The 107,088-nt window shown below is 42.2% G+C and overlaps 4 protein-coding genes and 2 long non-coding RNA genes across 11 annotated transcripts; 3 read left to right on the top strand and 3 right to left on the bottom strand.

Moving 5' to 3' along the window:
- Nucleotides 1-26,572: 26,572 nt before the first annotated feature.
- Nucleotides 26,573-54,479, bottom strand: ACADSB (acyl-CoA dehydrogenase short/branched chain). The gene is made up of 11 exons (XM_019714935.3): nucleotides 54,321-54,479; nucleotides 41,589-41,748; nucleotides 41,287-41,387; nucleotides 38,608-38,814; nucleotides 37,908-38,078; nucleotides 37,059-37,184; nucleotides 35,766-35,858; nucleotides 33,232-33,321; nucleotides 29,572-29,709; nucleotides 28,780-28,879; nucleotides 26,573-28,067 (listed from the first exon to the last, which is right to left on the bottom strand). Exons 1-11 carry the CDS (start codon nucleotides 54,360-54,362, stop codon nucleotides 27,997-27,999), a joined length of 1,299 nt encoding a protein of 432 aa, XP_019570494.2. The 5' UTR covers nucleotides 54,363-54,479; the 3' UTR covers nucleotides 26,573-27,996.
- Nucleotides 54,480-55,834: 1,355 nt separating this feature from the next.
- PSTK (phosphoseryl-tRNA kinase) lies at nucleotides 55,835-80,607 on the bottom strand. Of its 6 annotated transcripts, XM_074338853.2 has the most exons (7): nucleotides 80,117-80,607; nucleotides 77,134-77,425; nucleotides 76,690-76,888; nucleotides 74,161-74,236; nucleotides 73,549-73,642; nucleotides 70,551-70,712; nucleotides 61,711-62,217 (listed from the first exon to the last, which is right to left on the bottom strand). In XM_074338853.2, exons 1-7 carry the CDS (start codon nucleotides 80,585-80,587, stop codon nucleotides 62,201-62,203), a joined length of 1,311 nt encoding a protein of 436 aa, XP_074194954.2. In that variant the 5' UTR covers nucleotides 80,588-80,607; the 3' UTR covers nucleotides 61,711-62,200. The 6 variants fall into 6 exon arrangements, with proteins under 6 accessions (XP_088647889.1, XP_074194956.2, XP_074194954.2 ...); XM_088791763.1 differs by lacking the exons at nucleotides 61,711-62,217; nucleotides 70,551-70,712 and adding an exon at nucleotides 55,835-56,247; XM_074338855.2 differs by lacking the exons at nucleotides 61,711-62,217; nucleotides 70,551-70,712 and adding an exon at nucleotides 60,107-61,565 and having other exon boundaries at nucleotides 80,117-80,606.
- Nucleotides 62,571-68,384, top strand: IKZF5 (IKAROS family zinc finger 5). The gene is made up of 3 exons (XM_019714931.3): nucleotides 62,571-62,703; nucleotides 64,625-64,807; nucleotides 66,026-68,384. Exons 1-3 carry the CDS (start codon nucleotides 62,571-62,573, stop codon nucleotides 66,967-66,969), a joined length of 1,260 nt encoding a protein of 419 aa, XP_019570490.2. The 3' UTR covers nucleotides 66,970-68,384.
- A 1,621-nt stretch (nucleotides 80,608-82,228) lies between the features above and the next one.
- Nucleotides 82,229-84,414, top strand: LOC109436387 (uncharacterized). The gene is made up of 2 exons (XR_002136106.3): nucleotides 82,229-82,781; nucleotides 83,275-84,414. It is a non-coding gene; the product is annotated as an uncharacterized LOC109436387 (long non-coding RNA).
- A 69-nt stretch (nucleotides 84,415-84,483) lies between these two features.
- LOC148755153 (uncharacterized) lies at nucleotides 84,484-86,952 on the bottom strand. Its single transcript, XR_016018853.1, has 2 exons — nucleotides 86,823-86,952; nucleotides 84,484-86,029 (listed from the first exon to the last, which is right to left on the bottom strand). It is a non-coding gene; the product is annotated as an uncharacterized LOC148755153 (long non-coding RNA).
- Nucleotides 86,953-87,240: 288 nt separating this feature from the next.
- Nucleotides 87,241-94,980, top strand: LOC109436390 (ATPase PAAT-like). Its single transcript, XM_074338850.2, has 6 exons — nucleotides 87,241-87,404; nucleotides 88,134-88,337; nucleotides 89,160-89,232; nucleotides 91,268-91,474; nucleotides 92,107-92,561; nucleotides 93,802-94,980. Exons 1-6 carry the CDS (start codon nucleotides 87,241-87,243, stop codon nucleotides 94,034-94,036), a joined length of 1,338 nt encoding a protein of 445 aa, XP_074194951.2. The 3' UTR covers nucleotides 94,037-94,980.
- Nucleotides 94,981-107,088: the final 12,108 nt, after the last annotated feature.

A 107,088-nucleotide genomic window follows, 5' to 3' on the forward strand; every position in this document is an offset into this window, starting at 1 on the left:
GACACTAGTGAAGCAGCCAGGGCAAGAAAGCCCCTCCGCACAACACACACCCCAGTGCCCTTCCTGTCTCTTCCCTTTCCCCTCTGTCTGGAGAAGTCACTTCTTGCTTTCAGCTTCTAGGTTTCTTTTGTTGGGCTAGGGTCATAGTGTTTCTGGAAATTGGCTGGCTCCCACAGTCCAATAGGACTATGGTCTGTGTTCCCTCATTGTCTCCAGTGGCCCCCAGGCCTGTTGAGTGCCATCTAAAGGGGTCTCTGGTAAGTGTCATTCCCTAAACCAGAATTATGATTCATGCCAAAGAATAAACAAGCGGCATGCACAACAGGGGAAGGTAGTGGGACGGAGATAGAATCTGCAAAGATGGTGTTGTGCGGCAGACCCTGCTCGCTGCGCCATTTGTCATGCAGGGCAGCCTGTGGTGTCTCTGCTCCCGCTCCCCACATAAGAACGCAGGATGTGGTGAGGCCAAAAAGGAACACCCACGGAGCCATAGGTAGGGGAGTCATACCACTATATTCTCTCTGGCGGCACTATACTCTCACTGGAGGCTGGATCCACACTGTCCGCAAACCACCATCCACGCTTGCCAGCCCAGCCATTTTCTTTCTCTTCTCCTTCTCCTAGCGTAGCCACAGCAGTTATATTAGTGGCCAATGGCTCACTGGTTACAGCTGATGGCCAACTAGCCACAGCTGATGGCCATGCAATCACAATTGGCCATTTACTACCTGAGCCAACACCTTTCTATGTGAGGCCGAGAGCCTGGAAACTACTTTCTGGGGCTTTGCCCCCACAGATGGCTACGTGACTCCAGGTGGTGGGTGAGTGGGCATCCACTGACGGCAAAAATGGCCATGGCCTGTCTGCTTTGCCCTCTTTTTTTAAGGACAATGGCCCTGTCAATATATATATGTATACTTGAACCTGAAATGAGTCTGATGTCTGAGGCCACTATAAATCCACATAGTGTGACTGAATTTTGCCTTTATACTGAAACAAAGAGGCTGCAGGCGGTAGCTCCATGCCTGTGCATTGGGCTTTCTGAAGTATCCATTTCACAGGTCTCCGGTCATCAGCAAGGAGAATCAGGACAGGGAATGAAAATAGAGGCATCGGACGTTAGACCTTGGGGACCCCAAGGCCAGGGGTCTCCTGAAATTGTAGGAGGAGTGTTGGGGTGTTCAGGCAGAAGGCAGGACAGAATGCTGGGGTGGAGGGTTCCGGCTTGGCTGGTGGGCAGCAGTCTTGGGCCAGCAGGCCTTCCGTTCCTCTAGTCAGTTTCCAGGAGAAGCTGGGGCTCTAAGCAGAGTATCTGACCCTTCCAGTTTGTAAAGCAGGTTCACTTCCATTATCTCATATGATCCTCACAGCTACACTGGGAGGTCATACTTGATATTCCCCTGAAGTACAGGTAAGGAAACCAAAGCTCAGGAGAAAATGACTCATCCAAGGTCATGCTGCTGGTTAAGAAGCAGAGCCAGGACTCAAACGTAGCTTTCCTGATCCCAACTCACTCATGTGGAGCCAAGTTGGTGAATTTCCCTGCTGCTTGTTGGGAGGTTGACTGGGGCCTAGTAAAGCAGCTCTGAAGATGGGCTCTGAACCTGCCCATTTTGTTGCTTTTATGTAAGGTTTGTATCTTCTTAGTGCAGCTCAGGTTGTGCTTAATTTAAATTATTTGTAACGAAGCATTTTCACAGCCCCTAAGTAAAAATATGTGTAATTACGGTGCGGTGTGTAACGATGTAAGAATCCCTGAAAATCTTCACATAGCCCCTTCAGTGGAAGGCGAAACCTCCTGGATGCTTCTTTACTAAAACATCCCCCATAATTAGGTCACATTAAGGATGCAGTGCCCGTAAAATTGGATTGTTTAAAAATAATGAAACTTTAAGCAGAAAAAAAAATTTAACAATTAAAGATTTTCAGAGGGTGATTAAGGAAAGATTTCCTTCTAGTTCGAACTGATTAAAATGTCACTGAGGGAATCAGGTGCTGGGAAGAAATGGAAGGGGTCCTTCATCTCCATGACGTGGGTGGGACAGTGAGTTTCAGCTCTGAGAGAGAGGGCGGCCATGGTGAGTTGTGCATATAGGATCTCAGAAGCTTAAAGGCTGTCAAGCACCGCCAGTTATGGTGGGATTATGGGTTGAAATATGGCGGCCATTTTTTTGAAAGAAGCCCTACTACTTGTATTTGGGCTTTGACTTAAACACTGGGGAAAAAAGCAATGAAGTACCTTGAAGAAGTCCAGTCTGGATCCATCTTTCCAGCCACCACCCCCTGTGGCTTTGTCCCACCCCCAGGCAAAGCCATCGTGACAACCTGCCTTGCATTATTAGTGGCATCTGGTTGGCTTCTCTGTTCCTAGACTTCAAACCTGGGACCAGAGAGAAGAGGTCAGGAATCTTCCTCACTCCTGCTCTGGAAGCTTCCAGAGAGCTCTTTAGAGTCCTGGAAACCAGCCCAATGAATGCTGAATCAGGAAGGACAGGAGGCATATTTACTTGCTCCGTGAAGGGCTTCACTTTCTGGCTGAGGTTTCGTGCTGACTCTGAATCCCCTCCTTGCCATCTGTGGAGGATTGTTCTGGTTCTCGAGTGTGCCTCTCATTCTTTCACTCACTCATTCATTCAGTATTTACTGAGTGGGTTTTCTGTGACAGGGTACATACATACAGCCTTGTGCCTCCTTGCACTTACATTCTCAGGAGGAGAGGCAGACCATAAACAAGGAAAATATATGTGATTTCAGGCCATGAAGGAAGTGAGTGAGGACGATGTGGGTGAGGGTGACTTGGCAGTTAGTGGGAACCAGGTCACAGAGGCCCAGGGAGGGCGGGGTAATGCGGAAGCCAGGAGAGGACCCCAAGAGGGTTTGCTGCCATGGAGCACAGGTGTGGCCACAGTTGGAGTTTTCTTCATTGGGGTTGCAAAATCTGCCTGTTTCCCGGCCAGGAATTGTTCCCTGGGGGTGAGTGGTGTCCCAAGCAGCCTGCTCCCCCGAGTGGGGTCTGCCTGGAGGTTCCTTTATAGCACACCAAATGCACACACCCCTTTGCTTCCCCACTTCCCTATGCCTCGGTCCCTCACATGTAGGGACCTTGAGCTGGAGGCATCCATTCCTCCCCTGCATAGAGCTCTCAGGCCAGGACATCAGTGCTGTCCTCTGGGGACCTTTCCTCCTGCTTCAGCAGCATCTCTCCGCTATCAGAGCCTTCCTGGGCTAGTGTTCCTGGGGCCTGCACGTTCATCATCAAATTGGGCACAACAAATGGGAACATCTAGGTGAATACTGGTGCTTTGGGTGGCTCAGTCTCTCGAAAACAAAGGCAATGCGGTGCTGCAGCTCTCAGGCCTCACTCGACTGCTGTGGGAGCCCCCTCGACCCTAGGGTACATGCCAAATGTACGAGGCTTCTTCAGAGCTGTCTGAGCTTCAGAGAACAAGGCGCAGGGTGAGATTGGCTGTCATCCCCACTGCACAGAGGAGGAAACTGAGGCTTATGGAGCTTACAGGTTCCGGCCAGACACCTGGCAGGTGTCAGGGCTGAGCCCTAACCCTGGCCTGCCTCTATATGAGTTTCCTGTGGCTGCTGTAAAAAATTACCACAGTCTTGGTGACTTCAAGCAACAGAATTTATTCTCTCACAGGTATGGAGGCCACAGTTTGAAGTCAATATTCCCAGGCCAAAATCAAGGTGTTGTCAGGGCCGTGCTCCAGGCTCCAAGGGAATCAGTTCCTCGCCTCCCCCAGCTTCCAGGGGCTGCTGGCATTCCACGGCTTGTGGCCACATCTCTTTCATCTTCAAGGCCAGCATCTTCAAATCTCTTTCTGTTCTCCTCCGTGTGAATAACATCTCCTCCTGCTTCCCTCTTATAAGGATACATGTCATTGCACTTAGGGTCCACTGGGATAATTTAGAATAATCTCCCCATCTCTAGATCACATCTGCAAAGACTCTTTTTCTAATCAGGAAATTTTGCAGGTTCCTGGGATTAGAATCTGATCTCTTTGAGGGCTATTATTCAGCCTATCACTCTCCCATCCAACAGAGGCTACAATGTCAGCTAAGAACTCCCAAAACATCTTCCAACTTGGCCTTGCTTTGAACTTAGCCATCTAGTCATATTGGATTAGGGCCCACCCCAGTGATCTCATTTAAAGTTACATCTTTTTTAAAGACACTATCTCCAAATAAGTCACATTCTGAGGTACTGAGGGTCAGGACTCTAACACATGAATTTGAGGGGACACAATTCAGCCTACAACATGTCTATAGCATGCCTTTCCCTTTCCCATGTTGAACTTTCTCACTATCCCTCAAAGCTCATTTCCATGGGGGCACCTCCTCTGTGAAGTCTTCCTAGAATTCCTTTCCCCCCAGTAGAGGTCTTCACAGTAGAACAGTGCTGACACAGTTCTCTCAGTGCATCCGCAACTGTCACATACTTGCCTATTCTCCCCCTAGCTCAAGGACTGGGGCTACTTCGCCTTGGCCTCACCTCAGCGCTCCTGGCTCAGGGTCTGGCATGGAACACATGCTCACTTAACGTGTGCCAAATGGAGTTAAATGGCGGAATCCTATTCTCTAGCCTCCAGGCTCTGGAGTCTTTCTTCTTCTTCTTCTTCCAGTGGGAGGGAGTTCTGTTCAGTTCCCAGTCTCTGGTATACCCCTAAGCTCCTCCAGCTTGAGCTTGGGTCACAGGGCATCTGAGAGCTAACAGGGGGCAGAACATTTAGGGGAACTCGCCGTCCTGTTTCCATATTGGGTCATTCTGATTTAGTGATGATTCTGCTTACATGAGAATTAATTACCACAGGTGCTTCAGTCTAATTGCCTGTTCTGAAGGAGGGGACACAGTGATATTCCCTTATGTGGAAGAAAGCACCAAGCAGACCCAAATCCTAATAATGTGATGACTCAGAAGGTTCTTTGGGGCCTGACAGCCCTGCAGGATCCCCATGACGCTCCCTGGTTATCACTAAAGCCAAGATATGTTGACCTTTATGTCAGTGGGAGTGGCTGGCAGGAAGAATGCCAACTAAGTCCCATTTCCCCGCAGTAATTGGACTTGCTACCTACTACCTTCTACTTCTTTTCCCCACGTATCGTGCGGGGCGTCCGGCGGGCTGTCTGCTCCCGCTCCCCACATAAGAACGCAGGACATGGTGAGGCCAAAAAGGAACACTCACGGAGCCATAGATAGGGGAGTCATACTACTATATTCTCGCTGGTGGCTGGGTTGGAGACACAGGAAACAGGAGCTACACAATTCGCAACTCTTACTGCGCCGCTTGCCAGCCCAGCCGCCATCTTCTTGCTAGCCCCCATTTGCTGCTAGCGTAGCCATGGCAGTTATATTAGTGGCCAATGGCTCACTGGTTACAGCTGACGGCCAACTAGCCACAGCTGATGGCCATGCAATCACAGTTGATGGCCATTTACTACCTGAGCCAGCACCTCTCTATGTGAGGCCGAGAGCCTGGAAACTACTTTCTGGGGCTCTGCCCCCACACCATGTTTAGTAGGCAGTGACCTTGTTCGGCTCCATTGTCCCAAGGGGCCTCAGACCAGCCTAACTTCTCTGTGCCCAGAATATCTTCTAAATAGAGATCATGAAAGTTGCCCTGAGTCCCTCCTGGGCTTCCTGTGAGGGCCAAGTGAGCAAACACATGCAAAAGATCTTTGAAAAGAGTTAAGTATCTGATTGAAAATCATCAGGATTGTTAAAGAACCCCATATATGATGAGCCACTTGGTTGAGAAATGGAGTGGGATGGTCTGCGCCCAGTCCTTAAGGACACACAGGCTGCAGGAGAGAATGCGGCCCTCTGAGCCAGGGGACGGGGCGTCTAGGGGACACATTTCTGGCACAGTCTCCCTGGCTGCTTTGCTCAGTCCATCCTGAGACGAGGGCCGGGCCAGGCAACCTGGAACCAACTGTCACTTGCTTGCTCGTAGGCCTGAATCCAGCTCTCAGCTCTCAGGGAGGCCATCGGCATGCAAGCTTGAGGACAGATGAGACATTTAAATTTTACCAGCTCTGTTATGGGCTTGACACAGAAAAATGGCTGCAATTCTTTTTATCAGCTGAGAGAACCGACATTACATGGCAAAATATTAGCCGGGGCCTGGATTCACAAAACCCACAAGTTCTGAAGTAAGTTCATGAAATCTAAACTTGGGGTGAGGCCGGAGAATGGGCTGGGCCTGGCTTTCTAGGCGGGACTCTTTAAGCTCCTGATCCATTCTTATATTTATTGTTTTTTCCCCCAATCACTTTATTCATCTGTCTGTTTATCTGCATCAACCCATTTTTAAAAAAAATTTAATTCTTGTTTCTAGACTGACATTAATAAACTCTCCTCAAGTACCACGGGTTTGTCACTGTCACAAATGAAAACATTATTAATGGCAGGCTGGTTGACCGAGGACAACAGCTGCCCTTTAAACTCCTTGCAGCTGACCAGACCGCAGAAACTCGGCTGGGAAGAGGGGCCACGGTCGATGGGGTCAGGGGTCAGTAGCGGTGGCCCATCATTAACTCCCTTTCCCATTATCACGCCTGCCGGTGGAACCCTCTGCTCCCACACTCGTGAGCTGTCCTCAGCTCTCAGATGCACCGGAAACCCCGCAGCAGCAGCCCTGACCTTCTGTTTAAAATAAAGACAACTAAATGGGAGGGGGAGGCAGCCAGTGAAGGGGAATGTGTCTGATGCTCTCCAGGAGTGAAGATGGATGGGGGAGGCATGGGGAGCAAACCGGGCCAGGCTGGGGAAAGTGGGGTGCCTGTCATCTAAGCCCCTCCGCTGAGCTGCCACAACCAGGCTGTCCTGGCCTTAAAAGAAACTCCTGAATAAAGATCTGAAGTTTGGATCCTGCAGCTCAGCTCAGCTCAGCTCAGCTCAGGCACAGCACCTAGGGCCCACAAAATGTTTTCATTTTCATTTCTTTTAAAATCAGAAGCAAAATAAAATTAATGTAACAGTAGAAACTATATAATAATGAATCCAGCCTAGATTTTGTCTTGATACCAATGTAGTCATGAGATATAATTTTAAAAGTATATAACACATAATATATATTTATATACCTAAAATTATATATACTATATATATAATTATATAATATATTATAATAATATATAATATTATATAATATATAATATATAGAAGGGTCTCACAAAGGCAAAACTACCTAGGACCCATGAAAGTTCAAGTGCAGTCACTGGTCCCGGCTCCCAGGCGGCTTTAAACTGCATGCACTACCTTCCCATGTGGGCAATCAGTAATTTCATTACAAGGCACACCCCACCTCTGTGAACCTCTCTTGTTACCTGATGTAACAAACATTCCAAAGAGGTTCGCTTGGCAGGGTAGAAAAATGTTGCAGCAAATTACAATTCAAGGCTGCTCCCATTCACCTTAAAATTAGACATATCTATATGGGGTCTTGGGCATGTTCTTAACAGACCTTAGTCACCATCCTGAGTGGGAAACCGGCTAAGCCCCTTCTGTTGGTGGAATGCCAACATTTTTTTCCCTGCGACTTAAAAAACAAGCTTCATAATTATTTGGCAGAGTATCTCAAGTACTGTTGATTTTCATCTTGGGAGAGGCCTGCCATGTTTGATGACACGGTTTGGATATTAAAGGCAGAGCCGCGGGCTGAGGCGGCCACAGCTTCCCTAAGCACGTGGCCACCTGGACGTGGGGTGTCCTCCTGGCCATCGGGCCCAGAGCTGGCAAGGTAAATCACGCCACGTCCCCATTAACGCCTCATGTTGTTGCAGGGTGGTAATTTTGACAGCAAAATAAGCCACAAAACTGCATATGCTATGGGGTGACATGTAATTTTAACTTCATTCAGGAGCGAGACTTTTGAGACATTGTTACCTGCGGGAACAAGTAATAAAACAAGGATGTACAGGAATGTGTCAAATAGAGGGCCTTCCTAAATTACGCCGGGAGGCACAGATTAATACATTTAATATATTCTGGTCATGAGTGAAGTGCTCATAGCAGAACAACTGCTCCTTCAGCGATATCATTCATGGCAATGAACTACAGTCACACTGACAGCCTGGAAAAATGCCCCCACTTTTCAAACTGTACAAATGGTGGTTGGACACAGTAACTCAAAACTGGACACTTCATTTCAAGTTTAAAGCTAGTGGCCCAGCCACAAACTATTACTCCATCTTCTTTATTTGTGGTCCATGGTTTTGTACTCTTTAAGAATCAAATAAATACTGGTGTAATGGGTAGCAACTGCCAGTTCAACGAAAAATACTGCTAAATTCACCAATAAGTCTTTTTTTCACACACACAAATTTATGCCCCAAGAACAGAGCCCATTCCTGCCACAGGGTCTGGGCAGTTTTTTAATGTAGAGGGAGACTCACTTTAGTGATAAGAGTTTAAACCTGAACTCCTTTTTCCTTTCTTCTCGCTCATAGATCTAGCGCTGGGAACAGAGGGAGGTAAACGATCAATATATGTAAGTGCAGGCGCATTAACTCAGCCATTCACCCAGGCAGGGCTCCCTCCCAGCCCGTGCCAGCTGGACCCAGCTTCTGGAATGCCCGTGATGCTGGGAGTTTCCCAGGTTGGTGGCGGCTGAGGGCTTCCTGGGCATCCACAAGGCGCTGAGTCCTAGCCAGCGTCCACATATTGTTGCCGTTGTTAAAAATACCCCCATTTTCAGAGTGCCATTTTAAAAAAACTTTTTAAACAGCTTTATTGAGAGATGATTCTTGTATCATACAGTTCACCCATGTAAAGTGTACAACTCAATGGGGTTTAGTAATTTCGCTGATGCGTGCCACTATCATCACAGTCAATTTCAGAACATTTTTATCAGCCCAGATAGAAACCCTGTACCCATTAGCAGCCATTCCCCATTTCCTCTCCCCCGCCCCGGGGCAACCACTAACCTACTTTCTGTCTCTGTACATTTGCCCACTCTGTGTATTTCTTGGAAATGGAGTCAAGCAACACGTGGTCCTTCGTGATGGCTTCTTTCACTCAGCATGATGTTTCTAAGGTTTGTTCATGTTATAGCAGGTGTCAGTGATCTGTTCCTTTTAATGGCTGCATAGTATTCCATTGTGTTGACACACCATGTTTTGTTTATCTATTCATTAGTTGATGGACCAGAGTACCTCTCAAGCTCCCACCCCAAATTTTCACAGCATACCTACTATGTGCCAAGCTCACGGAGTGTAACAAAGCATGTATTTATCCATGGCTTCAAGGTTTTGGGTTACACACCGAGCACCACACTAGGTACTGGTACTTCCTGGTTAGTTGACAGCTGGGGACACTGAGGCAGAAAGCCAGGCACATTGCCCGATCATCTTACCTGGGACAACAGCTCAGAATTCTCTGTTCAAGAATCTTTCTTCCAGAGGAGCTTGATACACCTGTGTGGGGACCAGCCCAGCGACCTGCGAAATATAAGTCCCTCTCAGTGATGGAGAAAAGAAGCAAGTACCCAGGGGGTTAAGCACTCCTCAGGGTGAGCAAGGTGCACAATGCAGATTTGGGGCGCAGCAGGGCTCCTCTCAATATCCGCCCTGGGGTGAGGGGTTGGCTGTGATGTAGGGGCAGTTCTAAGCGTACAAATCCCATCAGAAGGCTGAAGGCGACCAGGACAGGCTGACCCCAGCAGGGAAGCACAGCAGAGCTCCGAGCTCTGTGGCCCCCACCTCTGTGTGCTGCACAGAGGGAGCCTGTGCCCTGGGCAGAGGCCGTGGTTCCTGCCTGGTGTCCGTTCTCCCCTTCTTCCTCATGAACAGAACCTGGATCACATCCAGGCATCAGTATGCCCGGCTGAAAGACTCCGTTTCCCATCCTCTATTTCTGCAAGGACTGGCCAACGAGAAAGCAAAAGTTGTCGGAATATGGGAAACCTCGCCTTTAAAAAAAACAATCTTATTGTTATAAAAATTTTCAAGCATAAAGAAAGGTAGAGAGACTAGGGAAATGAACACCCACGTATATAAATCCACCACCCAGATTTAATAGTCGTTAACATTTTGACTTATTTCTTTCTTTTGTTTTCCAAAGTAATTGAAAATGTAGACACGGCAGCATTTTACATCTAAACATTTTAAGATGCATCGCCAAAAAAAAAAAAAAAAAGACTTTTCTTATATAACCACAACACCGATCACCCCTAACAAGATAAACAATGGTTCCTTGTTATTATCAAAGAACCAGCCCATAGTTAAGATAAGAAATTTCTTTAAAAGAGGTTGACTTGGATGGGAGATGGGTGTCCTTTTGGTCTTCCTCCCTTTATCCTTCTGCTTTCCTAAATCATATACCTGAAGGCTGGAGCTCCAGCAGCCACCTTGTGACTGTGAAGTCATCCTGAAGACAAAAGCCAGAGATAAGGATGACAAGGAGGAAAGAAGGAAGGCTAGGCTGCCAGACTAGCAAAAAACAAAATAACAAACAAAAGAAGATACAACCCGCCCCTCCCAACAACCCAAGCAAATAAACAGACAGAAAGTCCCAAAACACCAGTTTAATTTGAATTTCAGATAAGCAACAAATAATTGGCTTAGTATAAATATGTCTCATGCAATATCTGGGACATACTTATATTTTTAAATTGTTCATTGTTTACTGCAACTCAAATTTAACTGGGCATCCCACATTTTGTATGCCAACGGTATAACGGACCTGCGTTTCTATTTGGTGCCTGTGGAGTTGCCACAGAAGCACTGGACTGTCTCTCTGCCCAACCTCCCACCTTATCTAATCAATTTATTTAATGAGCACCTATTTAGACACTTAGTGCTCAGTCTCAGGCAAAGCCCTGTGGACACAGTCAGATGGGAACATGGGACTCACAATCTAGTGCATAATATGGATTTTGAGGCAGATATTCAAGTACCAGTGAGGTGAGCAATAAAAAAGGGGTGTGGGGTCCTGCCCTCCCCTGTACTTGTCCATCCTGGTTACGTCCTGAGCTGCTTCCCACCTCTGGCCTTTGCCACACTGCCCCTCCTTCTGGAATGTCTGCATCCCATACACCTGCTTGTTTCACTTCTTCCCTTCATTCATTCATCAAATTTTGGGTAAGCACCTGCTACGCCATGTACTGGGGAACAAAGGGCCCCACCTTCCACAGACTTAGAGACTCACTGCCCATTGAGGAAGGCTTCCAGGTGGCAGCATAGGGAGGGCAGTGCAGGCATGAAAGAGGAAGGCCTCAATCTTCTTGATGGGGTGGGGAGAGGAGACGGAGAGGGCGGCCCAACAACAGAGTGCAGTCTTGAGGGACTAATAGGAGCTCACTAAGCATGTGAGGTGAGATTGCCTCTGTGACTGGATGGATAAGCAGATGAAGCTGCCCCACTCGGTGCCTAGGGCCCCAGCCGTGGCCTCTCCTCTCCTCTCCTCTCCTCTCCTCTCCTCTCCTCTCCTCTCCTCTCCTCTCCTCTCCTCTCCTCTCCTCTCCTCTCCTCTCCTCTCCTCTCCAGGGGAGCAGGTCAGAATGAGGGAGGCTTCAGGGTCCCCGCAGGGTGGACAGAGCACTTCCTAGGGGCCAGATGACATTTCCCTGCCTCTGGTTCCACCACGGTTATGTCCTGAGTCTGCTCTGGCAGGAGAAGCACGCATCTGGGCCTCTGAGCCGCATGACCCAGCTTCCTCAGCCCGTAACTCGACATACTGCGAAGCAAGGCTGGAAGGCCCCTGAGCTGGCACACTCTCTATAGCCCCCTCTGGCATTTTTGACGTCCTCCAGGTCAAGGCTGGAAGGTTTCTCAGCCATGACTTGTTCAGACACCCATTTGACGGAAGGATAAACCAAGCCCCAAAGAGGGCAAAGAACTTAGCCAAGGTCATAGCCCATAGGCTGATCCAGTCCAGCTCGCTGGAGCCCAGTCCCCTAGCCTTCCTGGCCCATGCAGAGCCTTCCTGTGCAACCGGAAACAGACATTATACCCAAATGATAAATAACACCTTGCAACCAATTGTTTGGGCCCCCCCCCCCCAGCAGTGGTCAAGTCTCCTTATGCACAGACCCCAGCCCTCCAGGGCAGCTCAGCTTGGTGGCCACCCAACACCAGCCACCTTATAGGATATAGGCTGCAGCTCTCGGGAGCAAGTGAGCTTAAGAAGAGCCCCTGACAGACGCCGGGCATCCCGGGGACCCTGTAACGGGGTCACAGGCAGGATCTCTCTCCCAGCCTCGCCTCCCTTTCCGTCCTCTGGGGGCTCTGTCCACTAACCCACTGGCTGCAGGTGGGCAAAAGCAAACACTGGGAGGCAGCCAGGCCCGTTGCTCCTGCTGAGTGAGGCTGCTGAGACTGAGAAGATTTGGCCGTGCAGGCTCCTTGGGCCAAGTGTTCAACTAAGGGCGTGGGAGCGACAGACTGTAGGAGCCTGGGGGTGGGACAGTGGCTGGTCCCCTGGGCTGGGGGGAAGGTGAGGACTGGTTGGGAAAGGTTTCCTGAAAGGGCAGCCCTGGAGCCGGGGCCTAGAGCACCTCTAGTGTGCCAGGACAACACTGATGTACTGACGAGGCCGGAAGGACAAACACCCTCAGCCGGTGCCCTGAGCCAGTGGAGAGGCCAGGCCTTCCGACTCCAAGCCCAGAATCCTTCCTCACGTCTTTCTCCTCTTGGGGTCCACCTTCACCCCCAGCTCTCACTACACGCCACCTGTCTCCGCAGCTGTGGCCTAGATGGCCTGCTGAGACTGTTCCAGGGTCCCACCACATGGCCATCCTGGGAGAGCATGTCTTCTCAGGAGTGTGGGGCATTACCCTTCATGGACTCAAAGGTTAGGTGCGGATTCCACCTTGCCGCTGGTAATGAGGGACACGAAGACAGATGGAGGCTGTTCCCACTCACAGTATGCTAATTCCGCTAACCAGTGGACCAGGAAATGGCTGGTCATTTGCGCTGCCATCAAGACTCAGAGACGGCCTCAAAGCTCACTTGTCTTTAACGCCGTCCCCTTTTGAGCTCCTCAGAGCAATCGCTCCAGCCAATTTCCAGAGTTGCAGACAGACAAGTGATGGATGTGTGGGTCTTCAAGGGAGGCCCCCACCTGCGCTCACACCGTCCTGTGTCCTGCTACCCACTGGTGCCCTTGGGCCAGTCCCAGCCCTCCACCTCTGCCTCTGTGCTCACTGGACTCCATTTCAGGGCTGTGGCCAGGACCAAGGGACAGGTGGGCTGCTTTGAGGGCCATCAGGCAGGCTCCTGGAAGAGAACAGAATTGCTGTGTGAATGGGTATTTCTGGACTCTGCTGACTCAGCCCTGTGGTGGCCCCTCTCTATTGCTCATGGGGTGGTGCGTGAGGGTGGGGCAAGAATGCTACCTGGTATTTGCAGAGCTCTGTTTTCTGGTTTTGTGATGTGTCTGAGGCCAAAGCTGGGGCTGCATCCTTGGCTGCCATTCAACCCCTCATATCCAAGCTTTGCAGCCCCAGTGCTTTGGACTTGAGTCCAGTTCTCCTGGTCCCCCTTCTTTCTGACCAGAGATTTACACCATCCTTTGCTGTGGGGAGGTGAAAATTGGAAAAGCTCTCCCTACCAGACACCACAGTGATGGAGCTCTGCAGCTCTGAGCCCCTAAAATAAGAATGTGCTGGGGATTCCAAGATATCACCCAGCATACACGGGTCCATAGCATTATCATCCTAGGAAAAGTACTGCTGGAGAAATCCCACTTTAAACAGATCTTTTAAAAACAGGGACCTCCTTTCTTAGTAAACAGTGAAAACAAAAAAGGCTTGATGTGGAATTTGTCTTAAAACTTAAATGTGTCTTAAAACTTAAAATTTGTGTTATAATTTATTAAAATAAAATTATCTTGTTTTTTAAGTTAAGGCTAGAATTGCATCTGTCATCTTAGACTGAGCCAAGAATGGCTCAAATGTTGATTTGGGGGCGTAAGTTTTTCAGCACAGAATTGTCTGATAGCTTACTCTGTAGGCCATTCTTTGTAGTTGATTTTACAGCATGGTCTTATACAATGTCATTTTTGCAAAATTACCCAAAGGCTTCATGTATTTTCACAAGGGCGTATTTTAATCTATGGCACTCAAATCATTCTCTTCTGAGAATTTGCTGTGTCATCACCCCAGCCCATTTTTTCCCCTTCAAATCAAGAACAGACAGACCCTCATCTGTCACCTGCTTTGCATAGATTTCGAATTCTTCTCCAGCATCATTTTCACGACTACATGAAATCCTGCAACTTTGGCACAATTTGTTTCACTTTGCAATCCGTTTATACTTTGCGATTGATTTATATGGGTTTTGCATAGGTGAGCAGAGATGGCCACGAGAGCTTAGCAGAAGGGGACACGAGGGTGGGCACTACTTGTATAGATGGTCAGTTCTTTAGTGAATAGTGTTACGCTGAGTTTCTCTGCCCTAAGGAAGCTACGTGACCAGGGAACTCAGATACCGAATCACAACATAATGAGGACCTCCGAGCGGTGGTTCTCCTGTTTCGTATCAGGTCTTCCTTTTGACAAGGAGCAATGCAGGCAACATGCTTCCTCAGTGCTGTCTCCGCGGGTTCCTGGACCATATCCGAGACTCATTCTGACAGGGGACATGAGCCACTGAAAAGGATCAGGCCAAGTTTAACACAGTAGAGCTCGATCAAAAAGAGCTCCAGACTGTGGCAGCCGGGTGGCTCAGGTGGTTGGAGCGCTCCTAGTAAGACCGCGGTTGCCGGTTGGATTCCCACGTGGGCCCGTGAGCTGCACCCTCTACAGCTAGATTGAGAACAAGGGCTTTACTCCTCGGAGTTGGGGGTGGGGTAGGGGCGGGGAGTGGTCGGAGCAGGGAAGGGAAAAGAAAAAAACAAAAAAGAGCTCCAGATATTAACCATAATCTTCTTAACTGGGTTCAGGCAGCCTTCTCATCCCTGGATGCGAGACTCAATCTGAGATGACACTTCCTGTGCCACGTTCCCTGGGGACAACAGGCTGAAGGACTCACAAGGACTCACAAGTAGGTGGTGAGCAGTACTTTGGGAAACCCATTTCTTTACATACCAGTGTCTTCCAGGTCTTAAATATTAGTACTAACAAGTAGAGTTTGTTGAGTGCTTACTATGTGCCAGGTACAGGTATCGTTGCAAACACATCACAAGTAGTATTTAATTCTCACTACCCTTTTAGTGTTACCTCCACTTTGCAGTTGAGGAAACAAAGACTTAGAAAGAAGACTTTTTTCCATGTCACACAAATGGTCAACTGTGAGTTGAGATTTGAACCCAGGCAGTCAGACTCCACACCTTTTATGCATAACTAACATTGTAATGGAAACTAACTTGCTTTTTCCTTCTGAATTTAAATAATGCTGGGGGAGCAGAACTGAGGTGTTACAGGGTCATCTAGCCCATCTCCCACCTTTGATAAGCAAAGAAATAACTTGGCAAATGCAGGCTTCAAAATTAATAGCAAAGTGCAGTGAAAATCCAGGGTCTCCTAAACTAACATGTGTACTTTCATGTTTAATCATGAATCCATTTTGAAAATTCTATGCGTAAGTCAAGAAACTATCTTTTAGAAAAGGCAACTACAGAAAAGCTGGTGTCACTGTCTCAACAGGCGTGGGAAGTATTTTCTCAAAGATGCCTCATTTCTTGAAACTAATAAAATAATTGGGTCCAACACGCTCAATGCAGACTTTCCTCTACCAGTGAGCTCTTTGATAGCCCCTGAAAAGTCACTTTTGGGGGGGCTCATTATCCCTCAAGATTTCGTGCTGCTCATTTGCATATGAAAGAGGAAGTTCATAAAAGCCCTTTCTTATTTTCTAACACGAGTTCAAATCAGGGGCCATTATCATCCTATAGAAAGACCCAAATGGCATATGGATCATTCTGGAGAAGGGGGCGAGCGCCTTTTAAGAGAATTGTTTTAGTTTTTGCAGGAAATTAATCAGAGAGCTGGGCTTTGTGGAGCGGGGAGCGAATCTAATCTGTCCTTTGTTCGAATTTGCCTTGCTCCAATTCCTAGCAATTGTAGACAACATGGTCTTTTGTTCGGGAGACACTTGTTACATGCATAATTAGAGACTGCAGTCGCTGTGTTTAAAGAAAAACTGTTTTCCAATGTAATGTGTGATCTTGATAATAGTATTTTCATCAAAGGTAGCAATTACATTCATTAAGCTGGGACTGGCGTGGCGGCAAGGAAATTAAGTGGAAAGTGAATAAAAAGCTCCCCTCCCCCTTTTGTTATCTCCTTCCCTTTATAAGTTGAAATGCACCATGGTGAGCTGGAACTGGGAAATACAGAGTGAATATAAAAAAGTAAAGTCCTCCTTAACCTTTCTGAATAATGACCCTGCAGATATCCTAGGGATTGCAACGTGGATGCACTTTTCAAATTAAAGGGCTTTATTCTACCTTAATTTCCTATGCAAGTTTTAAATGCGCTCAACATATGATTTCAGGTCTTTAAAGGCTGCAGGGCTCTTTGGGATTAATTCACTCTTCTTTGCACACATAAATTAATAGTTTTGTGTTCTCAAAAAACCCACAACAAGGCATAAATCAAGCAGTTTAGGAGAAAAGTAAGGCCATTTGCCTATTTTTAATTACCCCTTTAACTATTCATTTAGGCTTTCTTACACTTTAATTTTGAGGCTGTTGTAAGTGAAGTCCACACAGAGGTAGAAACATAGCACAGGGAAGCACCCCCCACCCCACCCCAGGTTCTTGAATCTCACTGTGCTGCTGTGAGAAATTTATTCTGGAAAAGACAGCGTGTGTGTGTGTGTGTGTGTGTGTGTGTGTGTGTGTGTGTGTACGTGTGTGTGTGTGTGTGTGTGTGTGTGTGTGTGTTATTTCCTTCAGGCAGATGTTCCGTGTCTCCACTTCCCTTCCACCCCCGGATTTAAAGTCCTGCTTGAAAAATGTCCTTGCAATGCCTCAAAGGGCTTGATGATTTCAATTTCATTCAACAGAGCGCAGTGACAGCCAGACATTCCTGGGCAAAAGTAGATGGAAATATGCCACCTCCTATCAGCACCCTCGCTCCGGCCAGTGTTTGATCGGAAAGCTTTCTGAGAAAATGAAGCCAGTCCACAAAAATCAATCGGGGACCCTGTTCCTCGTGTCTGGACATACACAGCACTGTGGCAAGAATCATTCTCTCTGAATTGATTGACCCAAATATCATTCAGATCATCCCGGAGTGCGTGGCCACAGTGCCGGGACAGGCTCTGAACCTTCTGCTGGCTGCATAGCCAGATGTGGCAGTGACCTTGACGGCCAACCTCTACCCAAGCAGGTCAGGGTTTTGCCCTTGAAGAAGGGAGATGCTATGATATGAGAAAACGTGGTTCTGCAAGAAGTTTTTTAACTTTACGCTCTGACCTACTCATTAGCAATTGGTTTGACTTTATGAAATAAGAACACTGCACAAGGAAGCAGGAGACCCAGCTTGTGGTCCCAGCTGGTGATGAGCTAACATTTACTGAGTGGCTTACTATGTGCCTGGTACTGTGCTGGGGGTTTGCACGCATTGTACACGTTACTTCTCACAGCAAGCCTTCCAGGTAGACTTTATAATAGTCTTATCATCATGCCCATTTTATAGGTAAGGAAAAACAATAACCAACCCACTGCAGCTTGTAAAATTAAGTGTGGGGTGGGGGGGTGGGGGGGCTGGACAGCCAAATCTGGGCTATCTGATTGCAAAGCCCAGGCTCTTGGCTGCATGATCACGGGAGCAAGGGTCTTCGCCTCTCTGGGCTCAGGTTCCCTTCATGTGAATAAGGGGGTAGCTGAAAAGTCCCTAGTGTCCCAAGCAGTTTGACAATGACAACTATGAGATTTTTCAGAAGACCTTTCAGGTTATCTTGGGCTTGTTTGCTTTAGGGGCCTCCTTTGAAGGTAGGTAGGTAGGTAGGTAGGTAGGTAGGTAGCCCCTCAGAGCAGAGAGAGGACACAGTCAGGTATGCAAGGATTAGGTGCCTTCTGGCAGCTGAAGGTCCCAGGAGGTGGCCCAATAACAGGGTGGCAGGTGTGGACCTCCATCTACCAGCACAGGTGAGCAAGGAGGAAATAGTGCATTTCTTTGGTTTTGATTGGGACAAGCTTATTGAGTCTCAGTGTTTGGGGATGGTTTCTAATAATCATCCCCAATTATCCTCCACCCAAGCCCTGTCTCCTGCTACGTGGTAGCTCTCTTAGCAATAACAGATCTCGGCTCAGTCTGATGGCTTCGTAGTCACTTTTGGTTCATTCAACAGGCTCAGTTCAGTTCTGAAGACTTAGCTCTGTTCGTTGAAAAACTGCAGCCTCAAGTCCACTTTGAAGCTCCTGTGCCCTGAACCCCAGCACGGGCCTTGCCTGTCTGTGACTCTTGCAGGTTGGGTGTGTGTGTGTGTGTGTGTGTGTGTGTGTGTGTGTGTGTGTGTATTGGAAGTGAGAGAGTACAGGGCTCTCCTGACTTCTGCTTTCTGCCTCTGGTTTTGGGGTTGGTTGTGGGGTTAGGGAGGGAGAAAGGAGAGCGAAGCAACATCTGCCTCCTTATGTGGCTGGGCAAGGTGCTGCCCGCCCTTGATTTTGTTGCTCTAGCCCCTCCCCTACGTGCACCTTCCGAATGGGGGTTGCCTACAGCAAGTCCCACTACCACAGGTGTCTTACAGGAGTGGCTACGTTTTCCTGCTGGATCTTGGCACTCCTCTCCCGTGCATACCTCTTGGTCCTCCAGATAAAAGGTTACAGGAAGATCATATAACACAATCTCATCTACCACGTATGTCAACTCTCAGGCCTGTAGGCTCACATACGACCCATCTTCCTTAACTTTTTGGAACCAGGAGCTCCAGATGGGGTAGTTCTGGCCCCCTCTCTAGGGGTTTCCCCATCACGCCATTGTTTCCTAGGTCTCCTTTTCTCCTGCTCTTGTGGGAAAAATCAACCGTCCACTGGCTAAGTAGGGTGTCCAACTGGAAACAATATGCCAGGCTGCCTTCCTTGCAGAATCCTCAACCTTGTTGGCCTTTGGGAAGAAAAACATTTTCTTCTCCACTCTGGCGGCTGGGGTTGACTGAACTGGTGCTTCTCTGAGGCCTGTGGGGCCTGTGGGGACATAGCTGGTCCTACTCCTGGTGGTTTTCTGAACTTAGAATATGACGTACTTATGTATGGTGACCTGATAATTTATTGCCCAAATTGGAAGGCCCTTTTGAAAGTGGAAGATGACTCTAGTAATCATTATTCAGAGCCAACAGGCGTAAACTGTGACTGCCCGGGAAAACTGAGACGTCCAGTCCCCTGATCATTGAGCACCTCTGGACTCTAGCTCCAGTTCTGCACAGGGGAGAATGCACATCCCACACCCTCCATACCATCAAACGGCATGATGTCACTCTGAGCCCCACCCTAACTGTTGGATGGGGTGTCCAGTCCAACTTTGTCAGGGCTCTTTTCCCCAGGAGTTCTGTCTGGGTTCTGGGGTCCTATGCAGTGCCAAGGGCACTCTGGGAGGCTCCATCCTGTTTGCACCGCCTACGTCTACGGGAGAGAGATCTGTTCTTCTGGCCCAGGCGCTTCTGGGTTGACTTTGCTGCTTTGTCTGGGTCATGCTTGGGGTTCAGCATCTTCTGCAAAGCCAGCGGGCTCTGCGCAGGACCCAGCCTCCTGGTGTCCCCTACGCCTTTTCCCCTGGCACACGTCCCCAGGATGCTAGTCTAGGCTACATGTGGGGCATGAAAGCCCCCCTTTCTCTCTTCTCCCAACCTGGGAAATCGCTCTTTCATTTGGGGCAAATGCATCTCTCCTCAAGCCTTATTTAGGTTCCCCTTTCCTTCACTTTCCATTGAAAACAGGGACAAAAGTCAGGAAGTGCTGCAACCAGCTTTATGAAAGGTGAGGAGCCTAGAGCCTGCTTGAATGGGGAAAAGAGAAAGGAGGGGGAAAAATTAGCCTTGCCATACTGTTTCAAAGCCAAGTCCTCTTGGAAAGCAGGTCTGCCTAGTCAGGTGCTCTGGGCAGCACCTGTTCCTAGAGGAAGCAGCTGTTGCATCTTTTAGAACAGTGCAGACTTACGGAATTTTCTGTGGTAAGGGAAATGCTCCATATCTGCGCTGCCCAATATGGCAGCCACAAGCCAAACATGGCTAATGAGCACTTGAAACATGGCTGGTACAACTGAGGATTTGCATTTTTAATTTTAATTAGTTTAAGTTTAAATAGCCACGTGTACCTAGTGCCTATCATATTGGTCAGCACAGTTCGAGAGAAATTGTTGAAAAGGAGTCGTATCATCCAGCTGACTTTTAAAAGTGCAAATTAGTAGACATAATATAGCCATGGGGATATGAAATATAGTACGGGGAATATAACCAACAATGTTGTAAAGGTCATGTCAGGTGCCAGATGGGCACTGGACTTATCAGGGGGATCACGTCATAGACTGTGTAGATGCCTGACCATTGTGCTGTACAACCGCAGCTGAAGTAGAACAATATTGTATATCAACTATTATATATATACATATATATACACTTATATATATAGTCATATATAATATATATGCTCTCTCTATATATAGTATAAGGAATATAGTTAATGGTATTGTAACAGTTATATAAGACGTCAGAGGGGTAGTACCTTGGGGAAGGGGGGGTTATCACTTTGTGAGGGGTGTAAAGGTCTAATTATTATGTTGCTCTGTACACCTGAAACTAATAAAAAAAAATTTTTTTATTGACACTAAGCAAAAAAAAAAAGGAAAAAAGACTGTCTCAGGCTGCTAGATGGAAAATGGGTTGGATACTGGAAAGAATGGAAGCTGGAAGCTAATCAGGTGGTGACTACACTGTTCCCAGAGAGAGATTATGTCTTAGATTGGAGGAAGGTGCTAGTAACTACGTCGTAGAGATGGATTAAGAATTATTTTGGAGATAGAACTGGTGAAAGAAGCCCACTGGTGACTGGGCTTCCATACGTTACTCTGAAGACAACATCTGCAGTCAAATAGATCCACTTTCTATAGATGTCATTTTGGAACCATTCATTAGTCGTTATAGAGCCTCTCTATGGAGGACATGTCCCATTTCAGTGGAGGACACAGTTGGTTACAATATGTGCTGGGTTGAATAGTGTCTCCCCAAATTCATGTCCACCTAGAACCTGTGAAAGTGATCTTACTTGGAAATAAGATTTTTGCAGTTATAATCAAGTTAAGATGAAGTCATACTGGATTAGGGTGGCCCTCAATCCAATATGACGGGTGTCCTTAGAAGATGAGGGACATTTGGACACACATTCACATGGAGGGAAGAAGTCCATGTGGCAATGAAGGCAGAGATCAGAGTCGTGCTACCACGAGCCAAGGATACTGGGAAGCGTACTGGCAACCACCAGAAGCAAGAAGAGGCAAAGGATCCTTCCACAGAGTCCCCAACGTGAGTGTGGATGTGCTGACACCTTGATTTCAGACTTCTGGCCTCCAGGACTGTGAAAGAATGCATTTGTGTTGTTTTAAGTCCCTCAGTCTATGGTATGTGGTTACAGCTGCCCGGGAAATAGATACACTTAGCCAGCATCTACTGTTTCCTTCCTAGAAGACCTAGATTTTGTTCTGGTAACTCTTCCTCCTCCAGTCACCACGTACCTAAGGAAGCTGACCTTTCCTGGGTGGGTGTCGTTGACCTAAAGGCAACCCTGCCTTCTTGCCAGGGATGATTTTGAATCAGTATGTGACCCAAAATTGGCCAGGAGAATGTGAAGAGAAGTCTGTGGAGGACATTTGCTTCCGTTGCTCCTAAGATGCTCTTCTACCCTTGGACATTATTGTGTCTATGGGTAACACCTGCAACTGTGGCAGCTGCCTGGCAACCAGCCTGAGGATGATGTCTATGGAAGGATGGAAAGAACCTGGGCCTGATGACCTTACTGAGCTGATGAACCAGCCCTGAGCCCCCAGGACTCTAGGGTTTCAAGCTACATGAAGTGACTGAGACAAAGCTTGGACCTCCTGTATCCAAATGGTTTATCAAACTACAAACGTACTGAGGAGGGTTGGCAAATACCACTTCCACCTCTGCTTAATTTTCCAAATGTTTTAGTGTCCCCAGCAGCTCCCAGCTGGCCCCACTTGAATGAAGACAATGAGTAAAAGAAAAGAGAACCATTTACTAAATAGCTACTCTAACAAGAAAAGCGCTAGCTAAATAGTGCTTCCTTTTTGGCCATCCATCCTATAGATATGTTTCCTCAGCACCTGGTCTCAGCTTTTTTGGAGGCTGGAGCAGGGCTGGTGTCTTAGTCTGTTCAGACTAAATTGAGTGGCTTATAAACAAGAAACATTTGTTTCTCACAGTTCTGGAGGCTGGGAAGTCCAGGATCATGGTGCCATCAGATTCGGTGTCTTTTGAGCACCTGCTTCCTCATTGACAGCTGTTTTCTCACTATAACTTCACAGGGCCCAAGGGGCTAAGGATCTCTTGGGGGTTCCTTTTATAAGGGCACTGATCCCATCCATTCCCACCTCCCAAAACTAGCAGCTTATGGGTTAAGATTTCAACATATGAATGGTGGAAGGGGTACACAAACATTCAATCCATAGCAAATGCAAAAGACTCTTTCTTTCTTACCCCAAAATAGATGACTCCACCAAAGCTTTTCATGGTGTTGGCGTCTCCTTTCTGTCCCTGGCTCTCTCAAAAGTTTCTCTCATTCAAAAAAACAAAACAACAAAAAAACAAAAAACAAAACAAAAATACAAAAAAATCCTGCATCTCTTAATTTCAGCAGTCCTTATAACTCACCTGACTTTTAATTCCCTAAACTTATTTTGATATATTTCTTCTCCTTTTTTCCTACTACGGGTAACTCAGTCCTCCTTCAGCTTAAATGCACTCAGCACCCTCACGATCACTGCCTGGAGTAGCTCGCAGACCCTGCTGCCCGGTCCCTTTCACTTCTCTAGGGTCAGGCCTGCTGGAGGTGTCCCCTGTGAATGTTCTTGCTGCCCCCCACCCCCACAGTCAGCATCGCTGGGCATTTCCAGGCTCTTGCTTGCTTCCTGAGGTTGCTTCTTTGCCTGTTCTTAAGATTTTGGTTCCCGTTTCTCTCACACCTGAAATTCAGTACCTAACAATCCTTGCCTCCAAGCCTCATCTCATCCTTCCCTCATCGAGAATAAAAATTGTGGACCACTTTTCTAGGGTTACTTTCACCCCTACCCAAAGAATGTCAACTGCTTTTAGGATAAAGCTAGATGAGAAAAGGGAGTCACTAGAGTGGGAAGAGTTGTGGTCACCAGGTTAATGTAAATTCTGGTTTGGTGCCAGTGCTGAGCCTGGAGCTACTCAGCACAAGTCTCAGAGTGCACAGAGGCCAGCTGCTACCTGCACAGGTCCAGCAGACTCCAAAAGCTTTACAAGCAAGAGTGCAACGTGGTCAGGGCTGGCTGCTTGCTGTAAAAGTGCCTCTGGAGGTACATAAGTTGGCTGGGGTGGGGTCCCCGGTGAGTCAGCAGGGTGGAGCAGCAGAGCTCACCAAGTGAATCAGATTCAGATTTGGCCGGAAGGGGTGGGCTCAACACAGGAAAGATGGCGCCTGCCTGCTGGCTGCACAGAAGATGGACCCCTCAGTGGGAAAATGCCAACTATCCTCTAGTGTTGCCCCCAAAGACACACACCTGTCTGCCCCCCATATGTCTCTGAGGCCCCCCGAGTCACCATCCCTCCGCTGGGGCCCAAGGTGCATGCCTGTGAGTGAACGAGTTTGTGCATGGGCCGTTTAAGAGGACCTCTGATTTTCCCACAGCCTTCCGGCCCATCCAAATGGTTGGAATCCCCACTGTTTTTCACAGCCAGATTGTTGTGTGTGTGGGGGCGTGTCTTCTTGGCACCAGTACTCCAGGCTGGGGAGCCTAGTGTGCAGGGTTGGGTTCCCTCGCTCCACCAGGGGGAACCTCTGTGGCCAAGATATCCATCCTATTCTCAACTGCCACATGGAGATGTGAGGCCCATCCTGCGTCTCTGCCCTGTTGTGGCTTTTTCTTTATATTTTTAGTTACAGGACTTCCATTTGGCTGGACTTCAGATGGTTCTCCAGGTGAATTGTTCCGTAATTTAGCTGTAATTTTAATGTGTTCACGGAAGAACGCAGGCACAGTGTTTATCTCCTCCCCATCTTCTGTTTTACTATCAATACGTTTTAGTCTGAGTAACTCCTAAGACTTCTTGCCCATTGGGCAAGTGCAGGGTTGTTTCAGTCTCAAAATGCTGTTGTTACAAAATACACTTAAAACGAGCTTAGCAGCAATCAATAAGCATACTCGTATCCTTAGCCTTTGTGTACTTGGAAAAATCAATTGAGTTGGAAAGATGGGAGCATTAATGTGCAAAGGAACTGTGCGTACATTTACAGGGATAGGTTTCTGTTTCATGACCAAATGGAAAATAAAGCAAGACTTGAAGGGGTTGTCCACTCAACCAGATGTACTTCCTTGAGGCTCCCTAACCCTCCAAAGGTGCAAAACCTTGTAACTCCACCATTACTTGTTAGTTTACATCTCCAAGAGGAAAAATAGATCCACTTCTCTAACAGAAATGATTAGATTTTAAAACACTGAATTTAAGGTGATTTATCTTACTAGTTTCTTTATTAACTCTTTTGCTAATACAGGTAAAATTTCATGAAAGCAAGCCCCACTGAGCCTCCTATTTTGGGGTGAAGAATTGTGATGAACACATTGCCCTAAATTGCTTTTGGTTCCACAGAACCAGGAGAACAGCTGGCACACTAGGAGAGTGCACGCGTTCCCTGTAGTGAACTCAGTGGATGAAGGGGAAGGTCCCCTGCCTGCTCTACCTTCTGCTTCCGGCCCCTCTAAGCAGGTGGGTCTGTGGGGAGCTCTGGGTTTACTCAGTTGGCCCTGCTGCACTGGAATGCTGGGGGAATGGAAAAGGAGCATGGACTTTGGGGCTAGAATCGTTTGAAAACTCTACTCAAGTTTTAGTGTGATTCTGAAATGGGCGGATTCCAGGCCCCAGGCCCAAAGTGAGCTGACTGGTAGAGCAGGAAATCTATCTTTTCACAAGGACCTGGGGCTATATAGGGGCAGAAGGCCCAGAGATGGCCCAGAGACAGCCGTTTGACTCTTCATGAGGATTTCATCTGTCTTTAGGCCAGTAGTAAGTGTAAGTAGTAAGACTTGATCTCCCACCCTAATCCCTGTCCGGCATTTCAGACATAAATTTCCAAGAGCCTCTGGGCATCCTGCCAGGGCCAACCTAAAAATGTGTGTCAGACCTAACGACTAAGACATTCCACAGTCTGCACTTTGAAGATTCAGTTATTCTAAAGCAGTGAGGACAATGGTATAGAGAATAGAAGCGGTGCAATGGTAGAATTTTGATAAATGGTAGAATTTCCAGTTAAGGGAAAAGAAACCAGAAGAGTCAGCCAAAAGTAGGAGGTGCTTTGTCTAAAAGCAAAGGAAGCAGAGAGCTTTAGGAAAAGTGGTGTCCAAAACTATAGCGTTTGGAATGGATATACTAGGCCACTAATTAAGGGTAAACGATAACTTTTGAGAACACCATTTAAATCCACTGAAAAGAGTGAAGGCCAGGTGAAGGCTGTGGGGACGAAGGGCTGCTGCAGAGACAGTGACCATCGTCCATCCTTTTAGCACTGTCCTTGTCTCTGGATGGATGACCTCAGCCAGGATTCTGGGCTAGGAATCCTTCGTTTTAAAATGGGAGCGTTAGCTAGATGGTTTTCTAAGATCTTTCTAGGTTTAGCTTTCCATGATGCTAAACTCTGACACTGATTCATTTTCATGTTGGGAAATGAAATCTCTAACAATACTCACTTGGCAGTGGGTTGTGTCCAGCTCTACCCACATAAACACAGTTCCTTGGTGATTGTGTTCAAGTGTCTACCTCAAATTAATAAACAATAATGACAGGCTTCAGGAAGCGAATGAGCTCGTCTGCCACTGGACACAAACTCAAGATAGATTTACTAAGACGCCAAAATCAGGGTTATTAAGAAAAGCTATAATGGAAAACTCACAACATCCTCTTTGGGAAATGGTAAAATAACATGATTCACTAATAGAAGTTAGTTACATATATTAATTGTAATACGTAATTAATTTTCAACTGTTCTTTGTGAACATGCACAAAAAATCTACACACAATTAGAACTCTATCAATACTAAATATAAATTCCAGGTCCAGGTGTACATGGATGCTCTCTAATGCTGCTAATCTGAACACGAACGAGCAATCCCTCTTCTGGTGTCTACCCCAAAAATCTGAAAATATTTATTCGTAAAGATGTATGTATGTTCATTGCAACAGTATTCACGGTGGCCAAGATATGGAAACTAGAGGGGCCTCTGCTAGATGACTGGATAAAAAAGATGTGGTACATATATACAATGGAGTATTACTCGGCCATAAGAAAAGATGAAATACTGCCATTTGTGACAACATGGGTGGATCTTGAGATCATGCTAAATGAATTAAGTTAGACAAAAAAAGTCGAGGACCATATGATTTCACTCATATGTGGGATATAAAATTGAAAGCAACAAACAAAAACTCATAGACACAGACAACAGTTTAGTGGCTACCAGAGGGTAAGGAGGGGAGGGAGGAGGTAGAAAAGGGTAAAGGGGGTCAAATACATGGTGACGGAAAGAAATTTGACTTTGGCTGCAATGCAACACACAATGCAATACAGAATTGTACACTTGAATCCTATATAACCGATGTCATCCCAATACATTTAATAAAAAAATAAAATCATATTGGAACCAAAAATAAAAGATCTGCTGAAACTATCACAAAATGCATCTCTTATACAGGTTAATTATCATAGCAAATTATATTGCTTTAGTTTGTTAGAATAATTTTTTCTTCAGTTACATGACCAGTTACACCCTTATTTCCCAGCCATTTTCAGGTACTTACAACTAAAACTTTTTGATTTTTTAAAATAATTTTTTTTCAGTTTGTACCTACTGTGTTTTCCCGAAAATAAGACCTGGCTGGACCATCAGCGCTAATGTGTCTTTTGGAGCAAACATTAATATAAGACCTGGTCTATAATATAATACTGGGTCTTACATTAATTTTTGCTCCAAAGACACATTAGAGCTGATGGTCCAGCTAGGTCTTATTTTCGGGGAAACACGGCAGTTTAGCAACTTAGAATTGAATCTATCCCATAGAATTGCCAACTATAACAAGTGTTTCTCTGATGCCACAAAATAAAGATATAATAGGAATGTAAACTAGCCATGTCTATTAGTATGTCTTTATTTTTCCAAATTCTTTTTTTTTGTCCCCCTTCTTCCACCTCCCTCTGCCCACTCTGGTTCAAGCCGTTGCTTCTCAGTCTGGTTGTGTCGGACACAGCTCACTGGCCCATGCTGGTATTATGAGCCTTGTGCTCCCTCTGGCTGAGGCTGTCGGTCACCAGTCGTCAGTCGGCCGCTCACAGCAGCTCATGCTGGCCACTCACGCTGGCTGCCTGCCAGCTGCTCATGGTGGCACACAGTAGCCCTCTGCAGCACTCAGCAGTCCACAGCAGCCCAGCTCCAGGGAGAGCTGTTCACAATCTTAGCCGTACAGGGCGCAGCTCACTGGCCCATGTGGGAATCGAACTGGTGACCTCGGCGTTAGAAGCATGGCGCTCCAACCACCTGAGCCACCAAGCCCGCCCCTATTTTTCCAAATTCTGATAGAGTAAAACCCCTATATACCCTGAAGCTAGAATAATATAGAATTTTAGAAAAGGAGTTTGAGAAAATATGGATGCATTTTTTTTCTCAAATTTTAAAAATGATTTCCTGTGCTTAAGCTGAACTGACTGGAAAGATAAAATAGAAAAGGTCTATCCCAAGACCCAGGACTAAGGACTTAAATTCCTTCAGTGCTGTGGTGTTTAACTGGCCCCCAAAGGCACAATAGTTTGAAATTTTACATCAGTGACATCAGGGAGGGGCCCCACTCCTGTGGGTGTCAGTATTCTGCATTGATGTGCTTTGCAATGGTGTTCAGCTGGATATTCGAAGTTCCTTCATAGATTGTACCTTAAACGAAAGGGAGCAAAAGGAACAATCAGGAGTGTTTAAGCATGTATACAAGAAATAGCTCTACAAACATCACCTCTACATTTGCTGTGAAACTGTTACTGGTAACATTCAATGTCCCCTGAATGTGCTACTATCCGACAAAGTAATTCTGCCGAAGAGATGATAATTTTCCACTTGGAAATGAGATTTTGTTCCAGAATCAGTGTTAAACAGGTGAGGGTTTCCTGTCAATGCAAAAGCCTGGCCTGTTATTCAGGAGCAGGCAGCTTGCAGTACTGCTGTGTTTCTATCTTCCTATTTGGTGGCAGAGTGCTGAAATGCTCAGGAGGCTTGATTAGGAACTCAGCTTCTGAAGTTAGAATTCAGGCTTCAAAGAATTTTGATGAATTAAACACATCAAAAAATATTAACACTTTTAGTAAAAGAAAAATTAAGGCAGTAGATTTTGTTCTAGTTTTACTAAAAGACCTGTTGAGGCATTTAAAAAGGTGATTTGATGTTCTTAAAACTATAAATCCATTTTTTTTGAAGGAAGCAGTGGGGAAGACACGCAGCCACAGAAAAGGAGAGCCAATAAACACAATGCTGAAGAGATTAAAATTGCATCTGACTCGGTACAAATAAATAATAAATATCAACCCAATACAATAGCCCAAATACCTACGGAGGCAACAAAAATAAAACAAATTGGGAAAATAAATCTATTTACCAATCTTTGCATCTCGGAAGTATTTTTCCACAGGGTAATCTTTGGTGTAGCCTACGCCTCCCATCCACTCAATACACTTACTAGTTGTTAGTCCTGCAACCTATCAAAAAAACAAGCAGCAAATTACTCACTGAAACCACATCACTTATGCATTACAAACACTCTTGCAGTGAAGTGGGTGGGGTGCGTAGATAAAGTGGAATTTGGATTAGTCTGGCACTGAGCAGGGAGGTTGAGGCAGGAGATTCAATTTTGGGGCTGAAGAAGTTAAATGAATATTTGAAGCTATGGAATGAATAAGATATACTGTGGAGGCCGGGAAACAGCAGCCCAGTGATTTGGCTGAGTTCTCCGGCCTACGTCTAATGTGTTAAATGTAGAATGCATCTGTGTGAGCAGCAAGCGTCAAAAACATAAGCGATCTCTTCTTGGAGTTTCCAGGACACACTATCTCCCATGGCATTGCTTTTGCTCCAACCTGGAACCATGGGGTGATGCTATCAGTGATGCCAGCACTCAGATGAGGCCAATCTGGGGATTTATGATGGGTCCTCTCCTGAATTGGGTGACCTGGTTTCCACGTAAGATCTCGCGGAAACATTGATATGTCAGAATCAAAGCACTTTCCTATGGATGCTTTACTTTTTTTTTTTTGCTTTTCTATTGTAGGAACTGGAGAGTTGATGTTATTTTACTTGAAAAACAAACAAATGTTCAACCAACATTCCTAAGTGAAAAGGTTAATAAATACCTGGGAAAAAATGAAGGCTTATTTATTTATTTATTTATTACCTCTGATGCATAGTATTTGGCCATAGATGCTTCTTTTATGAATGGCCTGCCGGCTTCTAAAAGCCTAGCAGCGTTGTAGGTTAGCAGTCGTGCAGCTTCCAGCTGGGTGGCCACCTGAGACACTTGGTGGTGAAGCCCCTGTAACATTCAGGTCAAAATTAGGAATTAGGAGTCCCGAGATCACAGCTTATCCTCCAAGTTCTGCCTGGCTATGGAACAGACTCCAAAGATACCCCACAGGAAATTCATACTCAGTTTGTAAAAAATACTTGAAAATCTGCAATCTAAGATGAAATATGATACTACTACACATGTTGTTTCTTAAAAAATTTCAAAGTTTATATGATTCTTTATAATTGTCAAGATTTAAAAAAATAAATGATCACAAAATTACTTTTAAAAAATTGACTGTTGATTATTTTCACTCCTTTTTATGATCAAAATTGAGCTTCAATCCCAGCAAAACAAAAATTTGAATATATTAGGTTGGTACAAACATAACTGGTTTAAAAGGTTAAAAATAACTGCAAAGACCACGATTACTTTTGCACCAACTTAATGTTTTTTATTTGCTTGAAAGAACAAAATTTTGATTCTGTATATAGCCTCAAGGCATTAAAAGATGCAAATGAAGAAATATTGGAAGCATCAATGTTCTTATAGTATTGCATTGACTCCACTGCAAGACCCACAAACAGGTACCAGTTTCTTTAGGGTTATAGAGAACAGAAAAATAACTAAAAAGCACCCTGAAGAAATCACTACCACTCTGAAATTTTAGAGGGAGATTAGGAAAAATGAGTGAATTAATGAGTGAGAATAGAAATATTAAGTTTATAGTTATAAGTAATTTCCTGGAAATATGGCATAGATATATTCATTACCACCAAAAAGTTTCTTGCCAAATGCATCCACCTGCCCAGATTATTTATTGAGAACCTACTAGATTCCAGACAGTGTGCGAGAAATGGAGACATCACATCAAACATTACAGTCAGAGTTCCTTGGTCTTATGACTTCTACAGCCCAATAGGGAGAACAGACAGTTAAACTGTGACATTGTGTGATGAATGCAAAGTCAGGGAACCTCCATTGAGACAATTACTTAACAATCCCAGGGATCGCCTTTCCTAAACAAAAAAGAGGAATAAACTGGAGGGAAACAGCACTGCTCACAAATACACGATGAGTGTTCTCTTTCTGTAATGCATGATATGCACAAAAAAGACCATGTTGCATCTCTGTAGGTTATAAAGCGTACTACAACACTGAACACCCACTAACCTATGTATAGAGCAAAAATCTTCTTTTTTATGGTATGCCTTTTTTACTGAATCTATGGCATCTTTTGAGGAAAACAAATTTGGTAGCCAAATTCACCATTCTTATCAGCTTTTATGATTAGCCCTTTTTGTGTCTTGTTTATGAAATATTTTCCTATCATGAGGTCACAAAGATATTCTTCTAAACTTAAAATTTTGCTTTTTATGTCATGTCTTTAACACATCTGAAATCTACTTTCTGTGTATGGTGTGAGGTAGGGATCCAGTTTCATTTGTTCCCACAAAAAAAGACGATCCCCACTCAGTAGACTGCAATGCCATCTCCATCACATATCAAGTTTCCATACATGGATGGGTCTATTTCCGGCCTTTCTGTTTTGTTCCAGTTAATTCGTCCATTTCCATTTTAATATCACTGTTCTAGAAATTGCTATGACCTGTTATGTGGAATGCAGTGATTCCAATTATTTTTGACAAGTACATTAAGTTTAATTAAACTGACAGTTGCCATCCATGTTGTCTACTCCAAGGATCATAGTAGCGTGTTTCCCCGAAAATAAGACCTAGCTGGACCATCAGCTCTAATGCGTCTTTTGAAGCAAAAATTAATATAAGACCTGGTATTATTATATTATATTATATTATATTATATTATATTATATTATATTATACCTGATTTTATATTATATTAAAATAAGACCAGGTCTTATATTAATTTGTGCTCCAAAAGACTCATTAGAGCTGATGGTCCGGCTAGGTCTTATTTTCGGGGAAACACGGCAGGCACCATGACAGGCAAGTCTCCAGCCCTGTGAGAACTCAGCATCACCAAGTATTGGCTCCTTAACAACCTTGTGAACACAGGGCTTGGCATGGAGAACATACTCAATAAATCTACACTGGATGAACAACTGAAAAGAAGTAAGGACGAAGAGGCTTGATCTCTATCGTCAAGGAGCTTGCAGTCTACAGGAAAGATTGCATGCAAAGCAAAAAACAAACTACTCTGACGAGATTAAAGCAGTTAGGAAAAACCTCTACCTTGCTTTTTATGATCAAGTTTCCAAGTTTTCTTTTAAGTACTCATACTAGGCATCTTTAGAAATGTCATGATTATACCTGTTAGTACCGCTGGCCCCTTTCCCTTCCCACCTTCCCGCCCTCATCCAATATACATGGCAACACTGCTTCCTGTGTGCAAAGGAGATCAAAAGCCTCCTTCAAAACTGTCTTCACATTCTGTCCCCTTTGGCGCAATCTGTGGTTTCTGGCTCTGAGAAAGCCCTCTAGTAGAATAAAATGAAAATTAGACCAAAAGTCACGACAAAAAGCCCCTGTAATTCTGATACCTTCCTAGCTGTATGACCTTGGGAACTCAATCTCTATGTGCCTCAGTCCCCATGTGTAAGATGGGGTAATGATAGCATGAGCTGTGGTAGACCCTGGCCAGGCCTGACATGTTCAGTCTTTTTTAGACCTTGAATCGACCGCATGCCCACAGCTTAGAATCTCTACACATGTGCAATTTGTGTGTGCTCGTACAACATCTAGTTATTATCATGGAACCGGAAGACAATGCAGCACGACAGAGCTACTCAAGGGGAGATTTTGCAAACAAGTTAACTCTTCTGGATTACTACGTGATGTACTTGGTAAGCTGTGACTCCAGTCTTCCCCTAAACTGTAAGATCCGATGGGACAGAAACACGGAGAGGAAGACCGCATATTGCCAGCAATTAATCCCCACTACCTGGGAAGCTCTGAGAAGCCACGCCATGGGAGCAGGCCGGTGTTACCCAATGTGCTTGACTAAAAGCATCTCATTTGCACTTTCTGCAGCCAACTGTGCCTTTCATAAGACGGATGTGTGAAAGTGTAGTCTTCTGAGGATTACTGCGTGGCTCTGGCCTGATTCCTAACAACCGTGACATTAACTGAGCACTTGTTAGACCCAGGCAATGTGTTAAACACTTTACACCCTGGAGGATAGGGAGTATTATCTTTATTACAGATGAGGCAGTTGAGGCTTAGAGAGGTGAGGTAACTTGTCCAAGGCCTAGAGCAGTAAAACACAGAACCAGGAATTGAACCCAGGATGTCTGACTATAGACCCCATGTCCTGGAACTTACAAAGCAGTGAGGAGACAGCTCGAAAGCTCTCACCTAGATATCCTGAATCACGCCACAGGGAGGCCTCAAGGACTACTGATCTGCCCTTGGAGAAGGTCAAGGCATTCATAAGTATCCTCCCTGAGACCCATTCCTTCCTCCACTACACCTCTCCCTTTAAAATCCCGAAGGTATTTCCTTTGTGGCTCTATAACAACAGGAAGCAGGGAAAGTCCAGTTCAGTAGAAAGAGTCTAATAAACACATACCTGAAAGTCAAATATTCTTTTTCCAAATTGTATCCTTTCTTTAAGATATGGAATAGTGTAGTCAAAACATCCTTGAGCCACTCCCAGCATCTGTTAAAAAAAAAAAAGACCAGAATTTCTTATTTTGTTCTAAGTTTATACTTTTAATTATTCAAGTTATAAATTCCTTTTACAGGCAAATTGAATAGTTGGGGTGGGGAAGAATTAGAGATCCCAAGGTAGGGAGGTGGAAGTAACCTTCACCCACGGCATTTGTAGAACTCAGCTTCCAATTCATTGGGAGGAAATTTGGTGATTTCATATGAAAAGGAGTGTATTTAATTCCAGCGTCCAAGTAACACCCCTGGCAAGGCTGTACTCACATAACCAGCTTACTTTTTAGGAAACCCCTCCTTTAAGCTCTGATTTTCCAGGCACAAAGTGAGCCACAGAAACTGTGCTCAGATCTGGCTTCAAAGGTTGTCGAGTAGCTCCCCCTAGTCCCTCTGGAAGTCAAATGTGGAAGGTCACTTCTTAACCTTCTATCTCCCTGTCCATTTTGTATATGGTCAGGATTAATAACAGCTTCCGTGGAAAGGGCATTAGAATATGAAAGAGCAGTGCTTCTCAATCCAGCTTGCAATTAGAACCCTTTGGGGGTAATTTCATAGAAAAATACCCATGTAGGGGGTCTAACAACTGAATCCAAACCTTGGGAGTGAAGAAGGTGAGTGTGGCCTGAGCACCAGCATTTTAGAAACTTCTTAGATGATTTAATACAGAGCTAGAGTTGAGAACAACTCAGAGAGCATCTGGTAACAACGTGTTTTTGTACACTTGAAGAACAAATCAGGATGTGACAATTTTAGCTGAATCGTCTCACTGCTAACCAATCTCCATAGTCTACTGAGCTAGTCAAGCTAAGAAGGCAAGTGGTTTCTAAATTTCAACGTTAGGTAGCCATTAAATCATTACATGATTATGTCAAACTACATAGGTTTCAGAAAAGGGGAAAATTAATAGTTACAGCTTTTGGGGGAAATGCCTATAAACCTATCAATATTTCATTAGTGTTTGTTCACATTTTCCTTTAGCCTTTTATTTTGAACTTTCTGAAAAATAGAATATTATGCTAAAAATTAAAGGACAAAAACCACCCCCCACAAAACTCTAAAGTGACAAAGTGAGGCAATGACTCACTGCACTTCTGGCTATGAGCTAAGATAACGTCATTGGACTCTTATAATTAAAGTGTACAGTCTGTTAATGATAACCTGTATTGACATGAACATTGAAATGATCAGTTGTCAATCAAAACAGGCCTTTCCATCTCTGCAAAATGTTTTCACTATAAATACTGAAAAACTAAATTCTCTTCGACTATGAGATTTGAGGATGGATGCCTTCAGTTCACTGCTCTATGCGCGTCTTTCTCTAAAAGGCACCCATGGTATTAACCAAGAAATAATCACTATTTGACCTTAACTTTTAATTAGGTTATAAGATAACTTCGAATAATTAGACTCAAGCCCAGGCTATGTGTTTTACTGCCAGAACATCTATATTATTTATATGCTGGGGAACAAGGAGATCCAGTCCTGTGGTTTTAATGTCATAGCTGAAGTTGAATTACAGAAAAACTTTAAAAAGAACAAATAGGCCAATTCCCTTTAGTAACATATTATCTAGGTTTGTGGGTTAAGTTTTGGTCTAAGAATATTTTGTGGGCAAATTAGCAGCAGTGAAAAAAATATCTAGTGTGATACTATAACATTTAATCCAATAGCTAAGTATATATGTAACATCCTCAAAATTAAAAGCTCTTAAGTTTTTGAATTTTGGGTACTCACTGGTTAAAAATAAATAACTAAATAACTAAATAACTAAATAACTAAATTTGATAAAAATGACAATTTATAACAAAACCAAAGACTTTATTCATTTTATTAATCTAGAAAATAACTGACATCACTTAGAAAAATGTAAAATGCATTATAAAAGGCAAATTTAGTAAAAAAATTGAATAGTTCTCATCTTACATATCTTATTTAATTGTGGCTACTTTATTTCAAGTGTCACACACAAAAAAATTGCCCGATTTTAACATGCAAAACAGGGACCGACAAATATTTCATTATCTATAGATTAGAGACTTTTACTACACGGTAGAATACTATTTATTCTTAACTTAAAAAATTTCTTCCAGAATGAATTTTATGCTTTGAAAAGTTGATTTTAAAAAAAATACCATACTTTATTTATGATATATTTTAGAAGTTATCGATCCAGGTATTGGGTAATACTTTAATGTTCTCAAAGCAGAAAAATTGTTACCACTAAGCCATTGTTTGGTTTTCAGGACATTATGTAATTGACCAAACTGGAATTTTAAAGAAATCATAGAAGCCATTCTTTCACCTCATGGAAGGAAAGGGTGCCATCTTGTGTTCACAAGCTTCCAAACACACATTGGTTTTACTGCAGTTTTTTCTTTCTACCTTTTAACTGACCCACACTATGGAAGAATCAAGTTAAACGGCTAAAATCTGACTAACCTGTGCAGCAATTCCTATTCTACCTTTATTAAGGCTCCCTATGGCGTACTTATAGCCATGTCCAACGTGTCCCAGGATATTGGTTTCCGGAACCTGAAAAAAAAAAAAAAGTGTAGTTATTTCTCAATTTAATTTGACACAATTCATTTTGACTTTGTATTTTTAAATGCACATATACTCCCAAGTCGTGTGATATTACTGTAGCATAGTACTTAAGCTCCAAGGGAATTGTCAGCAGCGGCTCTGTCTCGCTCTAAATTGTTTCCCAGACAGGTCTCAGGGACACCGGATACTACTGCATCCTCCAGAGGCTAGCACACACATTTGTTGAATGAATGAATGAATGAATGAATGAATCTAGAAAAAGGGAATTCTCATACAATTCATCAAGAACATAAATGAGTCACAATTTTCCCCAATCCTTATCCATATGCTATAGTATGAGATAACATACTAGGAATTACACAAAACATGTCAATACTTGCTAAAGCATGGGTAGTGAACCTTTTTTCTGTTGAAACTATTACCCCATAAAACTTAAGTGATATATGTCTGTGTGTGTACATGCATGTGTACACAAGAGAGAGGAGAAAGGAGAAAAGAAACAGATTAAAATGTTTATTCATAATTTTTAAAAACCTAGACTAGGAACAATAAAAAAACACATTTAGCTTTACGATGTGAACTTTTAGAAAAGAGAACGGGCAGAATAAAGAAAAAAGAGAAAGTAGGAAGAAGGATGACAGTTGGGGTGAAGTAGCGAGGCTCAAATGACATCTATGAAGACAGTTCATTAGCGCACACACTCAACCATGCGCAAAAAGCTCAAGCTCTAATATTAGTAGCAGATAAGCCATCACAACCTGTTCTATTCTGTAAGCATTCTGGCAATCCTCTCTGCCTCATTTTTAATGACTCAACTTAGAACTGTGGGGCACTCCCTGGTTGTTTTCCTCTCTCACTGGGCAACATCCCCATCTCATGGCCTTTGGGGTCCAGACACCACGCTTCCTTCTCTGGAGCCATGTCTGGTTCACAAATATCAAGTTTATAAAGTATAAACAGGATTATTTCTCGGCGATGGCTCTTGAGGCCAGCTGCTGGGCAAAAAGGTTTCTACTCCTGGCCTAGACTCTTGTAAAAAGTACATCTAATCACAACCTAACCTAAAAACAATGTTCAAGAGTCCTCTCCTATGCATGTGGAATGTTCGGACACCTTTCTTACACGTCTACAGTTCCATGCAAGGCTTATTTCACATCAGTCTTTTACTGGGAAGTCTAAGATACCCACCTTGACATTTTCAAATGTTAATGGGCAAGTGGAAGAAGCTCTGATGCCCATTTTGTTTTCTGCTTTCCCTATGTGCAGGCCTTCAGTATTGCGATCTACTATGAAGCAGGTGATTCCTTTATACCCCTAAGAAGATTTTAAAATGCTGTTATCACTTGGACTGATAAGATCCCATTTCCAAATAGTTCAAAATAAACAGAAAATTAAAAATGAACTTTATAAGTAAATATGAATGGACACAGAACTGCAACACGTGCATTCTGAAACCAAAGGATCAGAGGACATTAGGTTCAAAATCAAGAACTGTACCACTTCTTTTACTTTTCCAAAAACGATTATGGCTGTTAAAATTATTAAGTTATACTCCAGTATTATATGATCATGAGAACACCATGTTTTTTATTTAACTTTATTAAATACTTTAAAGTTTTAAAATTCAATTCAATTAAATGTTACATTAAAGACAAAAGCTAAAATGTATTTATTTTGCTATATGTCTATGTTCCAACTGAATAAAATATTCTCAAAACTAAATGTACTAAGTAGGTACCTAAATTATTTATTAAATAGAAAATTTGAAATTCTACAAATGTAAAGATTACCTTCCTATATAACATATTAGGAGATAATTAATAAAGGGTCCTCCATGTACAATAATTACATCAATAATATTTATTTTAGGATGTTAGTAAATAAGAGGATGAAAAGATGTCAGTTGTCTAACATTTTCAGTACTGCAGAGAATGAACAATTTAAGACTGAGTCCTAAAAAGGAAGTGGAAGTAGGAAAAAGATACAAAGAGAAAAGATGAGGGGGAAGAAGGGGAGAAATCTTGTTTTCAAGCTCACCATGGTGGGATCTACATTAGCCATCACCAGGAAGAGGTCTGCATACTCAGCACTGGTAATCCACATCTTTGACCCATTGATGACATAGTAATTTCCCTTTTTATCAGCTCTGGTCTTCAAAGCAAATGGATCGCTACCTGCTCCAGCCTCTGAAAGGCAGAAACTTCCTATCTACACACAAGAGGGAAAAACATCCCAAATTAAAAACTGTTTTTAGACCATGTATAACAAATACTCACTTACGGCAAAATAAACATTTGTAAATCAGATGTGTAGCTACCTTTACAAGTTTGTACCTATCAAAATAGTAATGATATTCTGACTATTATTTTCCAAAATATACCTTATTTGTCTAAGACAGGTTTAAAGACTTAATTAAAGACTTAAATTGGTTCTAATAATTGCAGTAGAAAGACATCTCAATGTAAATGAAACTGCCAACGAAGGTGTTAGAAAATATAATTGAGACAAGAAAATAATAATTTTATTGTCTCAGGATTATTCTCCAAATTTCCAAGCGGCAAATGAGAGGCAGAGTATACTTTTCTAGTGGCATTAATTTCTTGAGCATTGCTTGATTAATAAATGGTGCTGCATTGTGGTCTGGGATAGTAAAGCCAATATTGCAGTTATTTTCCTCCCGAAAATATCCTAACGTTAGGAAAGATCAAATCCATTTCAACAACTCATTTCAACTCACTTTTTCTGTAGCTAGTTTGGTCAAATAGGTAGCCTTTTGTTCTTCTGTTCCATGTTTTCTAAACAGCTCATTAATTACTGTGTTCTGGATGTCACAAATCAAAGCCACAGATGCATCAACTTTGGCTAATTCCTCTATCACTAGGACAGAGGAAAAAAATGAAGCTCCTGTTCCTCCATATTTTGTTTCAAGGTCAATAGCCATCAACTGAAGGAAAAACAAGGAAACACAGATTAAGAAAGTTATTCGTATATGGCAAAATTTCTTCCAAGAACAAGTTAAAAAATAAACTGTAACTATATAAGTTCTTAATTTTAAAATTTTGCATGCATATCTTATTTTAATTTGGTATGACTATTTTGCTGTTTTAAGTAATAAAATATATATAGATAACAAATTATATATATTTGAAAAGGAAGAAATTACAAACTACACCTATCATTTGTTTCCATTTGTGATCTAAAACACAAAAACGAGGTAAAATGCTTTGAAGGATAATGGAATGGAATGAGAAAATATCTAATATAAATATGTTCTGATGATATTTACTGCTAACACCTGCTTAAAAACTGTAGGTGGTTGTTTGGGTTGGTTTTTCAAAATGGCCCCCTTTCTACTGATTTCAATGTAATAAGGAAACTGAAACAAGTACCCTACACCTCCGTGGGAATGTCTAGTTTCAGTCAGGCTCCTCTACCTTGACTCTTTCAGCCAAGATAATAATGAAATGATCATTCCTTTCAGGCCATTTTATCAAGTCCAGACGGTCGGCAGACAACATTTGGAGGTGTTTTCTGGAACCACACTAGGCAAGGCCCAGGTGCCTGCTGGACACAACCAAATGCTGGCCCAGGCTTTCTAGTAACTGACCGTTGAGTAACTATTCCTAAGTCATGAACATGAGACTTCCACTGTAGCTCCATTTCAGGAAGACAATGTATGTATGAGTACATGTAATTCAAGACCCAAAGCTGTCAACAGATGAAAGGATAATGCTTTCTATCCTCTCCACTTTTGGAATTCCACCATGCTGCAGTCTGAGTTGTAGTTGTTATGTTTTAAGCTGACAGGAAACTTAGCTGGTCTGAAGGTAGAACCACAAGGAGAGAGGATTTAAATGGGGAGAGAACCAGAAATGATGTTCTATGAAGAAGGACCGAAGGGCTAGGTATGCCTGAAGACCGAGGAGGGCATGATAACTATCTGACCATATCCTGAACAGCTATCAGAGATACCGCTTCTCTAAAAAAGTCACCAATTTCTCCTTCATTGCAAACACTGTTTTTGTCCCCTATCGTGGCCAGTGACAACAGAACTGCGACAGCAGGAGTTGGGAGTCAGGGGAAGCTGAAGAGCTGGTGTGGGATGTGCCACCACGCAGACCCTCCTGAGGATGCGACATCTACACAAGAGCAGGATGGGGGCTGGCAGGCAACTAATGGCTGCCGATGGCCATGAACCCCCTGCTGGGAGAGTGATGCTGACACCCTGGAACAATAAGACTTCGCAGAGAAGCCTAGAGGTTCTGCACACCATGAAGATGAAACCTGCCCGAGAAATGGACTCGCACATGTAGACTGACCCACTGTGGCTCCACGTAAGATCCCACTTTCCCAAGAATTTCGCTGTTGAAAGCAAGTTGGAAAAATCACTACTATACGTGGTGTAAAAAAGCTGTCTCTTTAAAATGTGACTAAATAGGGGCAGCCAGTTATCTCAGTTGGTTAGAGTGTGATGCTAAAACACCACAGTTGCCAGTTTGATCCCGGCATGGGCCACTGTGAGCTGTGCCCTCCTTAAAAAAGAAAAAAAGAAAGAAAGTGAATAAATAAAACCAGTGAAGTGGCAAAGGCTATTTTGCAAACTGAATAACAGACAAGATTTAAGCCAATGGCTCTGAATAGGAGCTATTAGTATTCAAAATAAAAAAATAAGTGTTACTTCACACCTATGGAGATATGATGAGGAGTGCATTGATTTTGAAAATGTTCTCCTCGGGTGGTCCCCCATGCTGATAACCTCTCCCTCTGCCCACAGACAGAGCAGTTCTACTTGTAGCTATTTTACATACTGTGCTGCTATTAAAGGACTCTATGACTTAAAAGTTGGAAATCACTTGCCTTGGGTAATTCAGATATAGTCTTTGCCTCTAAGTTTACCCACATTCATAGGGGTTCGGGTAGAATACATGCTATACTCTGGAGTTTTACTAAGGCAGGCTTTCATAATCCGACATTACTGAGCTGAATAATTCTCTGTGGTGGGGGCTGTCCCATGCGTTGCAGGAGGCTTAGCAGCACCTCCAACCTCTATCCCCCTGGATGTCAGGAGCACCCCCAGTTGCAACAACCCAAAATACCTCCAGATACTGCCAAATAATCTCTTGGGGACAAAATAGCCCATGCACAAGTACCAATGGTCTAAAAAAGAAACAAAAAATCCCTCTCTCTAACTTCTAAATTTTTACTTGAAAAGCACAGCATTTCTAATTTAAAATTTTAATTCAATTAAAAAAATCTTTAACTAGGATCTCAATCTAAAAGACAACACAGGTAATTCTGACTAGAAAATGAAGAGTTCATTGTGCTATCATTACAGTTCCTACATTGAAAAGTATGCAGACATTTTAACACTGGAAAGTATACAAGTTTCAAACTGGAAGAATGATGAGTTATATACCCCCTGTTGAAATAATCCTTGTATTAGTGATGGCTCCATTTTTGAATTTTCATCCATTGTTGAAACCAAAGGAGCAACTTGTTCCTGGGCAAATTTTTTAACTGTAGGAGAAAAAAATAAAAATACTGGTAAGTCTTTATTCTATTAGTATGACATGCATCAATTTTTTTCAAAAACGTTTTTAAAAATTCCATTCACAAATGCAGATGAACAGACCTGCCAATCGTGTCACAGGCCATGTAATTTCATATGCAGACCCCACTCCTACTCACAGAAATAACAAGGTGAAAGGGATTCCTCACCTGTGCCCTTTATCATCATCTCCTCATCTGTAAATGTCTGCAGGGGGGCGCAGGGTAGCCCATCGTTTGTTATACTGAGTAGAGCTTCTGACTGGGAAGAGTGTAGGACGCGAGGAGGAGTTTTCCAAGAAGACAGGCAAGTTGGGAAGTTTCTTCTTAGCTACAGGAACAGTCCCATTGAATAGGAACACACATAAGGTAATAAAAGTGTCAGGACATCATTTGTTTGGTAATATAAACCATTATTATAACACATTCTTGTATGTTGTGTCACCAAAGTAAGGGAACTTAACATGGCACATTTTATTTTATTTTTACAACGCACAACAGGTTAATATCTTTAATATATAATGAGCTTGTACAAATTTATCAGACCCTAGTAGGTAAGAGCAAAGGACGCTGACAATCCACTAAAAAGGAAATACAACTGCTTAACATGGAAAGATGTTCAACTTTGCTAGAAATCAAAGAAATGCAAACTAAAACACAGTGCTATGTTTTTCATTATCAAATTAGCAAATAGTTCGCCAGATGATAATACTCTGTGCTGGCAAGAGGGTAAAACAGGCACATTAATCCTTGCTGGTGGCAGTGTAAGTGGGCACATTTCTGGAAACCATTTTGTCAATATGTAGTAAGAGCCTCAACAAGTTTCATATTCCTTAATTCAATAAGCTTATCTCTGGGAATCTATCCTAAGGAAATAAAGGGACACTGGGAAAAAGCTTTATGCACAAAGACATGCTCAATTTCTAATACTGAAAAATTGGTAACAGTATAGTGATCAACCATTGGCACTATTGTCCATGTACTCAATGGAGTACATGGCCATTTCAAAATTAGTGAAAACATGGGGGTGGGGAGCCTGGAAGGAAAAACACCAAAATGTTAAATTTCACTTTTCTCTTTTCCTACTTTATTTTCCAAAATGTCCGTAATGTGTAGGTTCGCTGAAAAGACCTACAGGTTGTTACTTGTTTATGCAAAGGAGTTAGTGATGTTGCAATAAGGAGTTGGGATTCCAGTCTCTACTGCATCTGCGCTGTGCCGACCGTCACCAGACCATGCTGTTAGGATGCTGAGATGACATGGGAGATGGCAGCTCCATTCAGTGGACCTGCCCTGAACCCCAATCTTCTTGACTGGCAAGCTTTGGTGGTTGGCCCAACAATCTACGCTATGCTTCCTTCCCCGGATCCCTACCTTGTGCCACCATCTCTCAGCTTCTTATCTAATGCTTCCTGAGCAGAGATAACCTGGCACATTTTAAAATTTACTGTCTTGTGAACAAAAACAAAATTGGCTTGCTAACACATATCTCCTTTATCCAGCAATGAGCTGTTCTAAATAAACGTTCTTCAAATTAACTTTTACCTTTGAGGTAACAGAGTTTTCTAGTTGGAACTCATTTTAAATCCATAGCTAGTTTTGTTTTTTTCGGTTTCTCATTAGTAAGACAGCACAGCATAAGGGTTAAGAAAATAGGCTCTGGAGTCTGAAAGAACTAGTTTGAAACCCTAGGTCTGGTATTAAACAACTATGTGATGTTGGGCAAGTGATTTTTAACCTCCATTAAAATCTCTCAGTCTTAGTTTCCTTCCCTGTAAAATGTGGAGTTTTGTGAGAATTAATAAGAGAATCCACATAAAGGGTTAAGCATAGTATGTACCATATGGAAAGCGCTCAGTAAACGGTGAGGACTGATGAGTCAGAAAGAGTTCACGAGAACAAGTCTGGGAGCTAACAGGACTAGGTCTGAGTCCCTGGCTAACACTACACCTGCGGGCTGACAAACACCAGGACAATTTTCAGAGGAAGCCAACTGCAACAACAGTTCTCAGAAGGGGCCATCTGCAACTAGAAACAACTGTAAGATGACTAGCCCCTGCATCCTGCAGAGAAAAATATTAACACCCCAGCTAAACAGCAACCTGTTCCTATCAGACTCTGCCCTGGCAAACTCCTTTTTGCCAGTATTTCTCTTTCAAACAAAAACCCACAACAGCTGTCTTCCTTAGACACTGAAATGGGCGTTCTCTCTGCCCAACCTTCAATAAAACTTTGCTTTCCTACTTTGACCGCTGAGAGTTCAGCAGTGCTGAGAGTTCCGCAGTGCTGGCCCTAACAGCAGCAGTCGTAATAGTTACCTAGTCAAACTGCAAGGCTAGCTTTCCTTGCCATGAATGTGTCTCCCTATTGCAGTGTCTCAAATCTTTGAACTTGACAATTCTACTCAGCAGTGGATTTGCTACAATTTTATTGAAAAAAGAGACTATCCAATTTTAAATGCTTGTTATTCCTTTCTAATTTTATTTTGCAGAATATTAGTACAAGGGAAACAAATAAGGAATTAGTCATTTCCTGAACTTAAAAACTTGCCACGCCAGACACAAAAGATTACATATATATGGTTCTTTTTATATGAATTTACCAGGACAGGAAAATCCACAGAGGCAGAAAGTAGAGTAATGGTTCCCTGTGGCTGTTGCTGGGAACAAGGAGTGATTACAAAAGGACACAGTGACCTTTTGGGGGTGATGCAAATGTTGCAAAATTGGATTGTGGTGATAGCTGCACAACTCTGTAAATTTACTGAAAATCATTACTGTATATACTTAAGAAAAACGGAATTTTATGGTATGTAAATTATTCCTGAATAAAGCTGTTTAAAGAAAATTAGTGCTTTCCTTTTATGCAACAAAAATTAAAAGAGAATGTACCGAGCATGTGCCAAATGCCCGAGAGCATGTATTATGTACAAAGAGGAACAAAAAGGTTGCCAGTTTCTCCGAAACTTACAGACAGGTAGACAACATACAGATCCTGGAACAGGCTGTTAAGAATCAAGGCCAAGTTTTTCAGGATTAAAAAGCAAATGTATTCATCATAGCAATATATTTTCTTAACGATAATTTTGATTCTACACCAAAAAGCTTACTGATGTAAGTAGAAAAAAGACATGAGTTACCATGTTTGAAACCATTGTTAATCTTTCCTACACATACATAAACCTTTGTAATTATGTGCCTAGGAGAACGCGTATTCTGCTCTGCTCTGGATTTAACTGGGGAAAAAAAAAAACATTGGCCAGACAGAAGAAAAATGTGTATGTCTCAATTTTTCTACTTAATTTTGTTTTGTTTTGAGAATTAGGAGACAGATAGTTTAGGACAAAGTTGCATGGAACATTTTGTTTTTCTCGTGAAAAGCCAGAGTTGGGACATGAAAACTTTGGACTTGAAAGAAGGGGAGGGGGATACATGAGGTATTGTCTTCTTCCTGATGAAACAGATGGGAAGAATTAAAAAGAAGGATAAGGAGAAGAGAGGTGAGAGATGGAAGTGCAAAGGGGCTCAGGGGGGAAAGGAGTGTTGCAAAAAGAGAGTGAGCTGCAGCAGTACGCCGAAAGGAAGAACTGGGGAGACGGAAGGGAACTATGGAGAAGGGAGAGAGGTAAGTGTGGGGTGCAATTCTGCTCAACTGCTGGTGGTGGCGTCTTAGAAGGGTCCCTCAATATGTATCTGAGTGAATGAATAAGCCGACTAGTCTTTGCCGCAAAATGCTCATGAAATTAGCTATGGGAAAAATATTAGAAAAATTTGCCTTCATTGGCTGATGTTAGATTTTGGTTTGCTTTTTGTTTTCTCGTATGAGAGACTGCATGTGAGGTGATGGTTAGCTTTTGTCTGTTAGCTTTTTGTTCTTTTGTTCCCTCACATGAGAGAGTGCATGTGGGGTGATGGTTAGCTTAGGGTTAAGAGAATTTCTCCCTCATCTCAGCCCCGGTAGGAGACATATGGGATCATGTTGCTTTCTGTCTGTTTCGCCTGCATCAGCAGATGAGGTAGAGAAGTAACTAAGTTACATCACAGTGACGATGACAGGCATGTTGCCAGGCTTTGGAAGGGCTTGGGCCGATGGTTCCAGGCAAGAACAGTATGTATTCTTTGTCCGAATTAACTGACCCAGCTGTGGAAGGTGAGGTTATTGAAAATGGTTATCATAAAATAAAGTGGCTATATGCTAAGTAAATGGAATCCATTTTTAACAAAAGCACGGAAAGGTATTCCCTATACGTTTGGGCAGAAGAAAACTTTCCCTTTAATATGACAGTCTTTGATAAAGGAAATGTTTTGTTTCCTCACCTTTAACCACACAGCCTGAGGTTTCCATGATGATGTTCGACTGTCCCCTGTCCTACAGTGTGACCGCAGCCTCTGCGGCTGTGGTGTCCACTCCATCACAACGATTTCCCAGTTACAACCCATGGCACCACAGCATCACATTTTTTTTTTTTTTTTTTGTATAGAGCAGCAATTGCTACTTGAATGGAATAATGGTTATTTATGCCTTGCCAAGTATTTTCCCCCCTTTCTTCCGCCTCCTCGCTCCCCCCACCCCCCGCCCCATTCAAGCCGTTGTTTCTCAGTCCTTTTCAGAGTTTGAGTCTGATCTGTTTCCTACTCAACCAACCAGGGTTCTGCTACACTTACAAGCACTGATGATCAAACCTGGGTCTGCCGACCCCTGTGGACAGAACAAAAGTCCATGAACTTGGATGGAGTTAAAATGACATCTTTAGTTCACTAACCTCTAACTGAAATATAGCATTTCCTTCAATTATGAATGTAGGCAACAAGTCACAGTACTGTAAGGAGTTATCTGTGACTCTGTCACCAAAAGAAATGAGATATTTTAATATCACATAACAGTTAGTGCAAATATCTTGAAATACTGTCATTGCTCATTACTACTGCTGCCAGATCTTATTTAAGCACATATTATTATATTACAATTAAAAATATTTTTATAGCTCTTATTATATTTCCTTGGTTATCCTATATATTTATACATTGTAAAACATTTTGAGTAAAGGTCTATAAACTTGACTACACTGCTGTATTCCTTTCACCAATGGCACAAAAAAGGTTAAGCTCTCATGACTGCAGAATATTCTGGTAAATCTTTTGCTCAGCTCATTAAGTTTAGCCATTATGTTAGTCATAACCCTTCTCCTTTGTGTTCTAGCATAATGAAGTATGGTTCCAAACATTCTTAAAGTGCTTCAAATCTAGAAGCTTCTACAATGTATGAAAGGCAAAAGAAGACACGTGAGAGAAGTTGTGCTAACCTATGAAGAAAGACCCACCTAGACTTTTCCAAAGGAAATGTTTCGATGTAACACAAGAATGCTTCACCTTAAATGCATAATTTCTGGCTCCCACCAAATGTGCCTCCTGCCTCTTTCCTGCGTGTGCGTGTGTGTGGCTTTGATTCCATTCCAGCACGACCGAGCTCAAGAGGGTCACCCTAGCCTTCCCCTTTTTTTATTGCTAATGTCCTTCTGACAGTGAGAAACCTGGCTCTCAAGATCTAGGATGAATGTACTTATTCACACCTAACACACAGATAAAATAGTTTCAGAACTGCTAACACATACTCCTATGAGAAACAAATTTACCAGTTAGAGTACAGTGATTGTGGACAGTTCCTTCCGTCTTTAGCCTTACAGCATCTAGTGTTGGGGCGGAAAAAGAATTTTCCTTTTATCTTTTAAGTTCTTCTGGCTGGTGTAACAATCAAATGGACATGAGAGAAATTATCAGGAGAAAAACAAATTAAAATTTAATAACATGTATACACAGGAGAGACCCAGGAACACTCGCCTCATCTTAAACACCAAAAGGAAGATGTTGGGGTGGACAGTCAGTGATGGGACAGTCACAGAAAAAGCACAGTAAACAAGGGTCAGGTAATGCAGGTTTAAGTCCACCGATAGTGAAGGCAGACCTGGTACAGTGAGGGAGACACCCTTACAAATGGAGATTTCCCCCACAAATGTAAATGTCCTTTACTAAGTGTAACTTCTACTTGGTCTTTAGAGCTTCTCCCAGGTGTGCTGTTTCTTAAAATTAACCAGCCTAAAATAATACTTATGCCAAAGAGACATATCTTGGGGTGGTAAACGTTGCTCCCCTTCACCAGTCAAAACACTGTTCCCACTCCTTTCAATGTGGTTGATTCATTTGTAATGATACTCCGACCCACCCCAATGTGTGGCTTTCCCCCACAGCAACAAGCCACTCTGACACCAGCGGAGAGTCCGACAACTCAGCTAATTCCTACACTGTCTACCAGGAGAGAGCCGTCAGATCCCACAGGTGATGGGCTCAGTCCCACAAGACCGCCCCCACTCCAGATGCCAGGCTGTCACCTGCATTTCTGACTGACTGTAATGTTTAAACTGGGCAAAATGTTTGAACTGGGCCTAACGTAGCACTGGATCCCACACACCTGTTTACAAAGCCAACAGGGAAGCAGACATATGACTATGTACTTAACTGAAAATTAAAGACATTCTTTAGAATTAGCATCACTATTAGCTTATTTGCACCTATAAAAATTCCTTCCCTAGCTTGTTAACACCCATAGAAATGCCTCCCTTCTATACATGTAATTGTTTCCCTTCCCTTTCTCTAAAAAATTCTTTGTCTTCACCTCCTAATCCAGACTAAATAAGGGCTTCAGTCTGAATCAGCACTTCTTGAATAGCTATTCTTTTGGGTCTCAAATGCTTGTTGCCTCTCACTTTGGCCTTTTATTGTTAGGTTGACAAAATGAAAAACCTAATGCTGCAATGAATAACTTTTGACCTACATTATTTCACATCTGTGACTGTCTGTAGCACAAACTGGAAGCAGGAATTCTATATCAAATGGCAAAATGAATGAAAAATTCTCATAAAATTTCCCAACTTGTCCTTTGCAGCAGTTAAACGCCACTACCAAATGTTTAAGGGTGCCTGTTTCCAGACAAGCAGAAAATTCCAAGATGTTCTACCATGTTTCCCCGAAAATAAGACCTAGCCAGACAATCAGTTCTAATGCGTCTTTTGGAGCAAAAATTAATATAAGACCTGGTCTTATTTTAATATAAGACCGGGTATAATGTAATATAATATAATACAATGTAATATAATATAATATAATATAATATAATATAATATAATATAATATAATATAATATAATATAATATAATATAATAATAATAGGTATAATGTAATATAATGTAATCTAATATAATGTAATACCAGGTCTTATATTAATTTTTGCTCCAAAAGACGCATTAGAGCTGATGGTCCGGCTAGGTCTTATTTTTGGGGAAACAGGGTAAATTAAATTACACCAGCTGTAGAGTGAAAGAGACAGAATTGTTAGTCTGTTAATGGCTGGCTGTTGGCCAGCTAACATGACTGCTCACATTCCTTCCATTGTCGATTGGAACTTCAGATTAATTTCCAGGTGGTTATTTCCTGGAAACAACCTATTTTCACAGGTTATTTTAGCCAGGCACCACCGAACTCCAGGAGCCTCCGCTTGCTTACATGTGAGCTTTCTGGGCTGCAGCCCCAGCCAGTGCACAAGAGCGGACATTTCTTTATGTGGACTCTGTGCCTACTCCAGAGCTAGCCCAGGCTCCCATGCCTTTGCCTATAGCTCACGTAAATCCTTTCAGACTACTTCTTTCCTCCTCCTATTGATGTATAAAACACTTGCAGGCTTCAGGAGGACAGACATGTTGTGTTTCCTACCTCGTCATGCTGCTAGTCTAGACTCCATGCTCCAAGACCTGTCTTATTTTTGGCTAGCATTTTGACTCAAGGAAACCTTACTTTCAAAAAAAGACTTCAGCCGTGGAAGTTAAATTTTTTGGTGTTTAACATTCCCTATAGCCTTGCCAAAACAACTTGCTGGCCAATTTCTGGATTTCTGCATCCGTCTGATAGGTGAAAAGTTGTATCACTAAGTATTTGTAGCTCCTAAGAGTTCGAGCCCTTTTTCTTATGTTTAAGAACCACTGTATTTCCTTTTCTGTTTATTGTTAATTCACATCCTTTGCCCATTTTCCTATTCAATTTCTCTTTTTTCCTTATTGGAGCTCCATGAAATTAAGGAAATTAGCTCTTTGATGACAGGAGTTTGTCATTTGTTCCTTGACTTTGCTTACAGTTTTGTTTTGTAATACAGAGTTTTTGATTTGTTATGTTGTTTGAACGTTTCTTACGTCGACAGTTGTCAAAAATAATCCTTGGTGGTGACATCCAGCTTTTAATTAGAATGACCTTCCTGACTCTAAGATAATAAAGGGATTTGTTTTTAGTATTTTATACATTTGATTTTTACATTTAATGTGCTTTTTTATATAGGCTAAAGACAATAGATGCATGAACAAATTTAATCTTTTTCTCAGTCCTTTTTGACTTACAAGTCCACAAAGATCATATAACGTCTACGCTAGATAACTACTTAGAGTGCTCACCCTTGGTAAGCACATTTTGATGGTATTTTTAATGTCCCCTTGCACTGATTCAACTTTATGGATCAAGGAAAGGTAAAATAATATTTTATGATACAATTAAATGTGAATAATATTTAAAAGAAGGGTTTTTTTTAACTCAAATAACCAGGATATCTCATTTTCCAATCTCGCTGGAAATTAAAGAATGTTTTAAAAGTAAGTCAACACAGTGAGATATAATCGCACATGTGTCAGCAGAATGGCTAAAACAAAAAAACGAATGACAGTGGGAACTGCTGGCAAGCATGAGGAGAGACTGGATCTCTCATACATTGCTGGTAGGATTGTAGAGAGATAGTTTAGCAGTTTCTTTTAAACATGCAATTAGCATATGACCCAAGAATTTTACTCCTTTAGAGATATTAATCCTAGAGATATAAAAACAAGTTCAAACAAAATCCAACAATGAAAATGTTCACAGTAACTTTGTTCATAATGGTCAAAAACTGGAAGGCTAGATGTCTTTGAATGGGTGAATGGTTAAGCACTTATGGTATAGCCCTACTAAGGTGTGGGGACCCACTTGGAACGACCAGGTGGGCATAACGATTATTTTAAGCTGAGGACAACAGAGATTCAACAGATGAAGAAAAGTCTTCTTGGGGCTTCCCCTATCTGACTTCTGGGCAATGAGGCTACCATAGGTGCCCTCTCGGGGGAGTTTTATAGACAGACCACTCACATCTGTATAGACAAACATTGCCAACTACGTGGCCAACTGTAACTGACATCCTACGTTCATTCTCCTGCGTTGCTTTTCCATCACTCACTCAGAACTGTCTGTAATGTACTCCAAAGGCTCCCACTTGTACTCTCCTTTCTTTCCCTTGGATGTCCCACACCCATCTGTGGTTTTACCTACCACATCTCTAATATATACATATAATATGCGTATTAAAACTTCCAGTTGTTAAGTTTTACTGACACTCTGTAAAGTTTAAAATCTAACACAGAATTTATCTGTTCCCCCTAAACTAGTTTTCTTCCAAGTGTCCGGATCTCTGCCCATCACTAAACCACTCCATTTAGAAAATGTGCAGTCCATCTAATTCCTCCATTTTAAGATAATCACTGAATCTTCTCAAGTCTTCCTTCACTAATGAGTCTTCCTTCCGAAGCATCAGTGGCATTACCCTAGTTGAGAGCCTTGTTACACTACAGGTGAACTTTTAAAATGGTGTAAGTGGTATCTGTGATTTCAGGTTCCTTCTGCAAGCTACTGACCATTTTATCTTGGCAAACAGCACCTCAGACTGGAAATAGCTCCCATTGGAATCGTGTAGATCAAATTCTACAGTCAAGAAACTGGATGTAGCAAAATTCAAATTCACGTGACCCAACTCCAGAGTCTGTTTTTATCACACATGAACAGTTTCTATTGTGTTTTCCCGAAAATAAGACCTAGCTGGACAATCAACTCTAATTCGTCTTTTGGAGCAAAAATTAATATAAGACCCAGCATTGTATTATATTATATTATACCCAGTCTTATATTATAGTAAAATAAAACCAGGTCTTATATTAATTTTTGTTCCAAAAGACGCATTTGAGATGATTTTCCGGCTAGGTCTTATTTTCGGGGAAACACGGTTATTTACCTCCAAGCTCTCCCTACCCAGAGGCCAAACATGTCCAAATAAAGTATTGCTGACTTTGTTGAATAGCAGAAAGCTAAACAGCAAGATTTACAGGTGCAGTTTGGCAGGTATAGCAACTATGTCGCTATACAGGATTAATAGTCTTATACAGGATTAATGAACAAAAAATCACCTGAAAAGTATTTTTCAAGAATGACCTCTTGAAAAATATCAAGCTGCCTAAAATGCTTTGGAACCACTGACTGACTAAGTCAATTTTGTGCTGGTCAAACAAAACGAATAGGTTGGTTATACTCTCTCTGTAGGAGAAAGATCTTCTCAGGAGGCAGGTGTGAGCTGAGGGTGTGTTGCAACCTGATTTTTGTGTGACGAGAGGGCCCTGCATACTGCCTCCCAGTTCCTGATCTGGGAAATGAAGTCACTAACGGCTGCTTCAGAGCGTTCACAGAAAGTGTAAATAGGGTAAGTGGATGGAAAATGCTGCCCCTGGTCCACAGTAAATTCTCACTAAATGCTGCCTCTCCGTTTATCTTTGGATAGGGACCAAAATTAGCCTTGCCTTGAATTTCCCTTCCCTCCTTGCCACTTGCTACAATAACTATCTAACTAAACCATAGCCATGCTGATCTATCGGCAAGGCTCAAAACCTTCCATGGCTCTCCATAACCCAAAGGATAAACTCCAAAATGTCTTAAAATGGCCCCATGCCCCTTTCCTTTAGTCTTCTCCCTACTCCTTTCCCCATCCTAAAATCGAAACCCAGCTTCCACAGAGAACCTCTCTCTCCCCTAATGGTCCTAGTCATTTCTCCTCCTCTGAAGCCACAGGCAGACTGTGGACCCCTAATCTGTACCACACCTAAATGATATGAGGTTGGCTGGATATAGTTCTCACCTCCCCACCAAAAGGTAACTTCTTAGAGGCAAGTGTTTAGGGTCTTGCTTCCGTCTGCCACAGCACCCAACGCCTCATGCGTGGCAGTGATAAGAGCTAATATTTACTGATAGCCGACTCGATACTGGGCACTATTTTAAGTGCCTCACACCTACATATGAATTTATGTGACCTTTACAACTACTCTACAGGCATAGGTACTATTATTTTTCCAATTTTACAGGTCAGGAGACTAAGACCCAAAGAGGTTAAGTGACCTGCCCAAGATTATACTGCTAGGAAGTGACAGGGCCTGGGTTCAAAGCCGAGCACTCACCCTACCCACATTCTTCATAACTGTGTTGCAGTCCACATCCCATCAGTTACACTGGCTAACTTACGTAAATAACCTTTAAAACCTATGACGGACGATAAGCCACAAGAAAACCAACAAATCCAAACCAAATAGGTGTCTGATATCTCTAAGGAAGGGGAGGAGGCAGTAGTGCAGGAAGGTTAAGTTTAGAAGGAGACCAGAGTTACAATACCAGCTCCCGTCACTTTCTGGCTGAGTGACCGAGCAAGTCACTTAAATCTTACTTGGTTCTGCATCTGAAAGATTAAACTACTTTTTAGGATGGTTGTGAGAATTCAGTGATGCAAGTAGAGCACCAAGAACATGCCTGGCACATAGTATATGGTCAATAAATGTTGGCTCTAAAACAAAAAGGGTTAAATTGCGAAGCCCAGGCAATTTGCTTTGCTAAACTATTAAATAACAATTATAAAATAGTATTAAATAGAAACCATAAAAACATATCTTTGCGACAATATGGTAATGAGGTTTGATTAATTTTTACTGCCTCAAGTCTGTAAAACAAGTACCTTTCATTATCTCTAATTAAATAAAGAGTCCTGCCTCTGGGCATAAAACTGTAGCAGAGTCAAAGAATCTTTCACTCCTTAAAGCAAATGAACACGATATAAAATGTAAACAGCCAGCAGTGAGAAAATTCCCAAAGAAGTGTACTACAAACGGGAGCGTCTCCCAATGTGTGGGGTTCTGGAAAGCACGCCACAGGGCAAAGGGCTGAAGAGACTAGGAACGTTTAACGTAAAGGGAACCCAGACACAAGAACTGTTGAAGATGCAACAGTTTGTGTAGGTCCAGAGGGCAGAATTAGGTACAACAGGTGGATACTCCCGAGCGGGTTTCAGCTCAAGCCCGAGGAAGCGGGAATGGGGTCCCCTGTGCCGTGATGAGCTCATCCAAGATAGACACTCAGGCCCCAGCCAAGAGATGGGCGCCAGAGGGAAACCTCTTTCTGGCCGTTAAGTCCCACCAACTCCGAGGTTCCTTCCTAATTTGGGAGCAGGGCCGCAGAAGGGAGGACAGGGAAACACTCTGCTAGGAATGAGACTATGCCTATTATTTTAACAACCATTTTTTAGGTGGGGTGTGTGCGAAATATAATCATGGGGGAAAGGCAGCATCCGAGAGGTGACATTTCTGCAAAATGCCTCCAAAGATCCGAGACTCGGTGGCTTCCCGGGCTCAAGGGTCAGCAGAGGACGCGCGGCAGCTGTAGCTCTCCGAGCCCGTGCAAAGCGTTTGCTCCGCCGCAGAAGCTTCCAGGCCAGCCCCGGGACCCTTCTCACCAGCTGCCACTCCCAACCCTAACGGATGCCGAGGGGATGCCGAGGCCAGCTCGGCCGGAGGCTTGGAGGGAGGTCTGGGTCGTGTGTCAGCCCGTCGTGAAGGGTCAGAGACGGACCCGGCGGAGGGAATGAGGCTCGGGCCCGGGATGCGGGGCGGGGGCCCCACTCCCATTAGGAAAAGGCTCCGCCGCTGGGGTGAAGGTCGTCCCAGACTCGCCGGACGCTCGCCACCAGCATACTCACCAGCGCGCGGCCGCGCAGTAGTCGTACTGCAGCTCCCTCCATCGCAGCCACAGACCCGGAGGCGTCGCTGATTGCTCGAAATCGCTCCTCAGTCACAGTGTCGCAAGACAGTAGCCGGAGGCGAAGAGAGCCAAGGCCCCGCCCACACCGCACCGCCCCCCAATAGGCTCCACCTTATAGCTCTCTTTGATCCCGCCCCTCGTGCCTACGGCACCCCAAAAGAGACATAACCCCCCTCTCCGCTTTCGCGCTACTCCTGTTCACGCGAGACTTGGGCAAGGCAGTGGGGCGGGAAGGGAGTCGGAGACACACCAAACATGGCGGCGGCGGTGGCTGCGGCGGTGACGAAGACGGCGACGGCAGCGGCGGCGACGGAGACAGCAGCGGCGTTGAACAAGGCGGTGGGAGTTACTCCGTGCGGTTGTCAGGTGGTAAGTAGCACACTGCCGGCTCGGGTAGCGGAGACACGGCTGAGCAGGACGCTTAAGGAGCGGCGGGGGGCGAGAGCCGGGTTCACGGATGACCGGCTGACCCCGCCCGGGACTCAGTCCCAGCGGAGGGTCGGGCGTGTTCTATCGGTCCGTCGGGTCACGACCCGGTCCTTCCTGGCCCGAGTTTAGAAGGTGCGGTTCCTGTGGCCTCTTGAGTCCTGAGGGAGCGGCGCCTGCGATGGCGGCGCCGTCGGGCAGGGCTTGGAGGCTCCAGGGTAGGGAGTTGCCTCTGGCTCTGACAGGTGGTCGTGCAGGGGCGCCCTGATGTTTACGTTTTCGTGGGCTCGTGGGGTCCTGGGGTCTGGCGAGGCGCAGGTCTCCTAGGTGTTCCGCAGCCTGGTGAGAAGGTCACTCCGAATCCTGGTGAGGATGCGCCCCGACGCCGGACCCGGGCGACTTGTTGGGAGGACGACTTTTAAAATCTCCGTCTTTTATCTAATGTTCTTGCCTCCGGATCCGATTTTACTGCTTGAGCACTCTAATTTTGGGGAGATGTCAGGTTTGGGGAGGACTTCGCAGCAAACAACTGTTCAGGTTCATGCAGGGTTTAAGTCTCCATTGAATAAACTGCCAAGCCATGCACCTAGTAAGTGCTGGGTAACTAGTTTCTGAATTGAAGTTAAACCAGTTTCATCTGCTACTAAACACTGGTCCATTTAGTGTCACCTTAATGTGCTGTTCAGAACCCAGAAGAGCAGTGACAAGCGGAAGGTGAAATAAAGGCGTTTTACGCTGAGATCTTAGAAAATTCAATTTAGAAGAAGCAAAACTTCTATAAGCCAACTTTTTAAGCCAGTTGTTGGTCTGGACTAACAACTTTTAAATTCCGTTTATTTTGATTTATGTCGTGCCTTCAGCACAGCTACACATGAATATGTTCTTGGGAATTCGTTAGAGCGAGTTGAGGTGTTTGGTGTTTTTTCCCCCAGGGAGGGGGGGGGTCCAAACAATCTTAAGTGTTTTGGGTTAAGATAGGATTATAAAGCTGGGAATCCAGATGTGCCCTCATTGGGAGTGCGTGGTGGGCCTTTTTTTTAAAAGCCTTTCCCACAAATGTTTTCCCTAGTGCATTGTTTTTATGCAGTTACAGGTGATCAGCTGGTATTAAGCCTGACCCTTTAAGAAGTGTACTATGAACAAATGAAATTACCTTGAATTTAGAAGTACATTAAAAATCTTGCCAACAATGAAATCTTATGAAATCCACCAGTTAAAACAGTCACACTAGTGCATGTTACTTTGGTGATTTCTTTGGACCTGTTGTTCAAGTGAATCTGTTGCTTTGTTCTTTGGTTATCTGTTAGCATAGTTTTCTGGTAATGGTAAAACTGGCACAAGTTGGGGTGGCCGGTGAGCTCAGTTGGTTAGAGCATGGTGCTGATAGCGCCAAGGTTGCCGGTTCAGTCCCCACGTGGGCCACTGTGAGCTGCTCCCTCCTTAAAACAAACCAACAAATGAACAAAAAACGTGAAAAAAAATTTGGCACAAGTTATTTTATGAGCTTGTTAAACCTGTAGATGGCTAATTTTTTGTCATAAAGGTTTTGATTTGTGGTGTGCTTTTCTTTGCAGACCTCTGTATGGCTTTTCAATTTTAGTTGAAATTCCCTCCATGGCCTTTTGGAGTCCCTTGGTGTGTCTCCAGAGTAAATTTCAATTACTATACATTTCATCAATGTTGGAGTGGCAAGAAAAAGGAGGAACTGATTTGGGGTGAAAAGGTTAGATTGTGTAACTCTGCTTTTGTATTTCTTGTAACTTGTATTTATTTGTGTTTTACTTTTATATTATGTTTTCTGATTACCCAAAGCCTTATAATGTCCCTTTTTGTCTTCAAAGAATTTTTTTTGACACTTCTGTTCTTAGAGGAAATATGTTCTAATTCTCTTTGAAGGTCCATGTTATTCTCTACATAAACCAAGTCTCATTTGTCAGACTTCTCCATTGATAGGTATTGTACGGCAGAGTAAATCTTTCAGTGACCATAATCAGTTGGCTATAAAAGTAAACACATCTGTTAAACTGCAATCATTTTATGTGTATAGGCTTACCTACCCCCAAATTAAGCTATTGTATAAGTAAGTTAGTTGCTAAGTATTCTATCATACGATTAGTAACCCTTCTCAAAAATGCTGGGTGAATAAAATAGATTCTACTATTCTCTAATCCTGTTGTTCTCAAAATTCTATAATTTATAAAAAAGGTAGACTTTGGAAGGAAGGTAGGTTAAAGAACCACTTCTGGTTCTTATATTTTCTCTATTTCATAGTTGTAGTTGTCTTGTAATTTGCATCATGATGCCTCTGTATTGTTAACTACTGGTTAAGAGGTTGTGTGAGCTACTAGTTAAGAGGGTGTGTGTGTGTGTGTGTGTGTGTGTGTGTGTGTGTATTGATCAACAACTTCCCATTATAATACGAGGCTGAAGAAGAAAGATCAGAGGACTTCATACACATAAATCCTTTATTAGAAATCAAAGAAAGGTCAGATAGTTGCAGTTAACCTGCTAAAAGGTTAAGAGGTTTTCACGTTCTTTTGGAATAACAAAGCTTATTTCTCAAGCAATTTTTTTCTTCACTAGCATGCGTAGCCTCTGGTTGTTTTGTAAGAACCTTATTTTTGATCCTTGAAATGGATAAGTTAGGAGAAGCTATTGGCATAGAAATAATTCAGGTATATTCTAGCTAGTTTCAATACAGACATGTACCTACACCCATGGAATACCATACTAGACCCAATTTAGTTTTAATTAGAGTAATCACAGAATGGACTCAAATTTTGCTGTATCAGAAGGAATGATAATCGTAAAATAATGGGGAAAATTCTTCTCTTTGGTTGATATAATTAGATATTAGTTATAGAAAGCGTAGATCAGGCTTGGAATACACCATAATAAAAGTAGAAAACTCTTAAATGTTTCTTTTTTCTGTTGACATAATTTTACACCTTGAAATTCTGTGTAATTTTTTGGCTAACAAGCTCCAAGGTGTTTAATTCATGGCTAGTAGGAAAGATACTTCCAATAAAAACATTAGTTTGCTGATTTCCCAAAGTAGATTTTTGTATTGTTTTTGCAAAGGTTTTAAAATTTATCAGTGTCTTAGAGGCATCTCCAGATATCAATTAATTTGTGAAGTTCTTAGATTAAACTTTCAATCCTGAGACTGTTGATTACTTTATTAAAGACAGAAAGATGGTTTGGGTATAAAATCTGTATTTTCTTTTGGTATCAGGAAGCTTTTTGTAGTTTCAGAATTATTGTTCATTTTCTATTTATTGTGCTTAGAAATGCTGACTTGAGATGAAGAAACCTGGGTCTTGAACCAAAGGCTATTCAGGTTTAGGCACCATTCATTCATTCATAATCATTTGTTCCAGGGACTAGAGCTCTGCAAGGGTCTGTGAAGCTGGGGGGGGGGGGGGGTTGGGGGGTGATGTATGTCAGCGGTTACAAACCATATCAATATATTTAAAATGCTAATTTAAGAATTGTTCTCTTTCATGTTTACAATGTTATCTTCCTTTTTTCCATTGGCATCCCCCCCTTTTTTTTCTTAAGTCCATCAGCACATAATTTATGGCAGGGAACAGTGAAATTTATAATGTGACAGTGTGATAACAGCCAAGACTGTCAAAATATGACAGCTATCCTCTCTAATTAGGCTCCTTTGTGTTCTTAAAACTTGAGATGCATGTATAAAAGTATCAATTTCTGCTGCTTGCTCTTCCTGGCAGTCTGCTTTTTTTTTCTGTACTTTCTAACCAGAATTTGGTAAGATTTACCTTGCTTATTGAAGCCCATCAAAGTACATTCAGATGTTTCCAGTGGAAACATAATCAGTTTTCATATGAACAGATTGGCAAGAAGTGATGATAAATTGCAATGTGAAATCCCAGGATTTCTTTCTTAATTATAACTTTTACAATTAGAACACAGACAAGTTATAGGGCCTAACAGCATTTACAATTTAAAAACAATTTCCCAGATCATCTTTTTTATTATTGTCATTATTTTGTACCTCCCAATCTTCGTACCTTTTCTTTTTTTCCTTCTTTATTGTGGGGGGGCCTCTACCTCCAGTATTATGTTGACTAACGTTAGTAATACCAAGCATTCTTGTCTTGGTCTTGATTCTAAAGGTAATGAATTCAAATTTTCTCCATTGTGATGTAGATTTTGGGAAGATATCCCTTTTCAACTTGAGAAAGTTAAAACATTCTAAGTTTGAATAAAAGATTACTCTGTTTTCTTGCACCTAGTGTAGCCATTGATACCCTGATGCAGTGTGATTGTTTTTCTTATGGGGGTGGGCTGCCTTTCCTCTCTAAAAAGTTTTGTATAATTCTCTTTGAGATTTTAAAATTTCACAATAATATCTCTAAGTGTTATTTTATCATAGATTCTATTTTACACTCTAATCCCTTTCAATCTGAAAGAGATCTTTAATTCTGGAAATATCTTGATCATTATTTTTTTAATCATTTCTCGTTTGTTTTTCTCTTTCTGGAACTCATTCTACACCTCTATGTGCTGAATTCCCATTTTATGTCTATTTTTACAATTCTCCCCACCCCTGTGTGTTTTGAGTTGTATTTTCCACTTTTTATTGAGATAAAACCTTATTATATGTTGATCTCGATCTAATTCCTAATCTTTTTCATTGGAGCTGACTGGCTCACTTTTTTTTCCTAACCAAAGGGCAAATTTTAAAGGACAAATAATCAATAGAATCTATTATAATCATAAAACAAATGATAATACAATGGTTAGGAAACATAGAGAACCAGTTCAAGTAAACATGGGAAAAGCAACTGAAACAAACTTGTTCAGAAACCAGCAACAGTCCTTTAGGTTCAGAAACTTGAGCCAGACTAAAGCAAGTAAGTGATTTAAAAAGGTAGGTGGCCTTCAGGAGTGAAATAAGAGATGAGTTTGGGAAATTTCAAATAGGTTTGGGAAATTACAAATTGGGATATATGAATTAATGAGACTAAGGTAGACCATGTTAGTTTCGTTGTAATTCAGGAACAGATATGTAAAATGGTAACATAAGATGCTCAATTGATGAGCTGATAAAAAAAAGGGAAAAGCCTTTGAATCTGGGACAGTGAGGAATTTCTTAATCCAAGGTGTGACCATGTTTTGCAGCAAAAATAGCCACTATTGTCTGAGAATATACCATCTGCTACACTTGTTGTGAGCTACTTTACATATACATACCGTAAAACTTAAAACAGCACAGCAAGTTGGTATTATCCCATTTTATAAAATAAATGAAGGCTATGAAAAGTCCCTGTTCACATTCTTACAGGTAGTTAGTTTGAGCTACTACCGTATTTCCCCTGAAAATAAGACCAGTCTTATATTAATTTTTGCTCCAAAAGACGCATTAGGACTTATTTTCAGGGGATATCTTATTTTTTCACGTACAACAATCTACATTTATTCATGTACAACAATCTACATTTATTCAAATACAGTCATGTCATCTTCTGGAACATCGTCATAACTCTAAACCCCGAATTCTGGCTTGAATTTCTTGCAACTCCATTTCCTATAGAACCATTGGCCCCAATCTCTCATGTTCAGCAATACAGCTCTCCTTAAATGAGCACTTCTTGTCCATGTCACCTTCTCGTAGTGCATTGGCAACACAGCTGTCAGTGATTTTATCCCAGGAATTCTTCACCCAAGTCCCTACCTCTTGCAGGCTAGGCTTCACAAAGTTTCCACACTGATTTCTCTCCATTCTATGTTCAATGTAGTCATTGATTTCCATGCGCAAATGGTCCTTGAATGGCTTGTTTATTGCAATATCAAGAGTCTGGAGATAGGCAGTCATTCCTGCGGGAATCATTATTCGATATATTCTCTCTGCAAGGAAGTTCTTCATGTCTTTAGCGCGGTGAGTGCTGGCTGAATCCCAGACTAGCAGACCTCTTTGGCCCCCTCGCAAAACAAGTGGCAGCATTAAATCTACCCACTTGTTTATAACTGCTTGTGTGCACCAGGCTTTTTCCGTTTCAAGAACATAAATGGCTGAATCATGTTCAACCTTATCTTTCTTGCCTTTAGTGATGATTAGAGGTGGGGCTTTCTTTCCATCCAGACAAATTGCCAAAATACAGGTAACACGTCCACTTTTGTAACCAGTGGACTGAATGTAGATTGACGAGGCACCCCTCTGATCAACTGTCGTTTGAGATCCTTGGCCCATAAACACTGCAGTTTCATCCAGAGCAATCATGTTGGAGAGTGGTATTTAGAAAAGTCGATCCCATCAACAAAGGACTTGAATGCAAGTGCACATTTAATAACTTCAGTGTCTTCCAGCTTGAACAGTGTTGTCGATCTTCTTAGAGACAGTTCATATCGCTGAAGGAAGCCATCCAGCCAGTGTTGTGCTGCTTTGAATTCTTCTGAGGACATTTCTAACTGTGGTGCCATTGCAAGGGCAAATGCTTGACTATCAGCCCTGCGCACAACCAAAGCCTTTGCTCTCCTGTCAGCAATCCATTCACAGATGATGTTTTCCAGCTCAGGAAATAATGGTTGCTGACCTGATCCACACTTGAGCTTCTTAGCATTTCCCTCGTCCACCTGTTGACTGAGGTTATCATACTCTGCTCGCCATTTGGACCATTCGGAGATCCAACTTCTCTTTGCAGAAAGCCGTAAGATTCTTGCCCCGGGAGTCCTCCACGATTCCTTTCTTATACTCAACAGAATAGCTTTCTTTTTGCACTCATCTTGTCTGGGGATCAAAATATTATTCCCTTTAAATCTACCATTAAATCAAATGTTAATTGAAGACTTATGAGACAGGAGTAGCAACAAAAATGATGACAGTTAAGAATGATGGTCCACAGAAAAGCGACGAAAAATTGCAGGCACCAAAATTCAGAAAACATTTCTTTATTTCACACGAGTGCATTAAGTACGTCTGTTACACACATGGCATATTGAATTATGAAGATTCATGTTAGACATAACCACGTCCGTTCGTTGTCAAGTGCGCATGTTATTTGTGTGTTGTGTCTGTACTCCGATTGGTCATTCGGCAGTAAGTCTCAAGTTCATCTGTTTACATAGGCATTTACCTCTCATCCCAAGGCGCCCGCTTGGGCATTTACAAATACTTAATTATATTTATATTATCATTAGGTATTAATGTCAATATTATTTATATTTAATTGTATATTAATATCATTATTTTATAATTCAGTATGTCCATCTTGTGTTGCAACTTAGTGCATCCATCTGGCTGACGATCTTAACTGGGGCTTATTTTTGGGGTAGGGCTTATATTATGAGCATTCTGAAAAATCATGCTAGGGCTTATTTTCTGGGAAATATGGTAGTATTCTGTTCATCCCCGAGGATAGACTTTCAGTAGTCCCAGCTTTCTAGAAAATAGTTAAAAGAGGTAGTAATAATAATAATAATACCTTTAAAACCCCCTAGGACTTATTTTCTCTTCTTTTCTGTCTTTGTAATTTCCTTCCATCCTCTTAAGACTTTAGTTTGAATCCCAGTTTATTGAAATGTCAAATATGCTCATTGCTCACCACGTTGTGTATGTCTCTAGTTCCCCGGGAAGATTGTACCATAGTTACAGGCAGGGACTGTGTATGGCTCCTTGCACATAATAACGTCACTGTTGTTTTAATACATACTGCATCTCCCTTAATAGTGTAAAATTATTTCAGTTTTTTCCCCCCTAGGTATAACTGTAAACGTAAAAAACTAAAAGGCAAAGATGGGTGAAAAGAAACCAGAGCCTTTGGACTTCGTGAAGGATTTCCAGGAATACCTGACTCAGCAGACCCACCATGTGAACATGATTTCTGGATCAGTTAGTGGGGACAAAGAAGCAGAGTCTCTTCAGGGAGGTAGACTCATCTTAATACTATTGAATAACCCACGGTTTATAAATCTAGAATGTTTGTGTGTAGTAATCCATACTATGAATCTTTCCATTTTTTCCTAAAAAGATCCAAGGCAATTTTTTTGGTTTTCTTTAAACATACCAGGTTTTTTGTTGAGGGAGAGTGAAACTCCCCAACGGCTTAACGTGCTCTGGAGATGCTTTCTGGTCTTGTTGGAAGTTTAGGGGTTCTAAATACCCTTCTCAGGTTCTGTTACTAGACCCAAAGGAACCCAAAGGGTTCAAGCATCAATTTCAGTACACAGAGGATTCTGCCATTGGGAACTCTGGATCAGACCTGAAACAAAATGGGGGTTTCTGTTCCTACTCTTAAAATGAAGAAGGGGATGACCGTGTTTACCCATCTAGGAGCAGAAAGTAGAATAGAGAAAGCAGCCATAGACTGTGACTGGTTTGCTTACCACACACATTGGAATTTGTTTCCAAACCTAATTCATTGGTCAGCAAACCACAGCCTGTGAGCCCATCTGGACTGCTGATTTTGTGTGACCTGTAAGCTAAGAGTGGTTTCTACATTTAAAAATGGTTGGAAAAAATCAAAAGAATAATCATAACACGTTAAAACTACGTGAAATTCAAACTTCAGCATCCATAATGTTTTATTGAAATATAGCTGTAGAAAATTGTAAATAAGCAAGTATGGCTATGTTTGAGTAGTATAACGGCAGAGTTGAGTAGTTATAAAGACCATATGGCCCCTAAATAAAGTATTTACTCTATGACCCTGATAGGAAAAGTGGGCTGGCCGCTGACATAGATGGTCCATGGCCTTGGAGTCCAGGGACCAGCAGCAGAGACTCGGGAGCTTGTTAAAAGTGCAGAATGTCAGGCTCCACCCCAGATCTACTGAATCAGAATCTATGTTTTAATAAGCTCCTCAAGTGATTAATATACACATTAAATTGGTTTGGGAAAGCAGCGGGAGAGCGGGACACTGAGCCTTGTTCCTCCAGTGCAATGGCTTTGTTAGATATTGGACCTGCACCAACCAGCAAAATCACTTCTCCTGGTGAGGGAGGGAGGAACCGGGGTTGGGGGATGGAGCTGTTCACACCCACAATGCCACCTCCTGGGGATGGGGTAGAAGTGCTTTTCCCTTGAAGCTACAGGAGTAAACATTTTCCTGCAAACACTAGTGTACATACAAGTTCCTGGACTGCCATTCCAGAGACCAGGGCTGTGGTCCCCCCCATTGGCTGGTTTTCCTGATTATGAGCACTTGCCCCTTCAGTTTCTTTATCTACACAAAGAAGCAGTCGGATTAGATTAAAAGCAAAGAGCCAAAGAAATATCTTTTAGCCCTCAAATTCTTAAGAGTTCTAACATTCAGAGGAATCAAACACAGTATTTTCCTTTATGTGCTTAACTAGAATTTTAAGATCCTAAATGCTACCCAGTATCTAGGACATATGTATAAACTGAGTGGAACAGTGCAGAACTCAACATTAATTGCTTTAGGCTAAAGAAGATAGAGTTAGGATTTGGGGAGATTTTTCATGACTTCCAATTATAATATTAATATTTGTAGAAGAGGCTAGCATCTTAAACACGTGTGTAATGATGCCATTACTATGTACCCCCAACTCCTCACCTGTCAAATAAGGATGTGACCCTCTTCTTCAAAAGCATGTTGAGGACAGATAAGATTTGTAAGTAATTTGAAATCCCCCTAAAAGAGTTTCTCATAAATAGAATATTGCTTTTGTACAAAATTAGCCTCAGTTCAGAAAGTCTGTATTTTAAGAATTTAACTTTTAAGCTAAGTAAGCTATCAATTTATGAAAGATTTGCTACCATTGAAGACTAAAATGCCACACTGAGTTAATTCTGAGATGCATGATTTCTTTTGCATACTTTGTTTACAGCTGGAACAGATGGTGATCAGAATGGACTTGATCACCCATCTGTTGAAGTTTCCCTGGATGAAAACTCAGGAATGTTAGTGGACGGGTTTGAAAGGACCTTCGATGGGAAGCTCAAGTGTCGGTACTGCAACTATGCCAGCAAAGGAACCGCCCGGCTTATTGAACATATTAGAATCCACACAGGTAACAGAAGCGGCTGAGAAGGCCTTTCTTTGGGGGCAAGAGAGGGGCCTAGGAGGGCAGGTTGATCTGTATATACCTAGTTCTGGTAGTTTAAAAATGAAGGTTGAGATAAGGTTTGAATAAAGGGGGAAGTTACTCCATTTTTACAAAGCAATAGCATCACAGCATACAAACAGGAAGTGAGGTCCTTATAGACCTTCCCCGTCCTTAGCTGTCTCTTCCTTCTTGATCCAAATAACCTCTCAACATCTGTCTGCTTCTCTGGCGGGACAGGTTAATGCTGAAAGCCGTGTGAAGAGATAAGATGTTTTCATCTTGATCCTTAGTGCGTTTCACTTGCAGACTGGGGGAAACAGTCGCAGACTACAGTGCTGGCCTCAGGTCTCACCTTAGCCATCCCTCCTACTGCGAAACCCTCCTAACTACACCTTGTCCTGCCCTGGGAGCAGGTTACGTGTCCCTCCTGTGTGCCACAGTGGCTTCCCATGCTGTGTTGTGGTGGCCTGAAAACCTTGAGGACAAGGATTGTGTCAGTGCCATCTTTATGCCCCACAGCGTAATGGCATCTGACACATAATAGGTACTCAGTCCTTCATTGTTGAATGAATGACTCCAAATCTCGGATTCCAGATATTTATTTTACGTATTTGGCCATCTTCAACTAAGAGCACTAACTAAAGGAGAAAGTTAGTGGTAAAGCTGGCAATTTTGAAAGGACACTTTGCATAACTCATAATTGGCCTAGCAAGCATGTCAATTTTGAACTTTCTTCTTAATATATGGACTTCTTAAAAAAGGATTTTTGTATTTTTTCCCCCCGAGGAAGGGGTATTTGTGTGTGTGCAAAATGTATGAATAACGGTTCATGTGTAGATACATACGTGAACATGTAACTCTGGAGCATGCTTTTGATAAAATTACTATGTAGGGACTATTATTGTCAGTTGTGCTATTTCTTCTTTCCTTGAATGCCAGTTGAAGCTGTAACAATTTTTATACTATATTGAGTGATAGAATATATGTGTATATTTCAAACTGTTGCTGATGAGTTGTTAAGCTTTGTAGGTTTCTTTACAGATTTTAATAAATCTTTTGTGCAAATGTATATTTCTAAAAAGCATTTTATTTTTGATCAATTTCAAATCTAATGAATGGACAAAACAGGAAACTTCATAGATGAGCTACTCTTGCAATTTCTCCCGCATTTTTTTTAAACAGGTGAGAAACCTCATAGATGTCACTTATGTCCATTTGCATCTGCGTATGAGCGTCATTTGGAAGCCCATATGCGTTCCCATACAGGAGAAAAACCATACAAATGTGAATTATGTTCCTTCCGCTGCAGTGATCGAAGCAACCTGTCCCATCATCGAAGGCGCAAGCATAAAATGGTACCAATTAAAGGTACTAGGTCTTCCTTAAGCAGCAAGAAAATGTGGGGGGTTTTACAGAAGAAAACAAGCAATCTGAGCTATAGCAGAAGAGCACTAATCAACTTAAGTCCACCTTCCATGGTGGTTCAGAAGCCAGACTACCTTAACGATTTTACCCATGAAATCCCAAACATCCAGACTGACTCCTATGAAAGTATGGCGAAAACCACGTCAACTGGTGGCCTGCCACGGGACCCCCAGGAACTCCTGGTTGACAACCCTTTAAATCAGCTCTCCACTCTAGCAGGACAGTTGTCCAGTTTGCCACCTGAAAACCAAAACCCCGCGTCCCCTGATGTAGTACCCTGCCCCGACGAGAAGCCTTTCCTGATACAGCAGCCCTCTGCCCAAACAGTTGTTTCTGCCGTGTCAGCAAGTATTCCTCAGAGCTCTTCCCCTACGAGCCCCGAGCCCCGGCCTTCACACAGTCAGAGGAACTACAGTCCGGTGGCGGGTCCAAGCAGTGAACCGAGCGCCCACACGAGTACACCTAGCCTAGGGAACAGCCAGCCAAGCACTCCGGCTCCGACCCTGCCAGTCCAGGACCCGCAGCTGCTCCACCACTGCCAGCACTGTGACATGTACTTCGCGGACAACATCCTCTACACGATTCACATGGGATGCCATGGCTATGAGAATCCTTTTCAGTGTAACATATGTGGGTGTAAATGTAAAAACAAGTACGACTTTGCCTGTCATTTTGCAAGAGGGCAACATAACCAACACTGATCAACAACAATCACGTTATGCTTTTCTTGGTTTTGCCTTTTTGTGTTTTATAGTTTTATTTTTTGGGGGGGATGTCCATCCTTAATAAGGTGTCTGCTAATTTAAAGTTTATACATTATATTTATAGAAAACTTTGACAATGGAAAGAAATTTTCCTTTTGTTTTTTTCATAAAATTCCGGTCAGGGTCATTTATGTAGAATAGCTAGACACACTGGTATCTATTTTTCCCTTTCAGTTAGACATTTGAGAACTGAAATGCATTCTCAGTCTTACAGGTGTTCATTTAAATTTCCCATACTTATGGTCCATAAAAACTTCGAAGATTATCAATACTCTTGATGTTTCAATAGATACATTGTAGCTAGATGTTATTTCTGCCATATTTCAAAATGGTAAAATAAATTACTTTCTCTTATAAAATGTTACAACTTATTTCAATGTTTAGTAGAGGAATTGCCTTTAAAATTGCTCTTAATTGAAATACTATTTTGTTTACATAGTTTCATTTCAACTGATAATAGTAAAGCCATTTCAGCTATAGTAAACCTTTTTTCCATAAGGGGCAATATAAAACAGTTAATTCTTTTGAAATTAAAATTATAAAAATATGAGATAAAAGTTCTGAAAAGAAATGAAACAAAGCTTTACATTGAAAATTGAGTTGGATATTTAAAATACCTGCATGTTCAATTTCTAGTTTAAACACATGTCAATTTTCCATTCGATTCTTTTCTAATTTATTTTAGAAACCACAGGTAAATACATGAGAACACTAGAAATATCAGAGGATTGTCTATGAAGATGCTTTTTTTTCCTTTTAATTTGAACTTTTCATTTAAACCTTCATTCTGACAGTTAGTGTCGGGTGAGGTTGATTACTACTAAGACTCTGTCATTCCTCTTATTCCTTTGATGACCAAAGAGGTACAGTGGAAGTCATCCATCATATTCCTAGAAATGCAGTCCTTAAAAAAAAATCTCTGAAGTTTCATTTTCCTGCCTTATATTCATTCTTGTCCATAATTTCCAAAAAAAAGGTAGGTATGGAAACACATGGAAAAATGTGTTGATGAAGTAATATTTTAAAAAATGAGAACATATATCCATGAATTGTGGTCTTCTCTTCAGAATTGGCCATTGAAAATATTTTGAAAATATTTTGTGTGACTTTAAGTTGTAATGCTTATTTGCGGTTTTACCAGTCTTTCCTGTACAGTGAGTGACAAAGCTATATGGAAACTGATTATTAGGAAAAGATACGAAAATGTAAAAATAGATATAAAATGCATTTGAACATATTTAATTTGTTTACAAAAATAAGACTTGCTAAATCTAGAGTAATTTTGAATAGGAGGCTATTGTTTATATATTGTGTAATAACTAGCTTCAAACAATAAAATATATTGTTACTAACTGCTGGTTTCTGTGTACTTTGCAAAAATTTTTATTTTTAATTTGGATCAAAGCTGAAAGTGTTACTAATTGGCTTCATAAAGAACTATTAAGCGTTTATTAACCAAGAAGGACCACTACTCCTATAGCAAATAAAAGGGGAACGCTGATGGTACATGTCCACAAACACCCCTAAGTGCCAAGTTAATGCATCGTCTGCCCTCCCACATGCTAGAAAGCCACTAGACTGAGTTCTTGTGGTTTAATATCCAATCTCAACTAATCTCAGTTGCATTGTTCAAAGAAGCAGCATCTTAAAGAGGCTTGGACTCCAAACAAATATAACTCTTTCTTGTCAAATCTGAGGCTTGTGCATCTAAAATTCTACAATCCTGCTTCGCTCTGTTGCTTAAATTGCTCACTGCTCAGATCAGTTTAGTGCAGCCATTTCCAAATGTATAGCTTGGCCCGGGTGTTTATTGGTTGCCAGAAAGAAACAGGTTGCTGTCATTTGGAAACTTTTGTGATTATTTTTTCCCCCTCTCACTTCTATTTTATTCTTCAAATGAAGGCAATACCCATTATAGAAAATGAAAGTTTTCATTAAACAGGGGAAGAACTCCCTTGTTAAAATCAGTTTATAAACGCTATATCCTGGGCCAAATAGTGACAAATACATTTTTTCCAATAACTAAAGATGTTTTGAAGGCGCATTTTAATTTAAACAGAGAAAAGTTTTTCCCCTAATTATAAACTAGAGTGTATAATTCTAATATTCCTGTGACTTAAAAGTATTCCAAAGGTGTTGATGCCTGAAAGCTACAATTCTAAATGCACTGAAATTTTTGAAGCAAATCTACCTTAGAATCTTTAGTATTATATTTTTAAAAAGATTTAGGATTTTATTTAAATTTTGTGTCTTTCATTATATAGTCAATATATTTGTCCCATTTTATTTTTAATCAACTATTTTGTAGAAATGAGTTGGGAAAAGTTTAACATGCACTATTTATAGTACTTTGCTGTTAATAGGCAGTGTTCTGAAACTAAATTTATTTTTGTTCAGTGAACATAAGATTAGATTTTTTAAAGTTGGTAGATGATTTATGTCCACTAATATTTTTTTAAGAAACTGTAAAGAGATTAATAGGGAATAATTTTATTTCACATTTTAGTAATAGAGTATATAACTACAACTTTTTGAAATTCAAGTCAAGGCTATACTTTTACCTTGAAAAGAATTCCATTGGATATTTCCCAGTGCTATTTCATTTTAGAAATAAGTGTTTGCCATTCATCTGCAGAACTGTTTGACAAAGGAAAATTTCAAAAACAAAATGTTCAAAGATAAACCTTACTTTAAGTTCTACAAAATATTTATCAAATGGATGTATTATTTTTTAAAAATTCCCTAAGAACTTTTTCATTAAATAGTCTTAGAGGGTGATTTCTAGAACTTGTTTTTGGTAATGTATACTTTGATGTAAAGAACATCTACTTTGTATGCAAAACAAAACTTGAGTATCGTTGCAAAACACTATATTGTTTAGGGATTCCAGAAAGCAGTTTAATGCTGAAATAACCACACATAGTATGTAGTCCATATTGTGAAAGAAGCTTTGCTTTTGTAATATATGAATAAAAAATAACACTTTCTAATGATCTCGATTTTTCTTTTTGAAAACTAGGATCCAATTAATTTGTTAGTTGTTTTCCAGTATGTAAAATATTAAGCTAAAAAAAAAAAAAAGGTTTTGTGGCTACATTAGTTTAAATTTGTAGAATGCCTTACCCAGGAGAATATCTGTCACGAGTTAAAAACAACAGCTCCAGACATCTGCGTTTTGTGTCTTTTCTAGTTCCTTTGCTTTAAGAACCGTGTGTGACTCCTGGCCCTCCCCAGCCCTACCCTAAGAGTTCTGGCGCAGAAATGATGAAGGCTGCCTCTGATGCTTAATTATCCGTCACATCTGACAAGTGACTGACTGAAGTAATTTGTTATGATAAATGGATCTTAGAATGGCTGATTTTTATAAAATAACAAGTCTTTGGCAATTTACATCGTTGGCCTAGAAAACATCCAGTAATACAAAACTGTTGCTACAAAATCTTAACCAACATCAGCCATTTGATTGGAAAGTCATAAGTTTTAACACTGCTTTGAAAAATACTTCTGCACAATATTACCTTTCTCATAATGAAAAGAAGAAATAACATCTGATATGTCAATGGTTTGTTGAAAGCACAGGTACTTTTTGTTTCCTTGTCTTAGGTCTTCCAAAAACTCTGTTTTGAGCTTGTTAAGTTCTTCTGCTAGAAGCTTCAAGTTGTAAGGAAGCACTTGTTCATCTAAGATAAAGATATTCTCAAATTATTTGTGTAAATCAAATCAAGCTGGGCTGTCGAATGACACCAGGAAATTAATATGATTACTTCACACAAACCAACTAGATTCTTCTATAAATAATCACAATACCACTGAGTTGGTACAATATAGACAAAAGGTTACATTAATGTGATACAAGCAAATCCTTTAAATAACTTGCTAGGAAATTCCTGAGCAGAAAAGACGAGGCTGAAAGGGATTTCTTTTTATTGTTGACAAGATACTTGACTTTGAATCTTGCTGAACTAACCGGTAGTAAAGCAAAAAAGTAGAGCCAGAAAATGACAATTTGGTTTTGAAACTGATAGTACCTACGACAGTTGTCCAACATTACGTTCTCCAATGATGGAAACGTTCTGTATCTGCCCTATTCAGTCAGGCAGCCCCCAGCCGTGTGGGTAGTGGGACTGAAGGGCTGAATTTTTTTGTAAAACAGCTTTATTGTGATACAATTCACATACCATCTGATTCATCCATTTAAAGTACAATTCAGTTGTTTTAGTATACTCAGATATATGCAACTATCACCACAATTTTAGAATATATCGTCATCTCAAATACCTGTACTCTTTAGTATCACCTTCCTACTTCACCACCCCCAATCCCTAAGCAACCACTAACCTACTCTGTCTAGATTTGCCTGTTCTGACATTTCACATGACTGGACTCATACGTGGCCTTTTGTGACTGGCTGCTTTCATTTTGCATGTTTTCAAGGTTCACCCATGTTGTAACGTATTGATACTTCATTCCTTTTTATGGCTAAATAATCCATTGTAGGGGTAGACCACATTTTGTTTATCCATTTGTCAGCTGATGCACACTTAGGTTGCTTCCACCTTTGGGCTGTTGTGAATAACGGTGCTATGAACATTTGTGTACAAATTTTTACATGAACATATTTTTCATTTCTCTTGAGTATATACCTACTAGTGGAATTGCTCGGTCTCAGGATACCTCTGCGCTTAACTGTTTGAGGAACGGCTCGGCTGTTTTCCAAAGCAGCTGCACCATCTCCCATTCCCACCAGCCGTGCATGAGGGTTCTGACTCCTCCACAGCCTCGCCTGCACTTACTGATTCGAGCTGTCCTCGTGGGTATGCAGTGCTGTCTCACTGTGGTTTTGACATCATTTCCCTGATGACTAATGACATCAAGCATGTTTTCATGTGGTTCTTGGCCACGTGTATATCTTCCCTGGAGAAATTCAAATCCTTTGCCCTTTGAAAAATTTGGTCATTTGTCTTCATTATTGAGTGTTAAGAGTCATTTATGTATTTTGGATACAAGTCCCTTATGAGATACATTAGTCGCAAATATTTTTTCCCATTCTGTGTGGTTTTTCTAAAAATTAACTTTCTTGATGGTATGAGAACTGCATTTTTAATTTTAAGCACAGATCCAGAAGCTAGTACCATCTCCCTCCCAAAAAAACAAAAATCAGAAAGCCTAAAAAACTATCTTTTTTAAATGGGTGGGTCAAGAGTGATTTGGGCATAACCCCTGCCCTTCACGTTATAGACAGAACAGAAGAAAGACAAATGGTTGAGATAGAACTGCAACTATTTTTGTTTTTATTCTAATCATGCTGCCACTGCTGTTCCAGGCCTCTGTTTTTCATATTTTGGATTGTAACCCATAAGTGAGTTGCAAGTTGCATCCAGTGTTTTTCTAAAATGAAATCAAACAGAACGTGGCGTTCCTTAAATGTGACGGTTTTGTGACTCTTTCTGTGTGTGCCTGTGTCCACGTACTGAGCTGCACAGAGGTTACAATATAACATCTACTGTTTGTTTTTCGAATGTCTAAACATTTGTAAAGGTATGAATATTAGAAGCTTTCGTTGGTGGTGTGGGGAGCATAGAAGCACACACTACAAGCAGACTAAAGTCTGAATCCCAGGTTGCCCCAGTACAGTATTTAGTAGCTGTTCGGCTATGGGCAAGTTACTAGGTCCTCTCAGAACCTTCATGTCGCCATTTGTAAAATCACAGCTACCTTGTAGGATTGTAAAGACTAGAAAATATATTTATAAGGCATTTAGCATATAAAAGGAACTCAAGAAATGCTACAGTTATTTTTTAAATCAAAACTTAAATACAGCAAAGAGTTCAATGTTTAAAATCTAAAGGAATTATTATTTTATAAAACTATAATTACTACATGTTTCATCTAAATTCAGACTGACAGTATATTAAGCTTGTTCAAACTCCATGCTGATTTTACATTTGGTCCCCGACTCCTTCTCCACTGTTCTTACTTCACCCCAGGCTCAGTGGCCTCTTTTCTGTTCTAGAACATAACAAACAACTTTTCCTCTGGGCTTTTGCACTTGATGTGTCCACTCCATGGAATGATCTTCCAGATACCTGCATGATTTGCTCTTCCCTTCCATTCACATCTGTGCTTAAATGTCATCTCCTCTGAGAAGCCTTTCTGATTACTCCTTTAAAAGAACTCCCCCCATCACTCTGACCTGCCTTACCCTACTGGATTTGTCTTCAGAGCACCAGCATATATTCACTTTTTCTCCCTGTCTCCTCATGTTCTGCTCCCTCCCAACTCCCCAGTATCTAGAAAAAGGCCTCGTAGAGTAGCCACTCCGTAAAGACTTATTGGATGGATGAATACCGTTCCAGGGGTAGACTGTTTAGTTTTGTATAACCCAGTTGTATATTAGAACTGAAAACATGATGTACACTTTATGGCTGAAAGCTAATAAACCACCTAAGCGTCAAGGGAACAAGAGTAGCAGTACTTGTACTACTCAACTAAACAGAATGTAACGACACAACATACCTTTCGCTTCCTTCATTGTCTGAGAGATAATTCTTCGGAGGGTCTGATCAGCTTGATGAAGAATGTTCGTTGAACAAATAATTCTGTCTGTTTCCTATGTAATACAGACATAGTTATTGAACAATGACAGAGTTTTATAAAAGCCAAGGCTAAAGTGATGCAGGCTTGAAGAGATGAAAAGAAAAATCAAAGTGGCTTTTCTGTTTCAGTTATTCTTCCGTAGGACAGGGTCTGTATGAAATACATCCAGTTGCAAACTGGGTTCTGTTGGGGCCACAGGATGCTGGTAAATGTCCAACAACAGGGCTCTCCAGAAAAACAACAAAACCTATCTGTAGTATTTGTCAATTTCTGTGGTATAAATAGCCCCATCCTTGCCCATCTCAAGCTACCAACATTTCTGAAAATCTGACAGCTTTGACCAGCCAGTGCAAGCGGCCACCAGTGCACTCCAGCACCCAGGGACCAGAAGCTGAGAACTGGCGACATGCCAAGGCAGTGCCAAAGCTGCTGCTTCCGCATTTTATTCACATTGTTCACTCAGCTCAAAAAGATTTTCCTGCAAAAAGTTGTCCCTTCTCATTTCTACTAAAGCTAAACTGGAAGGCTTACCTTTTGTTCCACGTTATCTTCAGCATATTTTACTGGATTTTCCAGAGCAGTAAGCAATAAATCAGTCAACTCCGGGCTGCAAGAGAAGGTGGGATAAAATAAATCTTCATAGCAAACATTTGTTTTTAAATAACTTGTGTTTGTGAACACCAAATTGAATTCTAGAGGAATAAAAGTGCTGTAACCCACGATCCTAAACAAAAGGGAGAAAACAAAACAATTTGGAAAGCTACCTTCTTGTAAAATCGAAATGGAAAAGCTTAAATTATAAACAAAAAAAAACCCTCCTTAAAAAAAAAATTAATTTCCAAAGCTACATCAGTAAGCTTTGAAAAGACATTCTCTCTACCCTCATTAGGTGCTGAACTTCAGGCTACCAGAATTCTCTTTTATTCCCTAAAGAAAGATGCCCTGTCTTTACTTCCTGGCTTCTGCTCCTTTACTGAGTGTGAGTTAGCAAAGCTGTCATTTGTCCAGCAGCCTTGGAGAGCTGAGGTGGAATTCATTCATTTAATAATATTTATTAGAAACATTGTACAACCATGTGTGTGAAACTATGTGCTAGGCTGGAGGTGAAGCAAGATGCCTCCTCTCTCCAAGGGATAATATAATGGAGACAGGTAACAAATTAATAAGCAGAAACTAATTTCAGAGAGTGACAAGTGGTGAGTTAAGACCATACACACAGCGATTATGATCAGAGATGCCTGGGTAATCTAACTACATTCTTCAGGGTTCAGATGCTCAGGGAAGCCAGTCAAGCATGGATATGTGGAAGGGTAGAGAAGACAGCAAGTACAAAGGCCCTGAGGCAAGAGCAAGCTTCTTGTGTTCACGCAACAGAGAAGGCTGGTTTGGCTGAAAAGCAGCAACAGGAGACAGTGGTAAGATACGAGGTTTGGGAGTTGATCAGGGTTACAACACATGGTAACAACTCTGAATTTTACTCAGAGTACAAGGGGTAGCACTGAAAAAACTTAGGGCAGTGAATTCATTGCGTTAAATCTCAACCTCAAGATGATTTTTGTCACTGAAAAGAGCCCAGGTTCTAGAGTGAGTGAGATTGCACTGGGTCCAAATCTTGGCTCTGCCATTTACTATCTGGCTGTTACTATACTTACCTGGGCCTTAGTTATCCCATCTATTAAAGGGGGATGACTGTATCTACCCTCACAGGGATATTGTGAGGATTGAATGAGATTATACACATAAAGTAGTAAGATTGCAGAGAAGCCTGGGAAAGGTACAGTTGTCAGATCACCTTTCAACTTCTTGCACAGGGCCACCAGACATCCATCAACCTGTTCACAGTTACGCGGTGACTATTGTGGATATGTGAGAAAAGGCGACCATCTTCAGACCCAAGACAAAACAGCAGATTAAGTGCTAAGGGTTTGCACTGGCATTGGAGAAGCCCACTCCTTGCTCCTAGAAAGAATGCCCTCACTGGTCTGAAAGCATTGACGATAAACCTTATGCTGCTCTCATGGGGTAGCTCAATACCTCAACCAGCCATTCTTTCCCAAAGGAAACATTTTATGTATTACAGAATGATCACTCAAGCGCTTATGTGTCTGATCAAGCCTTCAGGATATTATGAGAAGCTAAAATTAGAAACCTCAGCTTCTTTCATAAACCCTATAAACCATAGTCACTTAAACCCAATTTTTATTTTTTTCAGTATGTCCAAGTATAATAAAATGTATGGGAACTAAACGTTTTGAAGAATGAGTTTTTAAAAATTAGCCTTTAAAAATTACTGACCCTCTACGGACAATAGTCAGGCCGGGGCTAAGGAGAGGTGGGCAGTAATATACCTGCAGAACTGCGTTGTCTGACACAATAGCCACTAGCACCACGTGGGCTACTGAAGTTTCAAGTCATTAAAATAAAATTTAAAATTCAGGGCATCAGTTGCACTGGTTATGTTTCAAGTGCTTAAGATTCCCTGTAGCTGGCAGCTACCACGCTGGACAGTGCGAATGGAGCACATTTTGTCAGTGAAACAGTGAACTTTCCATTAGAAATGTGCTGCTCTAGGACTATCAAGACATATGCATATATCGTGACCGAAATGCATTAGACACCACGGCCACAAGCCTTCCCTAGATAAGCACATAACTATTGTGAGGTTTAAGGCAAAATTAGGATTCAGTAACAGTTCTGGTATCTTTCTTTCTATAAGAGAACTACTGGGCAACCTATTTAGACTTGCATGCTATTTCTGCAAGAGTACCAAAGATATGTCCTACTCTGTATTCCCTGCTCTGACCTCTGGGACACAGCAGGATCTTAACAAGAGCACGTTTGAAACAAACTTGGGGTCAAATCTCAGCTGTCACAAGCTCGGTGACTCTGGACACACTAAACGGTCTCACTCAGTTTCCTCTCCTATACAAAGGGGGACATATTAATAACAAGACCGCTCTAAGGCCTGTATGAGAATTAACCAACTGGATACAAGTAAAGCATTTAGCACAGTGCCTGCCTCAGGAGACACTGAGGGAAGGATGGCTTTGAGAGGGATACCTGGCCTCAGAAGAACATGCTGGACTCCGAATTGTGAGACTTCGGTGTTCCCAAGCATTTTTCTCAGGGTTGGGCTCTTCTATCTTTCTTCCCATCAGGTGGATGGTCTCGGCTGGCAGTGCCCGAGGTCTCTGGTCATTCCTCCGTAAACAGGTCTCGAGAGAACAATCTAAGAAGAGCTGGCAAAAGCCTAATGAATCTGAAAACAATTTGAAACCACAGAAGTTACTGCTGTGCTATTTTCTAATTGTGAAATAAACATATTAGACACATTATTCCAGCCGCAGCAGGGACAACCATGAGCAATACTGAATGAACATCTAGCTTTGAAAATGAAGAAAATCCATATAAATCTCCCAACCCCATTAAATTCTCACTAAAGACGATAATGATTTTGATATGGGAATATATGTCTCTGTGTGTAAGAAAAAATGGTTTAATTACATTTCCGAGCCAGTTGGTAGACTTCATATCTCATACTTTGATAATAGAAGTTGTCATCTAAAATCAAAAACAAAGGTCTACAAACTGCAGTCTTCGTTAAGAGGTAGCAAGACTGGGCCTCAAGCGCTGCAGAACATAGGAGATCTTGATCCTTTAAGCAGTTTATAAAATCTTCCCACATGGCTTCAGTCCTGTTGGGTGGGGCAGCCATCTGACACCCGTTAATGACAGCCAGCAAGAAGTATTCTATGTACTTCAGCAGTTCCTGTCGAAGCAATTTCCATTGGGATGGCTGTAAAAGACCGCAGAATTGCAACTTATATGAGGCTGTGGCCAGGAAGACAGTCATGCCTCATTGCCACCCTGCCCCAAGTGAAAGTTTCATCCCACAGGACCATATGGCATCCTCTAAACACAGCTTGTATTCTCATGTCTCCATGTCCTCCTATATACCGTTCCCTCTGCCTGGAAGACTCCTCCCCAATGATTAGTTCTCCGTGAACTCTTCTCAGACTCCACCATGCAGAAGGCAGCTCAGACCCTCCCTGACTTATCACGACACCCTGTTCTGTGTGAGTCGGGTTTCCACTCTAGCAGGGTTTCCACTGTTTAGGCATTTGTTTGCACGTCTCTCTGTCCCTGCTCGTCCAGTAGACACCCAGCCTCCAGCAGAGAGTCTGCCACCAATCGGTGCTCTGGACATGTATATTAAATAATTGAATAACGAAATGAGTGAATAATGAAAGAATGAAAAGCTGTTACCATCCAGGAGAAAGGAAAAGCCAAAATCAGTATCTTGCCAAAATAAATTAGGCTGGCTATGATACAGCAACGCTGGTTTGCCTTTGAAATGAGAAAAGTTCTGGACATAAAGGATCAGCTGAAAGGTCCCTGGGTCAAGAGGAAAAGACCTCAGGCTAACAGGGATGGAAAGGGACGGGGAAAGATGGAGGAAGCAGATTGAGGGGAAGAGAGTAAATAGCTTGAAAATACAAGTAACCTTGTGCGCTCAAGGGCTGTGTACAGCACTGACAGAGTCATGAGGTCAAACACACGACAGGAGATCAGCGTCCCTCTCTTGCCTGTCCTTGCTTTACCACCTCACTGAGGTTACAGCACATACAACAAATACATCAGCTAAATCCAATAAAAAGAGGGATCACTTCCTAAAAGGTGAGAGATTCTTCTCATGTGATTAGATGAGTCCCATGGCCTTTGTCTATAGGGGGAAAGTGGAAAAAAACTAACAAAAGCAAGGAAAAGCCCAGCAAATACAACAATCCCCATCAATAACTTTTAGCTTTCTCCAGAGTGGTGAAAATACTATCATCTAAGTAAACTGGTGCTGCCAGGGGCCTGATACTGTATTCACCTCACAATTAACCAAGAAAAGGGAAGTATGTAACTTTGGTGGAGTGGTCCAAAATTTTTCCTTGTCAGATATACTGTATTCTTACATATAGGAGGTCTGGCAATGAAGTTCGTGAACTTGTTGCAACGATGTTGCCAACCTTCTTTGATATCAGAGGGATCATTCATTATGAATTTGTACCAACTGGACAAACAGTTAACCAAGTTTACTTTTTGGAAGTGCTGAAAAGGCTGCGTGTGTTAGACAACCTGAACTTTTCGCCAAGGATTCATGGCTCTTGCATCACAACAATGCACCAGCTCACACAGCACTGTCTGTGAGGGAGCTTTTAGCCAGTAAACAAATAACTGTATTGGAACACCCTCCCTACTCACCTGATCTGGCCCCCAGTGACTTCTTTCTTTACCCAAAGATAAAGGAAATATTGAAAGGAAGACATTTTGATGACATTCAGCACATCAAGGGTAATACAACGACAGCTCTGATGGCCATTCCAGAAAAAGAGTTCCAAGATTGCTTTGAAGGGTGGACTAGGCAATGGCAGTGCTTAGCTTCCCAAGGGGTGTACTTTGAAGGTGACCATAGTGATATTCAGCAATGAGGTATGTAGCACTTTTTCTAGGATCAGTTCGTGAACTTAATTGTCTGACCGTGGATATAGAGTGGAATCACATCATATTTGCATTTTATTTATGTGAATTCATCTACACTCAGGCACTAAATGACAAAAATAAGTTAAAAATTTTTAGAATATTTCAACCAAAGAGTATTTGCTCTAGAGTGAGCATGAGATATGGGAGACATGAATCTACTCTCCCCTCAGGTCTCAGTTTTCACACGTGTCTCCAAGAGGATGCAGCTCAGTGCTGAGTGTGATCGAGGGCTTAAAGAGAAGCATGTACTTGGAACACACAAGTAGGTCCCTAAATACAAGCCCATTACTTTATCTGGTGGTCTACTAAGGAACAGCCATCTTTTCCTATGCTGGCAGATGCAAGTTTACCGAGATGAGTAAGCTTGAGCTTCAGAGGCTGGGTCCTTCATTTGAACAGCCTCTTTATCGTCATAGCAATTTTGTTCCTTATCATTTTGTATGCTTTGTCTTCCCCAAACTGCATAAACTTCAAGCCCCACAAAACCTGGATTCACTCCTGGCTGCATGTTAAACTGGCTGTGGTTGGAAATTTTTAGATTCTATCCCTCTTCTGCGAACAATCTTCCCAAAGGATTTTCAAGAGTGTATTTGCCTATGGGGGATTTCCACCTTGCACGCTGACTTCAGAACCTAACCCTGTCTTAAGACTTCACTGTACAGAATATACATATATGTCCCCAATGTACATATAAACCTCTACAACGAATTACTCCAAGATGGAGTCAACGCCTTCTATTATGTTGGTGCCAAAGTAATTGCGGGTTAAAAATAATTGCAAAAACCGCAATTACTTTGGCACCAACCTAATAGGTTAAAGCAGCTGCACTGTCCTCCAACTCCCGTCTCTCCCGCTCTGCTAGGGCCCCCCGCTCCCACGTCGGGTATCACCCAGTACACAGAGGAGCTTGTACATTTCCTTCCGTGGCACAGTCTAGGCCCCGCCCCCTCGTACTGACCAATGGCCGTGCGCTCGCCTCCGCGAGGACCGCGTCTGGCATGATGTCATCATAGGCGACGACGCCGACGGCCCAGCCCCGCTCCTGCCGCAGTTGGTGGCTGAGCGCCCGCGCGAAGGTCGACTTTCCTGCTGCGGGGAGGCCGCAGAGGACGCAGAGTCCCAGCTTCCGCGGCCCCTCGCCGCGCGCCTCGCCGGCGTCCGCGCCGCGCTTCATGCTGCCGCGGAGCCCGGAGGCGGCGGGACGCAGACTCCGGAGCCGTCCTCCGCCGCGCACGCGCAGTTCCCCAACGCCCGCCTGCTCCGCCTGGCGCCGCAATGGAGCAACGGGCGAGTCTTTGCATCCTGAAGGATGCGTGGTGCGGGCTGTGTCGTGGTCCCGTGGTGACCTGAAGCGCTGACGCCGTTCTCCGTGAGGCCAGCCCTTTAGGCTGGAGAGACCGCGGCGACGCGTTTCCCAACTGCTGGACATTTCCTACAGTCAGAGAGTTGCACTTAACCTTTAGGTAGAATCCTCCTCCCTGCCGCAACCTGAAAGCCCTTAGGATGTGCACCTCGAGTTCGTTACGATGAAGCCCCCCAGCCAGGAGAATCACAGAGACTCTGTACCTCTACCTCCGCGGTCTCTGGAAGGTCAATTACTGGAAATGAAAGAATAGGCGGCGAAGGTGACGGTCGGACACCCGCGCTCCGCCGCCCCTGCTTGATGTGTGATGGGCAGGAAGGCAAAGTGATGTTAGTTGCGCCCTAACGCCACGAGTGGGGAGCAAGTGTGAGGAAATCGGGCAGGGAAGGAACATCCCTAGACCTCAATTCCAATGTATTCCTGCAGAGGACAATGGGTATTTTAGTGTTAAAAAACAAATACTACGCTGTAGAGAGAGAATAAAACAAATTCCTTGTATGGGGATACGGTGTAGAAAAATTGAATTCCGAGTTTCACCTCGATTTAGGGGGTTAGTTTTTACTCGTAAGGAAGTATAGTCAAAATGTGAACAATTGAGGTTAGAATCAGTGTATACTGGGGCAAAATACAACCAATAACTCAGTACCAAATCATGTAAGTTGTGATTACAGAGCAAGTACACATACATTATCTTTTCTCTTGAACTGAAGGTGAGCATTGAGTTAAACATACTCTTCATTTCATTACATTTTGTCCTTGGTCCAGTGCACAATTCCTCTCCTTAATTTATTGTTCTTTTATCCCCCATCCTCCAACCCACATCCATTTCCTCCCCCTACTCCGGCAACGTTTTTTTTCCCAACACGTTATTTTTGTTTGTTTATTTTTTTAAGATAGACTATTTTTTAAAGCAGTTTTAGGTTCACAGCAAAATTGAGCAGAAAGTACAGGGAGGTCCCATATACCTCTACCCACTATCCCGCAGTCTCCCACTAGCAGTGTCTTCCCCCCACCCTCCAGAGTGGTGCATTTGTTACGGTCAACGAATCTACACGGCATTATCACCCAAAATCCATAGTTTACAGTGGGTTCACTCTTGATGTTATACATTCTGTGAGTTTTGACAAATGTGTAATGACATACATCCACCATTATAGTGTCATACAGGATAGTTTGTCTTAAAAGTCCTCTGTGTTCTACCTATTCATCCCTCCTATCACCTAACCCCTGGCACCTGCTGATGTTTTCAGTCTCCATAGTTTTACCTTTTCCAGAATGTCATATAGTTGGAATCATGTAGGCTTTTTAGATTTGCTTCTTTCATTTAGTAATATGCACTTAAGTTTCCTCTGTGTCTTTTTATGGCTTGAGAGCTCACATCTTTTGAGAGAGAATAATATTCCATTGTCTGAATAAACCACAATTTATTTATCCATTCACCTACTGAAGGACATCTTGGTTGCTTGCAAGTTTTAGCAATTATGAATAAAGCTGCTGTAAACGTGTGCAAATTTTTGTGTAGCTGTAAGTTTTCAGTTTGGATAAATACCACGGAGTAGGATTACTGGATCTTGTGGTAAGAGCATGTTTAGTTTTGTAGGAATGCCAAACTGTTCCTTCGTGGCTGCACCATGTTGCATTCCCACCAGCGATGACAGACTGCCTGTTGTTCCGCATCCTTGTCAATATTTGTTGTCAATGTTTTACCATTCTAACAGGTGTGAAGTAGTATCTCATGTTTTTTAATTTGCAATTCCCTAAAAATGCATGATGTTGAGCATATTTTCATGTTTATTTACCATCTGTACATCTTTTTTGGTGAGGTGTCTGTTCAAATCTTTTGCCCATTTTTAAATTGGGTTGTTCATTTTCTTATTGTTTCCAATATTTTTAAGTTACAATCATGATATGAATAACCTTGGGCATATCTATATTTCTGCATTATTTGAGATGTGTCATCAGTTAATTCTTAGAAATAGGATTGCAGAGTCAAAAGGTAAATTCATATGTAACTTTGTTGGCTATTGCTAAATTTCCCCTCCAGAAGATTGTACCTGTCAGGAGAAGCAATCTGCCATGTGCCCTTAGTATTCCTGCATCGTCTTGTTGGGTATCCCAACAATGCAAGGCCCTGACTACTCTTTACATGAGTCATTTCTCAGGGTTATGTTGCATCTCACCAACCTTGCAAGATGAAGTAATGTCTTCCTCCAGACAGAGAGCAAGCTTGCTTCTGTTCGCTACGAAAGCACTGAATCCTGTAAGTCCAGTGTTCCTGTTTTGTAATGCAACCCACTGTGTGTATAGACATCCATTATCAGTCCCTATGTCATCTCTGTGGGACTTGAGGGAATAGGAAACTGACACAATCCAGTACGAAGCTCTGGTGACAGCTTTTGCTATGAGTACCAAGTCCTTTTTCTTTGGATGAGTAGTCTTGTGTCTTCTGCCAGCAACCATGAAAAAATAACAGCCTCTAGCTTAGTAGCTTGTAGGATTAAAACCTCAGACCCTACACAGTTTGACAGTTTTGGTGACGAAGATTGAATGCAGAGACATTGCTTTTTGGAAAAAGGACTCTGTGGGCCAGGTTAGGGGATATGAGGCGATGCCCCAGATCTGGAAGCAAATGCTTTTGTTCAAGTAGTGGGGATGGGGTTGGGTCTCCCAGTGTCCTGTTAAATCTTTAGAGGCTGAGTGGGGAAGGCAGGATTGAAACAAGCTGCTCAGATGGTACCTCGTTGCTCCTTCAGGCGGGAGAAGGAACGTGATGACGATGGGGCAGGAAGCCCTAGGTCCCCAGCTGAAGGGCAGTGTGGCTGTGGCGGCTGGTCACACAGGGCCCAAAGCAGAAATAAGTGGTGTCAGCAGTGAAGAGAGAGCTTCGGGCAGCAATTTGGAAGATCATTTCTTGAGCCTGAGCAGGCAGCTGCTTGGAAGTTCAATGGAAAAGACTTGCTTTACTGCCATTGGGCGGCTCTGCCCTCTGGCTTTTTTCACTCCTCTTCCTCTACTCCAACCTCAGCTGACTGAAGAAAAAAGCTGGGTATGCTGAGAACTTGGAGGGAAAGGGCTCAAACGTTTATTGCTCTGTTGGATTCTACTGCCCCCATTTAGCCTGACCTGATCTTTGGTGTCACTGCAGTAATTACAAGGGTAATAGATGAGCCAACAGCAGCCCCATCCCTGAGACCTGTTTGGCCCATTTTCCCTCACATACACATAACGTGAAGGTGCTCAGGTCACTCCTGTTTAGGATTTGTTGTTAAACTTGATTTAAATCACTATCACATTAGAGTGGTTACGTCACATGGGCAGCGTCACTAAGTGCAGCCTCAGTTGTCAACATTCTGTCTCTTCTGGTCCTCAAGAGAAGCAAGGAGGCTGGTCAGTGACCCTTCATGCTGGAGCAGTCGCTCTGCTTTGAACCTGGGTGGGACTGAGGTCTTGAACTAATTTTACAATATCTGGTGTTTCTCCGTATTCCCAATGACCACTCTGCTCCTGGTATTGGGAGGTTGAAAGCAAGTAAATTACATAATGTGCTGAAAGCGGGTACTTAAGACCCAGAATAATCATCAATCTCACTAATCTTAAGAACCACCAAAGTGTCTGAGGAAAGATCAAAGGTACAAAAGGCAGTTCTACTAGGATAAAGGAGGATCTGAATGTTATCAACTTCTGGTTCCCAGCAACAATGATGAAATAGATTTTAATTCCTTGCTTTAAGCTTCCAAAACAACTTTCTTTGAAGTAAACAATTCCTAGAAATGGTCAAGGAGCTTTCTCACTATTTCCTTCTGATCAGTGTGTTACATGTTTAAAACAATTATAGAGATGTTTAAAACAGCATCTTCATCAGTCTAATAAACGAACCCTGTGTTTCAACACTGTGAAAGTTATTCAATGTTCACTTGATATTTGCGTACCAGATGCTGGGGATTCACACATAAAGACATCTATTGTTAAAAAACCCTCATAATTTATTTGATGAGACAAAGTGAGAAAAGTACAATGTCCACAGTACAGAGATAACTATAACTACAAATAGAGAAAATTTGCATTGGCTGTTCGTATTATGTTATATATAAAAGCAGAGCTATCAAAAGTAAAATTGGTAGAAAGGATTCCATAGCTTCCCCTTAACCTGAAATCCAATAGTACAGCATATGCCCAAAGGGACATTAATAAACATACCTCAGAATTTTATAATTTTGCATATGGGTAATTTTTGTAGGAAACATGCAATATTTAAAACCAGTGAGTATATTATGTAGAATTTTTGATGGGTGACTTCTTCAGAATGTGCAAGAGTCACAAAAATATAACAAAAAGTAACAAAACACATCCTATAGTTGGTTTAGCTTGGATGCTACTTTCCTTCATTATGAACTTACCAAAAGGAGAGTTAGTTCATAGACATTACAACTCTAGGAAACAATCTAAGTTATTGCCAAGATCCCAAGATTGTAGGATAAAACAATCCCATGAAGTGGGCCCATTATGAAAGTTAATTTTAAGCCAGGTATTCAGAAGCTGGAGTGGATTTTTCCATAGATACCATGTTATTCATGCTGGTTACCTTTTCTACTTTTTACTGATTCATTCCCATTAATGTACATTACTGTCGATCCAAGCAGAACAATTAACAAAAATTAAGTTAGGAAGGTAAAACCTATATAAACAAAAGCTCTTTGTAGTTTCCAATAATATAATGATGTAAAGGGGTCACAAAACCAGTGTTTTAAGAATATTATGGGGCACACACAGCAACAAGACATGGTTATGATTCCTATCTACCTCTAGACTTGATGATTTATTGGCTGTATAAGAAAGAAAGAAAGGGGGAGAGATTTTAGTTTTCTGATTCCAGGTCATTCATTCCACCTTATTTAAGGAAGTAAAAATCTAGTTAATATTCATCTTGCTCCCTAAATTGCAGATTGCTTTTTCGGAAGAAGAGCATATATACCTTTGGACTGTCCAAATGTGTTAACACGAGTGGAAGTTAATTTATAACCACAGGAAACAGGATGTAAAGAACAGAGATACTGACTTCCACAACCTAGAATGAATCTGGAGTGTTAAAACTTGGCCAACTAGGACCTTTTTACAATTAGACTTTGGAACTCTGACAGTCAACTTTTCTATAATTTCCTTTTTTCTTTCAAAAGATGTAGAAGTCATCTGTACAAGCCACTTCAGGCAGAGGACGGGCATGGAGTGGTGGTGGTGGTCGGTACTATTTACCTTCCTATCCCATGGGGCATCTAGAAAGTTCCCATTTTTCCAGACCTTTAAAATCCCAGCTCAGATTCTACTGCACCAGAGACCCAAGGTGCCGTTTCTGCTCACTCTTGCAGGCGCACAGATCCCCCTTTGGCCGCAGGTCTTTCTCCACTTTGGTTACTGCGGCTGGAGGTCACGAGGTCGCCATCTTGCAGGCGCCATGGCCCAAGTCCAGTGTCAGCTAAGATGTGTTACCTGCACAGGGGTCCTTAAGTCTCCCTTTCAGGATAGAAATCAACAAAGCAGGTAAAACAGTTTTGCAGAGAAAGGTTTATTAAAGCATAAGCTTGATGCACCAAGGGAGCTCACTTTGAAACAGAATGGATATGGCTCCCCCAGGTTTACAGGTGTAGCAGTTTTATAGGCTCTTGGGGTTGGGGGCGTCCCCTTCCTCTTACCTTTTTCCCTCCCCAAAGTATGTTGAGGCGGTTCCTACACTGCGTGGGCACAGAGCACCTACAAGCTATTTCATTTGTCCCACGTCTCATTAACATCTTAAAGCTCCACCTAGGGGAGTTTTTTTTACTACTATAATGAAGAAAAATTAACTATAGGGCAGCTCTTTTCATTAACGTGCATGGGCGACTTTAGAAACTTTCCGTGGGACCGCTTCTGTCTCCTGCGCCGCTCATTGTTACTTATTGGCTGGGGGATGTGGCATCAGGTGGTTTTCCCCAGCTGCAGCTTCCGGCTCTGTGACCACCCGCCACAGATGGAGAAGTGGCAGAAGCCTGGCATGGCCCACAGCTCCCTCTGCAGTACCCGCCGCGGCCCGTGCAGCCCAGTGGCTCCGTTCACACTTCCCCTTGGTAAAGCCACACTGCCAGCCTCCACCTAACCATTCTCTGAGGTCGGAACATGTGAGTGGAGAGGAGGAGGAGGAGTAAAAAGAACAGGCCAACTCCACGGCCTGGCCGGCCGCCGTCCGCTGGCGGAGGGGAGGCCCCTACAGAGACCACGAGGATCGGGAAGAGGTCTTTCAGTTCTTGCGGAGCAAAGTCACCACACCTACCTGACGACGGATTCTGCTTATTGGACCAACCCTCCCAGGCCACCCAGCAACCGTCGTCCACCGCCTCCTTTTCAACCAAGGGCAAAGACAAAACCCCGCCATGGTTCCCACGCACCGCACCGCGCCTGCGCAGAGCTCCAGCAATCCGCCGAGGTGCTGTCAGTGCGCATGCTCCATCCTGGAGCGCTCCGCCCTTGAGATCTCCCCTGCAGGTTTGAGCATCATTGATAAATCCGACTGGCGCGCGCATGCGTGACTACGGTACCTGATTCTCTCCCTACGGGAACGAGAAACCGTGGTTCCAGGGTTTGAAGGACGAGCCGGAAGTTGTACTGCTTCCTGACCTCCCCCCTGCCCGGGCGGAAACAACAGCGCTGGAAGAGAGGTTCCGGGGCTGGCCTGTCCTGCAGGCGGCCGAATGGAGACCCGGACTGAGGACGCGCGATCGACCCGCCACCCGATGCTGGCCTCTTCCTGGGATGCCACATGCGGGGCCCTGGCCCAGAGCCTCCACGTCGCCCGAGATGATCTCGGCGCCCGGGACTCTGACCCGGAGGAGCTGCTGGCGCCGCCTGCCCCGGGGTGCGTTTGGGCGGCGGAGACTGGGTGACAGCTACGTTCCTGGGGGAGCCTGAGGGGAGGCAGGGGCCGTGAAGGGAGAGGGTCTGGGCCGGAATCCGGGAGCGGAGCTGATAACAGGTCTGTGCGGGGAACAGGGCCGGCGTCGGCGAGGGGCAGGGCCCAGGTGGCTGGAGGGCGGGCCTGCGCGAAGGCGGCACCTGCGAGTGCGTGAGTGTCGGGCGCTGGGGACTGGGAGCCGGTGACCTGGCGACGGCCTTGCGAACACAGCGCCTGTGTCGGTCACGTCTGCTGCTGAGGCCCCGTCAAAATCAGAACCCGCCTCTCTATCGCCAAACAAAAGCCTCCTGTCGACCAATGTAGGTGTAAAAAATATTCAGACAGTTGAGAATCTCCATCCTCTTATACGATAACACTTGTCTTTTATTCCATTCTGCCTTTCACTTCTGACCTGGTCTTTTGTTCACACTAGGTGTCCAGTTAATGTATTTATTTAACTGGAGAAACTAATACAGAGAGTCGCTTAGAATGTCGAGGTCAAAGGAAAAATAGAGTAGAAAGACCTTATGTGTAAATCACTTCCTTATAAATTGTGTGTTGAGCATTTATTTGTTGGATGCGTTGCAAAGCTCTAGACTTCAAATATAAATGTAAATGAATTGGATCAAATGGGTAAGTAAATAACAGTGTTTGGAGAACTGTACTGTATCACAGTCTTAATTTTCTTTTCAGCCAGGATCTGGTGATTTTGAAAAGGAGACTGAATAGCCAAGATGGAAACCCCTGCTTCCTTTACCTGGGATGTGACCCTAATGGAGGTGAAGAAATAGTTTCTGTTGGCGTTTTAAGTTCGGCAAGAAATATGGAAGTCTACTTAGGAGAGGAGTACTGTGGAACCAGCAGGGGCAAGAATGTTGGTAATGTTCTGGATGACAGGTTTGTGACTTACCCGTGTGGCAGTGTTCTTCTGAATCAGTATTTTTGTTTCCCTCAGCTTTTGCAGTATTTATTGATTCTCTGACATTGGCGTCATGCATTATGGGGAGAGAAGATAAAACACATGCCAGCAGGCATAGAAGCTTAGACCTTTACGGATGTTAAAGACAGTCTAGATCAGCCTAATTGTTTTCATGAAGGTGGAAATTGAGAGCTAAAGAAGGGAGATAAGTTGGTAGAAGGGCATAGCTAGATAGTGGAAGACTTTTATTAGAATCAAGTTTGGAAAAGTGTTTCTTCTTCGTTTCCTTTAATTCACAGGGGTCTATTTCCCAAAAATTAATTTTTCAATCATTCTGGAACTTTGAACATATTTTCTTGTAGGAAGTCCTTAACAAATAGTGCGTGAGCTCAACACTGTGTGGTACCAGCATATTTAACCCATTATATACTTTGTATTTTTTTTCTGATTTCTTACAAAGATTCTGTCCTAATCTTTCTTTTATATAACTCAAATTATGAACTGTGTTATATACTGTACATGTGGAAATAGTAGATGTTTATTGAGCTTTAAAGTATGCTCTGTGAAACATGATTATACATTTAACTAATTTACTTCTCTCATATAGCTAGTAAGTGACAGATGTAGTGTGTATACCCAATGCAATTCAGTAGGAAGCCACAGCAATTTATGCCTCACCAGGAAAACTGAATCTCAGGATAAGTGTTGTGCTGGAAACCTTTTATTTTTGAATGTCATTTATTAAAAGTGATAATGTATAAAAGTAAAAAAAAAAAGTCAATTCTTTCTTTTATTTTTAGTGAACATGAAAAGATTATTTTGTACAAAAAATATCTAAAATTGGAGTCCTTCACACATGCTTGTAAAATAAAGGTAGGTCGTTACTAAATTTTAACTAAGTTGAAAACTACATTGTTTTTGTACTATATATATATTTATTTCCTCTTGGGTTGGTTGTGCAATTAGTCCAACTAAGTAGTCCCTGGTTTTATTTCAGAAATACTTAGTAAATATGTAAAAAATATTCTTTTCTAAAAAATTATCAACATTCTCCTTTTAAAATTTGACCACTAATTAGCTCTGGCAATGTCATGTCATGTCTTGTTCATACATTAGTGTTGTACTTTTAAGTCCTGGAAAACTGAGTTAAAAAGTATTTTTTATTCTTATGTAAAACTTAGGTGCCAAGAAAACCACACGCAGTTTTGGTCTCAAAATACCAAGAAAGAACACAATTAGAGAAGTTTCAGACAAGGGTACCACAAAGTTAAAGGGATTTGGACTGATGTCTTTAGCATGAAAAATATTGTTAAAGTAAACTTTAGTGAAGTCATCAAAGCCTAGCGAAAGGGTACTGAGCTGGAAATCATAAGCCCTGACTAGTAAATGAGCTGTTTGCTGACGAGCAGAATGGCCTTGGGCAAGTTTTTCACCTGTTTGGAACCACGTCATGGGTAGTATTGGTGGCTGAAGAAAATAAATCCTTGGATTATTTTTATCTCTGAAATTCTGTGCTTATTATTACTTATAGATCACAGAACTAATTATTCCAACATGATGTTTTAGAGGTATATACAGATCAATAGCTTCTAAAGTCATTAAAGTGATTTCGTTTATTCAAGAAATATTTTGAGTGTTTATTGATGAGAGATACTGTATTAGGCACTTAGGAATTAGCAGTAATAAAATAAATTGCACCGAAACCCTCCTGTTGATATTATAGTGGGCAAGACAGATAGATAATAAGTCGATTCAGTGTGCCAAATATATACTACATTTGATAGTGAGAAAGTCTTGGAGGTTAAAAAGCTGTAAAGGGGGTAATATGGAGGTTGGAATGTGGTTGTATAAATTTAATGAGGTGTTTCCTTAATTGTTGATGACAGTCATGTTTTTGGTGCCACTGAGTTTTTAGGTCGTGGATCTGTATTCACCTGTGTCTTTGTGTGATATATGGGTTTGTGTGTGTGTCTCTGAAGGTGAATGTTTTTGTAACGTCTCTGGAAGTACATGGAGCAGTTGTTTCATTTAGGGAAATCTTGGGTTTGTATGAAGGCTTCTTTTGGGGCAATGGTCTATGAAAGTTGAAATAAAAATAATAGTTACAGGTACATATTTTTGAGCGCTTACTCAGTGGTAGATACTAGACGTTTTTACACACGTCATCATCATAACAACCATAGGAAGTCACTTTGCTCCTGACTCAAGTTTTGTCACGTGCTCAGGATCACACAGGTTCGGAAGTAGCAGCGGCATCGTTGAACTCATGTCTGTCTGATTCTCAACCCTGCTCCCTTTCCACCGAGCTGTTTTGTTGTCCCATATCACACATGAATGTGTTTTGGTTGAGAAGCATGGACGAAGTGAGGCCACATAAAGCATTGGAAAAACTACTGGGATAGGAACCAGAAGAGTTAGGCTAAGAGCCCAACATACTAACTGGGTGTCCTTTGATAAGTTAGAAAATCACCCTGAACTCCTCTGTTTTATATGTAAACTATTGAGCTCTGTTAGATCATCCTGACATTCCTTTACAGTTCTAAATTCTAAAATACTGACTTATATTTAGTACTTCAGCAAACACTGCATGGACTCTGGACAGCGTTGTTTTGTATGAAATGTTATAGCAAGTTGCAGTATGGTAAGGTGTCAGATTGGTATGCTTTAGCTTTAATTGTTAAACTAAATAAGTAAAATGTTATTTTACATGTAATTTTTTGAAAAGGACTTTTATACTTAAATTGTTCTTTTGAGCAGTTTTTCACACCATGACTAGTGAAATTTTAAAATGTACTTGAAGTTAATTTTTAGATTCTTGAATTCTTCACTCTTAAATAATAACAAGAAGTAACCTCAAATGTGATTCTTGTTTAATATTATTACTTCCTGAACTTTTGTTTTATAATAGTTGCTCTCCTTTGGTGAAAAGCAGTGTGTGTTCATCAGTAAAGTTGTGGTACATGTGAGACCAGTGTCAGCAAATTCTTCAACAAGCTCTCCTGCTCTAGGGTCAAGGATAGACCTCGGGAGGGTCCAAACCATCATGGAGTCCATGGGGTCCAAGTTATCACCTGGAGCTCAGCAACTGATGAGTATGGTTAGGTTTCAGCAGCAGGTAAGGAGGACTGCATTTCTTTCCAGATACCGTTAAAAATGTCAAAAAATGATGGCTTTTCATAAGGACATGTGGTGACTTAAATTTTTCCGGGAACTTTTATTGATTTGACTGTTACCTTTATTTTACTGTTGTGAAAATGACATTTTGTAGACCTCCCCTCTTACAAAATATTTGTGTTACAGACTTCGGTTTACCAAATGTGAAAGTTGACGGATGATATTTAACTCTATGAAAATTATCAATTATTGTGACTCAGTTGAGGGGACTATGTTTTGTTACGACCAGTTAAAGAGGGCTTAGTAGAAATGTTAAAATATTCCAATGCAATTTTACTATGTATGTATGTATTTTAATATTTTCTGTAGGAAAGAGTACAGTCAAATGATTAAAAGCCCTGACTCTGGACTTAGGTGGCCCGGTTCGTGTCCCGGTTCTGCCACTCGCTAGTGGTGTTACCTTGTTGGCCCAGTTACCTTTAACCTTGGTCTCCTCAACTTTATATTGGATGGTAACTGTAGCTTGCTTCGTATGGATGTTTTGAGGCTCAAATGGAAGAACACACATTGCCTGACTCCTAAGTTAGCTGTCATTAGTATTAATAGTAACACTTACTTGTTTCCCTTGCTTAGAATCATGTTGCCTTTGGAGAGCAGCTTCAGTCGGTCTTGGGAAATACCGGATACCAGTGTATGGTTGACCTGCATTCATTAGCGACATCAGGAGCCGTTGACAAGTCGTCCGCCACACCGTTTCCTTTTAGAACTGGACTGACATCTGGAAACGTGGCTGAAGACTTAAAAGCTTCCATGGGTAAAAGTACACAGCCACCTGGTGGAGGGAGTAGTACAAACCTCGAAGCGTGTAAAATTGTGCCACAAAACCATTCTCTTCTTGAGAATGATCTTAAAACTGCAGTATCTTCTTTTTTACCAAAGAAAGCAAGTGACAAGTCAAGTATACCTAAGTCTGAGTTGCTGCCCTTTCTCCAGAATTTGTGTAGTCAAGTTAACCATCTCCGTGTGGGACATAACACTGAGCTTCCGGAAAACCTCACCAAGCCTGGTGAAGGCGTTGGTGGTGTGGCGTAAGTACCTAAAAGAAATGTGATTTAGATGTGCTAAATGGGAAAATCTTTACATCTTCCTGTGACTCTATACTTATTTGAACATAAAGTATTAAAAAACAACAACTCTTTCATGTATTCTAGAGTAGTGGTTCTCAAACTTTTTGGTCTTTACACTCTTAAAAATAATTGAGGGCTCTAAAGAACCTTTGCTTATGTAGGCTATATAAAAATATGTATTTGTTTTAAAGTGACAGTACAGCCATTATATAGTAACATAATTTTATGAAAAATATATTTTTCTAAAAACATGTTAGTGAGAATTGTATTGTTTTAAAGTTGTGCCGATCTATGTGAGTTTTTGGTTGATTCTCCTATATGTTGCATTATAACATATGTAATCAATAGCTACTACACCACAGTAAATGTACTGAAAACAGACTGAGTTAATCTCTGAAAAAATATTTATTTATACCCTAACTTACTACCCTAGCAAATTCTAGGAGTCAGAAGAATAGACAACCACACATTCTATATTAGTCTTCAGCAATGACATTACACTTTGTGTAGCTTCTGGAATATGTCACTGTACATTCATGAGAATATGAGGATGAAAACGTCACATAATGTGTTAGTGTTACTATAAAAATTCTTTGACCTCATGGAACTCCTGAAAAAGTCATGGAAATTCCAGGGTTTTGTGGCCCATGCTCTGAAATAATGTCCTACTGTTCATTCACAGTGAACTCCAGAAAATGGTATGCTTTTTATTATTTTGGTTTTAATTTGCCCATTACAGAAAAATATGAATATTTTTCATATTAGGTTGGAAAAGATCTTCCCTATACTTTAGTAAGGTTGTGTGGATGAAAAAAGACAAAACTGTTTAAATTGTTATGGTGACATTTGGAAGTCATACATGGAGACCTTAAAATTTTTTTGGCAAGATCAGGTTTGATTTTGAGCTCAAAATCAAAAAGATCCCTTCTAAAGACTTGTTGTTTGAGGGTAGAGATTCTGTCATCATTTTTATATTCTCATTTCAATTGTCTGCCTACATGTTTAAAGAATTAAAGAAATAATGCTTTGGGCCTTCAGGATTGTGGTTGTCTGTTGTGTATGTATTTTAGAACCTGGAAATACGTTGTAAGGAGAGAGCACAGTTATGGAGACAGATTTCAGCATGTAGGTGGCTGCTTGTATGCTTTGGTTGTTTTGTTATAATATCAGGGATGATTATTATCTTTCAATTTATCTTTAGAATGGGAGAGCCACCCGTTTGCTCCTACTTGGAAAAGATTCTTTCTAAAAATGTGGAACTGATGGAAAAGAAACTTATGGACCACATTGACCAGCGAATCTATAAACTCCAGGAGCACATTGATAATAAGATCGCTTTGTTAATGGACTTGCTGCAAAATCCCAACTCCCCACCCCCTGGGACGCCTCTAAGACGTTACGACTCCGGAGAGAGACTTTCAAATGGAGAGCGATAAGTGCTCAACATGTACAATGTACTGCAGATATTTATTACCTATTTATTACAAAGCCGAGACCCTAAGCATTCAAAGCAAGTATTTAATGTCATTTGAGGATCGTCATCTTATATAAAGTGACCTCAGTGTTCATTTTAACTGTACTTGTTATTGTAAATCCAGTACTGTACACTAAGAGTTAACGTGAACAGGTCGTAAATTATTTTTGTTTGCAATATTGTTCACTTTTATAAGAAATTTACATATACTATTGTGTTGTTTAAATTTTTTTTAAGGATTTCTAATACAGTTCATTAGTGCGTATTGTATATGTGTTCGATTGAAGTACTGGTTTAATTTCTAGAAAGATCTTATGTATAAGTGGTATGGAAAAAATGCTTAGAGTATTTGATTTTTTTTTTCTTTGTCTTACATTGTTCTTGGAAAACTGGGTACTTAAGATTGCAACCTTTAATTTCAGATCACCAAATTGCATTTCATATTGTTTATTTCGATAAAAAATTACGTGTGATGTTTGCCGTGTGTAAAATGAGTTTACATTGGGGCCATGACTTTTATGTCCTATCACATTGTAGCTACTGATAGCAAAGTGAAAGTCAAAAGTGGCCTGTCTGATAGGATTATCACTTTAGATTGAGTGATGCCAAATGGGAGAAGTCATCTTATTTTACATCAGTTAACCCAGAAAGTACAAGGAGCTCTTCTTTTCTGAGCTGATACAGGTTCTCCTTCCCAGAGTCCTTTTGTGGTGTTTACATGTGAAGTGCTGAGGCTCTGAGTGAGTAAGGCCTGGGACTCAAGGAGAGGGCTGTTCTCACCGGCAGACTTAACTTTCAGAAATTATAAGTATCAAATGTATGTTGATATATTTGCTCTAAAAATAAATGTGTCCACTCTGAGAACTACTTGTCTTAAATAAATAGAAATACTTTCTTTTTGTCTAATATTTGTTTTAAGATGAGAAAGGATGTTTTCCACTCATTTAATATTTTGGTAAATTTAGTTCTTTAATGTGAGGATTAGTAAATATAATATTTGTTCATTTATGAATCGTTCTGACCTCAGTGACATGGGGACCTGTACATCACTTCTATCAGGAGCTTCCTAATTTATTCCTAACCTGTAGCCATGAGGTAGCATTTCTCTCAGCACTCAGGAAAAATGTGTGTCACTCAAAGCTGAACCCTTTGGGAACGGTTGTACAGCTTCTGTAGTTGTGGCCTGTTCTTTGACTCACAAATTGCTCCAGTATAGTTATAATGAGAACACATAAGCTATGTTTTATGAAGAGATTAAAATAAATACAATATTCATGATTATAGTACTACAAATAATTCAGATGAGATTTAATTCCCGATCTTTCTTAATTTTTCTAAGTTAATGAAGACCTAAACTACATCTTGTGTATTAGAATTTCATAGGTATCGATTTTCTTATATTTATAAATTGCTATATGCTTATATATGTTTATGTATATAATTGTATTATTAAAATTATTATTTCCCAAGAAAATACTGCCCGAATTGGCTGAAACAGGAGAATTGGACCACAAGTACTTACAAAATCTCTCTGTAGTGTTTCTTTTCTTGTAATGCTTCTCCACTTGTATGTGCCCCTCCAATAAACTTGGGAAATTAGTACTAGCAAAGTCCCTTCAGAGGTGACGAGGTTACCACTTTGAAGTAGCATTTTGAAGTACCTGCAAGGGATGTGTGGTGATCAAGAAATTAATTCACAGTACAGGTTATGTAGTTTAATTTCCACATTGAGTCCCCTTTGAGTGTAGTTTTTCTTCTCCCTCTTTCCCATTGGTGGCAAACTGAAGTTTGAATTCCTCTTTCATTATTCCGTTTTCAGACTTTGGGTCAGAGAGTGAGTTTCCATGCTGCTGCCATGTCACTCATCTTAACATGTGGCTTCAGAGTTTAACTCCTCACCGACGCCCAACCCTGCTTCCCAGGCTTCTTGGCAACTCCCACGTGACCATCTTTTCCGGCCTGTCCTTTCTTCCTACGTCCCCTTAGGCTGTTGGTTCCAGCAGACATGAGTCCTCCTCCACTGATGCCCACCTCTCCCTACGCTAGTCACGCTATTGTTCCAAGCTCAGCTCTGATGCAGACTTCACCAGCCGCCCGTGGTTCCCCCGTCCCCAGTGGGTGAGCAAACAGCTGGACAAGTGAAACACGAAGAAACCAGACTGAAGGTTCATGTCAGGAGGGGTGTACAATGGTTTAGACTGCCTAAAACACAGCATACGTGTCAGGTAGTGGCTAGAGGTGAGGCCTGAAAAGGTGCCCCGGTCCAGCTGGGGAATACCATGACTGCTCCACTCCAGAGGTTTGTTACCACCACGGGGTCTGTGGTTTAAGCAGGAGGGTGAGTGACGTCATCAGCTCTGGGCCTTGGGAAGGAAACCAGCGTGGAGCTTTGCTCCTGAAGCACTCCCAGTACTGCTGGGCACCCTGCTTTGGGTGGCGATGCAACCCAGGCGCTGTGAACGCAGAACCACATAGTTGTAGCCTCTGACTTCCTGACAGGCTGAGATTCAGTGTGAGGCCAGAGATTCTCAGCGTGTGCTCCCCGATTCTCAAGAATCACCCGGAGACTTGTGCAACGTGAAGACACGAAAACCCCAAGCCTGATCTGAGGAATCAGACCAGAGGGAGGAGCGGGCCCTGAAGAGGCATTTCAGAAGACCTCAGGGTTATCATAAAACAGGCTGAACGTGGAGAGTCTGCTGGGGTCCCTAACACAGTACACCTCATCAGTAGCCATCTGATCCGCCCCCCCTCTGCCTCCTCTGAGAGCTGGTTAGAAAGGCACATTCATGGGCTCCGCTCCAGCACCCACGAATCAGGACCTCTGTGATGGGGCCCAGGAACCTGATTTCACAAGCTCTCCAGGTGATCTCACACACACAAGGTAAAGACCACTGCTCTCATGAACAGACATGTCTCAGACGGAATAGACTCAGACTCAAGGTTACAACGCAGGCAGGACAGTGTGAACCTTCCACGCTCACAGGCGCTGTGTGCATAGGACGAATAAATGAGAACTCACCGGTGCCGGGAGTGAAGAAATAGTAGAAGATGAAGACAGTTCTTTGAATTCTGGCAGAGTCGGTGACTATTTGAAACGTCAGCATATTGGATGATGATTCAAATACAGGAACATAGTCATTTTTGCTGCAGACTTTCCCTAGCAGAGTCCCCTGGGTAGACTTTCCATCAGAAACTTGAATGTTTTCACTTTCACAACTTCCCTCTGGATCAAGCCTGTGAACAGAACACACCTGTCGATAAACAGCCACCAGCAAAGGGGGTTACACAGAATATCGATTTTTCATATTTTTATCACAGTTTACCAAGTTTTGGCACTTCTGTTTTCATCTCATCGTCTCCAAGAACCCGCCCCCCCCCGCCACCTACACACACCTCCTTAAAAATCAGACTACACACCACGCGTCCATAACAGCCATCGAAAATGGCTCAGGGAGTTAAGCTGCTTTGCCAACGTCTCATATGAAGAAATTATGCAACCATAACTGTTAATGGGGACAGAGATTTGGGGGTGATGAAATGTTCTTGAGTCAGTGTTGATGGTGGCATAATTCTGTTTGCATCTCTCCTGTCCCCATGACTATTTGGTGTAGAACCTTCTTGTTTAGACTTGGTCCCCTTTGTCATTTGAAATCCAAAGCTGGTGAAAGGTGAAGCAATTTGTCTTAAAGGGTCACCTCTACGAAGGTCAAGCACACTTAGCGTCTTCCTGGTTGCCCCTTCCTTTCCTGACATCACCACTTCGTCATGCAGCCCCACGTCCTGCCCTGGAAGGGCAGCCCAGGGTGATGTTTTCTGCCCATTCTGACAGGGTCTCTCCAAAGGCCCTGAGAGGACACATTTCCAAGATGACTTAGAGGAAGAGACACATGGGTAGAGACACTGGACTTCTACCGCCTCAGTTACCTGCTGTGTAACTTTGGAGAAGTGCTTTCACTTGTCTTGATTTCAGTTTTCTGGACTGGGAAGTGGGATTGTCACTCCGACTTCATACCACGGCGTGTGGTTCATAATACTCTGAACATGAGGACCTGGCACAGGCCTGGCACACGGGACGTGTCCAGGAAGAGTGAAATGTGCATTTCCCACTATCCTTGGGCCGTGCGTGTTACTGCCACCTAGAGGAGCAGCCGACTTCTCTCCACGGAGACTCCCTCGTGTTGCCAGAGAGTTCGACCATGCTCAGTAGGAACGGAAGTCTCTACTTACTGGACGTGGGAAAAGATGATTCTGATGCTCTTGTTTTCTGGTCTTTCTAGTGTCCAGGTACAGTCCTCATCGGCAGTGAGTTGCAGGACCAGGGCACGGTGGGTCTCTGACAGGCTGGCGCCTCCCAGACTGGCTCTGCATCTGGAATTTCCTGGTGGAGACCACAGTTGGCACTAAGTAGAGTCGGTAGTCCCTCCCCTCCCCACCAGGGCCTGGGGACCTAGCCTCACATGGAGTATCATACCAGCAGGCTGGTCATTGTGAATGGTATTTAGCTCACTCCCAAGTAAGCCACTAGCAATTGATTTCCCTTCTTGGGGCTCTTGGGGAGAAAGTATTTATGATTTATCTACATCTGGTGTTAAAAGAATAAAGTTAATATTAGGTTGATGCAATAGTAATTATGGTTTAAAAGGTTAAAAATAATTGCAAAAACCACAATTACTTTTGCACCAACCTAATATTAGGGCCTGAAGCAAGATGGTTTTGAAAAGAAGCTTAATATCTAGACTATGTAAAGAATTCTTACAACTCAATAATTAAAAGACAACCCAATTAAAAATGGACAAAGAATCAAAATTGATATTTCTCCAAAAAGACATAAATGGCCAATAAAAGAGATAGTGAACATCAGTAGTGATCAGAAAAATGCAAATCAAAACCACAGTGAGACACCACTTCACTCCCATTAGGATGTGAAACAAAAACTAGAATCAAAAGCAGAAAATAACAAGTGTTGGCAAGGATGTGGAGAAATTGGAATCCTTCAACACTGCTCTTGAATGTAACATGGGACAGCTACTGGGAAAAGGGTTTGGCAGTTTCTCAAAGATTAAACAGAGTTATCATAACCCAGCAATTAGGCGATTTCATCGGGTGTGAACAGCACCAAGTGCACTTACATAAACCTAGATGGTCTAGCCTGATACACACCTAGGCTGTACGGGTCAGCCTAGTGTTCCTGGGCTACCAGCCTGTACTGCATGTTACTGGGCAAAGCAACACAAGATTAAATGAGGCACAAGAGAAAATGAGGCAATCGAGAGACACGGTAAACATGCATGAGGCCGCTGCCAGAGTCACACAGTGTACTGTTTTACAGCAAACTTTTTGTTTTATGAGTAGAAAGAGTACACTCTAAGAGAACAATAAAAAGTTTAGTAACAACAAAAAGTGGATACATACACAGTAACAATAGTTGTTATCAAGTATTGTGGACTACCCATAATTGCATGTGCTGTACTCCATACAACTGGCAGTGCAGTGCGTTTGTTTACACCAGCATCACCACAAGTGCGTACTGTGTGTGCTGTGACATTATGATGCTTATGATGTCATTAGGTGACAGGAATTTTTCAGCTCCAATATAACCTTATGGGACCACTGTAGTGTATGCAGATCCTCGTTAACTGAAAAACGTCCTTATGGGACACATGACTGCATATTGAGCTGTGGTTCTTCAGTCTGACTCACGAGCCAGCAGCATCAGTATCACCTGGGAACTCTTCTTTTGAAATGCAAATACACAGGCCCCACCTCAGACATAATGAAGCAGAAACTCTGGGTGGGGGACCCGTGTTTCATGAAGCCCTCCAGTTGACATGGACGCATGCTGAGTGTGAGAATGCTGGTTCATGTTTCAAAGCACAGGCTCTACAGCCAGATTACATGGGTTACTTCCCAAAACCCCAACTGATACCCTTCATGCATCTCACTCCAGCCACAATGGCCCTTTTATTGTTCCTTGAACATCAAACCCATTGCAGCCTCAGGGTTCTGTTGTTAAATTTTTTTTTTGCCTAGAAAACACCTCCTCATTTTGTTCCCTTCCTTTTTCCAGACCTCTGCTGAAATGTCACTTACTCACAAAGGCCTTCCTTGACCATCGTAGCTAAACTCCTCCCCACCGCCATCACCTTTGTCAGCTATTTTCACTTTATTATTATTATTTTAACCATTCTTTACAGGCTAGATCTGTTTAGAACAAATTCTTTTAGTTTTTCTTTATGTGAGAAAGTCTTTTATCCTTTTCACTCCTGAAGGATCGTTTTGCTGGATATAGAATTTGAAGTTGACAGTTCAAATTCTGAAAAATGTCATGTGCTACTTCCTTCTTGCCTCCATGATTGCAGATGAAATGTTCATTGGCTGTTGAATTGGTGTTCCCTTATAGATAATGTGTTATTTCTCCTGTCTGCTCTCAAGTTTGTTTCTATGTCTTTAACTTTCAGAAGTTTAATTATTAGAATGTGTCTTGCATCGATAATCTTGGGTTTATACTGCTTGGAGTTTTATCAGCTTCTTGAATCTGTCAGTTTGTGTCTTTTGCCAAATTTGAGAAGTTTTTAGCTATTATTTCTTCAAAAACTCTTTCAGCTCCATTTTTTTTCTCCTTTATTCTAAAACTCTAATGGCATAAATGTTGCTCTTTTGTTATAGTCCCACAGGTTCCTGAGGTGTTGCTCATTTTTGTTCAGATTGGGTAAATTCTATTGTTCTGTCCTTAAGTTCACAGATTCAGTTCTGTCCTCTCCTTCTGCTCTTGAGCCTGTCCAGTGAGGTTTTTTGTTTCTGTTTAATTTGTTAATGTACTTTTCAGTTCTCTAATTTCCATTTGGGTCTTTTGTTATAACTTCCGTTTCTTTGCTGATATTTCTATATTTTGTTGTTTCGAGAAAATTTGTTATTGATTGTTGAAGACATTTTATGATGGCTGTTCTAAATCCTTTTTGGAAAGTTCAATGTTTAATTCATCTTGCTGTTGGCATCAATTCATACGTGATCTTTTCTTGTTCAGGTATTATTTCTCTGGTTCTTGTTCTGACAGGTGTCTTTCCGTTGAATCCTGGATGTCTTGACTATTATATTAGGAGACTCTAAGTCCTATTTAAATCTTTTATCATGTAGCCACCCACTTAGGGTTAGCATGCAGATCCTGGCCTACTTTTGTGGGATGAGGTTCCAAGGACAACTTAATATTCAAAGGCTTTACTGTTCTGTTTTGATCTGCTTAGCTTCTCTGGTGCCACTGGGGCCCCCAGGTTCCCACTAGTGCTACCTGAAGAAGCAGAAAGAGATTTCCCAGGGTAGGCCCACCTATGTGTCTAGGTGAAAGAAGGGAATCTCTGGTCCTTGGGAACAAAGATGCTTGTTATAATGGGATCCCCTTTGGGCTTCCCGCTGGCCACCCCACTATCTCTCAGTGGAGAAGATGTCTCAGGACCAGCAAGAGCCCTTCCCCTTGTCACTTATTGTCAGTGAGGCTCCCACATGATCCACCTTGCCACTGTTGCTTGGCTAGTCTGGGCTTGTCAGCAGGACTCACATTAAATCCAAAGGGGATAAACCCACTGGAGCCATCGTCTGTTGCTAGATTCAGAGTTGGAGAACACCAGGCCTGGGCCACCTCCTTCCGTCCTGCTGCTATGTTGCTCATCCAGGCCTGGGGTCCCTAACCAGTTTGCTTTCCTCTTTCCAACTTTCAGAGTTCTCTTTTGTTAGACCTTTGCTTTTTTTTTTTTCCTTCCTTTCTTCCCGGGATTACTAAATTTATTTCACAGGGAGGAGCAGAAGAAAACACATGTAAGCCATCTTGTGTTCATCTGGAGTCTACTCATTTAATGTTATTAGATTGGCTGGGTATGAGTACCTTAAATCAAACACACCTGACTAGAACAGGTATCCTAGTCAATTTTCATTTTTGTAATCCTCTTAACTATTGTGAAAATTCGTAAAGGAAACTTCAACTAAAATTGAAGTCAGGAAGGGAGTTCTCATGCCCTACGATTCCTCTTCAATCACCCCAAACAGAAAGATGTCAGTTACAGATTCCAACAGGAAGTGTAGCTACTCACCATTCCAGCAGGAGGAAGGAAGATTTTCCTTTTGTCCAGAGACAAGCCCAGCCAATGGAAACACTACGGTTCAGCCAGTGTGGAAGCATGGTCACCTGAATTCTTTTCTGCAATGAACTTTCATTTTTCTCTTGTTGATAACTTCCTTGTCCCACCTGCCTTTCTATAAAAACCTTCCATTTTCCCCCTAAATCTATTTTTCAATTATAGTTGACGTACTGTGGGGACAGAGTCCCAGAGAGCAGTTTCCTGGCTCTCGGCCTCACGTGGAAAGGTGCTGACTTGGGTAGTAGATGGCCATCAGCTGTGACTAGTTGGCCGTCAGCTGTAACCAGTGAGCCATTAGCCACTGATCTAACTGCCATGGCTACGCTAGGGGATTGGTTGATTGTCAAAGAAGTGGATGGCGGATTGCGGCTAGCAAGTGGATGGCGGATTGCAGATCGTGCGGATCCTACTTCCTGTGTCTCGCCTGGCTGCCAGCGAGACTGGGGTGTAGGAAGACCCCCCTGTTGGGGTACTGGCGGATATTTGCTTTTGTGTCTCTACCAGCCGCCAGCGAGAATATAGTGCTATGACTCCCCTACCTATGGCTCCGTGGGTGTTCCTTTTTGGCTTCACCATGTCCTGTGTTCTTGTGTGGGGAGCGGGAGCTGAGACCCTGCATGACACATACAATATTTTGTTAGTTTCAGGTGTACAACAGTGATTAGACATTTGCATACTTTACAAAGTGATCACCATAAGTCTAGTACCCATCTGGCACCATATGTAATTATTATATGATTGAGTATATTCCTGTGCTGTACTTTACATCCCTGTGGCTATTTTTGTAACTGGAAATTTGTACCTCTCCATCTCTTTCATCTTCTTCATCTGCATGACACCCCTCCCATCTGGCCACCATCAGTTCTCTGTATCTATGAGTTTGTTTCCATTTTGTTTGTTCACTTATTTTGTTTTTTCATTCTTATATTCTACCGATAAGTGAAATCAGGTGGCATTTGTCTTTCTCTGTCTTATTTCATTTAGCATAATACCCTCCAGGTCCATCCTCATGTTGTCACAAATGGCAAAATTTCATTCATTTTTATGAAAAGCCTCCCATCTAGTGTAACTCCTCAGAGTCTCTCCCTGCTTCCTTGCTAGATGAGATGCTGCCCAATTCATGAATTGTTTAATAAAGCCCATAAATCTTCAAATTTACTGTTAATTTTGTTTATTAACACAGTAAAGTGTGAAAATCTTCCAAAATCAATGCGCATATGCTTGAAGCCTAGTAAATGGCTCCATATTATTTCATTGTGTAGCTAAAACATAAATTCTACCCAGTCTTCTATAAATGAACTTTTCAGTGTAAGAGTATTTTTAACCTACCCACATTTCTGTTGTTTTAATTTTGAAATTGAAATCTTAACCTTGCTTTTGATTAGCAGTCAAATGCTGAAAATTAATATGAGGGAAATAAGACCTGAAAAGGTGAAGACTTAGAATTAAGTGACTCAAAATAGTATTTCTATTTCATGGGGATTAAAAATATAACTACACATGGAAGAGAATTCAGAACTCCGTGACAGAGAGCTGGTACCCAGAGAGCTGATGTCACAAAGCCTGTGACATAGACGTTGGAGCTGGATAGTGGCTGTGCTTCTAAAGCAAGCTCTTCGACCTTGGATCCTTGGAATTCCTCCTAGGACAGATGATCAGATCCCTCTTTCTCAAATTACAGGTTTGATAATATACCCTGCTTCCTAAATTTTTTTTTTTAATTGAAAACTTATTTTATAGTTGGCCTTCATCCAGATCTGGATGGTTTAAGTGTAGTAAGTATGCTTAGCAGTCACATTGTTTATATTTCTTTCCTGGCTCATGGTTCCCCAGTTTCAGGGTATTAGATTAAACAACTTGCTTATTCCAGACATACTGGATTTCCTGGGAAGATTTAAGAGGAAAAATAGCAGAAAGGCCTACGGTATCCTAGAGAGAGAATGAGGGTCAAGGGTGCCTGGAATCTTGTAAATCATGAGATGGCATGACAGTTGTCATGGAGAATTAAAAACTTTTTTCCTTAAAACATATTACTTAACAAAATGAGTTTGCATTTTCTCAGTGTGGTGCAGCATAACATTTTGGAAAAGATGTTATTTGCTTGGTGATTCCCATAAAATATAAATTTGATGAACAACCAGGGGTCAGTCCTGACTCTATCAGTGAATATATTCGTGCCTGCCTGCCTGCTCTGCCCAGGTGCCCGCTTGGCTTTGACCATGATTGAGAAGGTTGACACTCAGGTTATGATTGCCATTGGGGGCTCCTTACTGATCGCTGCATTTGTGCTCATGTGCTGTTTCCTTTATCTTTTCTGCAAATTGGCCAACATATTGAGGTGAGTGACATAAGAGTGAACCCCTTGGAGCCCCTCCAATGGGACCCCAGGGCTCTCTGCTTGAGCGGGGTCTTTCCTTGCCCTGGGGCCACATCCTGGGGGAGGTCAGGAACAGCGGGCAGGTTGGAACAGGTGGAGGCAGGTGAGTATAGCATCTTGGCTTCTTCCCCTCTGGCGTGGCTTGTGTGTGTCAGCGCTGCTCGGCTGTCACGTCATGGAGTTTACCCTCAGCTGCCCAGCTCAGCACACTGACTGCCCCCCCCACCCCCACCCCAGTCCCAGGCACCGAGGACGGTGGGGGAGGCTGTGTGAATGAGTCTCTGCCTCACGTTCGCTCAGAAGATGCACTGAATTGATCTCCTCTTGCTTGAGCTGGGAGCTCTCGGGGTGTCCTCGCATTCATTGCCCATGGCCTCGCAGCCTCAGGGACAGTGGGGTGGCCTGTAGGGTTATGGGGAGCTGAGCTGTGTGAAGATTCTGGGGGATGTCTGACAAGGAAGTGTAGATCAGATAAGTGATAATTAAATTTGGGGGAGAGGACCCTTCAAACATGGGAGAGATTAGTTGTCAGAAGTAGTGGTGTTTCCATTCAAGGAACTTGTGAGCTAGAAGGGAGATTCCAGAACCGGGGGGATGCCAGCTGTGGCACCTTCCCATCATGCTCTGCACTCAGGGGGGCTGCAGCGATCAGCCGAGTGATCCACACTTGCAGTTCACTCTCCCTTATTCCTGAAATGTGATTTTACATTTCTAGCAATCTTAGGAGGGGAAGAAATTAGGCAGGAACTGGAGACTGGGCCAGAGAGCTTCCATGTCAGGCTGGTGTCACATGTGTGATTGGCTCCAGCCCTAAACTCCCCAGAGACCCCTGACCATGTAACAAGTGGACTGAGAAGAAAAAGTATAATCCCTTGTGTTGTGTCTGTCTTTTCTTAAGAGCTCCAAAGGCACCTGTTTGTTTGGCCTTAAAATATAATCCAGCCATGGTCACGCAGGACAAGGTCATCGCAGCCACACCCATCACCACTGGGCCATATCCCAACCTCCAGTACTGTGACGAATGTAACTTGTATGCTAACTTTGATCCTCTGCCACCGTGCTTCTGTGATGGAAATGAAGGATTCTGACTTGGGTGGGCACAGATGTCCTCATGGGCAATAGTTCTTTCTTAGTAGAATGTTTTCTTATTCCAGTCAAGTTTGACAGGGTTTACATTATATTATTTACGACATAACCTATTTGTGTACTTTTGAATAAATGCAATATGGAAAATAACCCTCTCTGCCTCTGGTATTTTTGTTGTGTTTAGTTATAAATGTACCTACATTTGTGTATTACCCACTTTGGGACTTGGGGCAAACAGCTTGTAATATTATATTGCAATATAAGGAGAGCGAGAGTAGAAAATAAAAAGAAGGCATGTAAGCAATTTACCAGGTAGGGATATCATTGTGTTAGATGCTTGGATGAAAAGATAATGTTTGAAAATGAAGTTTAGACGGAAGCTTCACAGCAGCCTAGGCAAAAAGGGAAATACGATGTCTCCAAATGAGAGAAACTTTTCCTCGTGGTAAATTCTATTTCAATTTTATTAGGTTGGTGCAAAAGTAATTGTGGTTTAAAAGGTTACAACTCAAAAACTGCAATTACTTTCACACCAACCTAATATTACATGGAGCCTTCTCTTTGAGACTCTGAAATATGGACACCTTCCATTTGGGTTTTTCAAAGGCTTGGAATCAGTTTCCAAACCTTGGCATGTGCTAACATCTGAGGGCACACTGTCCAGACGTTTATATGCCCCGGAGCCTGGAGCACTAAGGGCTCTGAGGGCGTGGGGTTTCCTCAGGGAGATCCTCTCCCCTGGGTAACACAGGACTCTTCTCCTGGCAGGTACCAGGGCCATAGCAAGGTCCTTGGCCACGCAGGAGTGTGTAGGTGAAGATGAGAATGCTGGGAGCAGAAGGAGCTGTGGAAGAGGCGTGCGGATGGGACCTGGGCCAGCTAAGGGTGGCTCATGGGCTTACTCCAAAGTGGCCTGGGATCCGGGTAGCTCTCTTCTAGCAGAGATGCGATTTTGCAGGTATCAGGGTGTTTGCCACCACCTGACCCAGGTTAGTCACAGGATGGGCACTTGGCAGAAAATACTGACCTGGGTAAAAGTCCTTGTGAGTGTGAATTTATGGAGAATTTCCCACCGAGAAGAAACAAGCCCCTGGGACCCAGACAGAACCCCAAAGTCCAACTCACTGATTGTCAACACAGCTGTTGCCCATTCCTCCATGTTGGGCCTCAGGATGCCGTCACTTTCCTCACTCCTGAATAGCCATTAAATGGGGATTGCCAGTGAGCTATTATTTAGGACATAAAAGGAAAAACAAAAAAAACCAGCCTCTCAATCACCTGCTGCCTTGGCATCAATTTTGTTTGGTCAAGCGGCCTATGGTGGCCTTAATCTGATACTAGACCCCTCATGCAAGCACATGCCATAGACAGCAGCCCAAAGAGGCACAAGTCAATGTAAGTTCCTGCTATGACTCCCCC

This window comes from Rhinolophus sinicus, chromosome 15 (genome assembly GCF_057876585.1).
Source record: "Rhinolophus sinicus isolate RSI-liver-muscle chromosome 15, RSI-T2T, whole genome shotgun sequence".
NCBI lineage: Eukaryota > Metazoa > Chordata > Mammalia > Chiroptera > Rhinolophidae > Rhinolophus > Rhinolophus sinicus.

Coding starts and splice junctions, on each gene's coding strand:
- ACADSB (XM_019714935.3), bottom strand. CDS start 54,362: ATGGAGGGAGCTGCAGTACGACTACTGCGCGGCCGCGCGCTG. Junction 38,079..38,607: donor CCAAACTAGCTACAGAAAAA/GTGAGTTGAAAT, acceptor TCTTGTGTGTAG/ATAGGAAGTTTCTGCCTTTC. Junction 29,710..33,231: donor AAAGAATATTTGACTTTCAG/GTATGTGTTTAT, acceptor TGAATGTTACAG/GGGCTTCACCACCAAGTGTC.
- IKZF5 (XM_019714931.3), top strand. CDS start 62,571: ATGGGTGAAAAGAAACCAGAGCCTTTGGACTTCGTGAAGGATTTCCAG. Junction 62,704..64,624: donor AGCAGAGTCTCTTCAGGGAG/GTAGACTCATCT, acceptor CTTTGTTTACAG/CTGGAACAGATGGTGATCAG. Junction 64,808..66,025: donor ACATATTAGAATCCACACAG/GTAACAGAAGCG, acceptor TTTTTTAAACAG/GTGAGAAACCTCATAGATGT.
- PSTK (XM_074338851.2), bottom strand. CDS start 80,587: ATGTCCAGCAGTTGGGAAACGCGTCGCCGCGGTCTCTCCAGCCTAAAG. Junction 76,889..77,133: donor CTACCAACTGGCTCGGAAAT/GTAATTAAACCA, acceptor AATTGTTTTCAG/ATTCATTAGGCTTTTGCCAG. Junction 70,713..73,548: donor GACAATGAAGGAAGCGAAAG/GTATGTTGTGTC, acceptor TCTTTATCTTAG/ATGAACAAGTGCTTCCTTAC.
- LOC109436390 (XM_074338850.2), top strand. CDS start 87,241: ATGGAGACCCGGACTGAGGACGCGCGATCGACCCGCCACCCGATGCTG. Junction 87,405..88,133: donor CTGGCGCCGCCTGCCCCGGG/GTGCGTTTGGGC, acceptor TTTTCTTTTCAG/CCAGGATCTGGTGATTTTGA. Junction 88,338..89,159: donor GGTAATGTTCTGGATGACAG/GTTTGTGACTTA, acceptor TTTTATTTTTAG/TGAACATGAAAAGATTATTT.